Source organism: Ornithorhynchus anatinus, chromosome X5 (genome assembly GCF_004115215.2).
Source record: "Ornithorhynchus anatinus isolate Pmale09 chromosome X5, mOrnAna1.pri.v4, whole genome shotgun sequence".
NCBI classification, from domain to species: Eukaryota; Metazoa; Chordata; class Mammalia; order Monotremata; family Ornithorhynchidae; genus Ornithorhynchus; species Ornithorhynchus anatinus.
The window spans coordinates 24134459-24267862 of NC_041753.1; the positions used below are offsets into that span (position 1 = coordinate 24134459).

Consider the following 133404-nt stretch of genomic DNA (forward strand, 5'->3'; position numbering starts at 1 on the left):
GGGACTAGTCAGAGCTGGAAAACAGAACGTGTCTCCTAACACTTGAGCCTGGCGGGGAAACTAGACCCTCTAGGCCTTTCTTTTATGTCCCTCCGGGACTCTGGGAAAATGAGCTCCATACCAGCTGGGCCTGGGTGGTGTTACGGGCCCAGCACCTCGGGGGCGGGGGGGGGGGGGGGGGTGGAAAGGAGAGGGATTTAAGTCAATAAATTCTAGGGAGAGACTAAAAACAAAAGGGAAGAGATGAAGTCTCTTAGGCTTTCACTCTACAAAGGCAAATGACCGATCCGTCGGTCCATGGTATTTATTGAGCGTTTAATGTCGGCGGAGCAGTGGACCCGGTGCTTGGCCGAGCACGAGTCAGTGGGTGGACAGAATCCCCGCCCTCGAGACCCTTACGAAAGAGTTTTCCCCAAGACGTCCACGGGGAATGAGGTGAATGGGGAATGGGGCGGGGGGCTGGGGGGGCAGCGGGGGGGGGGGGCGCCTCGGTAGCAAGAAACCCCACCTCGAAGCCGGAAATTCCGGGATCGGCTGCAGTCCTGGGCTTTAGTCCGACAGCCTCCCCTCTCTCCCTAAGCCCCGGAAGAGTTCCACGAGCAAGGGGGCCCTCGAATTCAAGACGCGGAAATGTCCACCCCTCGGGTCGCGCTTCCAGAAAAACACCCCTTTCCTAGGATACGAGGGCGTGCCCGGCGGATCTGGATTTTTACATCATGTACAGACTTCGGTATCTTGGTGAAAAACCCCGAAGACGTAGGATACTCTTAAGGAGCGAACGAGTGACGCGGGTGAGGACATGAGACCCAACAGGGTTCAGTGGTGGCCAAAAAGAACCCTTCAATGCATCCCTTTCTTCAATGCCATATAAAGTTTATTTTTCTTTACGTTGTTGTTTTTAAATGGTATCTGTACCGCGCTTACTACGTGCCAGGCACCGTACCAAGCACTGGGGCAGATGTCGGATAATCAGGTTGGCCACGGTCCACGTTCCACATGGGGCTCACGGTCTTACTCCCCATTTTACAGATGAGGTGACCGAGGCACGGAGAAGTGAAGTGACGTGCCCGAGGTCACCCGGCAGACAAGTGGCGGAACCGGGATCGGAACCCAGGCCCTCTGCCTCTCAGACCCAGGCTCCTTCTACTAGGCCACGCTGCTTCTCTGTGCAACTAAAATCGTCCCTGATTTCCTATTTTCAGGGGACAACAGATGTAACCGTATTTTAGTAAAAATAAGAAAGAGTCCCGTCTCTCAGGACCGGGGCCAGCTGTGGGGTTCTGGATAATGGAGCGTATCACTTAAGTCGAACGCGCAAATGATCTGAACTCTTCGAAACACTAATCTGGAACGAGGGTTCTGGCAAAGGCTTGAGAGATCAGTCGACTCCCGGAAACACCGCCTCCGGGGAAGGGACGGATCGGGTCGGTGGGAGGATGGGGGGCGGGGGGGAGGACGGGAGGGTGGTCCCCCGATCACTCCTTGTCGTTCGGGTCAACTCTTGCTGGGTGGTGCCCGCATTTCCCAGAGTCGGTGGTGGGGAGGGCTACAGTGGGCTTAAGAATTCCCCTCCGATCCTCACGCTGCCCCTCACCCCCCAGACCGAGGATTTGGGGCCCTACATATTCCCACAGAATGACAACAAACCCTTTCTCTCTGCCTCCTCCAGTGGGGGACTCTGGGCCCACTGCCGCCAAGGAGCGGGCCACGTGACACCCCAGGAGGTGGCATAAATGGGAAACGGATACCCAATCGTCGTCCCTCCCTCTCCGCGGAAAAGCCCAGCCAGCCATCCGGCCCGTAGGAAGGACAGGACGCTCTGCCCCCAGGAGGTGGGAAGAGAGACCAGGCCAGTCAGAAAGCGCCTGGAGCCAAAGGGAATCGCGGCAGGGAGTGGGCGAGGGAGCCGGGCCGAGACGGAAAGGGGCCGGGAGAGGGAAACCGAGACAGAGTGGCCCAGAGAGAAAGAATTCCCGGCCGTGGCGTTAATGGGGCCCGGCGGCTCCCCGTGGGGAAGGGCGATTCTCGGACGCTCCTTCCCCGTCGCCTCCCCAAGGGGAGGCTTCAACGGGGCGCTCCCTCCGGGCTGGGGGGGGCGGTCCGGCGGGGGTTTCAGCAGAGGCCGCTTTCCACTGACGCCACGCCCATCCCCCTCACGTGGGCGGGGTCCCCCTCCCGGGCGAAGCCAGCGGGGACGGAGCCGACGGGCACGCTCGGGCCGAAGCTCGGCCCGCAGAGGGGCCGCGCGTAGGCCTTCTCCGCCGCGGCGGCCTGCCGGGGCTTGGCCGGGGGCCAGTCGTGCTCGAGCCTCTTTCCGCTTGGCCGGCCCGGGGAGGGCCGATCCCCCCAGGAGTAGAGGGGGCTCTTCCCCCACTCCCGAGCTGGGGCCGGCCAGCTCTCCGCGGTGGGGGCGAGAGCCGGCGTTCTCCGGTGCTGCAGCTGGGGAGCCGGGCTCGGCGGCGGGAAGCTTCTCCCCTGCTGCTCCCCGGACCTCCTGTGCTCGAGGCGGAGAGGCCCCGCGGGGAAGGGCCCCCCGCAGACGGGGCGGCGGGGGCCCCTCTGGGGCGGGCGGCCTCTCAGCGGGAGGCGGAGGGGGTCCAGGCCCCAGCCGCTCCTCCTCCCACCCGCCTGGCCCTCGCCGGCCCTCTCCGGGGGGTGGGTTCTCTGGTGCCGCCGGAGGTGCGAGTTCTGGCCGAAGCTCTTGGGGCAGCGGGGGCAGCGGTAGGGCCGCTCCCCGGTGTGGCTCCTGTGGTGCCTGGCCAGGTCCGACTGCCAACGGAACCTTTTGCCACACTCCGGGCACCCATAGGGTCTCCCCAGAAGGGGCTGGGTGTCCGGGGCCCCGGCGAGAAGAACCGAGCTGGAGTCCCCCGGGACGTCCCCCTCCGGGCCGCCTGGTGCCCGGCGCGGCTGAGCGGCCGCCACGTCGGCCTCGTTCTCGCCGACGGCTCCTGTGGGGAGAGAGTGGGGAGGGGCGGGGATCCCCGGCTGGTCCCCGGGAGGCCGGGACACAGAGAGGCGCCTTCTCTGTTCACTTAAGATCTCTCCTGGGGGATGAGCTGGGGGCGGGGATGAGCGGGGGTGGGGGGCGGGGGCTGTTTCGACCCCAAAATGCCCGCCTCGTTCCATATGGAAAGCAGAGCAGACTCACGTCCCCAGAGTGAGTCTGAAAGCCAATCCTGGATGGAGGGTCCGGGAAAGATGGCCCGGATTTGGGGGTCCACAGAGGGTGGCTGGGTACCTTTCCCACCTTGCTTCCCACCTGCACAGAATCCTCTAGGGATGACGCTCTCCTCCGAGGGCTGGAGGTCCGGAAGCCAAAATCCTTCCCCGACGTCCTCGTGGGAGAAGATTTGGGGCTTGGGAATGGAGAACCCTGTTGGGGAAAAGGGGGGAAGAGGCGGAGCTTTATGGCACATTCGACTTCTCCTGCTTTTCTCACTCTCCCCGGAAATCACCTAGGCCTCAGAAGATTCCCTCTCAAGCTGAATAACAGCCCTACCGACTCGGGGGGGGAAAAAAAAAAATCAAATTTCAAAATGGACCTTAGAAGGGGTCGCCTCTGCGCAGATGGATTTGGGCGGAGGCTGTGTGACGCCTGCATTTTTTTTTAATGGTACGCGTCAAGCACTTACTCCGCGCCAGGCGGTGTACTAGGCGCCGGGATAGACACAAGCTAATCAGGTTGGACAGAGTTCCCGTCCCACACAGGGCTCCCGGTCTCAATCCCCATTTGACAGCGGAGGTAACCGAGGCCCAGAACGGTGAAGTGATTTGCCCGAGGTCACACGGCAAAGTGGAGCTGAATCGGTTCGATCAATCGGAGGTATTTATTGAGCACCTGGTGAGAGCAAAGCATGGAACTAAGCGTTTGAGACAGTCCCCCGCAACCGCAAGACGCAGGTTCCCTGCCCTCCAGGAGATTAGAATCAAGGCCAGCTCCCCAAGACCGTACGGCAGAGAGTGGGCTGGCTAGGACTTCTTCGGACTCCTGGCCATCAGACCCCTCCTGCCCCTAGGACCCCAGGTGAAGTGACAAGAACTGGAAGATCCCTATCCCTGATCTGTCGGGTCACGTGACTGCTCCCGAATCTCAAGGATTGGGGGGTGGGGGGCGGGGGAATTCTTACCCAAAGAGACCACGAAATCACAGTTCTCCTGAGGGACGTATTCTCCATAGAAGTCCACCTGGTCGGGGTCAAGCTGTTCCCATTCTTCTTGGGAGATGCTCATGGTTACATCTTTGAATGTCACCAGTCCCTAAAATTGAAATGGGGGGGGGGGGGGAACATGGTCGGGGGTCAAGGAGAGAAAGAGAGGAAGAGAGAAGGAGAGGGAAATGGGAGGGAAAAAGGAGAGGGAAGGAGAGGGAGGGCGAGAGAAGGAGAGATAGGGAGAGAGAGGGAGAAAGAGAGGGGGAGAGAGAAGGAGAGGGAAGTCCCTTAACCTCTCTGTACCTCAGTTACCTCATCTGCAAAATGGGGATTCAATACTCGTCCCCGTCCTGTTTCGACCGTGAGCCCCATGTGGGACAGGGACTGTGTCCAACCTGATGACCCTGTATCTATTTCAGCGCTCGTTACAGTGCCTGGCACATAGTAAATGCTTAACGATTACAGCAGTTATTATGAAATCCGGCGGGAGGGGGAAATATTCACCTGGAACCCAGCTCGGAGGAGTTCAGCTGCCAGCTCCTGGCCCCTAGGGCTCCCCTCCTGGGGAGCAAGTGGAGCTGGGGGAGGAGAAGGGAGAGTCAGAGGGGCTGGGAGCTCTCCACCTGAGAACTGCCCTCTTGCCCCCCACCGGGGGCTCAGGGGGAAATGGGGGAGCCACTCTCCCCCGCTTGGCCAAAGCTACAACGCAATCTCCCGTACCGCCAGGGAACTCAGAAGGCCTCGTCGTTTAACTTCTCTGGGCCTCAGTTACCTCATCTGTAAAATGGGGATTAAGACTGCGGGCCCCACGTGGGACACGGACTGTGTCTGACCTGATTATCTTGAATCCACCCCAGCACTCCGAACGGCGCTTGGTTCGCACCGCCAAAACGCGCTCAACAAACACCATTAACAAAAAAAAAAAACGGTTCCAGTCGATCAAGTCTTCAGCAGCCCCAGGAAATAACCCACCTCAACTAACGCTATTATACCCTCCCAAGTGGTGGGTACCGTGATAAATCCTACTGATTTGACTGGCCGAGACGGGCTCCCTCGCCTGGGCTGGCTTAAGGGCACCGAGGCAGTTGGGGGGGGGGGGGACGGACAAGGTGAGCCCTGAAGATCCCCTCCAGGCCGCTCACGCTTTGACTCTCGGGGGACGCCGTCCCTCTGCCGCCACCACGGCCCTCCCGGGGACTCACCGCCGTCCTGTAGCGGCCCAGGCTCTTTGAGGCCGAGGCCCGGCTGCTCTCTCGGCTCCACGTCCGGTCCACAGGCAGCGGCCTCCTCCCTGGCCGGGCCCCGGGCCGGGGGTCCCGACAGCCCCAGGCTCGGGGACAGCGGGGCGGCCTCCGAGGGCGCCCCCTCCTCCGCCAACACTTCCTGTCCGTGGACCCGGGTCGTCACCTAGAAAGGACCCTCCCCGCCCCCCCGCCCCCACCCCTCTCAGTCACCCCTGGGCCCAGGGCCGGCGGGAGTCACCGAGGGGGCTGGAGATATCCCACCACCCCCTTCGACCGGCAGCGGGGAGCGAGGCTAGGAGAAGCCGGCTGCCAGGATAGGATCTGATCGGGACCCTCCCCGCCCCCCACCCCCACCCCCCCCCCCCGGCCCCTAGCTCCCTCCGGCCGCCCCCGGGCCCGGGGCCGGGGGAGTCACTGAGGGGGCTGGAGATGGCCCACCGCCCCCTCCAACCTGCACGGCGGCGCTAGGCTAGGAGAAGCAGGCTGCCAGGCCGCGAGCGGCACGGAGCCAGTCAGGTGTTGATGAGCTCTCGGGCTTCCCTGACCAGGGGGCCCCGCCCTCCACCTCCCACTTGGAGTGAAAACTTGAGTCGATCGACATTCAGGCACGGGAGTCCAACGATTAGAAAAGTCCCTCCACTCTCACGCTAATGGCGGGGGAGAGGGTGCCGGCGAGGCACGGCGGAGAGCGCGGCCAGCTCTTCCGGAACGAGGTCTGGAAAGAGTGCGGCGGTAAAATTAGGAAATCTTCCTCCCGCCTGTGGTGGGTGAGAATAGAAAGCTCCGGGAGGACGGGGTTGTGTCCGCCGCTGTTAATAATTCGTGCCGATGGTGGTGTTGGTTAAGTGAGGGCTTAGTGCGCACCAAGCACCGTTCTAAGCGCTGGGGAAGATGCGAGATAGTCCAGTCGGACACAGTCCCTCATCGGGCTCACGGTCTAAGTAGGAGGGAGAACAGGGTTTGAGTCCCCAGTTTAAAGATGGGGAAACTGCGACCCAGATAAGAGAAGTGGCCTGCCCGAGGTCCTACGGCAGCATGGCCTAAGGGAGAGCCCGGGCCTGGGAGTCAGAGGACCTGGGTTCTAACGCCAGCTCTGCCAAGTGCTGGCTGGGTGACCCGGGGCAGGTCGCTTCGCTTCTCTGTGCCTCAGTTTCCTCAAAACGGGGAGACCTCTTTCCCCTCTGCCTAAACTGTAAGTCCCACGCGGTCGGTGGACCTAATTAACCTGTACCTACCCCAGCGCTCAGAACGGTGTTTAACACACAGTACGTGCATAACGAATACCCTTTTCTTAAAAAAATGGAAGAGCCCAAGTTAGAACCCGGGTCCCCCGACTCCCAGGCTCTTTCCGCCAGGCCACGGTGCTTCCCTTGTTGGGTGGTTCCGTATCCCTCAGCACAGGGCTGCGCGTCCAAGGGAACGCTCGGTAAATGTCAACAGAAGGTGAGCTGAATGAATTGAATTTGAAGTGGATTAACGAAACTGATCGGAAAAGAAATCTGACCAAGGCGGTGGTGACGGAGATAGCAAATAACACAGAGATCCACGGAATCAAACTGTCCAAATACAGACCAGACCTAAATGAAATGAACTATACATTCGAGCTATACGACACGGGTACTCTGAATGGAGGGGTGAGGGGAGAGGGAGGGAGAAAAGAAGAGAGGTGGGGGGTGGCGGGTCGCAGGGGGAGGGAGAGGCCTGGAGTACGGCACCCCTCCGATCCTGCTCACCGGGACACGTTTGCAGGGGGCGGGGCCTCTCGGGAGCCATTTTGATGATGGGAAAGAGGTAACTCAGAGAGTCACTAGATTGGAAACTCCGTAAGGGCAGACCGTGAGCCCCATGTGGGACGGGGACTCTGTCGGACTTGATTAACACACATCGACCCCAGCGTCTGGAACAGCGTTTGACGCATAGTAAGTGCTCACCAAATACGATAATGATAACGCTGTACTGCACGCTCCCGAAGTCCAGTGCTCTGCACACAGGAAGCGCTCAGTAAATACCGCTGATTGATCGATTGACCGATTGGGAGGAGGTGAGAACTAAGTCAGGCCGAAGGCTCCTGAAGGGATAGAGGCAGAGAGCAAGAGAACCGGCGGGAGACAGAAACAGGCAGAGCGAGACAGGGAGAAGAGCCAGACACGGAAGCCAAAAGACTGGGAGAGAGAGCTGGATATAGGGAGGAACAGAAAGCCCCTCAACCCCCTTCTTGTCAAACACCTGGTGCTCAACTTTCCACCCCCGCAGAATGGATTTCCCGAGAAATCGGGAAATCCGGACGCGGTGTGGCCTAGTGGAAAGAGCCCGGGCCTGGGAGTCGGAAGGACCCGCATTCTAATCCCGGCTCCACCACTCGTCTGCTGGGTGACCTTGGGCAAGTCTCTGGGCCTCAGTTCCCTCATCTGTAAAACGAGGGTGAAGACCGTGAGCCCCACGTGGGACGGGGACTGTGTCCAGCCCGATTAGGTCGTATCTACCCCAGCATTTAGTTCGGGGCCCGGCACCTACTAACCGCTTAATAAATATCATTAAAAAAACAAACCAGGGGGCGGACCGGAGTGCCCCAGCCTAGGTGCCTGACCGTGCCTGCCTCGGCCCCTTCTCCGCCAGATGAAAATTCCCTCTTCTCACCCACTGCCTCGGCCTCCCGGACTCCGGCTGGGCGGCCTCGAGCAGGGCCACGGCCTCGTCGCCGCTGTGGGGCCGCCGGTCGCGCACCCAGGCCTGGAGGTGGGCGGGCAGGGCGCTGAGGAACCGCTCCAGCACCAGCAGCTCCACGATCTGCTCCTTGGTGCGCCGCTCGGGCCGCAGCCAGCGGCCGCACAGCTCCCGCAGACGCCCCAGGGCCGCGCGCGGGCCCGCGGCCTCCTCGTAGCGGAAGCCCTGGAACAGCAGGCGGCAGAGCTCGGGGCCCCGCTCGGGGCCCCGCTCGGGACCACGCTCGGGAACCCGCGGGGCCCGCCGCGGGACCGGCTCCGGGCTGGCCGGGGGGCCGGCCTCCTCCACCTTCAGCACGGGGGGACCCTCCGGCCCCCGGGGACCCGGAATCCGGGGGCCCAGAGCCGCTGGCATCATCTGGCTCGACGGCTCACGTCCAGATCCCCGCTGGCATCCGCCTCTGGGAGCCCCGCGGAGCTGAGCACCGGGAAGGAGGCTTCTCCGAACGGGACGGCACGGGACGGGGCGGCAGCCGCTGGAGAACGAGAACCACAGAGAAGGGACCGTGTCCACTGGGCTGACACCTGGGGGCGGGGGGGACGGAACGGACGTGAAGACAAAGGGCACGTGCCTCCCAAGTGCACATGCCAAGCCCTGGGCTAAACGCTGAGGTAGATGCAAGATAATCAAGTCCCACATGTGACTCACAGTTTAAGCAGCAGGGAGAACAGGGATTGAATCCCCATTCTGCAGATGAGGGAACTGCGGCACAGAGAAGTTAAGTGACTTGCCCAAGGTCGCCCAGCAGACAAGCGGCGGAGCCAGGACTAGACCCAGGTCCTCTGAATCCCATGCCCGGACTCTTTCCCCTAGGCCACACTCTCTTTGCCATTGCCCTGAGGCGCAAGCCACCAGCCTCCCCTTTATCAGTCCACCTGCCTCCCTCCTCTCGCTCCCCGTTTCCCTCCACTTCAAGCAAAGACTCCTGACCACTGTCCTCAAGGCCTCCTAGACTGGAAGCTCCTGTGGGCACGAAATTGTCTACCAACTGTGTTATACTGTACTCTCCCAGGCGCTTAGAAGAGTGCCCTGCCCATAGTAAGCGCTCAGTGACTGATCGATGGATTGATCTCTGCCAGTTCACTCCTTCTTGCTCACCTGCTCTGTTCACCCCCTCGGCCCCAGCTCAGACTCTTCATTCCTCACAGACTCGCCTTCTCCTCTGGCCCTCGCTTTCACCCCTCGGGGTCCTGGCTCAAGCCCTCCCCCTCTCTCATCTTCAAAGTCCTCCCGAAACCCCACCTTCTCCAGGAGGCTTTCTCCAATTCAATCTCCTTCTCCTTGGGTCACATATCCTCCCAATGACCACTTTAGCACTTTCGCATGCCCAATCCCATTTGGGACCTCTTTTCCGATCGATTGAAATGCCCTACCGTCGAAGCACTTATCCGTTCACCCGTCCCGCACTGCAATTCTCTTTCTCCCCCTATCTGAAAAGCATCTGGCGTGTCTGCCCGCGGTTAGGTTGGGGAGTCCTTAAGGGGCGAGATCGACTCTTTTACCTCTACTGGACTCTCCCGACCACTCGGACCGGTGTTCCGTCAGAAGGAGGTGCCCAGTAAATAATGCTGGTTGATTGATTAGGTGGGCAGGGGGAATATCTACCAACTCTGTCGTACTGTACTCTCCCAAGCGCTTAGTACCGTGCTCTGCACACAGTGAGCGCCCAAGAAATACCGTTGATGACGACGACCGATTACGCGCTTATGTCCGTACCCCCGGCCGCTCCGAGAGTCACCCAACCCCGAAACCTCCAGTACTTCGTGTCCGTCTCCTGATACTCTTCCCCGTCTCTCTGCTCCGTAAGGGCAGAGGTGGTGCCTACCAGCTTTTACCGTCCTCTCCCGAGTGCTTAATACAGTGTTCTGCACACAGTAAGCGTTCAATAAATACCACCGATTGACTGATGGCCCTCCAAGACCCCCCTCACCCCGTCTCTCCCCAGCCGTCATCGCGGTGCTTAAGCGCTTGGCACGGTGCTCCGTACACAGTAAGCGCTCAGTTAAATCCGACTGAATATAAGTGAATCCCTTAGCCACCCCATTGCCACGCACCCTGACCACCGCCCCCTCCCGCCTCCCCTACATTCTCATTCGTTCAGTCGTATTTACTGAGCGCTTACGGTGGGCAGGGCACTGTGCTAAGCACTTGGGAGACTACGATCCAACTGAGTTGTCAGACACGTTCCCTGCCCTCGGGTTTCCAGTCTAGAGGTCAATCAATGGCATTTATTGAGCTCTCACTGTGTGCACCGCCCTGTACTAAGCGCTCGGGAGAGTCCAATACGACAGAATTGGCAGCCACGTCCCCTGCCCACAACGAGCTTCCAGTCTAGGCGGGGAGGCGGACATTTATGTAAATAAATCATTTATAATGAATAATGTAAAGATATGTACGATCATACCTCTACATACCTCTTCCTCCTCCTCCATCCCCCTCCCTTCCCCCCACCCCGATCCCTCCCTCCCGCCTCCCGGCCCTCAGTTTCCCCTCTTCGCCGGGGCCGGTCGTGAGGTGACCCAAGCCGGCCTGGGTCAGCGAGGGTTCTCACCTCGGTCGTTAGGAGGGAGAGAGGGAGGGGGAAGGAACCGGAGGAGACGAGCAGCTCCCGACCCGACCGCGTCCTCAGACATCAAATTGGCCGGGGTCCCTTTCCTCAGCTGGGGGCGGGGAGGGGGCGGGGGACGGAGGAGGGGGGGGGGGGGGAAGAGGGGACAGGAAAGCTGCCAGGCTCCAAGATGTCCGCCCAAGTGACTACGTGCCAGGGGTTAAGATGGCCGCCGCCGGAAGGCGCCCGTCGCCCGGTTCGAAGATGGCGGCCGAATCGAGGGCGCCCCAGCCCTTGCGCCTCCGAGCCTCTGTCCGATTGGCGGTCGGTCGGCTGGGAATTTCAGACAGCCAATGAGAGAGCGCCGCTCATCCTGGCGGGGTTACGATAGGCTGCGGCCGGGACGAGGAGGCGGGACAAGGGGGCGGCATCTAAAGTCCACGGCGGGAGGGGGGCACAGGTTGCTGGGCAGATTTGTCCTGGGCGATTTGGCGCCCTCTAGGGGCTCGTCCCGCTACTCCAGCGACACCGCTGCTGATGACGGGGGGCGGGGCGGGGGGGCGCGAAGCGGGTCGGGGGAGCATTCGTTCGTTCATTCATTCAGTCGTATTGAGCGCTTACTATGTGCAGGGCACTGTCCTAAGCGCTCGGAATGTCCGATTCGGCAACAGATGGAGACAATCCCTGCCCAGCAACGGGCTCACAGTCTAACAGAGTTAACCGTGTGAAGCGGTGTGGTCCAGTCGCTAGATCGGGGGGGTGGGAGTCAGAAGGCCCTGGGTTCTAGACTGTAAACCCGGGGTGGGCAGGGACTGCCTCTCTTTATTGTACTTTCCAAGCGCTTAGGACGGTGCTCTGCACCCAGTAAGCGCTCAATAAATACGACTGGATGAAGGAATGAATCCCAGCTCTACCACCCGTCCGCGGGGTGACCCCTCGGACAAGTGACTTCACATCTCCGGGCCTCGGTTCCCTCATCTGGAAAAGGGGGATTAAGACTGTGAGGTGGAACATGAATTGTGTCCAACCCGATCAGCTTGCATCTACCCCCAGCGCTTAGTACGGCGGATGGCACCTAGTAAGGACTTAAGAAATAGGGTTTTACAAAACAGAGGTGGGGAATGTGAAGGGAAAGGGCCCAGGAGGGCGGGATAGGGAACACGCTCATTCGATCCCGTTTACTGAGCGCTTACTGTGTGCAGAGCGCTGTACTGAGTGCTTGGAAAGTCCAATTCAGCCACAGAGACCATGCCTTGATTCTCTTTATGGCTACTGTTTTTGTCCGTCCGTCTCCCCCGATTAGACTGTAAGCCCGTCAGTGGGCAGGGACTGTCTCTATCTGTTGCCGATTTGGACATTCCAAGCGCTTAGTACAGTGCCCTGCACATAGTAAGCGGCTCAATAAATACTGCTGAATGAATCCCTGCCCAACAACGGGCTCACAGACTGGAAGGGGGGAGACAGAGACATGTTGACCAACGCTTTTCAACTGAACTCTCCCAACCACTTAGTATAGCGCTCTCCACACAGTAAGGGCTCGATAAATGCCATCGACTGATCAATCAGCTCTGCGCTTGGATCTGTGACCTTAGGGGCATTTTGTAGTAGCCCCACAGCACTTACGTACATATCTATAAGGTATAAATCATTTATCTATATTAATGTCTGTCTCCCCCTCTTGAGTGGTGAGCAGAGAACGTGTCTACCAACTCTTTTGTACTGCACTCTCCCAGACCCTTAGTACAGTCCTCTGCACACAGCTAGTGCTCAATCAATACCTCGGATTGATCGATTCAGTACTAAGTGCTAGGGAAAGGTTCAAGGACAAGAGCGGTGTAGAAAATCCAGGGGGACTCACAGTCAGAAAGCAGGGGACGGGGGTACCTGGTATTGGGCCCACCGGGAACGGAATATAACAAATGGTGCAAAAGTAATCTCTGCCGTATCTAGAATTCATTTTAATGTCCGTCTCCCGCTGTGGACTGTGACCTCCCCGTGGGCAGGCAATGTGTCAACCAACTCTGTTGTACTGTCCTCACCCAAGTGCTTAGTACAGTCCTCCGCACAAAGTAAGCACTCAGTAATGACCATCGATTGATTGATTTCAGCCACTGGTTCTACCTCCGTTCCCAACCCAACTACCCAGTTTGAGTTTCATCTACTGCCCTCTCTTTGGCTGATAACGCAAACGTTCGGTTCTTAGGACTCCGAGCCACTCAGATCCGTTACAATTCCAGACCCTCTCCCTGCCCTTTCCAGTATACTCCAGCTCCTCGTAACAAGCCCTGCCATTCCCTCTGCCCACTCCCCTCTCGTCCCCACCCTTACCAGTCGATCACCGATTCTGTGCGAATCGTTGATCGTCCCCCTACTCCGGAGACAGACCGGCGGAGGAGGCCTGCCTGGCGCCCGCCCCGCCTATCCAACCTGAACGACTCTTCCTAACGTCCCGGTCTCCACTGGGTGATCAAATCCTTAAGATCGCACGCCTTGAGGACCAGAGAGGGAAATGAGGGCAACCGAGACCCGGAGGTAGGCGATGTGACCCCTCTCCCTTATCAGTCCGGCCCGTCTCTCCCCTTTATTCTTAGTTTGCGAGCCCCTTGAAGTTCAGGGACCGTGTCCAATTCCTACCCACGTATTCTTTCCATGCACTGAGCACAGAGCACGCAGTGAGCACTTAATGAATACTTTGAGCAAGTCGCACCTTTTTTTAACGGCATTTGTTGAGCATTTACTACGTAAAATCAAACGCTGTTCTAAGCGCCGGGGTAGATACAGATTATGTTGGACAGAGTCCTTGTCCCACTTGGGGCTCACAGTCTAACTTTTCTGTGCCTCGATTACTTCGGGAAACGGCGATTAAGACGGTGAGGTGGATCACGAACTGTGTCCAAGGCGATTGAGCTTGTATCTACCCCAGCCCTCAATACAGCCCCCGGCTCATAGTAAGCGCTGAGCAAATCCCATTAAAAAACAAAAATTGCATAGCTGCCCTTCGAATTCAGAGAAGACGCCACTGACGGTGAGGTAGATCTTTTGAGTGGCACGTGCGGATGGATTCACGGTCCCGGCCACGCTGGGCTAATAAATATTATCACTCCTCCTCCCACCGAGCTGCGGGGATCCCAGCAGGGTGGCATGACGGGCCGAGAGGTGGAGCACAGGGAGCGACTGTTTGCTCCTGCCCGCCCTCCTCTCCCTCACCCCCGGCTCCCATCCGTCCAATCGCCCGGCGGCCAGGGCGATTTCCCCTCCTATTTCCTCAGGCCGGCTGTTTATAATCCTCATCTTCGGGCGGGCATCCCTTGAAGAGACACCACCAGGAGCAGCAGCACGAGCACCCCCAGCACCATCAGCGCCGGGCAGTCGGAGCCTTCTTCAGCCCAAAGGACTGAACGCGGAACTCAGAGGTCAGCGGATGTCCAGCAAGCCGGGGCCCACGGACCCCACTGGTCTCAGAACGAAATCGGTTCTAGAGAAAGTCAGGGGGCGGACGGCCTGCCTACCCCATCCTCTCCCCGCCCAGTCCCGATGCCGTCGCCTTGACCCCCGACATCTCGGGGCGGCTGACAGGGTGACCCTGACCCCTCCCCCCAAACCCCGCACCCTGACCCTCTCCCGGCAAAGAGAGAGGCAGCACTCAGATTCAGACCCAGGTGAGTGACCCCTCCGTTTCCTTTCCCCTTTCCTCTGAGGGTCGGCTAGGAGCGCAGTGGCCTAGCGGATAGAGCCCGGGCCTGGGAGTCAAGAGGACCTGGGTTCTAATCCCGGCTCTGCCGCGCGCCTGCTCTGTGCCCCTGGACAACTCACTCCACTTCTCTGTGCCTCTGTTACCTCATCTGTAAAATGGGGGTTCAATACTTGTTCTCCCACCTAGTTAGTTCGTGAGCCTGTGGGGGATGGGGTCTGCGTCTGACCTGCTTTATCTCGTATCTTCCCCAGCGCTTAGAACAGTGCTTGCCAAATAGTGAGCGCTTAACAAATGCCACAGTCATCATTTTTATTTTCTTATTTTTCTCTCCTCGGGGGATTCCCAACTTCAGGGGTCTCCTCCAGAGCCTAGGGGCTTGGCGGAGCCTCTGTGTCTTCCCCTCTCCTCTAGTCTGTAAGCTCGGCGTGGGCAGGGACTGTGTTCGGTTATTAACGTTGTATTGTGCTCAGTAGAGTGCTCTCCACACAGTAAGCGCTTAGTAAATACAACTGACTGACTGAGGGACTGACTGCCCAGCTCCTCTGCTCAGAAAGCTTCCTGAGGCAGAGGGCTCGGGAGGGAAAGAGGAAGCCTTAGCTGTCTTAGGTTAAGAATAATGATGGAATTTACATGACGCTTACTATGTGTCATGATCAGGTAGACTCGGTCCCCGTCCCTGTCCCCCCGGGAGCGGGCAGCCTCCTCTGCGCCTATCCGCCCCGCCTTTGCTCCTCTCTCGAAGGTTAATAATTATTCAGTGGTATTTACTGAGTCTGTACTGTGTGCAGACCACCGTACTGAGCGCTTGGGAGAGTACAGTATGACAGAGTTGGCAGACGTGTTTCCCGCCCACAAGGAGCTTACTACAGCCTAGGGGAGAAGGCAGCCATGATTATGAACTGTGTTCTTAACAACTGTGGTATTTATTAAGCACTGTATGCCAAACGCTTGAACCGAACGCCGGGGTAGATGCAAGATAATCAAGCTGGACACGGTCCCCGCCCCACACAGGGCCCACAGTCTAAGAAGGCGGGAGAACGGGTGTTTTATCCCCCATCTTGCTGATTAGGAAACTGAGGCACAGAGAAATGAAGTGACAAGTCACTCGGCGGGCAAGTGGTGGGGCCAGGATTAGAACGCAGGTCCTCCCGACTCCTAGGCCCGAGCTCTTTCCACCAGGCCACGCTGCCATCCGGTTGGTTGGGGGGTTAGGTCACTGTAGGCAGGGAACGTGTTTGCCAACTCTGTTGTACTCTCCCAAGTGCTTAGTACGGTGCTCTAGACTGTAAGCTCATAGTGGGCAGGGAATGTGCCCGTTTCTTGTTGTATTGTACTGCTCTCCCAAGCATTTAGTACAGTGCTCGGCCCACAGTAAGCACCCCGTAAATATGACCAAATGAATGAATGCTCTGCATACGGTAAGTGCTCAAGAAACACCACCGATTGACCACGAGACTGTAAGCTGATTGTGGGAGGGGAACTCTGTCGTACCGTCCTCTTCCAAGCGCCTAGTGCAGTTCTCTGCCCGCAGTAAGCGCTTAATCGATACCCCAGGTGGATTCTGTTGTTACGCTCCTTTGGCTTCACCGCCCTCTTTGGTAGAGGACCCGGATCGAGGGCAACTTACCTCCTGAGGGCGAGACTCAAATCTGCCCTTTCTGCCTCCCTGTTAGAGAGCCCAGCTCCCCTAGGAGGGCCTGGTGGCTAGGGAAAAAATCCCAAAGCTGACGGGTCAGGACACCTGGGTTCTAATCCCGCCCTCGGCCCACAGGAAACCTGGGACGAGCCCCCGCCCCTCTCAGAGGAACCGGGCCTAAACAACAAAAGGGGAGGTTGAGGTTAAGCCACAGGAAGAACTCTGGCGAGAGGAAAAGCAGCGTTGCCTAGCGGAAGGAGTACGGGCCCGGGAGTCAGAAGGACCGGGGTTCCGATTCTGTCCCTGCCACGCGTCTGCTGTGGGACCTTGGACAAGTCGCTTCACTTCTCTGCGCCTCAGCGCCTCATCTGTAAATTGGGGATTCAGTCCTACTCCCTCCGACTTAGACTGTGAGCCTCCGTGTGGGACCTGATTAACTCGTGCCTATCTACCCCAGAGCTTAGCACAGTGCTTGGCACATAGTAAGGCCTTGACGGTAACAATAAGAATAATAATAATAACATTCACGATGATGATGACGGCGAATCACCACAGAGAGGTAGACACTTTCTTCTCGGGAGAGCTGTCTGAGATGGGGTAAGGGTGAGAGAGGGAGAGGGACAAGGAGTGGTAACGGGATTTATTGAGCACTCCCTGAGTGCGGTACTCTATATTAAGCACTTGGAAAGTACAAGACAAGTTCCCTGTCCTCGAGGAGCTTACCCTCAAATGGGGTAGAGGGGCGAAAAGGTATCTCCGAGTGGGGGCGTCCCCATAAATCAATGAGTGAACAAGGAGCCTTGCCCAAATCCAAAAGAGTTTCGAAAGGGCGGCGGGCGGGGGAGGGGAAGAGAAAGCCGGGAAGAGAGGTGCCCCGGACTTTAGAGATATCGTAGGGGCTGGTACCAGGAGACCTCTTCTCCAGCACCCACTCATTCTCCCGCTTCTCTATAGCCCCTTTGTATCCTCAGGGAGGGGGACGTGGGGAAAATCTGAGATTCACAGCTGCAGCTTGAGGGGGAGGAGGCCAGAGACGAGTTGGGGAAGATGCACACGACTTCTGTCTGCTGCCTCGACTTTTATTTCTTTGGGCTTTTTCGTGGTATTTGTTAAGCTCTTACTATGTGCCAGGCACCGTACTAAGCGCTGGGGTGGATCCGAGCTCATCGGGCCGGACGCAGTCCCCGTCCCACATAGGGCTCGCGCTCTTAATCTCTCTGACCTCCCTTCCTCCTCTCTCTCCCCGCTCCAGTCTGTTCTTCACTCCGCTGCCCGGCTCATCTTCCCGCAGAAACGCTCTGGGCCTGTCACTCCCCTTCTTAAACACCTCCAGTGGTTGCCTATCGACCTCCGCTCCAAACAAAAACTCCTCACTCTAGGCTTCGAGGCTGTCCGTCACCTCGCCCCTTCCTACCTCTCCTCCCTTCGCTCTTTCCACCGCCCACCCCGCACGCTCCGCTCCTCCGCCGCCCACCTCCTCGCCGTCCCCCGGGTCTCGCCCGTCCCGCCGTCGACCCCCGGGCCGCGTCCTCCCGCGGTCCCGGAACGCCCTCCCTCCTCACCTCCGCCAAACTCATCCTCTTCCCCGCTTCAAAACCCTACTGAGAGCTCACCTCCTCCAAGAGGCCTTCCCAGACTGAGCTTCCCCTTTTCCCTCTGCTCCCTCTGCTCCCCCTCTACGCCCCCTTCACCTCCCCTCAGCTAAGCCTTCTTTTCCCCCCATCTCCCTCTGCTCCTCCCCCTCTCCCTTCCCCTCCCCTCAGCACCGTACTCGTCCGCTCACCTGTATATATTTTCATTACCCTATTTATTTTGTTGATGAGATGTACATCACCTTGATTCTATTTATTTGCTGTCGTTTTAGTGAGATGCTCATCCCCTCGATTCTATTTATTGCCATCGTTCCTGTCTGTCCGTCTCCCCCGATTAGACCGTAAGCCCGTCCAAGGGCGGGGACTGTCTCTACCTGTTACGGATTTGTACATTCCAAGCGCTCAGTACGGTGCTCTGCACATAGTCAGCGCTCGATAAATACCATCGAATGAACGAACGAATTTTACAGATGAGGGAGCTGAGGCCCGGAGAAGTGACTTACCCGAGGTCGCTCGGAAGACTAACGGCGGAGCCGGGATCAGAACCCGGGCCTTCCGATCTCCGGGCCGGGGCTCTTTCCACCTGGCCGCGCTGATTCCGCCGGACCGTCGGCTCCCGCCTGACCTGAGCCCCGGTCCCTCTCTGTCCCCAGCTCCCGGTAATGGCGCGTGACCACGGCTCCCCCCAGCCCGGTTGTCCCACGTCCCTCCTCCTCCCCCTCCTTCTTCTGCTTCAGCGACCCGTGCCAAGCTCAGGTAAGAAACCCTACCCCTCGCTCTCCCTCGAAGTGGTCTGCCCGACTTCCTGGAGGGCCTGGGTTTAGCTCGGAGACCGGACGACCGGTTTTAAGCTAGCTCGTCTCCTGCCCGGGGCCCAACATGGTACCGGCCCCTCTAGGGGTCTAGCACACGGTGGGGAGCAGGGGGTGGGGGGGTGGGGAGGAGGGGGGCTGAGCTTTGGGTGCAGGGGAGCGGGAAAGCCACTAGGAACAACGGAAGGGACCAGTTAAGGAATTTGCCCTGGCCTTTCTACTTGCCCGTAGCGCTCACGTTAAGGCTGTTTCCGGAACGGAACCTAACCAACTGCCCACCGGCGCCTCGTTTCTGAGGAGCGCATCGCGGCTGTCATGGGGTGCACCCAAGCTTACTTCCAGGCCCCAGCCTCTCTCCGCCGCCCCGCTTCTGCCCCTGAATGTACGCCGGCAAATGTACCTAATCTTCCTCTTGCACCTCCTGGTATCTTGTCCAACATCACTTCCCGTGCCATCGAGCGCTCGCCGATCACCTTGGGGGGGTGAAGCCCCCGCGTTTCTTTTGCTCACTTTCGAACCTCCGCCCCCCGGGGTTTCAGTGGGTGCCCCTCACCGTGGGGTCGTTTCAGCTGGCGCCTCCCACCCTGGGGTCATTTCAGTCGGGGCCTCTTGCCCTGGGGTCAGTCGATCAGTCCCTGGTACTTAATGAGCTCTTACCGTGGGCAGAGCGCTGAACTAAGCACCTGGGAAAGCACCGTAAAATAGAGTTGGCCATAATGTCGGTATCTGGTGAGCGCTTACTACGTGCAGAGCACTGTTCTGAGCGCTGGGGGAGGTACAGGGTAATCGGGTCGTCCCGCGTGAGGCTCCCAGTCTTCATCCCCGTTTTCCAGCCGAGGCAACTGAGGCCCAGAGAAGTTAAGTGACTCGCCCACAGTCACCCAGCTGCCAAGTGGCAGAGCCGGGATTCGAACCCATGACCTCCGGCTCCCAAGCCCGGGCTCTTTCCACTGAGCCCCGCTGCTTCCCAGACGCGATCCCTGTCCGCGAGGAGCCTGCCGTCTACAAGGGGAGACGGACATTAAAATGATTTACAGCTGGGGGAATCCGTAGGCTGTGAGACTAGGGGGACGCGCGCTGGGGAGTCCGGGTGAGTAGCCAAGTCCCGAAGGGCTCCGCAGACAGACGCAGGGGATCCGAGCGGGGAGGGCGGATAGGGGAGACGAGGGCTTAGTCGGGGAAGGCCTCTTGGAGGAGATGTGGCTTTAATGAGGATTCGAAGGTGGGGAGAAGGGCGGTCTGTCAGAGATGAAGGGGGAGGGAGTTCCAGGCCCGAGGGAGGATGGGGGTGAGGGGTCGGCAGCCAAGTGGACGAGATGGAGGTACGGTGAGCAGGCTGGCGCCTGAGGAATGAAGCGTGTGCGCTGAGTCGTGAACCAAGATCCTCCGCTCCCCCCCCGCCCACGCCCTCCGGAGTTTTGAAAACCTCAACCGTGTCCCCAGTCCACGGCACAGACCGCCCTCGCCACCCAGCCCTTTTAGAGACATTCCGTCCACCGTTTCTGGTTCGCGGCCGGGGTGGCCTCTGACCCTCTGTCTCTTCCTCCCGGGGCGGCGAGCAGGGCAGTTCTCGGTGACGGGGCCGACCCAGCCCATCGTGGCCTTCGTCGGGGAAGACGTCGAGCTGCCGTGCCGCCTGTCGCCGGGCAAGAACGCCTCGGGCATGGAGGTGGGCTGGTACCGCCCGCCCTTCTCCAGGGTGGTCCACGTGTACCGCGGCGGGAAGGATCAGGACGGGGAGCAGGCCCCGGAGTTCCGGGGGAGGACCGAGCTGGTTAAGGAGGCCATCGGCGAGGGCCGGGTGGCCCTGCGGCTCCGCCACGTGAGGTTCTCCGACGAGGGCGGCTACACCTGCTTGTTCCGGGACCACTCTTACCAGGAGGAGGCCGCGGTGCAGCTCAAGGTGGAAGGTCAGTCGGCCGCGGTTGGCCATCTGGGGGCCCTCGCCCCTCTTGGAAATCACCCGTTCTACGCCCTCTGTCCCCTCAGGCCTCGGAGTGAAAGAACACGGCCCGGGCTGCGGCCTGAAGAACTCTGGTTCGACTCGAGGCATTTTGGTTTAAACGGGAAGGATTTAAGCCTCGGGATGAAATCGCCTTTAGCCGCGGCGTGAAGGATTTAGGTTAGACTCAAGGTATCTAAGTTAAAGGGGAGGGACTCGAGCCTCAGAATCAAAGGAAACACGCTTTGGCCGCAGCGTGAAGGATTTAGGCTAGACTCAAGGCATCTAGGTTAAACGGGAAGGATTGAAGCCTCAGAATGAATTAGGTTTTGGCTGCGGGGCGAAGGATTTAGGTTAGGCATCTAACGGGAAGACATCTAGACGGGAAGGATTTCAATTAGTCTCCCTTCCTGGGAGGATAGGTAATTGTTGGGTCAGAAAGAGCCAGTGACCAAAAAGAAATAAATCTGCTTTTTACAAGAACTGATCTGGAGGAAGGGAACTGGATGATTTCAGATCCTAGTTGCATATATAGTATTTACTGAGCATCTGCTGTGGGCCAGGCGCCGTACAGGGGCCTGAGAAAGTAACCGGATGAGAATTAGTGCGTCTAATTCAGCGCTGCGGGGCACTCAATATTAAGATTTGATGATTTGCGGACTTTTTCAACCCTAAAGGTTTCCGGTTCTATTGTCGGGATGTAGCTTCCCTTCCCCAAAGAAGGGATTTAGGCTAAATATTGGGAAGGCTATCTAGAAGATGAGCTTTGGCTTAATTTTTTTTGGTGGTACTGGTAAAGCGCTTCCTATGTACCAAGCACTATACTAAGAGATGGGGTGGATACAAGCTAATCAGGTTGGACACGGTCCCTGTCCCACACAGGGCTCAGATGTGGTAACTGAGGCACGGAGAAGTGAGGTGACTTGCCCGAGGACAGAGAACAGGGATTAAAACCCAAGTCCTCTGACGCTCAGGCCGGGGCTCCATCCGCTAGGGGTGATGCTTCTCTGATTGACTGATTGACTGATTGATTGAGGCTAGCCATTAGCTTAAACCCACTGGCACGATAATCAAACGGTCAACCAGTAGTTCGCATTTATTGAGCGCTTACTGTGCGCAGAGCACTCCCCTAAGCCCCAGAGAGAGTACGACACAACAGAGTCGGTAGGCACGCTCCCTGCCCACAACGGGCTTACAGTCTAGAGGGGGAGAAAGACATTAATATAAGTAAATCAATTATGGAAACGGACGCAAGTGCTCTGGGGCCGAAGGAGGGCCCCCCCCGGGGGCCGTCAACGCTTTCGGGTGGCCACGAGAACGGGGGAGAGCAAGCCCTCCCCCAACCGGAAACGGGGCCGATGCCGCTCCGACTCCCCGGGCCCTTCGGGCGGGAGGTCCGAACGGCGTTGGCCTGACTTGTGGGGGGGGCATCCAGAGCCCCCCAGACTGTAAGTTCGTGGTGAGCAGGGAACCTGTCCACCAACTTTGTTAAACTGTACTCGTCTGAGCGCTTGATACCCAGTAAGCGCTCAATAAGTGCGACTGATTGAAAATCGCGCGGGAGTAACGTGATTAGAGGAGGAGCGTGGCTCAGTGGAAAGAGCGCGGGCTTGGGAGTCAGAGGTCGTGGGTTCTAATCCCGGCTCCGCCACTTAGCAGCTGTGCGACTTTGGGCATGTCACTAAACTTCTCTGTGCCTCAGTTACCTCATCTGTAGAAGGGGGATTAAGACCGTGAGCCCCATATGGAACAACCTGATTGCCTTGTATCTACCCCAGCGCTTAGAACAGCTTGGCACATAGTAAGCGCTTAACAAACACCCTCATTATTATTATAACAGTGAGTCAATGAATCAATGGCATCTGCTGGATGCTTACTATGCGCAGGGCAACGTACTAATCACTCGAGGGAGAGTACAGTACAACAGAATTAGCAGGGACCTGCCCTGCCCATAGAGAGCTTACGGTCTAGAGGCGGAGACAGAGGTTAAAATAATTTATAATATAGAATTTAAAGATTTAAATTAAAGATAGAATTTATAATATGTGATTTAAAGATAATTTAAAGATCATAAGGCGTAGTTTAAAGGTAACTTAAAGCGGGGTGGGGGTGGGGGTGGGGGCGAATAAAGGGTGCAAATCCAAGTACATGGGGGACGCAGAAGGGAGAGACTCGTTTCGAGTCAGGGCCCTGACGGCGACTTACAGCAGGCTTCCTGTTTCAGATCCCTTTTACTGGATCAACCCAGGAATGCTGTTCCTGATAGCGGTCCTGCCCGTCTTGGTGCTGCAGGTAGCCCTCGGATTCGGCTTCCTCTGCCTGCAGCGGAGGCTGACAGGTACCCCGGGGAAGGAGAGCCAGGGGAGGAGGAGGCGGGGGACGGCTCTCTAACAATCTCTAGCAAGGCAGCAATCGTGGTGCAGAGCCCCGTTCTAAACGCTCGGGAGAGGACAGTGAAGTTGGCAGGGATTCGAGGCTCCCACGGGTGGGGCGGGGAAAGGGGCGACAGTGTGACCGGCATCCCCAGTCCCGCCATGACAGTCACCTGACCGCTGGCTTTCCGGTTCTGCAAATGAGTCCCGGCCCGTTTTCCCCGTGAGCTTGTCGCCCTTTCCTGCCACTCCCGCCCTTCCTCCTGCTCCCCATCTCCCTCGTTCCCACTGGTCGATCAACCGTCGAACTAAGGGCTTAAAGTTAGGGCGGCCCCCGGCAGCCTCGCGGGTATCAGATGTGGAAGAACGCTCGGCACCACGGGCTTTGGGCCCGACACGCAGTGGACCGTCGTGACGTCCTCCCCGCTGTTTAGCCACCCGCGCCTAGATCATTTCTCCGGGGGTTCCCTTGAACCCCAAGCTTGCTCCAGAACCTCTGCGTTCCCTCCCCGGGGCGGGGTCTGTCAATTGAGGCGCCGCTTCTGGGCCATGGAACTCAGAGGCAGGAGCTGAGGTGGAGCGGGGGGCTGGGCGCAGAAATGAAAAATACCGGTTGGAACGGACCAGGTAAAAACTGGGCCAATGGGCAACCTCCTTGTCTCACATTCAGCGATGTCTCCAGGGATCGATTCAGGCCTTCTCCCCGGCCCCCCCCGCCCCCGGAGAGTTTCCGGTCTCCGGTGGGGAGGGAGAGGAGAGAAAGGTAACAGATTCAAACCATTCAAATAACAGTTTGTTACTGAAACAAAGTGACTTGCCCAAGGTCATACAGCAGGTAAGCAGAGGAGCCGGACGTAGAAACCAAGTCCCCCGACTCCCAGGCCCGTGCTCTTTCCACTAGGCCGCACTGCTTCCCGCAGAGATCCGATTTCTCTGTTTGTCTTTTAGGGAAACTGCGAGCAGAGATCGGTAAGTCCCTGTCTCCCCCCCCCCGGCACCCTTCCCATCCCCGGGTCCCTCAGGCTCAAGCCGGATATCTCCGACCACGATTTTATCTGCCTGTTTCAGACCTCAGCTGATGCTAATGTGGGCTCCTCTTCCCATCTCCACAAGGCCCTGATCCTCACTAGCCTCTTCCGTGATTTTTTTTTTTAAAGGTTCTCGCTAAGCACTTACTTTGTGCCGAGGACTGTAATCATAATGTTGGTATTTGTTCAGCGCTTCCTATGTGCAGAGCACTGATCTAAGCACTGGGGTAGATTACAGGGTAATCAGGTTGTCCCGCGTGAGGCTCACAGTCTTAATCCCCATTTTACAGATGAGGGAACGGAGGCAGAGAGAGGTGGTGACTTGCCCACGGTCACACAGCTGCCAAGTGGCAGAGCCGGGATTCGAACCCATGACCTCTGACTCCCCAAGCCCATGCTCTTTCCACTGAGCCAGGCTGCCCTACAGCTAGCTGCTGGAGGTGAAACAACCCGTAATCTAGGAGGCTCCCACACTGATCTCTGGTTGTCTCTCTCTTTGTGTTTCAGAGAACTTGCACAGAACATTTGGTAAGTGCTCCTTCCACGGCTCCTCTCCTCTCCCCGACTCAGTTCCAGGGGGAGGAGAAGGCTCCCCGACGAGACCACCCCCCCCCCCCCCCGCCCCACCCCGGGCCCTCGCCAAACACATCAGATCCGTTCGGTTCGGTTCACGGCGCTCGAGCTCCCACGAGGGGCCTGGCCTTCCCTGCCAGCTCTCTCCCAAACGGTGCCCAACCCCGCCATCCTCCTCCACTCCAGCCCAGGCTGGTTTGTGTCCATTCTTTGCCCCGGGCCACCGCCGAAACCTGGATCAGCCTCCCTCCTCCTATGCACCCAGCCCAATCTTGCCCTTCCTGGACTGGATGTGGCCTCCCGAGGCTTACCTCCAGGAAGCCCTCCCAGATCGCCACCAGGCTCCACCCCATCCCAACTTCACCCCCTCGTATTTCTTTTAAATGGTACTCGTGAAGCACTTACTCTGTGCCGAGCACTGTACTGAAGCGCAGGGATAGATACGAGATAGTCAGATTGGAATGGGTCTCCCGGTCTAAGTAGGAGGGAGGACGGGGATCGAATCCCCATTTTACAGATAAGGCAACTGAGGCCCAGAGAAGTTAAGGGACTTGCCCGAGGTCACACGGCAGGCGAGTGGCGGAGCCAGGATTCAAATTCGGGCACCCTGACTCCCAAGCCCCTGCTCCTTCCTTTGGGCCACGCTGCCTGAATCCGAACGTCTCTTTCTGGTTGATTGGATCGAATTCTAATTGAGGCTCCTTCGGTCTGTGAACCCCTTGGGGGCCAGAGACCGTCTAAATTGAATTCTGTGTAACCGTGCCAGCGGTCTCTAGGCGACCTGGCATTCCGAAGGAGGTCACCGTGCACGACGAGTGATTCGACAGATATTAGAATGGGTAATCGCTAGACTGGAACCTGCCCTAATCCACGGTTCTGATGTCAGACCGCCATTTCCTGAGGGTGCCCTGCTGGAAGATAACTCTCTTCGTGGTCGTGCCCATCCTGGGGCCACTGGTGGCCATGATCCTCTGCTACAACTGGCTGCAGCGCAGACTGGCAGGTGGGGTCGGGCCCGGCTGGGAGGGCAGGGGGCCCGGAGCGGGGTGGGGTGGGGTGGGACAGGTCCCTCCCCCTGGAAATGGCCTGAGGGGCGGGGAGGGGGAGGTCGAGATATATGATGGGAAGAGAGGGGCTCCTTCCTGCCCCCTCTCCAAAGGTTGATGGGAAAAGGGGCCGGGCGGGAGTTGGCCCTTCCTTGGGCTTGTAGGGTGGGAGAGGGGAGGAGGCCACCCACCCCCCTTAAAGGACTCTGGATGTTTCCTGTGCTGGAAACCCAGCAAGCAACAATCAATCCATCAGCGGTATTTATTGAGCACTTTTTTAAAAATGGTATCTGTTAAGCGCTCTCTGTGTGCAGAGCACTGTACTAAACTCTTGGAAGAGTCCGATACAACAGAGTCGGTAAACGCGCTCCCTGCCCACAACAAGCTTACAGTCTAGAGGTCAATCGATAGTATTTACTGAGCACTTACTGTGTGCAGAGCGCTGTACTAAGTGCTTGGGAGAGTACAAGATGACGGAGTTGGTAGCTACATTCCCTGCCCACAAAGAGCTTACGGTCTAGAGGGGGAGACACACATTAATATAAATAAATGCTACAGATATGTACCTAAGTGCCGCATCCATCTCTCTCTCTCTCTCTGTGTTTCAGGTCAATTCCTGGAAGAGCTCAGTAAGTGTTTTATTTTATTTTTTTTAATTTCCATTTCCTCCCCAAATCAGTCCGTGGTATCGGTTGAGCACCCACCGTGTGCAGAACTCTGTCCTAAGCACTTGGGGGGAGGAAGACGAGAATTAGAAGACGAGGACTCTGCCCTCAGAGAGCATAAAATAATCCAGCGGAGGGTGGAGAAGGACAGACACAAAATAAATCACAGATGCAGGAGGAAGGAGAGAATGAGAAGATTATTATGATTATGGTATTTAAGTGCTTCCCGTGCGCCAAGCACTGTTCTAAGCGCTAGGATGGAGATGCGGGTGAGCGGGTTCTCAGAACTGTAGAGTAAGTCGGTCGAAACAGTCAAGAAGTGCTGTTGCTGTAAGAAAGTGGTGCAAAAATCCTGAGGTGGCCGTTGGGAGGAAGAACCGGGGACAGAAGATAGCCTTCCAGACGTCTCCTCCTCCCAGATCCTGTCAGATCTTCCCGGCTCGGCTGCCCCTTGCCCCCTTCTCCACGTCCCAGTTGTCCGAGGGAGAAATCCTGGCAGGGAAGGGGCTGCGGTTTCTGGGGTGTCCGGGTTCCTCTTTTCCAGCAGCCTCCTCGGAACCTCCCTCCATCCGGCGAACTCTGGTTAAAGGATAATTAGCCGTGATAATCGAGCCCCCGCACAATCTGCTCTGCTCACTGAGGAACGGTGAATTAGAAAATTTCCCATTTCCCAGCCTGCAGGCCCCCCCCCCCCCCCCGGCCTCCACATAGCCGGCCCCTTCCTTCACCCACAGAGATGGTGGGAGATCCTGATGAGGAGAAATACCTGTGGTATTAAGGACTTGCTACGTGTCAAGCACTGTACTATGCACTGCCGTAGATGCAAGATGGGCCCCCGGTCAGAGCAGACGGGAGAGCAGGTCTTGACTCCCCGTTTTGCAGGTGAGGGGGCTGAGGCACGGAGAAGGGAAGTGACTTGCCCAAGGTCACCCAGCGTGCAAGTGGTGGAGCCAGAACCGGAACCCAGTTCCTCTGTCTCCCAGCCCCGGGCTCTTTCCACTAAGCCACGCTGCCTCTCCTCCCGTGGGTGACCTCTGACCACCTCCCTTCCTTCCTCTCCCGTATCTTCCCCCCAACATCCGGTGGTCTATCCTCGCTCCCTCCCGCAGCTACTACTTTCTTCTTGCTTGAGAGAGAGGGCAGCTCATCACGATCTCTGATATCTCTTTGGAGGCTCGAAAGCTTTCCCTCTCCTCCCCCCACCCCCCACCAAGCTCCCCGCTTCCCCCGACCCTCAGCCCTCTCTTCTCTAGGCTTAACAACCCCCCTCCACCACCCTCCTTCCCCTAAGGTCTTGGTTTCCAGTTGGGCTCCAAGCTCACAGGTGAGCAGTGTGGCTCAATGGAAAGAGCGCGGGCTTGGGAGTCGGAGGTCGTGGCTTCTAATCCCGGCTCCGCCACGGATCAGCTGTGTGACCTCGGGCAAGTCGTCCCTTAACTTCTCTGCGCCTCAGTTACCTCATCTCTAAAACGGGGATGAAGACCGTGAGCCACCACGTGAGACGACCTAATTCCTTCGTATCCACCCCAGCGCTTAGAATAGTGCTCGGCACATAGTAAGCGTTTAACGGATACGAACACTATCATTATTATTAAATAGCGGATCCAAATGGCAGATCCCTATCTGTTTGGGTCCGCTGTAACAGCCTCCTCGCCGGCCTCTCTGCCTCCGGCCTCTCCCCCGTTCAGTCCGTGCTCCCCACCGCTGGCCGGAGAGAAGCAGCGTGACTCAGTGGAAAGAGCTCGGGCTTGGGAGTCAGAGGTCATGGGTTCGAATCCCGGCTCTGCCGCTTGTCAGCCGTGTGACCGTGGGCAAGTCACTTCACTTCTCTGGGCCTCAGTTCCCTCATCTGTCAAAGGGGGATGAAGACCGTGAGCCTCCCGTGGGGCAACCCGATGACCCTCTATCTCCCCCAGCGCTTAGAACGGTGCTCTGCACATAGGAAGCGCTTAACAAATGCCAACATTATTATTAGTCTTATCATCATCTTCCTGAAACGCCGCTTAGCACTCTCCACTTCATATCAGCGTGGGAAGCCGCGTGGCTCAGTGGAAAGAGCCCGGGCTTGGGAGTCAGAGGTCATGAGGTTCGACTCCCGGCTCTGCCACTTGTCAGCTGTGTGACTGTGGGCGAGTCACTTCTCTTCTCTGTGCCTCAGTGACCTCATCTGTCAAATGGGGATTAACTGTGAGCCTCACGCGGGACAACCCGCTCACCCCGTATCTGCCCCAGCGCTTAGAACAGCGCTCTGCACATAGTAGGGGCTTAACAGATACCAACATTATTATATCAGCTCTCCTCACTCCATCCTAAACTCAGCCTCTAAAGAGTCCCCTCCGTCGGGCGGGCAGGATGAGGCTACACCTCCCGGGGAGACTGGCAGGATCGGGCTAGACCTCGGGGGGGGGGTCAGGAGGGGCAGCTAGACACCCCCCCTCCCCTCCCAGGAACAAGGGGAAACTGGTAGGGCGAGGCCAGACCCCCCGGAGTACCAGCAGGGAGAGGCCAGATGACCCTCCCGCCCAAAGCAAGGGCAAGGTTAGAGGGCAACCCCTTCCCTGGGGGGCAGCAGACCGCCCCCCCCCCCCAGTCGGAGGAGAAGGGCGCCCTGTCCATTCATTCAACAGCGCTTACTATGTGCAGAGCACTGCACTACGCGCTTGGAATATACAATTGGGCAACAGAGAGAGACAATCCCTGCCCCATGACGGGCTGACAGTCTAATCGGGGGAGACGTTCGGTCAGCTTGGCCGCCAGCTCTGGGATCCGCTGGCCCCTGTCCCTCCTCCTCCTCCAGAATACCCCTTCTGAGAGAAGCCGGGACCCCGGAGCTGACACGGAGGGACCTCTCGGCAGCGAGACCAACGGGCCGGTCCCCGCTGCTCTCTGACGACGCGGGGCCAGGCCTCGCGGCCGCGGCCCGGACTCTCGAGGGCGAAGATGCTACCGGGGAAGCTGAGCGAAGCCTTCTTCCTTCCCCGGACTTCTCCCGACCTCCCTCCCTCCCACCCCCGCACCCTGCCCCCACGCTTTCGGCCTCCGCCGCTCCTCGCTCTCCTTCCTTTACTGTAACCCTCCCACCCCGAGGACCCGGGCCAGGGCCTCCCGGGGCAGGGGAATAAAAGCTCTTTCGCCGATTCCTTTGCCTGCGATCCGCTCGTGATCCCTCCGGCCCCGCTCCCGGAGACCGCTTAGTACAGTGCTCTGCACACAGTACCGTGGCTCAGTGGAAAGAGGACGGGCTTTGGAGTCAGAGGTCATGGATTCGAATCCCGGCTCTGCCGCTTGTCAGCTGTGTGACCGTGGGCGAGTCACTTCACTTCTCTGGGCCTCAGTTCCCTCGTCTGGAAAATGGGGATGAAGACTGTGAGCCCCACGCGGGACAACCTGATTCCCCTGTGTCTACCCCAGCGCTTAGAACGGTGCTCTGCACATAGTAAGCGCTTAACAGATACCAACATCATTATTATTATTATTATTATTAACTCCTTGCCCCCGACCGCCCCCGTCCTCGGATTCGCCGGCTCCAGCCCCGGCTCCCCAGTTCGCTCCCTCCACGGGCTAAGCCTCAACTAGCCGCGGGGAGCGCTGGGAATCCGAGTCCTTCCCTCCTCTCCCCCCGCCTCTCTCAAACTGGGTGGGATGCCTCCAGAGACTACATCTCCCAGAGTACACTGCGTCCACCTCCTCCCTCCCGCAAAGCGGGCGCCATCCGAGACTACATCTCCCAAGATGCCCTGCGCCTCCCTCCTTCGCGCACAGCGGGCGGGGCGCCTTCCGAGACTACATCTCCCAAGATGCCCCGCGCCTCCCCTTCCCGCAAAGCGGGCGCGGCGCTCCCCGAGACTACATCTCCCAGGATGCCCTGCGCCCGCTTATTGGCGGGGCGGATTTGCAGCACGGCCCCGCCCCTCGAGCCTCTCGCCCACCAATCCTGGGAGCGAGAGAGGGGAGCGGAACATCGTTCCCCAGCGTTCGGCGGGGCCGCATCACCTAAGTCTCCTTTCTTGCGGCCTCGGAGCCGGTGGGCCAATCGTAAGGGGAGAGGGGGAGTCGGGGACCTGCTGGCAAGGTAAGCGATAAGATGAGGGCAGGGCGCGGGCAAAGGGGAAGGGCCGGTGAGGAGGACGGTGGAAGCGCAGAAGTAGCTTTGCCCGGCGGCTAGAGCCCGGGCCTGTCAGAAAGACCTGTCCGCTGTGTGTCCTCGAGCAGGTCGCTTCGTTTCTGTCTGCCTCAGTTACCTCCTCTGTGAAATGGAGATTAAGGCTGGGAGCCCCGTGTGGGACCAGGGCCACGTCCAACCTGGTTGCCCGGCCTCTACCCCAGCGCTTGGTGCAATGCTTGCGCATCGGGAGCGAAGTGGATCGCGCGTACTGGGAGTTACATGCTTTACGGTGCGAGAGCCCTGGCGCGGCCACGCCATGAGGGAGGAAGTCGAACGCGGGGGCCCCTGGGAGATGTGGTCCCGGGCCCCGGGGCTCCGGGGGCCCGAGGGCGCGCACTGCTGGTGTCCGCGGCACTCACGGTGGACCCCTCTTGGAGAGGGAAGAGAGGGAAGGGAAGCACTGAGGCCTGGTGGAAAGAGTCCCGGCCCGGGAGTCGGAAGATCTGGGTTCCGATTCCGCCTCCGCCGCTTGCCTGCCGTGTGACCCTGGCCAATTCATTCATTCAATAGTATTTATTGAGCGCTTACTATGTGCAGAGCACTGTACTAAGCGCTCGGAATGAACAAGTCGGCAACAGATAGAGCCGGTCCCTGCCGTTGGACGGGCTTACGGTCTGATCGGGGGAGACGGACAGACGAGAACGATGGCGATAAATAGAGTCGAGGGGAAGAACATCTAGTAAAAACCGATGGCAACTAAATAGAATCGAGGCGATGTACAGTTCATTAACAAAATAAATAGGGTAATGTAAATATATACAGGCGAGTACAGTGCTGAGGGGATGGGAAGGGAGAGGGGGAGGAGCAGAGGGAAATGGGGGGAAAAGAGGGTTAAGCTGCGGAGAGGTGAAGGGGGGGTGGTAGAGGGAGTAGAGGGAGAAGGGGAGCTCAGTCTGGGAAGGCCTCTCGGAGGAGGTGAGTTTTAAGTAGGGTTTCGAAGAGGGGAAGAGAATCAGTTGGGCGGAGGTGAGGAGGGAGGGCGTTCCGGGACCGTGGGAGGACGCGGCCCGGGGGTCGACGGTGGAATGGGCGAGACCGAGGGACGGTGAGGAGGTGGGCGGCGGAGGAGCGGAGCGTGCGGGGTGGGCGGTAGAAAGAGAGAAGGGAGGAGAGGTAGGAAGGGGCAAGGTGATGGAGAGCCTTGAAGCCTAGAGTGAGGAGTTTTTGTTTGGAGCGGAGGTCGATAGGCAACCACTGGAGGTGTTTAAGAAGGGGAGTGACAGGCCCAGAGCGTTTCCGCGGGAAGATGAGCCGGGCAGCGGAGTGAAGAATAGACTGGAGCGGGGCGAGAGAGGAGGAAGGGAGATCAGAGAGAGGGCCGACACGGTAGTCTAGCCGGGATATAACGAGAGCCCGTAGCAGTAAGGTAGCCGTTTGGGTGGAGAGGAAAGGGCGGATCTTGGCGATATTGTAAAGGTGAAACCGGCAGGTCTCGGTAACGGATCGGATGTGTGGGGTGAACGAGAGAGGCGAGTCAAAGATGACACCGAGATTGCGGGCCCGAGAGACGGTTAGGATGGTCGTGCCATCCACCGTGATAGGGAAGTCCGGTAGAGGACCGGGCTCGGGAGGGAAGACGAGGAGCTAAGTCTTGCTCATGTCGAGTTTTAGTTGGCGGGCCGACATCCAGGTGGAGACATCCCGGAGGCGGGAGGAGATGCGAGCCTGAAGGGAGGGGGAGAGGACAGGGGCGGAGATGTAGATCTGCGTGTCATCTGCGTAGAGATGGTAGTCAAAGCCGTGAGAGCGAATGAGTTCACCGAGGGGGTGAGTGTAGATGGAGAACAGAAGAGGGTCAAGAACTGACCCTTGAGGAACTCCAACAGTTCTCTGTGCCTGTTACCCCATCTGTAAAATGGGGATTAAGTCCAACCTTGTAACTACCCCAGCGCTTAGTACAGTAGGCGCTTAACAAATCCAAGTCCTGTAGACTGTGAGCTCGTTGCGGGCAGGAATTGTTTCTGTGTATCGCATCGTACTCTCCCAAGCGTTTAGTACAGAGCCCTGCACAGAGTAAGCGCTGAATGAGTACGACCGAATGTATGAAACGCACTAAAAAGCGCTTAGCAGACACAGTTTTTCAAAGCGCTTAACAAACTTAAAAAGGGCTTAACGAATGCAATTTTTTAAAAGCCCTTAAATACAATTGAAAAGGGGCTTAAGAAACGCAATTTTTTAAAAAGCGCTTAACGGATAGAGTTTTTTAAGAGAAAGGAAAAAAGCAAGAAAGCGAGCGAAGCGGCCGGAATCCCGCGCCTCTTCCCTCGCGCGGGCCCTAGGTGGCGCTGCGGCTCGCCGCGCGGGCGCGTCCCCCCCCCGGGCCTCAGTGACGTCATCGGTCGCTGGGAAACGTGGGCGATTATTACGTCACACTCCGGGAGCATCGGAACAGGCGAAGGCCCCGGGGAAGCGTGGGAGCAGGGGGGCCTCAAGGGGGGAGGCAGGGGTTTGGAACAGCGGATGTTGGGGTTGTGGGCGGGGGGCGGGCAGTGAAGGAGAAAGAGTGCAGAGCACTGTACTAAGCACAATGCAAAACAAAATTAGTGGACACCTTCCCCGCCCATAACGAGCATACAGTCTAGATGAAGCGAGTAGTACCGAATTCCCATTTTACAGAAGAGGAAACTGAGGCCCAGTCAAGTGACTTGCGCAAGGTCACCCGGCAGACAAGCAGTGGAGTCAGGATTAGAACCTGGGTCCCCCGCCTCCCAGGCCTGGGCTCGTTCCGCTAGGCCACCATGGATCCCGCCCACCGTGTTCCACCGGCCAGATGCAGGAAGGGAGGAAGTGGCCCCGGGGAGGGGGTTGGTGGGGGGGGGGGTAGAGTGTGGGGAAACTGAGGGAGGGAAGCAGGGCACGGATGATGCAGTGGGTCGGACCGCCACAGTGAGCCCGTACTGTGCCTGCCTGCCTTTTGCAGCCCCAATCCCGCTTCGTTCACCATGACCGCCGTAACCACCAGCGCATCCAGCTTCCTGTCGGACCTGGATTTCTGCCCCGAGTGCGGCTCCATCCTGCCCCTCCCTGGGGCCCAGGACACGGTCACCTGTGTCCGCTGCGCCTTCGCCATCGACGTGCGGGGTGAGGGGGCCGGGGGGAGGGGCGGCCCCGGGGAGCTGGGTCCTGCCGGGGGGGAGTTGGGGGGCAGGCCGGGGGGAGAGACAGAGGACGGGATGCCCGGGTCCGTGCCCTCCGTGAAGGGGGCTCGCGGCTCGGGCAGAGGAGGATGGGAGCCAGTCCGGGTTGCTGGTCTCCTAACCACCGGTTTGCCGGCAGATTTCGAAGGGAAGCTGGTGGAGACCACGGTCATCTTCAACAAGCTGGGGGCCACGGCACCCTTGGCCAAGGAGGAGGAGGCTCCCGAGACGCGGGGGCCCGTGGTGAGTCGGGGACCCGGGAGGCAACAGGCAGCGCGGCCCAGCGGAGAGAGCACGGGCCCGGGGGTCGGAGGATTTAAATGTTAATGTTAAAACTGTGGTATTTCTTAAGCACTGTACTAAGTGCTGGGGTAGAATCGATCAATCAATGGTATTTATTGAGCACTTCCTGTGTTCAGAGCTCTAAATGCTCGGGAGAGGCAGCGTGGCTCAGTGGAAAGAGCACAGGCTTGGGGTTCTAATCCCCCGGCTCCGCCACTTGTCAGCCGTGTGACTTTGGGCAAGTCATTTAACTTCTCTGTGCCTCAGTTCCCTCATCTGTAAAATGGGGATTAAGACTGAAAGCCCCACGTGGGACAACCTGATTACCTTGTATTCCCCCCCCCCCCCCAGCGCTTAGATCAGTGCTGGGCACCTAGTAAGCGCTTAACAAATGCCATCATTATTATTACAATAATAGTGGAAAGAGTCCGGGCCAGGGAATTAGGGGACTTTACTTCTAATCCCGGCTCTACCGCCGCATCATCTGCAACCTTGGGCAAGTCGCTTCGTTTCTCGCTGCCTCAGTTCCGTCATCTGTAAAATGGGGATCTGATCCCCGTTCTCCCTCTTAATTCGACTGTGGGCCCCACAGGCATCTCTATCCCAGCACTTGCTGTGGCGCTCGGTACAGATGCCGCAGTTATTTCCAGAACAGAACTCCTCATTTTCCCACCCAAAGCCTGTCCTCTCCGTGACTTTCTCATCGCTGTAGACAGCAGCGCCGTCCTCCCTGTCTCACAAGCCTGTAGCCTTGGCACCCCCGGCTCGTCTCTCTCCTTCAATCTACGTATTCAGTCCGGCACCAGATCCTGTCGGTTCGACCTTCGCGGCGTCGCTATAATCCACTCTTTCCTCTCCGTCCAGACTGCTACCGCGTTAATCCAAGCATTCGTCCTATCCTGTCTTGATTACTGTTATCGGCCCCCTTGCTGACCTCCCTGCCTCCTTTCTCTCAGCGGGGAAGTGGGCGTCCAGGGGGTGGGGGAGTCGGGTGGGCTGGGAGGCCCCGGGAGGGCAGCAGGACGGAGGGCCCGGACGCCTGGCCAGCCGCTCAGTGATGGTCCCGGCGTCCCCCAGGTGGACCGACGCTGCCCTCGCTGCGGCCACGAGGGGATGGCGTACCACACCCGCCAGATGCGCTCCGCTGATGAGGGGCAAACCGTTTTCTACACCTGTACCCGTTGCCGGTAAGTGACCCCCCCCCACCCCCGAGGGAGGGTGGGGGCTTGGGAGGCACAAGAGGAGCAAGTGACAACCCACTGGGCGCCCACCGGAGGAGATCGAGTGGCGAGGGCGGGCCCACCCCCCGCAATCCCCCCGGCCAGTCTCCCACGTCCCCCCACAGTCCCCCGGCTCCGGGGTTACCGCTCCCTGCCCGGCTGGCCGGGGAAAGGGACTATTTCACGGGTTGTTTGATTACTGAGCGGGAGGGAGTTGAGGAGGATGGTGAGGAGGCGGGGGGCTCCCCTGGAAGCCTGGTTCTCAAAACTGGCCCTACCCGTTCTCCCCCGATTTAGGCTGGGAGCCGTACGTGGGACAGGGACCGTGTCCAACCTGATTAGCTTGTATCTGTACCCCAGCGCTCAGTACAGTGCGTGACGTCGACGCTTAACGAATACCATAAAACAAAAAAAAAACCACCCTGAAATCATGACCTCAGCGAGCCTCTTCACCCCCCTGGGCCTCCGTCTCCTTATCTGTCAAAGGGCGATAATGTCAGCCTCTCTCTACTTCACAGGTATATTGACAGGACAGAAATGAGATAGATAATGAAAAGGCATTGTGGAAAAATAACACTTTACATAATCCACGGGAGTGATATTATTAACATCAATATTATTCCACCTTTCTCCCTAATGTGATAATGATGATGATAATATCGGTATTTAACCGCTTACTTGGTGCCAGTCATTGTACCGGCTACTGGGGTAGGGCCAGGATCATCAGATGACTGTCCGAGCACGAGGGAGAAGAGGGATTGAATCCCCATTTTTGCAGGTGAGGACACTGAAGCAACAGAGAAGTGAAGTGACTAGCCCCAAATCACACAGTAGACAAGTGGCAAAGGTGGGATTAGAACCCAGGTCCTCTGCACTCGGGCAGGACGTCTCTCCTCTACAGACCCCTTATATATATAGAGAGAGAGAGAGCGCTTACTAGGTGCAGAGCACTGTACTAAGCGCTCTCGAGAACACACCACAACAGAACCAGCAGGCACGTTCCCCGCCCACAGGGAATTCACAATCTAGAGGGGCTGAGTAAAGTCACATATCGAGTCTCCATACTTTCTTCAAGTATCCGTCTCCCGCACTAGATTGTAAACCTTGAGGACAGGGATCCTGTCCGTTAATTCTATTTTACTGTCTCAAGCGTGTAGTACAGGATTCTGCGTACAAAGGGTATTGGGTACCTTTGAAATCATCATTACCATTATTTGGTAGAGAAGCAGTGTGGCCTAGTGGAAAGAGCCTGGGTCTGGGAGTCGGGGGACCTGGGTTCTAATCCCAACGCTACCACCTGCCTTGCTGGGTCACCTAGAGCAAGTCGGTTAACTTCTCTGGGCCTCAGTTTCTTCATCGGTAAAACGGGGATTCAAAACCTGTTCTCCCTCTCTTTCAGACTGTGAGTCCCATGCCGGGACTGTGAGTAATCTGATTATCCTGTATCCACCCCCCTGCTTTTAGTACCGTGCTTAGTACCTAGTAAGCACGTAACAAACATCAGAGAGGTTGTTATGGTTACTGACTGATGCGAGACCAGACAGGAGGTGAAATCTATCTGGTCTGAGATGCCTGAGAGAAGAGGGCTGTGGATTGGGTGACCTATCTCACTACCCACCCCGTCGAGGGGTTTCAAGTTAATCAGTGGTATTTACTGAACACTTAACTGTGTGCAGAGCACTGGACTCAGCGCTTGGGAGGGTACAGTGCAACAGAGGCGGTAGGCGTGTTCCCTGTCCACAGTGAGCTCACAATCTAGTTAAAGCTTGTTGCTGTTTGTGCAAAGCCCCACAGAGAGGGAAAACAGTAGGTTACTGTCCTCCGCGTAACGACCTCGTAAAAAATATTACTTCATCTCCCCTCCCTCCCCCAGTTCCAGGAATTGCCCTTCCCTGGGGAAGCCGCGTAGCCTAGTGGAAAGAGCCCAGGCCTGGGAGTCCGGGCACCTGGGTTCTAATCCCAGCTCCACTTGTCTGCTGCATGACCCTGGGCAAGTCACTTCACTTCTCCGTGCTTCAGTTCCCTCATCTGTAAAATTGGGGAGTCAGTACCGGTTCTCCCGCCTACTTAGACTGCGAGCCCCATGTGGGACAAGGACTCTGTCCGACCTGATTAACTTGTATCTGCCCAGCGCTTAGATCTCTGCTTGACACACAGTAAGCGCTTAACAAATACCATAATTACTGCTATTATCGTTATTATTGTTGTTACTCAGTCTTCTCCACTCCACGCTGAACACACTGAGTTCTTTCATCCTTCTCTGGCCCTCGCCTTCTCACAGCCTCTTCTCCTAACCCCAGCCAGTGGTATTTATTGAGCACTTACTCTGTGCAGAGCACTGTTCTAAGCACTCGGGAGGGTACAGTACAAAAAACGCACAGACACCTTCCCTACCCGTAACGAGCTTACAATGGGTTTTTCTTCCCCTTTAGGTTCCAGGAGAAAGAAGATTCGTGAGCGGAGGAGTGCCGCTAATCTAACCCTCCTGTTTCCATACGGTCCCAGATTCCCCGCCCCAATCTCCGCCTCAGCCGAGCGGGGTCCCCTTCCCTCAGAAGCTGTGATGTGGAACCCCCATTTGCTGGAAGCAGCCTCCCACCTCGTGTGCCCCCCGTGGGGGTCAGAATCTTTCTTCCTTGCTCTCCCCAACCCTTTCTGAGGGGTGTCCCTATTAAAATGCACTTTTATCTACCGGAGTCTTGGGTGTGAATTGAACCCAAGGGGCTGGAGCCTGGGTCCGTGGGGTGAGAGCCGTAGACTGGGGAGAGAGGGACGTTGTCATCGGTATTCACTGAGCACTTACCAGGTGCAAAGCGCCGTACTAAGCACTTGGTTGAGTCCAGTACAGCAGAGTTGGTAGACACGTTCCCTGCCCACAACGAGAAGGAACGTGGCCTGGTGGAAAGAGCGCGGGCCTGGGAGCCAGAGGACCTGGGTTCCGATGCCAGCTCTTTCGATGGCCTGCTGCGCGATCCCGGGCAAGTCATTTAACTTCTCTGCGCCTCGGGTTTCCTCAGCTGTATTAAATACCTGCTCTCCCTCTTACTTCGACTGTGAGCCCCGAGCGGGCCATAATTCACCCGTACGTACCTCGGCGCCCAGAACGGTGTTTGACACGTGGTAAGCCCTAAAGACACGTGGCCCGGTGGAAAGAGCCCGGGCTCGGGAGTCCGGTAGGTTATGAGTTCTAATTCCGGCTCTGCCGTTGGCCAGCTGCGTGACCCTGGGCAAGTCACTTCACTTCTCTGTGCCTCATTTACCTCATCTGTAAAATGGGGATTAAAAGTGTGAGCCCCACGTGGGACGGCCTGATTACTCTGTATCCACCCCAGCGCTTAGAATGGTGCTTGGCATGTAGTAAGCGCTTAACAAATACCACAATTATACATTTTCTGTCAAAAAACGAGCTTTCGGTCTAGGAGGATGCCGTTTGGGATGGCAGAGTGGAAGGTTATAATAACGATAATAATGTTGGTATTTAAGCGCTTACTATATGCAGAGCACTGTTGTAAGCGCTGGGGTAGATACAGGATAATCAGGTTGTCCCACGTGAGGCTCACAGTCTTAATCCCCATTTTCCAGATGAGGTCACCGAGGCACTGAGAAGTGAAGTGACTTGCCCACAGTCACCCAGCTGACAAGGGGGGGGCGGGGATTTGAACCCGTGACCTACTTAGAGCTCACCTCTTCCAAGAGGCCTTCCCAGACTGAGCTTCCCCTTTTTCCTCTGCTCCCCCTCTGACCCCCCTCTTCACCTCCCCTCAGCTAAGCCCCCTTTCCCCCCCTTTCCCTCTGCTCCTCCCCCTCTCCCTTCCCCTCAGCACTGCACTCGTCCACTCAATTGCATATATATTTTTATTACCCTATTTATTTTGTTAATGAGCTGTACATCCCCTTGATTCTACTTATTGCTATTGTTTTTGTCCGTCTCCCCCGATTCGACTGTGCGCCCGTCAATGGGCAGGGACTGTCTCTCTCTCTGTTGCCGATTTGTCCATTCCAAGCGCTTAGTCCAGTGCTCTGCACATAGTAAGCGCTCAATAAATACGATTGAATGAATGAATGAATGAATGAATGGACCTCCGACTCCCCAGCCCGGGCTCTTTCCACCGAGCCACGCTGCTTTAATCCCGGCTCTGCCACATGCCTGTTGTGGGAAGTTGGGCGAATCACCTGGCTTCTCTGTGCCTCAGTTGCCTCCTCTGTAAAATTGGGGATGGTTATTATCGGCCGTCCCTTCTTCAACCTCACCCGTCCGAGCGGCGGCCGGCGGGCCGTGAGGCGCCCGAGCGGCCTCGGCCCCCACCGCGCGCCCCGCCCCCGCCCCCGCGCCTGCGTAATAGGGCTTTACGGCGGAAGCGGTTAGGCCTGCCCCAGTCCGCGCTTGCGCCGTGGCGTGGCATGGCCGCCCGCAGTTAGGGAAGCTTCTCCTTTGGGCTCGGGGCTCGTCCGGAAACGGCCGCGGGCCGAGGGGGAGGACCCGGCCCGGAGGCGGCGGCGGCCGTCGGCCGATCGGCTGGAGAGGCGGCGCGCCGCGGCACCGAGAGCGACAGCTCCTCTCCCGGCTCCCCCACCTCCAGGGGAGCGCCATGGCCGAGGCCCCGGCCGGGCTGAGCGAGACCGTCACCGAGACGACGGTTACCGTGACAACGGAACCTGTGAGCGCCGGAGCCGGGGGGCATCCGGAGGAGGGAATGCGGGGAGGAGGGAACGACAGTCGGGATTAGGGCGGCCTAACGGAAGGAGCCCCGGCTGGGGAGCCAACGGACCCGGCTTCCAGATCCGACTCCGCCGCTGGCCTGCCGGGTGACCTTGGGCGAGTCACTTCCCTTCGCCGGGCCTCGGTTCCCTCGTCTGCATAATGGGGACTCAAAAACTGTGCTCCCTCCTACGTAGACCGAGCCTCGCGTGGGCTCTGATGATCTTGTATCCGATGATGATAATAATAACCGTGGTATCTTTTAGGCGCTTCCGAGCGCCAGGCCCCGGGGTAGATCCAGGTCATCAGGTTGGACACAGTCCCTGTCCCGCAGGGTTCCCGGTTTCCATCCCCATTTTACAGATGAGGAAACTGTCCATCCCCTGGCCCCCCTCCCACCTCGCCTCCCTTCTCTCCTCCCTTCTCTCCCAGCCCGCCCACTCCTATCCACCGGTGCCAATAACCTCCTCCCTGGGCCTCCTCCTCGCCTGTCCCGCCGTCGACCCCTGGCCCACGTCCTGCCTCTAGCCTGGAACGCCCCCTCCCCTTCCCCAAGTCCGCCAAGCTAACTCTCTTCCCCCCTTCGAAGCCCTACTGAGAGCTCACCTCCTCCAGGAGGCCTTCCCGGACTGAGCCCCCCCTTATCCTCTGCTCCCCCCCCATCGCCCCGACTCCCTCCCTCTGCTCCACCCCCTCCCCACAGCCCTTGTGTATATGTGTGCGTATCTGTTCTTCTATTCATTTTATGAACGATGTGTATCGATCTAAAATTCTCTTGATCTATATTGACGCTATCGATGCCTGTTTACTCGTTTTGATGTCTGTCTCCCCCCTTCTGGACTGTGAGTCCATTGTTGGGTAGGGATTGCCTCGCTCTGTTGCCGAATCGTACTTTCCAAGCGCTTAGTACAGTGCCCTGCACACAGTAAGGGCTCGATAAATCCGATCGAATGAATGAATGAACCTGCGGCACAGGGCTGACCCACGAGGAGCCTGAAGTTATGCCCCTCCAGCCACAGCACCCGCCTGCTTTTCGTTTGCCTTGGTTGTTTTAGTGTCATCTCTTCCTGTGTGTTTATTGCCAGTCTTCTCCCCCCCTTTTTATCTTTAGCCTGTGAGCCCCCCCGACTAACGCCCCCCCCCCCACCCCGCTTATAACAGGGCTCTGTAAAGAGCAAGTTCTTGATAAATACTGTTCCTACAACCATGGAAGATCAGGTAGATAGGAAGGAACGGGGGAGGGGGGAGGCCATGGGGAAGGAGGTACTAGAACACGGGACACTCACCCCCTTTCATCTCCAATTCCGTGCCTCCCGCCCCCCCCCGCCCCCCTCCCCCGCCCCCCAGGAGAATCGAAGCCTCACAATCAAACTGCGTAAAAGGAAGCCGGACAAGAAGGTGGAATGGTCGAGTGATACGGTGGACAATGAACACTTAGGACGCAGGTCGTCAAAATGTGAGTGTGTGTCCGGCTGCTGCCTCCTGGAGAACCCCCCCCCCCCCGGGGCGGTCTCAGCTCTGGTCCTCTGGGGTCTGTCCTTCCTCCCCTCACCGCCCCCACCCCACCTCCACTCCTCGAGATCTAATCGGCGGTATTTATCGAGCACTTACCCTTCGCGAAGCACCGAACCGAGCGCTGGGGGGAGTACGGTATGAAGTTGGTAGACCCTGCCCGTTGGAGAAGCGGCGTGGCCGAGGGGAAAGAGCCCGAGTCAGAGGACCTGGGTTCTAATCCCGACTCTACCGCTTGCCTGCCGTGGGACCTGGGTCAGATCACTTCGCTCCTCTGTTCCTCGGTTCCCTCATCTGAAAAATGGGGATGGAGACCGGGCGCCCCACACGGGACTCGGACTGCGTCCGACCCGATTAACTGGTACCTACCCCGGCGCTTAGTACGGGGCCTGGTACGTAGTAAGCTCTTAACAAATACCCTAAAAATAAGAGTTTACAGTCTAGAGAGGGAGCCAGAGATTAATATAAATTAAATTTCAATCGATACATTGTTTTTCAACCACCTTAGATCGAATCCTCCTTAGATGTAAACCCCATGTGGAGCCTGATTATCTCGTACCTACATCAACGCTCAGTTGGGTGCTTGGCGCCTAGTAAGCGCTTCACCAGCACCACGATTACCATTTCAGATAATCACGAGAGAGCCGAGGAGGGTCTGGGGAGAGGAGCGGTGGGGAGGGCCCGGGCTAATGAGGGCCGGGCTGCAGAGTGAGAGCTGGGTCCGAGGAAGCCTTTTGTCCCGTCCCCCCCGTCTCCATCCTCCGTCCCCCGTTCCCGTCCCCCAGGCTGTTGTATCTATGAGAAGCCCCGGGCATTCGGCGAGAGCTCCACGGAGAGCGAAGATGAGGACGACGAGGGCTGCGGCCACGCGCACTGCGTCCGGGGACACCGCAAGGGGCAGCCCCGGCGCCACGCCTCCCCCGAGGTGCCCCCCGCCACCCCGCAGCCTCCCGGCCCCCAGCAGCCCCCGTCGGGGCCCATGCAGCACTGAGTCCCGGCGTCCCGGCGAGCCTCGGCCGTGTCGTCGTGTGTATTCGGCCTTGAATGTGTTTGTGTATGTGGCTTCTTTGGAATTAAAGCCCTATCCCCACTACCTTTCCCCCCAGTACCGCCCCTCTCTCACACCCTCTCCCCACCCCGGGCTCCCTGTCAGCGTGCAGGGCGCGGGGGGAGGGGAGCGGGGGCAGGAGAAGCGGGAGGGGATCAGGGGAACCGCCTTGGCTGCTAACTGAGAAGGCCAGCCCCCCGGCCCCTCCTCCCTCCGTCCCACCCGTCCTCCCAGGGGCCGGGGGGCCGCCCCGTGAACTCCCCCTCCCCCTCCGGCATCGGCCCCAGGTGAAGGATTTGTGCATCCGGCCCGGCCCGCTCCCTTCACTGCCAAACCCTTTGGGCTTCTGGGCACCGGCCCTCTTCCTCCGCCCCTGTTCCGGCGTCCTGCCCGTCCCCCTCCACGTGCCCCCTCGTCCCTCCGCCCCCTCAGCCCTTTCCGCTCACTGCCAAACCCCGTTTGCCTCCGAGGAGCCCGGTGTCCGGAACCCCAGGTCCCCTCCCCGCAGCCGTCGCCGCCTGACCTCCGGCCCACCCGGGAGTCCAGGCCCCAGCGGCTCCTCCCCGCTTCCTTCCCTCGCTCTGCTCTGCCCACAGGGCTCCGAATGCCTTAACCAAAGGATTATCTTCCCTCAGATTTAATTTATCTATTTATTCACCCACTCTGCCCCGGCGCCTCCTCTGTCTACCCCCAAAAGGGAAATAAAGACAGGCCTGGGCCCCAAGCCCAAGCGGTGGCCCCTTCCCCGCCCCCTCTCCGAAGACCCGGCCGTGGGTGGAGAGGCCGGGCCCCGCGGCATCCCACCCAGCTGCCTGACCTGGGCTCTCGCTGGGTACCCCGGGGGCCGTCCTCCTGGCGTCCTCCGTGGCAGTCCAACCACAGTGGGCGAGGTGCGGGGGTGGGGGGGGAGAATGCCAAGCTTCTCAGATGGGAGAGTGGAGGGGGCGGGGGAGGCAGGATACCAGGGTTCCAGGAGGGGAGAGCAGGAGGCAGAATGCCAGGGAGAGGAGAGTAGGTGGCAGGACACCGGGGTTCCGGGAAGGGGTGAGGTCCCAGGAACTAGTGCAGGCCAGGGACTAAGGGGAGAAGGTGGTCCGCCCCGGTGCCCCTCTTCCAACGCCATCCGCGGCCCGGCCACTGGGTCGGAGGAGGGCAACGCCAGCGTGAACCCTCAGGTCCTCCCCCGCCCCCCTTACCCTGCTCTCCCCCCCGCCCCCCACCGTCCCCTCCCCCCCACCCAACTGCGTGGCCTCCACTGCTGAGATTTCATTTTATTGTCACAGCCGCTCTAATAAATAACCCGACACAAACTAAAATCTGTTAAATATGGGGTCTGTACATGCCCTGCGGGCGAGAGGGGGCGAGGGGTGGCGGGGGCACCGTGGGGTGGGATAGCGGGGGGCGGGGGGAGGACGGCGAGGCCCTCGGCCGAAGCGGGGATCGAGGAGGGGTTCTGGGGAGGTCAATTAACGGGGCGGGATGAGGAAGAAGGCCACGGGGCCGTCCTCCCGAGGAGAAGCCGCTGCGGGGCCTGGGCCGCCACGGCCGGGAGGCCCTCGAGAGGTGGCCGCGGGGCACGAGGCTGATCCCGGGCCTTGGGCAGAACCGAGGTGGGGGGGGGCGGGCCACTGGGTCCGGTGGCGGGGATAGCGGGTGTAGATCCCGTCCCGAAACCAGGCGTCGGAGGCTCGGCCCCTCTCAGCCCTCGGTGGGCACCAGACGGAGCGGGGTGTGGGGGTCGAGCGTGCAGAAGAAGGGGAAGACCCTCTCACCGAAGGGGCCGGGCCCCTGGAAGGCGTACAGCAGGTCGAGCGAGAGGCCGTCGTAGAAGGCCACGCGGCCGCGCTCCCAGTCCACGTCCACTCGGATCCGGCGCGGCCGCCCCTGCAGCGGCGTGGCCTCGGGGGCCGTCAGGGCCCACAGCCGCCCCCCGCTCCGCTCCACCGCCCACACCCCGCTGGCCGGACACAGACCCACACGGCCTTTGCGCCGCACCGACTCACCCGCCGCCCCCAGGGCGTAGCGCCCGCCCTCGTCCTCGCCCTCGCCCGGCTCGGCCACCGTCTCCACCTCCCAGCAGTGCCGGCCGCCCTCGAAGCCCTGTGCCGCCAAAACGCCCAGCAGCTGGTCGAAACGCCGGGGGCCGTCCGCTGGGGCCGGGACGCCGGGGTCCCCTAGACGCACGCTACGGCGATCCGGGGAGAGGAGCAGGCAACGGTGGGCCGTGGCGGGGTCCAGAGTCAGGTCCACTAAAGCAGAGGGGAGAGAGGAGGAGAGGAAGCGGGTGAGGTTAGAGGTGGGATCCCGCCGGCGCAGGGGGGTGGGGATGCGGGGGAGAACTGGGAGCTGCTGGGATTTCGATCCGGACAGTCCAGAGCGCCCTTTTTCTTTGGCGTTCGTTAAGCACTTACCCCGTGTCAAGGACCCTTCTGCGCAGGTAAGAGTTTAACGGGCCGAACACAGTCCCTGTCCCACAGTGGGGCCCACCACCAAATCAGATTTTGCAATTGAGGAAACTGAGGCCCAGACAAGTGACTTGCCTGAGATCCCAAGACAGGAAAGGGGCAGAGCTGGGATCAGACACTCTGGGTCCCGGGCCCGGGCTTTATCCCCTAGGCCACACGGCTCTCCTGGGGAATTCGTTCCCAGACACAGTAGGTCAGTGGCGAGAACATGGGCTGGGAGACGGGAGCCTGAGTTCTAACCCCAGCTTTGCCACTAGCCTGATATGTAACCTATGTCAAGTCACTTGGGCCCTCTGGGCCTCGGTTTCCTCACCTGCAAAATGGGGCTAACCGGGTATTTATTGAGCACTTACTGCATGCAGAGCACCGGACTAAAGACTTGGGAGAGTTCAATGCAAGTTGATAGAAGCATTTCCTGCCCACAGCGAGCTTACTGCCTAGATACCCAAGATGCCTGCCCTCCCCCCCTCAGACTGGGAGCCCCGGGTGGGCCGGGACTTACGCTGATCCGCTTGGTATATCTACCCCAGTGCTTGGTTATGAATCAAAGTTATGAATCAAAAGTTCATAAACCCAATAGATAATCAACCAATCCAGTCCTGGCCCGGTCCCGGTTCACGGGTCGTGGGCCGGGTAGGGGGCAGCGGGGAGAGGGTCTTATCTGATCGCAGATCCTCCGGAGCCTCCTCGGTCACAGACCGGCAGGCCGGAGCCCAAAGCTCTGGCGAGAGTCGGACCCTTTCCTGGGCTCGTTGGAGTGGAAGCTCCCCGTGGGCAGGGACCGTGTCTCGTCCTTCCGTGGTGCTTCCCCAGGCACCTAATAACCGTGGTACCTGTTAAGTGCTTACTCTGCATCAAGCACTGTACTAAGCGCTGGGGTGGATACAAGACGATCGGGTCCCACATGGGGCTCCCAGTCTACACGGGAGGGAGAATCGGAGCTCAGTAGAGCGCACGGCTCCCAGTGGGTGCTCAGTAAATACCAGGACTCCTCCCACTGCCCGGGGGAGGAGAAAGATGGCTGGAGGTCCGGGCGGGCAGCTTGGGGAGAGGACGACGGGAATTGCTAACTTGTGCCCGGGGAGGTGCGCAGAGGACCGTGGCTGAGAGCAGACAGGAAGGGGACCGGCCGGAACCGGACGGCGAGGCGCGGGTAGGTTGAGGGGAACGCAGGCGGCGCGGCCAAGGAAGGGACAGGGCGAAAGGCCGGGGAAGTGGGGTGCAGGTGTGGGGGCTGGGGAAGTAGGGCGGGCAGTTCGAGGCCCCCAGGGCGGGAACAGCAGGAAGGGATGGGGAAAAACAGGCGGAAGCTGCCAGCTCCGGAGCCAGGGAGGGCGTGAGAGGCCAACGGGGCCGAGAGCAAGACCGATACCAGACGGCAGCCCGGGCCGGGGTGGAGCCGCGGGATCAGGGAAGGATGTCTTAGAGCTGCGGCCGACTCCGGAATAACCCTCCCTCCCTTCCCGCCCCACACCCAACAGAAACTCGAGGTGGAGGGCGGAGCCCGTGGCCGTGACCCAGCAGAGGAGGGCCTGTGAGGAAGAGGAGGGAGAGAAGGGACCGAGCCAGCTTGGAAATGGGGGGGGGGGGGGAAGGGGACAGAAAGAGCAAGGAGAGGAGGGGGGCAGCGGGGCTGAGACGCAGATGACTCTGGGGAGGAGCCAGACCCTAGAGATGGAGCATGCGAACACCGAAGGGACGCCTCCGAGCTCAGAGACTCACTAGATCCAGAGAGACTTCGCCTTGGCCTCTCCAACCCTGGAAGCAGAGCGCCATGGGACAGAATCGGCTGGCTCCCGGGAGGGGGGAAGGAGGGGAGAGACTTGGGGAGCCCCGGGGGGGCGGGGAGAACCGGCAGGGCGGCACAGGAGGCCCGAGTAAGATGGATTCTCGTCTGGAACCTGAATGCCCCCGTCTCCTGCTGTGTGGAATTGGCGAGCGTGCGCGCGCGCGTGTGTGTGTGTGTGTGTGTGTGTCCCCTCACCTGACAACCTGTGAAGCATGTTCTTGGCTACGGGATAGTCCTCGGTCGTCTCATCATCCGATTCCACGGGCTTGGGCTTGGTTATCTCGAACCTGGGTGGTGGTGCGGAGCAAAGACCAGGAGACAGGGGGTCAGATGAGTACAGTGGTCCCTCCCTCCAGTGGTCCCACCTGGATGGAGCTAGACTCACCTCCTCCATGTCTTCCGGACATCCTGAGGGGCGAGAGAGAAAGAGAGAGAGAGAGAGAGAGAGAGAGAGAGAGAGAGAGAGAGGGGTGAGGGTGAGTTTCTGGACCTCCAAGCATCCCCCCACAGTCCAGCCTCTGCCCTCTTCCCCTGGGACTCCCCCTCATATCCAAGCTCAGGTGCACCCGGGGCAGAAGATGCCCTGGGAGCCCCCAAGTCGAAGGTCACACTTCTTCTCCCTCCCTCCCTCCTGGCCCTCAGACCCCTCCCCAGCCCCGCAGGGCCCCCCAGCAGCAGCAGCCCCAGAGGAGACCAGGGCCGCGGGGTGGGGGGGATGCGTTCTGGGGTCGGGCGAGAGCTGAAGGGACCCGGGGCAGAGACCCCTTCCCAACCCGCCCCACCCCCCTGGTTAAATAATAATCACGGTATTTGTTGAGCGCCTACTATGTGCCAGCCACTGTTAAACTGTCTGCGTCCTCATGCCGACCCAAGCTCCCTGGCCCTGCTCCTCACTGCCAGACTCCCAGCCCCGCACCCTGCCCCTCTCATCTGTCTCCCCGCCGGCCCCTCGCCCCTACCTAGTTCCTACAGCTCTGCCCCCTCGAACTTCACCCCCTTCCACCTCACTCTAACACTCTGCTGCCTCCACTGCTCGGACTGAATTTTCCTCCCCGACGCCCACCCTTGCCCCCGTTCCTGGTGGACCCCCTACCCTAACTCTTCCTGCCCCCGGGCTCCTCACCGTCGAGTCTTCCCTCCCTCCGGGCCGCCTCCCAGGCTCCGAAACCCGGGAAACGCAATCTCCCTCCTCTCCACCCCCACCACCCGGCCACCTGGGAGAGGTCAGCGCCGGGTTTCCGGCTGGACCCACCGTGAGGGCCGGCTCCCCTGCTCCCCTGCCCCACCATCAAAGCGGCTTCCCCCCTCTCCATAAAAACTCTACAGCGTTTATGGGGTACCCTCCCTTCCCGCCAGTCAGAAGAAAAGCTTGAGGTGCAGCCGAGTCCGGGGTGGAGCTGGCCCCGGCTGACCCCACTGGGTGGGTCTTCAGGAGGAACCGGGGACGCTGGAGTTAAAAGTCCCCAGGCGCCGGGGGAGGCCTGGAGATGGGGGTGGAGGTGACCGGCCGAGGGATGGGTCACCACTCCCCTCCTCCACACTGAGAACCCTCAAGTCACACCGCACCACGGAAAGCAGCCTGACTGAGTGCACGGGCCTGGGAGTCAGAAGGACCCGGGTTTTGATTCGGCTCCGCCACCCGTCTGCTCCGTGATCTCGGCCAAACCACTTCGGTTCTCTGTGCCTCAGTTACCTCATCTATAAAACGGGGATGAAGACGGAGCCCCACGTGGGAAAGAGACTGTGTTCGACCTGATCCGAGTGTATCTAGCACAGCATCTAGCGCAGGGCCTGTCACGTAGTAAGTGCTTAAATACTTAAAAAGAGATCTGGGGAGGCAGAGGGAAGAACAAGGATTATGGGATTTGTTAAACGCTTACTATGTGCCAGGCACCGTACTAAGCGCTGAGAGAGGTGTGTGGACGTGGTGCTGGGGTGTGTGCGGTGGGTGGGGGGGGGTGAGAACAGCTCCTTCTGAACTCCCTCCTGACCCCCTCGGCCCCCGGGGCTCTGGGGAGAGGCGCCGCCGGCCCCCGCCAGCAAGCAAGGCCCTGGACCGGGGAGGCTGCTCTGCAACCAAGGATGGGGGTGGGGGTGGGAAGGCGGGAGAGGGAAAGCTTTCCCCCATCTTCCTCCCCAAACACTCCAGCCTAGAGCCCCGGAGTCCACGAGGACAGCTGGTTCGGGGTGGGGGAGGCTCCCCACACCAAAGTAGAACAGCCCAGTTGCTCCTCAGTGAGGGAGTCTGAAGGAAGAAGGGAGTCCAGCCTAGCGGATAGCCCCCGGCCCGGGAATCTGAACCGAAGGTGGGGGGAAAGGCACGGGCGGGACCCCGGCCTCAACGGCGACCCACTGCGTCGCTCCTCTCCGTCCTGCCCCGCTTTGAGGCGGAGGACCGCCCCCGGCCCTCCCTCTCCCCGCTTTGGCTACCCCCCGCTCCCCAACTTCTCCAAGAGGCCTTCCCCGACCAAGCCCTCACTTCCTCTTCTCCCTCGTCACCCTTGGATTCGCACCCCTCCCTCGGCCCCACGTCCACATCCCCCGTCTCCATTAACGTCCGTACGGCCCTCCGGCCCGAAAGCTCCTCCTGGGCAGCGGACGCGTCTACCGACTCCGTCACCCCGGTCTCTCCCGGGGCTCTGCACCCAGTGAACGGCACCGATCGACGAGGGGATCGGTGGTGTGGGCCGCGGCAGGAGGGGGAAGGGACAACCCCCGACACCCACAGACTCACACAGGCACGGGGCTGCCGCTGCCGCCTCTGGGGTAGAAGAGTCCTTCGCCCGGGCCATTCCGGCCGCGGGGCCCGGGGCCACGGTGACCGCGCTCCCTGGCATTTCCGTGCCACGCCAGGGCAGGGGTGGGGGGCGAGGCTGCTGGGGGCCGGCTCTGCCCCGGGACCGATTAGTCTCGTTACCGTAATTGCAACGAGACTAATTAGCCCCGTGGAGAGCTTCAAAGGGCGGAAACGAGACTGGGCCGGGGGAGGCGGAGGCTGGCAGGGGAGGGGAGGGGGAGGGGGAGAGGAGAGAGAGGCGCCCGGCCCCGGGGCGGGGGACCGGGAGCCCGGGAATCGGGGGCAGGACCCGGGCGTCCCGCCCTCGGCCGCAGGCCTCTCGTCTTTAGCTCTCCCCCTCCCACCTCGTTTCACACTCGGGGGGTGGGGGGGGTCCATCCGTCGTGGATTTTAACGTCCGTCTCCCCCTCTCGACTGGGAGCTCGCGCTCCGTTCCCTGGTCCTCTCCCAAGCGCTCGGCCAACGGGGAGCGCTCAATACACTCGACGGAATGACCGACCGGCTGACCGAGTGACCGTCAACGCCCCCGACGGCCGGACGGGCCTGACCCGGCGCCCCGTGCCCGGGGGGGGGGGGGGGTGTTCTCATCCACGGCCCTCGGGGAGCTGCCCGGGAGGGGGGGGGGGTCCAGCCGTATCCCCCAACACAGACACAGGCACACGGCCACCCGCCCGCCCGCCCCCGCGAGGCTCGGTCGACCCGGTCCCCGTCAGCCAGCCGGGAGCCCGGCCCCGCCCCCCACCGCCGGGGTCCGGCTCCCCGCCCGGGACCCCGGCCCGAGCCCCCCGCCGGAACCCCCGGGCTCCCTCCGTCCCCGTGGCAGTCCCGGTCCCCGTCCCCGTCCCCGTCTCCGCGCGCCTCCTCACCTCTCCCTGGGGGTCCTGCGAGCCCATGGTGGGGATGCGGCCCCCGCGGCGGCGCCCGGCCCGGCTCCCCGCGTCCCCCAGCCGGTCCCGCAGCCCGCGGCTGATGCGCACCTCCACGGCCAGACGCACGTTGGTGCGGAGGCTGCGGCGGGGGCAGAGGTGGCCGCAGCCGGGGCAGCTGAGCCCCGCGCCGGCCCGGGCCTGACCGTCCCACCAGCGGCCGACGCAGCGGCGGCAGAAGCTGTGGTCGCAGTCCAGCAGCACCGGGTCCTGGAAGGCCGCGCCGCAGAGCGGGCAGGTGGACAGCCGCTCCAGCTGGGCCACCAGCCCCTTGCCCAGCTCCGCCCGGTCCATGGCGCCCCGGCCCCCCCGGCCCCCCGGCCCCCCTTGCCCCCCCGGCCCCGGCCCGCAGGGGGCGCCGGGACCACCCCGGGCCTCTCGGCCCGCCGCCCTGCGCGACCGCTCTCCCTTGGCGCTTTCCCTCGGCTCCGGCTTCGGCCCCGGACTGCGCAGGCGCGGGCGGGCGGGCGGGAAGGAGGGAGGGAGGGCGGACGGGCGCAGGGGTGCGTGTGCGCCTGTGCGCGGAGGCGGAGGTCGCCGGGCCCCGCGCGCGCGCGGCTTTTATGGGGAGGGGAGGGAGGGGAGGAGAGGAGAGGGAGGAGGCGGGAGGGCGGGAGCTCGACCGACGCGGGGCGTGACGTCATATTTCATTCATCAATCGTATTTCTTGAGCGCTTACTATGTGCAGAGCCCCGTACTAAGCGCTTGGAATGGACAGATCGGTAACAGAGCGAGCCAGTCCCTGCCCTTTGACGGGGCTTACGGCCTAATCGGGGGAGACGGACAGACGAGAACATGGGCAATAAATGGAATCGAGGGCTAGAACATCTCATTCAAACGGTAGCAAATAAATAGAATCAGGGCGACGGACATCTCATTAACAAAAATAAATAGGGGGATGAAGATATATACGGTCGAGCGGACGAGTACGGTGCCGAGGGGATGGGACGGGAGAGGGGGAGGAGCAGAGGGAAAGGGGGGAGAAGAGGGTTTAGCTGCGGAGAGGTGACGGGGAGCTGAGTCTGGGAAGGCCTCTTGGAGGAGGTGCAGTGTACATCGCCTCGATTCTATTTAGTTGCCATTGTTTTGACGAGATGTGCTTCCCCTCGACTCTATTTATTGCCATCGTTCTCGTCTGTCCGTCTCCCCCGATTAGACCGTAAGCCCGTCAGACGGCAGGGACCGGCTCTATCTGTTGCCGACTTGTTCATTCCGAGCGCTTAGTACAGTGCTCTGCACATAGTAAGCGCTCAATAAATACTATTGAATGAATGAATGAGCTTTGAAGGGGGGGGAAGAGCGATTGGCGGATTTGAGGAGGGAGGGCGTCGCGGGCCAGGGGTTGGCGGCAAGACGGGAGAGATCGAGGCCCAGTGAGAAGGTGGGCGGCAGAGGAGCGGGGCTGTAGAAGGAGAGAAGGGAGGTGAGGTAGGAGGGGGCAAGGCGGGGGAGAGCTTTGAAGCCAAGAGTGAGGAGTTTTTGCTTCACGCCAAGGTCGCTGGGCAACCACCGGAGATTTTCGAGGAGGGGGGGTGACCTGCCCGGAGCGTTTCCGTAGAAAGATAATCCGGGCAGCAGAGAACCGACCCTTGAGGAGGTGTCCTCCGTGGCCCAGGGACTGTGCCAACCTGTTTATCTGGTATCGATCCCCGCACTTAGCGCTCGACACATAGTAAGCACTTAACAGATCCCATCATTATCATGACTCTGAGCCCCTCGTGGCACACGAACCTATCCATTAGCTTCTATAGACCCCCGCGCTCAGTACAGCGCCTAGCATGACGTGTATATATCTAGAATGCCGTTCATTCATCCTGATGCTACCGATGCCCGTTTACTCGCTTTGCTGTCCGTCTCCCCGCTTCTGGACCGGGAGCCCGTCGTTGGGCAGGGATCGTCTCTACCTGTTGCCGAAGTGCGCTTTCCCGGCGCTCAGTACAGTGCCCTGCACACAGTGAGCGCTCACTAAGTACGACTGAGTGAACGGATGCACACGAGCCCCCACCCACCCTTAGGTCCGCGGGTGGAGCCCCCGAGGGTGCACCCTCGGGAAGCAGCGTGGCTCGGTGGAAAAGAGCCTGGGCTTCGGAGTCAGAGGTCATGAGTTCGACTCCCGGCTCTGCCACTCGTCAGCTGTGTGACTGTGGGCGAGTCACTTAACTTCTCTGTGCCTCAGTTCCCTCATCTGTAAAATGGGGATTAACTGTGAGCCTCACGTAGGACAACCCGATGACCCTGTATCTCCCCCAGCGCTTAGAACAGTGCTCGGCACATAGTAAGCGCTTAACAGATACCAACATTATTATTATTAGGGTGTGGCCCTGTGTGTATGTGCGCTCGTGTACAGGTCGGCACGTGTTTGCACGAGCCCTGGGTGTCATTGCCGGCCGCTCCTTGCCCCAAACCCCACCCTCCAAGTTCTGGCCCCCGGGGCGGGGGTTTAGGGACGAGGACAGCCTGTGCCCGGGCCCCCCTCCCCCCTCCCCGGTCACACTCTTTCATTCATTCATTCAGTTCGATCGTATTTCTTGAGCGCTTACTATGTGCAGAGCACTGGACTAAGCGCTTGGAATGTACAGGTCGGCACTCTTCCAGTCTCTCTGCCCCTCCACGTCTCTTGATGGCTCTGCATTCTGCCCCTCCAGCCCCGTCCGCGGGCCCCTCCCTCCATCTCCCTCTCATTTCTGTCTCCTTTCTATCTCGGCTCTTGTGTCTTTCTCCCTTCTCTCTCTCTCTCCTGTCTTCCCTCTCTTTTCTCTCTGTCTCTTTGACTCTCTTTCCTCTCTGTCTCTCTCTCTCCTTTCTATCTCTCTCTGTCTCCGTCACCTTACTCCCTTGTCTGCCTCCTCTCTCTCTGGCTCTTTTTCTGTGTCTCCTGTCTTTCTCTGCCTCTTTTCTCTCTTTCTTTGTGTCTCTGGCTCCTCCCTCCTGTCTCTTATCTCTCTCTCTCTCCAGTTAGTTACCCCTGGGGTTGGTGCACAAATAAATAGGGAGACACACAGACACACTCACACACCCTCGCCACACCTTCCCTCTCCTCCCTCGTTCCCCCCTCTCCTCCGCCTCTCTCACGCTCTCTCCTGCCCAGTTTGTCTCTCCCATAGTCCCCGGGGAAAGAAAAAAAACCCCACCCAAAGGCCCCAGTTCGAACAGACAAACAGCCACGTCTGCAGGCACAGATCTGCACGGAGTCGCGCACGGAGATACACTTTGGGCTCAGACCAGAAGCACACACGAAACAAACACAGACACATACACAAAGCCAGATCCATACAGAAGCATCTTGGCCCAGTGGAAAGAGCCCGGGGCTGGAAGCCAGAGAACCCGGGTTCTAATTTGTCAGCTGTGTGACTTTGGGCAAGTCACTTCACTTCTCTGGGCCTCAGTTACCTCATCTGTAAAGTGGGGATTAAGACTGTGAGCCCCACGTGAGACTACCTGATCACCTTGTATCCCCCCCCCCCCAGCGCTTAGAATAGTGCTTTGCACATAGTAAGCGCTTAACAGATACCATTATCACTATTATCATTATTATTAATTTCAACTCTACCACTTGCTTGCTGTGTGACCTCAAGCAAGTCACTTTCCTTCTTTCTCCATGCCTAAATTTCTTCATCTGTAGAATGGAGTTTCAGTGCCCATCCTTTAGACAGTGAGTCCTTGTGTTGTATCTAATCCGGTGAGTACTTAACAAATATCTCAATTTTTAAAGTTGTGACTCTCACACACACACACAGACACATCTCACATCCCTGAATACGTGATTTCGGGCACCGAAACAGCGACAGATCCTCAAACCAAGAGACCCTCACTCAAGGCTCCCCCCAAAGGAGGCGAGGCAGAGGGTAAATAGGGGTTCTTCCCAGACTCCAGATCTTTGGCCTGTCCTAAGCCTGAACCAAGCAGCAGTACGGCCTAATGGCTGGAGCCCGGGCCTGGGAATCAGAAGGACTGGGTTCTAATCCTCGCTCCCCCAGTTGTCTGCTGTGGGACCTTGGGCCAGTCACTTCACTTCTCTGGGCCTCAGTTCCCTCATCTGGAAAATGGGGATTAAGACTGAGAGCCCCCACGTGGAACATGAACTGTGCCCAACCTGACTAGCTCATGTCTACCCCAGTGCCTAGTATAGTATCTGGCTTAGAGTAAGCATTTTACAAATGCAGTAAAAAACAAACAAAAACATTTTTTTCTCTCTCTCTCACACACACACACACACACAAACACTCAAACTCAAGGACACATGAACTTGGAAAACCGCAAACACACCCACTCTGTGCCTCTCCCTCTCTTGCTCCCCAACACCCAGTCTGTCTTTCACATGCCACCCACCCCCACACAAAGGCTGGAGACACAAATACGGTCACCCATAAATCAGATCCCCACACAAAACCCTGTGATTAGTTTGATTCATGTCAACAACAATAGTGACAACAGTCAACAATAACACATTTCTACCAAGCAGGAATCCTTCCCCGCAGCTGTGGGCACCAGGACCTCAAGACCGGGGCCGAGGTGGACCCAGAGAGACCCACGAAACCCCAAATGAGTCACCCTAATAAACACCTACACATCGCTGGAGACACAGCACCTATGAAAGAGACCCGCCGTTGCAGAGACACTGTTCCCTACACACCTGCCGGGGAGGAGTCGGGTTGGGCCGGGGGGAGGGGGGGGGGGGGCTGTCTCTTTGACAGGCCCCAGTTCCACACTCCCGGGGAAACATAGAGCCGCAGATTCTAGTGGCCCCGTGAAGGCAGGAGGGGGGAGACCCTCAGGCCCAGTGGAAATCCCCCTCCCCCAACCCCATCGAGAGACTCTGGTATCTCCCCCCCATCGTCATTCCGACCCGGGGAGGGTTCGCCCACCTGGAGACAGGTTTGGGTCTATCCACACTGGCGAAGGCACAACCTCCACCACAACACACGCCAGGTGCATTTAGAAATACAAAGCCCACTTTGTGTGGCGACGGCAGCAGTCGCGGCAGCAGTCGGGGTTCCGGCGTGCCATCCCAGCTGGGTTGCGGGGGAGCATCTGGAAGTGTGGAGGCGGCATTTGGAGGCGAGGATGAGAAGGAGCGTGGCCCAGTGGCCGGAGGACCCGGGTCCTAATTCTGGCTTCGCCGCTTGTCTGCTGTGTGACCCTGGGCAAGTCACTTCTCAGTACCTCAGTCCCCTCATCTGGAAGATGGGGATTCAGACTGTGAGCTCCAGGTGGGATCTGGACTGTGTCCAAACTGATTAGCTTGAATCTACCCCACCACTTAGTACAGTGAACGGCACATAGTAAGCACTTAACAGATACCATTTAAATAAAAAAAAAGGGGCCACCCTGCTTCAAGTAGCGAAGAGCCTCCCAGCAGCAATGGACAGCTCTCTTCATGTTGTTGTTGAAGAGCAATAGAGTAACAATCAATCAGTGGTATTTCTGAGCGTTTAGGGTGTGCAGAGCACTTGGGAGAGTCCGACACAGTGGAGTTGGTCGACACACTCCCCCCCTCCAGAAGCTTCCAGTCTAGAGGCCCTCCCAGGCCAGGCCTCATCGATCCATGTCTCTCAACATCTCTTTGTCAGGTTTCTTTCCTGATGTTTTTTTCTTTCTTCCTTTCTCTCGCTTCCTTTTTCTCCCTCTCCCCACCCTCTCCCCCATCTCATCATCATCATCATCGGTGGTATTTAGCGAGTGCTTACTGTGTGCAGAGCAGTATACTAAGTGCTTGGGAGAGTCCAATACAACAGTGTTGGTAGACAAATTCCCTGCTCACAAGGAGCCCCTCCCACAAGGACAGTCCGGTTCATTTGCTTATTCCCGTCCAGTTGACCGAACGAGACCCTGTGCCGATTTGGAACAGTGGACTCTTAGGTTTTTTTTTCCCTAGGCACGTGCTCACTGGGTCAGCGTTGCAGCTCAGTCACCCCTGACGCCTGCCTTCTAAATATAGAAAGGAAATGACAGCGATCGTGTTGACAATTACTAAGAATAATTTCCCCACTCTGGCTTTACTCATGAGTTTACTCGGAGCTGCTCCTGTGCGGTTGCCAGAGAGCCGCGAGAACGAGCTCACGGGAGGGTAGCCGTCTCGGGCTGGTGACACCTCATTTCTCTGGAGTCACCGGTTTAAACCTCCATTGATCCCGAATGATCCACAGACAAGCGGTGGAGCCGGGATGAGAATGCAGGTCTCTGACTCTCAGGCCCGGGCTCTTTCCACTAGGCCATGGCGCGTGGTGCCACACGGCCAGAATAACACACGTGACCTCACCCGTTCGCCGTGTCCATCGTGGCCACCCTGCCCTGTCCGTACTTTCCCATCCCCCCTTGAGTCCCGGGGGGCGGGGGGCCTCTTCCCCAACTTCTACAGGATCGAGTCGGGGAGGCGAGGGTGGAGGGGAGGAGGAAGGCAAGGTTTTCCGGGAAGGGGGGGAGGGCGGGCCGTGAGTCTCATAGGTCCTGCCTCTCTCCTCTCCTTCCTGAACTTTCTCAACAGCTCCTGTTTTCCCAAGGTTCTTGTTCCTTCATTCAAAATTCCCCCTCAAGCCCTCTGCTTCTGGGACTCTCCTCCGCCTCCTCCTTCTCCCCCTACGCCTCCTATTCCTCCTCTTCCTCCTCATCCTTGTCCTCCTCATCCTCCGCCTCCTCCTCTTTTATTGAGCCCCTGAATGCTGGGCACATACCAGAGAAAGCCCCCCCTGCTCCCCGCCCACAAAGAGCTTCCGCTCTGACCCTGGCATCCCCCCCGCATCCCTCCTTCCTGCTCCATTTCTATTTGCCCCCCCCCCACCCAACACCCGGTCCCGCGCCACCTCGCTCGCCACCTCGCTCCTCCCTTCCTCCTTGGGCCAGCCTCCTTGGGCCCACCCGTGCTCCCCTCCCTGTGGCCCCAAGCTTGGCTCTCCTCTGGGGGCCCCCCGCTTCTCCCCCACCCTCCTGGCTCTCTCTTCTCACAGGCAGCCAGTCCTGGCCGCGAGTGTTGGGTAAAGCCTCCGGCTCCCACCAACACGGCGTCGGCCCCAGGCCCGGAGGGAGCAGCGACTGCCCACAGACGTCGTGATGAGGGCCTCTGGAAGCACTGGGATGGGGAGACCCCCTTGGTGGGGAGGTTTGGGGGAGGCCCTCCAGGGACCCTCCCCCAGATACCCTACCTCGCCCCAGCCCGGGTCTCCCCATCCTGTGCTCAGCGGGTGAAAGGTCGGGTGGGGCGGGGCGGGGGAAGCAAAGCCGGTCTGGCTGCATTGGCCACGTGCTCCCCACTCCCACCTGCCCCCAGGCGGCCCTTGGCCTGGGACAACCGACGTGCGTCACCCCTCAGTCGCTTGCTCCGCCTCGCTGTTGTGCTCCAGCATCCCCCCCCCCCCCCCCCCGCCCCAACACCCCCCGCCCCCCAACAACACACACACCTCCGGGCCTGATCAAGTCTTCCATTGCCTCATCCTACCCGCCAGCCCCTCCTCCAGCTCCGGCTTCCTCCCCCCACCAACATCCCCGCCTGTGGCCTGGATTTCTCCCTCCCCACTCCACCCCCTCCATCAACCCCTCCATCATGTCTCCTGAGCACCGGCTGTTGTGCAGAGCCTGTGTGCAGAGCTTGGGAGGGCCCTGTGGAAGGAGAAGCCAGGAGGGGCAGCGTGGCCCAGCGGAAGGAGAACGAACCTGGGAGGAGACCTGCGTTCTAACCCCGGCTCCGCCGCTCGCCTGGTACGTGACTTTGGGCAAGGCACGTCGCTTCTCTGGACCTCAGTTTCCTCATCTGCACAATGGGGATGAGACACCCGTCCTCCCTCTCCCTGAAACTATGAGCCCTCCATGCGGGACAGAGCCTGTGTCTGATCCTCTAGACTGGAAGCTCGTTGTGGGCAGGGAACGTATCTACCAACTCTGTTGCATTGTCCTCACCCAAGTGCTCAGTGCAGTGCTCTGCACACAGTAAGCGCCCGATAAATTTGATCTGATCGATCCGACTGTAGATGCAGAGTAAGTGCTTAGCAAACGCTAGAGTTGTCAGGATCCCTGTCCTCGAGGATCTCGTAGGCCGCTGAAGAGGCCTGCCTTGGGGCTGCAGTCTGCCTGGCCCTCAAGCTTTCCTTATTCCACCTGCGGGCCTTGGCCCAAACAGTCCCTCCCCTGGTCTGACCTGGCAGGCCTCCCCTCTCCCCCCGCCCCGGGCCCCCAACTTTCAACGATGGCTTTGGCCTCACTTCTTTTTCTTTTTTAAAGGTATTTGTTGAGCGCTTACTGTGTGCCGGGCACTGTACCGAGCGCTGGGGCAGCTACAGGTAAATCGCGTCGGACGTAGTCCGTGTCCCACATGGGGCTCACAGTCTTCATCCCCATTTTATAGATGAGGGAAATGAGGCACAGAAAAGGGAAGTGACTTGCCCAGGATCACACAGCGGACAAGTGGCAGAGCCGGGATTGGAACCAAGGTCCTCTGACTCCCAGCTCCGTGCTCTTTCCAGTAGGCTACGCTGCTTCTCACCTCCCCCAGGAAGCCTTCCCTGATGAATCCCATCCCCTGCCCCCCATTCCCGACCTGCCGACACACCCCTCTGTTGATACTATGTGTCCGTCATCCATTCGCCGGCCTGCTGGTCTTCTCGCTTAGAGCATAAGCTCCTCAAGGACGGGGACTGCATCTTTTTAATAAGCATCTAGTTCAGTGCTCTGCACATAGTAAGTGCTTAGTGAATACCATTGACTTGCACTTCCATGGCCCTCACCAGGACCCTCAGGACAGTGCTCTGCACGCTGCGAGCTCCGTAAATATTGAGGACGATGGTAACAACCCACCCCTATCGCTCAGCTCTAGCCGTAACTGAAAGTATGCATTCGTATCGATCAGTCGGTAATTATCTATCGAGCCCCTCCTGGGATGATTATAATAGTGGTGTTCTCCCAAGGGCTTAATACCGTGCTCTACATTCTGTAAGCGTTCAGTAAACACTGGAGCGTCTCTGTCTCTGGCATCTCTGACTGTCTCTGTCACCTTCATTTTCGGTCTCTCTCGCTGTGTCTCTCTGACTCAGTCTCTTCGTTCCTTGGCGTCTCCCTCGCTCTTCCTTGTTCAGGGTGAGACAGAGAAAACCAGATATACGGGTAAAGACCCTAAAGCTCAGAAGGAGAGCGAGAGTAACAGGAGCAGCAAGGCGCAGGGGGAGCTAAAAATCACGGTGAGCGTTGGAGACCGGGACAGAGAAACCAAGCATCGTAGAGAGTCAGAGAGACGGGGACAGAGGCAGAGAGAAGAAGTCAGAGAGACAAAGCAGGGAAGAGAATCGGGGAGACTGAATCACAGCCAGACATAAAGCAAGACAAAGACAGAGAGACAGAGGCAGAGAGACCAAAACAAGGCGGAGTCATCGCCCGGGACACACAGACCGAGTCACAGCCCGAATAAGGGAGACAGAGAGTCTGAGAGACTGCGATAGAGACAGAGAGACAACGCCGGACGGAGAGTCGGAGACTGGACTGAGGTAGAGAGAGACAGAGTCAGTGAAATGCAGCAAGGCAGTTCTGTCTGAGGGAATGAATCAGAGGCAGAGACACAGAGTCAGGCAGAGAGACGGCGAGATATCGGTGAGAGACGGAGATGGAGAGAAGAGCCCGGAGCCCGTCCGGACGAGGACACAGAAAGCCCCTCGGACAGTCCGACCCCAGGCGCTCCGCACCCGGCCTCCCCGTCGTCCCGGCCTCCCTCTCACCCCGGCCTCCCCATCATCCCGGCCTCCCCGTCACTCATCCCCTGACTGGACTGTGAGCCCGTCACTGGGCAGGGATTGTCTCTATCTGTTGCCCAAGCGTCCATTCCAAGCGCTTAGTACAGTGCTCTGCACATAGTAAGCGCTCAATAAATACGACTGAATGAATCCCGGCCTCCCTATCACCCCGGCCTCCCCACCATCCCGGCCTCCCTATCGATCATCCCCCCATTGGACTGTGAGCCCGTCACTGGGCAGGGATTGTCTCTAGCTGTTGCCCAATCGTCCATTCCAAGCGCTTAGTACAGTGCTCTGCACATAGTAAGCGCTCAATAAATACGATCGAACGAATGAATCACCCCGGCCTCCCCATCATCCCGGCCTCCCCATCAATCTCCCGGCCAGCGACCGGAGGAACCGGCCGTGGAAGCCGGGGCGGGCCGGGCCGGGGTGACTCGGGCCTCCGGCATCTCCGCTCCGGGGCGTCCCGCTTCCGGGCCGGAGCCCGGAGCCAGGTGCGCGGGGAGGGGGCGGACGCGGCCGAGGAACGCCCTCCATGCATCTGGGGATCTCTAAGCACTTTACGAGCAAGCTATAAAAACTCCCGCTCCCCCTGCCCGCGGGGGCGACTCAGAGCGCTTAGCCACGGCAAACCAAGCGTGGATAAGAGGAAGGGCGGGGCTCGTGGGCTGAGTTTGGGCCTTTTGCCTGTGAGGGCCGGGGGGAGTCCACCCGGTTGATCTCCTGCCTCCAGGTTGACCTTTGACCCGCTCGACCAGGACGGGGACCCGGAGGAGGGGAGCACCCCTCAGCTGCTGAAAACCGGGACGGCCAGAGAGCTGTCTAGCCTTCCCTCCCCCCCGCCCCACCCACCCCCAAAGTGGGTTCTCAGGCGGGGCGCTGCTCGGAGGGGCGGCTCAGGTGGTCGAGGACGAGGCTGTTCCCCGACGTCCCGGGGTGTGAAAAGGGAAGACCTTCCCGGGAGGGAGAGACGGAAGGTTTGGGGAGGAGGCCACCGGTCCCCTCCTGGCTCTGGTAGTCCACGGCGTCTCGGAGAGAGGCTGCCAGGAGCCACGGCGGCCGAGCACGTGGCCCCGGCTCCCCCAGACCCGCAGGGCCCGGATTCCCCGCCGCCGGGGCCCGCTTTGGGGTGCCCTGGCAGCAGATGCCGCCCCTACCAAGGAGACCCCTGGCCCCCGGACCTTCGGACAACAGGCCACGGGAGCCTGGCACGTGGAGCAGGGGGCCCAAGTCGCCCCTGGGGACGTCCAGGTGGATCGAAAGGGGGGGTGGTCCCTGAGAACTTGGGGGGGGGGTCACAGTCTCCAGGGGTCACCTGTCTTCCGGTCCCGTGAGAGGATGAGGCTCGTGTGGGAGAGCTGGGGTCCAGGGTGATGGCGGTGGGGAATGAGGGGAGCCGGGTTGGGTCCTGGAGGGGCTGGAAGGAGCACAAGGAGGGACAGCTGCTCGGGGCCGGGGGGGGGGGGGCGGAGATCATCTCAGTTACCCCCCTGCCTCTGAGCCAGGCTGCACCTAGGCCCTCCTGCCCTTGTGTCAGTCAGTAGTATTGGCTGAACACTTTCCGTGTGCAGAGCACTGTCCTCGACGCTTGAGAAAGTCAGATATGATCCCAGCCCACATGGATCTTACAGTCTAGAAGGGGCACAGTCCTGTCTTCCAGTAACTTCCCCCGTTCCTCTGGGACAGCCAGAGGTTCTCGCTCAAAGTCTAATCCAGATCCACCCTGCTGCAGTTGAAATAAAAGCCAGGAGTCAAGCTCTCCACTTGGCTTTCCGATCTCCAGTCTCAACTCCTTCCCGGGTCCTTAGAGAAGCAGCGTGGCTGGCTCAGTGGAATGAGCACGGGCTCGGGAGTCAGAGGTCACGGGTTCGAATCCCGGCTCTGCCACTTGGCAGCTGTGGGACTGTGGGCAAGTCACTTAACTTCTCTGGGCCTCAGTTCCCTCATCGGGAAAATGGGGATGAAGACTGTGAGCCTCGCGTGGGACAACCTGATGACCCTCTATCTACCCCAGCGTTTAGAACAGTGCTCTGTACATAGTAAGCGCTTAACAAATACCAACGTTATTATCATTACCCCTTCCTCCAGGTCTGGGAGTCTCCTCTGACCAACCCCTCCCTTCCCCGTTTCCAGCAGAGCAGCTGGGGTGGGATCGGAGGGATGGAGGGGGCCTGCCTCGGGGCTGGATGGCGTTGTGGGCAGGGAACATACCTACCAACTCTGTCATGTTGTCCTCCTCAAAGCGTTTAGTATAATCTTCTCCACCCAGTAAGCGCTCGATAAATACTCGATAGAGCATTCGCTAAAGCGATCGATCGGGGGCGAAACGGAAGGAGGAAGCAGAAGAGAGGAACAGATTCAGAAGGGACAGAGTCTCTTTAACCCTCCATGGTGACCAAGCTGGTTGCTTCCGTGGTTGGACCTGAAATCGTCCCCATCATTATCCTTACAGGGCAACAGCAGAATAGCATCTCCCTAGGATCAGGCCATAAATATTGGATGCAGTGTAATTATCTCCTAATGAGCAAGGCCCCAAACCTTGTTAAGTGACAATGGGGATAATGGGTATCCAATCAGCCTAATGACTCCCCTGGCAAGGAAGTAAACAAGAGGAGTTGGGCGGCCTTTGCAGCAACGAGGAAGTAGGTTAGACTTCAGCAAAAACTCCTCAGGGTCTGAGAAGGGAGAGCGAAAGAGACCCAGGTGTTTTCTTCCTGGTGATTTTTTCCCATAGAATAATAACAACTGTGGTATTTGTTAAGCCCTCACTATGTGCTAGGCGCTGTACTAAGCTCTGGGCCGGATACAAGGAAATTGGATCGGACACGGTCCCTATCCCCATTTTACAGATGAGGCGACTGAGGCACGGTGAAGTGAAGTGACCGGTCCAAAGTCACACGGCAGACAAGCGGTGGAGCCGGGATTAGAACCCACGGGGGGAAATCTCCAGGTTCTGTCGGCCTGGGTGGGAGAAGAGGCCATCTGGTTCGGAGGCAGGGGAAGGGATGAGATGACCTGCGGCGGGACCCCGCCTGCAGAGTGTGAGGTTCCGTAAGGTTGACGTTCCGGCTCTCGGGTCCTGGGCGGTCTCGTCTCCGTGTCCGGGACAGTGGCCCGGGAGGGGTCATCTTGTCCAGGCCCCTGCCTCCAGGAGATTGAGAGGCCCCGGGCCGGAGTGGCTGCCACACACAGGGAACCAAACAGTTGTCAGCTGGCTGTTTTCCTCCCTGTGGGGGCTGAGGCCCTGTTTTGGGGGGCGGGGGCGGGGGGGGGGGGTGTCCAGGCCCGGGAGCTGGGGGTCCCAGGTGTGTCGGGCCGGACCGGGGCCGGCAGACTCCGGGGAGATGAGTCCATACGGGGTGTGGTTCTGCCCCGAGCAACTCCCTGGAGCTCCCCCAGGCTCGCCCCAAACCCCTGGGACAGTCCAGCTGGACGCCCCCATCCTGGACGGGGTTAGAGTTAGATCCAGCCCAGACCCCTGGGGATCTACAGCGTCAACAACTTTTCCCAGCTCCCTCTGCCCTCCCGGTCCTGCCCAGGGGGTGTGTGTGTACCCATTTCAGCTGGCCTGGGCACCTTGCCGCCTCTGCTGCCATCCCCACCCCTCCCTCCTCTTGCCCGGGTGGAGCTCAGCGTTGACTCAGCGCCCCCGAGCGGTCGGGTCCGTGCCGAGCCCGCCTCTCGGCCGGCGCTGGGTCAAGCTGGGCCCGAAGCCCAAGGTGCCCGGCGGAGAAGCCCAGAGCTGGTCGGGGGCGGAGCTGGCCCGGCCTCCCCACAGCTTGTCACACTCTGCTGCCCGGACCATGTTTCTCCAAAAACATTCAGTCTCCCCACTCCTCAAGGCCCAGCGGTTGCCCATCCTCCAGTGGTCGCCCATCCACCTCCGCATCAAACGACCTCATCGCCGGGGGCTTCAGAGTGCTTCATCGCCTTGCCCCCTCCTACCTCGCCTTACCACCCTCCTACTGCAACCCAGCCCGCACACTTGGCTGCCGTAGCGCCAACCTACTCAGCGGACCTCCGTCTCGCCTACCTCGCTGGCGACCTCGCTGGGCCTCGGTCTCCTCACCTGTAAAATGGCGATCCTTTCCTCCTCCTTCCGATTTAGACCGTGGGCCGCGGGTGGGTCAAGGACTGTGTCCGAACTGCTGAGCTGGTGGGAAGCAGCGTGGCTCAGTGGAAAGAGCCCGGGCTTGGGAGTCAGAGGGTTCGAATCCCGGTTCCGCCACTTGGCAGCTGTGGGACTGTGGGCGAGTCACTTCACTTCTCTGGGCCTCAGTTACCTCGTCTGTAAAATGGGGGTGAAGACTGTGAGCCTCACGTGGGACAACCTAAAAACCCTGGATCTGCCCCAGCGCTTCGAACAGTGCTCTGCACATAGTAAGCGCTTACCAAATACCAACATTATTCCCTCGGCGTTCAGTACAGCGCCCGGCATATGGTAAACGCCCAAGAGATCCCCTACACGAGAAAGGGGGAGCAGAGAAGGTGCCGCAGTGGCCTGCCGTGGCCACAAGAGGGCGGACGGACACGAGGTCTTAATGATGGGATTTGGTTAAGCGCTTACTATGTGCCAAGCACTGTTCTAAGCGCTGGGGGACCCAAGGCGATCGGGTTGCCCCACGTGGGGCTCACAGTCTTCCTCCCCATTTTACAGAGGAGGTAACTGAGGCCCAGAGAAGGGAAGCGACTCGCCCCAAATCACCCAGCTGACAAGCGGCAGAGCCGGGATTAGAACCGGTGATCTCTGACTCCCAAGCCCGGGCCCTTTGCCCTGAGCCACGCTGCCTCTCTGAAAAGGGTGTCCCACGTGGGGCTCCCCGTCTTAGTCCCCATTTTACAGAGGAGGTAACTGAGGCCCGGAGAAGTGAAGCGACTTGCCCAAAGTCACGCGGCTGACAAGCGGCAGAGCCGGGATTAGAACCCACGACCTCTGCCTCCCAAGCCCGGGCTCTTTCCACACCGAACCACACTGCTTCTCTGCTCCCTTTAGCCCTCAGAGGCCGATCAGCAGGAAGAGGCCCCGCGATCCCCCTCCCACCAGCCCCCAGCTCCCTCTCTCTTCCCAGATTTCCTTGTGACCTCCCTTCCACCAGCTCCCTCTTAGTTCCCTCTCTCTTCCCAGAACACCCCCCCAATCGCCCTCCAACCAGCTTCCTCTCTGCCCAGAATCGTCCGCGATCCTCCTCCCGCCAGCCCTCTGCTCCTTCCTCGCTTCTCGGGATCCCCAGTGATCCCCCTCCCCGCAGCTGCCAGCCCTCTCTCTCTCTTCCCGGAACCCGCCCCCGCCTCTGCCCCTCACACCAGCCAGGTCCCACTTTTCTTTCTAACCCTGTGGCGGACAAGCATCTCCCCGCCACCCGCCACCGGTGCGCATATTGAACACCGCCTCCGGGATGCGGGTTCTGTACGATCTGGGTTTTTTATTAGGTCCAGAGACGCCCTGGGACTGGAGCTGGCTGACTGGCGTCCCCCACCCCCCGGGGAGGACCGTGGGCAGGGACTGATGGGTGCAGGCTGGCAGCCTTAGGCCGCCTGACTCCTGGCGGTGGCCCTCGCCGCCGGACACCGCACCGGGGCCCGTTCAGACTAGAAAGAAGGGACGCGGAAGGCCGACGGGAAGGTCTGGGAAGGCCTCTTGGAGGAGGTGTGATTTTTTAGGAGGGCTTTGAAGGTGGGGAGAGTGGCGGTCCGTTGGTCAGGGACTGTGGCCGACGTGATTTCCCTGACTCTACCCCAGCGCGCAGCACAGGGAGTGTTTAACAAATACCACAGTTAGCCCTGTTAATGAGAATTGGTTTCATTTCACTAATAAATCCTACTACTAATAACAAGGCTCTTAGAAGCTGGCGAGCCCGCGGCTGCTGCAGTGTTCTATTCCGTCGCTGGCTAGTGCTCTTTCTTTCTGTTGAAGCCAGCTGTCTTCCAGGGTTATCCATTCCTCCTGCTCCGCCGCCATCGTCGTCGTCACCGACGACGATATCTATTGAGCGCTTACGGTGAGCAGAGCACTGTACTAAGCACTGGGGAGAGGACAATCCAAGGGAGTTGGTAGACAAGATCACCGTCCCAGATGTGGCCAACTCTCCTCTGTCGCGCTGAGCCTCCCCAGGCCCGGAGCCCGCTAGACCGCCCGTCTGCCTGTCTGTCCACCCCGGCCTCCCCGCCCGCCCGGCCCCTCACCCTTCTCTTCCCCGGCCCGGCCGCCCCGGCCCTCCGGCCACCCCTCCGAGGATCAGTTTCCCCCCTCAGCCCCCGGTGATCCATTTTTTCGCCGGCTCTTCTCCGGCCCTGGGCTGCGGTCTCCTCCTCCTCCTGTCCGCGGGCCAGCCCGAGGCGGAGCGCCTACCTCCTACCTCGGTCCCTCCGGAGAGCGGCGGGCCGGGGCCGGCCGCGGGGAGCGGGGATGCGGGGGACCACTGTCTGGGGAGCCCCGGAGCGCCGGCGGGCTCCTAAATCTGGCTGCCGTTCCGACCTTTGGAGCAATGAAGGGTTCGAGGGAGAAGTCGGACTCTGCTGATGCCAGAAAAATCATCCGGGGCAAAGTCCGTGACTCCCAAGAATTCCGATAAGCGAGTCGGGGTGAGGTGTGGTCCCCGTGGCCTGCGGAGATGTGTTTGATGTCCCACAAACTCCAGCTCGGCAGATTTCGGCCCTGTCTCTCCCAAAACTACAACGTTGTCTCTCTCTGCCTGTGCCTGTCACTCTTGGCCTGTGCTTGTCTTTCTTAGCTTGTGCCTGTCTCTCTCTGCTGTGTCTTTCTCTCATCTGTCTCCCTCTGCTTGTGTCTGTCTGAGTCTATCTCTCATCCATCTCAGCCCGCGTTTCACTTGGCTTGGGTCTTTCTCAGCCTGTGTCTTTCTCTCATCTGTCTCTCTGCTTGCATCTGTCTCTCACCTGCCCCCCTCAGCCAGTGTTGGGCTCTCTTGGCTTGTGTTCGTCTCTCTCACCCTGTATCTGTCTCTCTTTGCTCGTGTCTATCGCTCATCTGTCTCTTTCCGCTCGTGTCTCTCATCCATCTCTGTTTCTGTCTCTCCAAGTCAATCTCTCGTCTGACTCAGCCTGTATTTGTCTCTCTCGGCTTGCGTCTGTCTCTCTCAGTTTATATCTGTCTCCCTCCGCTTGCATCTATTTCTCACCCGTCTCCCTCGGCTTGTGTCTGTCTCTGAGTCTACCTCTCATCTGTCTTTCTTAGTCTGTGATTGATTGATAGCATCTTCCAGGGATGCAGTTAGGCCAAGAGAGTCAGAGAGGGCATATTCCAGGTCGGGGGGCGGAAAATAGCACCCGGGTTGGCCTCATAAGCAGGGATATTCCCTGAACTGTTTCCGGAAGCAGAGAGATGGAGGAAGAGCACGCATGATGTAACGATAATAATGACGATGGTGCTTGTTAAGCGCTTCCTATGTGCCAAGAACTGTCCTAAGCGCTGGGTCAGACACGGTCCCTGTGCCACGTGGAGCTCACGGTATTAATCCCCATTTTACAGATGAGGTAACTGAGGCCCAGAGAAGTGAAGCGACTTGCCCAAGGTCACGCAGCAGCAGACACGTGGCGGAACCAGGATTAGAACGCACGTCCTCTGACTCCCAGGCCCGCGCTCTTTCCGCTGGGCCACGCTGCTTCCCGCGAGGTCTTCGCTGGGCCGAGAGGGAGGCCCCCTGGTCGTACGGAACCAGAAATAAACCCTAAAGGTCACGTCTCCTCCAAGGGGCCTTCTCCGATTGAGCCCTCTTTTCCCCAACTCCCTCTCCCTCCTGTGTCATCGGTGCGCTTGGATCTGTGACCTTCGGGCATTTTGGTACGCGGAATCCTCGCGAGCGTCACTGCCGCCGGCCTCCCCGTGATCTTCTCTCACTTCCTCACCCCCGCCACGGGCCCAGATCATACGCACGTCCACCCGGTTCCTCGCCTCGCCCCCTCCCTCTCAGACCCGCCCCCTCCCTCCCACCCTCGGCCTGGCCCGAATCACCCCTCCGGCCTCCTCACGACCCACCCATCTCAGCCGTTCCCTCCCCCCGGGCCGGATCCCATCCGGGCCAGGCGGCGGAGCTGAGGCCCTGGGGGGGAGGAGGGGAACTCTCTGCGAAGGCGACCCCCACCCATCTCCCCCGGGCCGCGGTGCCCCTGTGGATTCATCTCCCTCACGAGCCACCTCAGTCCCCTCTGGCCTCGCCCAACGAGGTTTTATTGTTTGCACGATTTCACATCCAACACCGGCAGCTCCGTCTCCGTCTCGATCGAAGGGTGGCCTCCGGCAGCTGCCCCAAGCAAGCCGTGCGGATAGGGTACCAGCCCACGCAGCCCAGAGAGCAGCGGCCACAACAACAGCAACAGCGTGGAATTCTGGGAGTCATCCATTTTCCCGCCCCCGGACCTCGCCCCGCTAGCTGGCCCTTCACGGCCGTCTAGGGGTGGAGCCCGCCCGGACAAGGCGCGTGACTCCACCCGGGGTCAATCGGTCCGGCCCCCTGCCTCCACACGGGGCCGGCCCGGGGGGCTCGGCCCGGAGGTCTCCCCGGGAGGCGGGGGAGGGGGCGCCCGCCTCCCCGTCAGGGGTCCAGGGTGAGGCTGGACCCCCGGCCCCAGAGCCCGAAGAAGGGGAAGACGCGGCCCGTGAAGGAGGCGGAGAAGGTGTAGACGGTCTCCTGCGTGTCGGCGTCGGAGAAGGAGAGCCAGCCCACGTCGTAGTCGAGGGCCACCCGGAGGCGCCGCGGGGTGTCACGCAGCGGGATCCGGGCCGGGAAGGCGCTCAGGGCCGACAGGAAGCCGCAGGCCACGCGCACGGCCCACACGGCCTCTTCCGGCCTCAGCCTGAGCTCCCCCTTGCGCGGGGCGTCCTGGCCGGCCAGGCCCACGGTGCAGCTGCCGCCGGGGCCCGGGGCCACGCCCACCTCCCACGCGTGCCTCCCCGCCGTGAACCCGTCGCGGGCCAGCACGCAGGTGGTGCGGTCGAACCGGCCGGGGCTGGCCGGGGAGCTCTGCCACTTGGACGAGAATCTGGCCCCGCGCCCGTCCTCCCCCAGGAGGAGCTTGGGGTGGGCCGTCTCGGGGTCCAGGACCACCCTAGCTGCGGGGAGGGGAGGGAGTCCGCTCAGTCCTCGTCCCCCTCGAGGGGCACCCAAACCCCTCCCCGCCCCGCCCTCTCCAACTCTCGCCCTGCCAGGTGCCGGCTCAAGCCTCCCCCCGTCCTCGGGAAGGCTCCCTGGGCAAGCCCCCTGCGACCCCGATCGCACCGGTGGCCTCCGTGGGCCGCCCCCCTCCCCCGCGGGGCCTGGGTGGGATTCACGGGTTTTAAGCTCCTCCCTAGGCCGGAAGCTCCCCGTGGGCAGGGAACGTGTCCACCGACTCCGCTGCATCGGACTCTCCCGAGCGATAGTCCGGGGCTCCGCACGCGCTACGCCCTCAGTAAATAGCACCGACCGACTGATCGATTGGCTTCACCCATGCGAGAGGGGGTTTCCCAGTCCCAGCTCTGCCCTCGGTCTGCTGTGCGACTTTGGGCGGGTGACTTTACTTCTCTGTGCCTTAGTTTCCTCATCTGTAAAACGGAGATTAAATTCCCGTCTTCCCTTCCCCCTCAGCCTTCCGCGTTTGGGCAGGGACGGTGTCCGACCAGACTGTTTTGTTAGCTACCCCGGTGCTTATTATTCAGGTCAACGATAACGATAATAGTAACCACTCTGGGACTGTAAAATGGGACTAAGTCACCTGCCCTCCCTCCCTCTTTGACTGGGAGCTCCATGCAGGATAGGGACAGTGTATTTTCTCCAGGCCTCAGCCCAGGCCTCGGCACAGAGTTAGCGCTTGACAGATGCCCCAGTTACTTCTGGGGCCGGAGGTCCACCCCATCACCCACTTCTTGTTCAGAGTATCCCAGTGGGCTTACGGGCATTTGCCCAGCAACTGACAGGGTGATCTGCCCTCTGTCTCCCCACTGCCCCTGAAGTCTCACCCCCTGCCCAGGGGCGTGCTGGGAGACAGAGCCTCTTCTCATTCCTTCCCACGGCGGGGCCCCGTCCCATCCACACCGGACACTTACCTGGATCATAATCCAGTTCAAGCAGGAGTTTCCCTGGAGAGGGGAGAAAAGACAGATGAGATTCCATCTTTCCTTACCGTGGAAACCAGAGTCCCGAGTTGGCGGGGGGGGGGGGGGGGGGGGCGTCACCAGGTCAGATGTCAAGGAGGGAGGGATGCCAAGATCCCTGAGGAGGTTGATACTGGGGGTCGGGGTCAAGTGATCTCCACGGGATGGGCCGACCGAATTCCCAGGATGCCCTGCTAGAGGGCAGAACTCCGGGGGCGGGGGCGCTCTGGGGACCAGGGTGTTCGTAAGCAAAGGGAGATCAATTATTTATTCATCCTACTGTCTCCCCTTCTAGACTGGAAGCTCATTATGGGCAGAGAATGTGTCTGCCGACACTGTTATATTGGGCTCTCCCAAGCACTTCGTACGGTGCTCTGCACATAAGTGTTCGATAAATACCATTGATTGATTGATTGATTGATGACGACTGGGGACATTATGTAGACTACCATTGTGGGGACTGCATTAGAGGAAGCAGAGACACTGCCCCATGTCCCCCATCCCCAACACACACACACCCACACACACACGTCGCACTATAGATTCCTGACCAAATACCCAACGCCTGCTGGGCAGCCTGACCTGGATGGTTGGGAATGAGGGAATTCTTCAGGGGCTCTGGATGTCCTACCGCTACTACTACTACTACTACTACTACTAATTGTGATTATGGTCGTGTTCAGGGCTTACCGAACACTGGGATGCATAAAAATACTACAATCAGATCACTACAATCTTTCTCTGTTCCATATGGGGCTCACAGTCTAAGTAGGAGGGAGAACAGGCATTTGATCTCCATTTTACAGATGAGGAAACTGAGGTACAGATAAGCTGAATGACTTGCCCCAGGTCACTCAGCAGGCAAGTAGTGGAACTGAGATTAGAACCCTCTTCTCCTGACTCTTCACCTTAGGGCCTTTCCAGTAGGCCTCGCTTCTCCCACTGTTGTGGGGCACCCATTTTCTAACGATAATAATGACGATCGTGGTATTTGTTAAGAACTTATTATGTGCCAACCACCGTTCCAAGTGCCGGGGTAGATACAGGTTTATCAGGGTGGACACAGTCCATGTACTAAGTAGGTCATTACAGTCTAAGTAGGAGGGAATAAGATTGAATCCCCATTTTATCAATCAATCAGGGCACTGTACTAAGCCCTTGGGAGAGCACAATATAACAATATAACAGACATATTCTCTGCCCTAAATGAGCTTTCGGTCTAGAGGGACAGATTAAAAAAACCGAGGCCCAGAGAAGTGGAGCGATTTGCCCAAGATCACACAGCAGACCAGTGGAGGAGTAGGGATTAGAACCCAGATCCTTCTGGGTTCTTTCCACTAGGCCACCCTGCTTCTCTAAGATGTGGGCGGGGACTGGGTCCGGCGTTGTCTCTACCCCAGCGTTTAGTACAGTGCTTGACACAGAGTAAGCACTTGACAGAAACCATCACCCCCATCGGGCTCATCAGAGAGAGAGAGAGAGAGAGAGAGAGATCTTCCCTCGTTAACTTTTTCCAGCATCACCCTCCTGCTACTAAGGCATGAGGGGTGACATGCAGGCTCATTCCAGAAGGTCCTGGGGCACCTCAATCAATCAGAACTATTTCTTGAGCGCTTGTTGCGAGCAGAGCACTGTCCTAAGCACTCGGGAGAGCCCAATAGGGTTAGTGGGTATGAACCCTGCCCTTGAGGAGCTTATAGTCTAGCCCGGGAGACAGACCCTGTAATTAATTACGGACGGGGGAAACAGAGTTTAAAGGTATCTACGGTTATGGACAGGAACATGAGTGTTAATTCTGTTGTAGTGTCCTCTCCCGATTGCTTAATACAGTGCTCTGCACATAGTAAGTGCTCAATAAATAGCAACGCTGCCCATGCCCGTCCCTCATCCCTCGGGGGAAGTCGCGGGTAGGAGCTGCTGAGGCCATCCGGTCCTCTCTTACCTAGAAACGCCTTGATCTCTCTCTTGACCGGGAGGGCCTGTTGGGAAAAATCTCGGATTCTCCTTCCCAGCTCGGGAGAAATGGCTTCCGACTTCCTGCACTTCCTCGTCTCGCACCTAGATACACCGAGAGCCCGGTTTCCCGGGAACATCCCGTCCGATCGGTAGCCTCGGGCGACGGAAAGTTCCCTGTTTCAGTCTGGATAACAAACCTCCCCCCCGCCCCCGCCCCCTCTGTTGACCCCCCGCCCCTCCGCAACACACCACCAGGTTTTCCATCTAGGGTAAACTCTAGTGTGTATTACTGTTATTAATATTATTATTATTATCACAGTCCCGGCTCCGCCACTTGTCTGCTGTGTAACCTGGGACAAATCGCTGCACTTCTCTGGGCCTCAGTTCCCTCATCTGTAAAATGGGGAGTAAAACTGTGAGCCCCAGGTGGGATAGGGACTGTGTTCAACCCGATTAACCTGTGTCCGTCCCAGCACTTAGTACAGTGTGTGGCACGTAGTAAGGGCTTAACAAATACCACAATTATTATTATTATTATTATTATGAAGCACCTCTCACCTGATCAAGGTGCTCCTGATGTCCTACGAGAGAGAGAGAGAGACAGACGCAATCACCACGGTTTCAGTGCTCACCCGTCCCGGGAGCACCCCCGGCCCCGGGCCCGGCCGCTCCCCCCGCCGGGGCCCTGACAGGGCGCGCCCCCCTCCTGCCCCTTCTTCACCTTCAGCAGCTCTTGGGGTGGCAACTGGCACTTCTCCTCCAGCTCCAAAATGAGGGCCCCAAATCGGGCGAGCTCCTGGGCGGCCCGGCTGCTGAACCCATCCTGCTCGGTCAAGAGCTCGTAGCCCAGTTCTTCCAGCTGGGCCAGAAGGAGCTGGCGCTGCCCGCTCAGGAAGTTGCCCAAGTGCTCAAACTCCGACAGGACCTTCTGCCTCTTCGTTTCGATCTGGGACTGCGGGGGACGGAGAGAGAGATGCCCCCGTAAACAGGTGCCCGCCCGCCCCCGACCTCCAACTCCCCCCGCCCCGCCACCTCCCTCAGAGAACCTCCGATCCAGCTCCCCCACCGGGCGTCCCTCAAGACATCGTCTCGGGAATCGATCGATAGATCAACGAAAGCAGACCCCGAGAGAAGAGAAAGCTTGGATCTAGTTTCCGGCAAATCTCTGAGGCCTGCCACCTGAGTTCTTTAGTCTAGCTGGCTGATTTCTTTTAGGTCCCAGGCTTTTTTTTCATAAGTCGTATTTGTTAATGATATTTGTTAAGTGCTTATTATGTGCCAGGCACCGTACTAAGCGCTGGGGTAGATACAAACTGGTCAGGTGGGGCACGGTCCCTGTCTTACATGGGGCTCCCGGTCTTAATCCCATTTTACAGGCGGGGGAAGTGAGGCACAGAGATGAGAAGTGACTTGCCCAAGGTCAAACAGAAGACAGGTGGCAGAGGCAGATAGAACTCAGGTCCTCTGATTTCCAGGCCCGGGCTCTTTCCACTAGGTCTCACTGCTTGTAGGCTGGGGCTTATTTTCCCAGCCCTTTCATTCATCCTTGAACCCCGGGGCCTGTATCCCTTGCTCCATTAGGCGGTAATTATAATAGTGGTATTTATGAAGTGCTTCCTAGGTGACAAGCACTGAACTAAGCGCTGGGGTAGATACAAGAAAACCTGGTCAGACCCGGATCCTGCCCCATGTGGGGCTCACGGTCTCATGGGGAGGGAGAACAGGTATTTAATCCCCATTTCACAGATGAAAAAATCAGAGGCCCAGAGAAGTGGTGCAACCTAGTGGAAAAAGCACAGGCCTAGGAGTTGACACAGTGTTTAAGGGCTTCATACGGTGCTTTGCTCGTAGTGAGCACTCAATAAATATGATTGAGTGAGATCTGGGTTCTAATTCCGGCTCCTCCCCTTGTCTCCCGGATGACACTTTTCCGGGCCTCCGTTTCCTCATCTGTATAATGGGGATGCGATACCTGTTCCCCCACCCTCTTAGACTAGGAGCCCCGTGTGGGACAAGGACTGTGTCTGACCTGATTATCTTGTATCTTCCCCAAAGCTCGGTACAGTGTCTGGCACGTAGTAAGCACTAGACAAGTAGCACCATTATCAGAGTTCCCGTGAAATAAACACCTTTATTTCTCCTTTAGAAGTAGAACAGAGGCCTCCCTCCGAGGCCTGTCCACCCACCGAGACCTGCCCACCTCCCAAGGCCTGCCCCCCCCCCCAGCCTGTGCCCCCATCCCCCCGACCCCTCCAGTGTGAGTTTCTGGGGCCACCCAGCCCCGTGGAGGGGGCGGCCCGGGGCAGGTTCCCAGGGGCCAGAGTCACCTACCAGCAGGACCTGGACTCGCTGCTCCTCCCGTCTGATGTTCCCTTGGATCTCCTCCCTCTGGCTCTTCAGAGACTCCAGGCACTTCTCGATTTGTTCCTGGCGAGATCGGGGAGTCTTTATGCTTTGGGGGAAAAAGGGTGTCTCCCTTCAACGCCCCACCCCCACCCTCCTTGGGCGCCACAGGGCTCAAGAGGTCATCCTCTCCAATCAATTAATCAATCAATCAGTGACTGAACTAAGCGCTCGGGAGAGGTCGATCCAACAGATATGGTAGATACCATCACTGCCCATAAAAAGCTTCCAGCCTAGTTGGGGAGACGGACATTAATATGAACAGATGAATCGCGGATCTGTAACAGCAATAACTACCTCTAGAGCGTCATCTCCTTGTGGGCAGGGATCGCATCTACCAACTCTGTTGTAGTGTACTTTCCCAAGCGCTTGGTACAGTGCTCTGCACACAGTAGGTGCTCCATAAATACCGTCGATTGATCGACCGATTTTGATTACCGCTACTAACCGCTGCCTACTCCTCCTTGCTCGCCTCCTTCCTCCCGCCTGGCACCTCCCTCCCCGTTCACGTCCGACAGAACACCGCTCTCCCCATCTTCAAAGCCCTACCGAAAATCGCATCTCCTCCGGGAAGCCTTCCCGGCCTAATCTGGGAAGCGGCATGGCCTAGTGAATAGAGCACGGGATCGTAGTGAGTAGAGCGGAACCCACAGCAGGGGCGGCCTGGCCCCGGGTGGAATGGGATTGGAGCGCAGAGACCAGTCAGCAGCCGCCCTTATTTCCTACCAGGTATAACAGCTCCGCTCCCCGGGGAGGACTGGTGGCGTTCCAGCCCGTCAGACGGTCCGCGGACCGAATGACCCGGACAGATGCCCGAAATGCCGGGGTCCCCTGGTGGGGCTCCGCGGGCAGGGACCCAGATCGGTTCCGCTGTCCTTCCCGTCTCTAGGAGATGTCGGTTGATTGCCCAACTGGGTAGGATTTAGCGAGGGCAGTGTTTCGCAAATAAACCGTGATAGAGGCCTAGCGGATCTTAGCATGCTTGTTTGTGGGTGTTGCTCATTCTGTGTGTTGTCGGTATAATAAATCACGGTTGTTTAAACAAGTGGCTGGTCTGAACTTTGTGCTCCTCTTCCCGACCGCATCCCGAACCCGCCTACGCAGGTCAGCGCACGGTCCTCTGTGGGTGACGGTCTCACCCGATTTTCTTGTATCTGCCCCAGCGTTTGGTATAGCGCTCGGCAGACAGCGAGGGTATAATACACACCGTAAAAAAGGAAAAAAAAAAGACCCCGGATCTGGAAATTAGGAGACCGGGGTGCTAAGCAACCAATGGTATTTACTGAGCACTCTCTGTGGGCGGAGCGCTGTACTGAGACCTTGGAGAGGGCAATACAGCAGAGTTGTCAGACACCATCCCTGCCCTCAAGGAGACCATTACCAGATCTCAGCTGCGCCGGATTCACCTACGGAGGCTACACCATCGGAGCCGGGGCGGTGGGGTGGGGGGCGGCTCGCACCAAGGAATCCCCCACGGACTCCAGCAAGGTGTCCTGAAAAATGGGGGCATCGAAGACCGCGGCAGCTGCCGTGGCAACGACCCACCGGCGGTCGGCCCTGTGCTGAGGTCACTCTGGCAGAAAGGGGTGTCTGCAGGCAGCACCCCTGCCCTCCTCTGCCCTTGTTGCACTCGAGGAGGCTCCAGCAGAGACACAACTGACGGGGATGAACGAGTGCCAGTGGCTCTGAGCACACCAATCAATCGACGGATCTTATTTATGGAGCTCTTACCGAGGGCAGAGCACTCTACTGAGCACTTGGGAGAGGACAATATCACAGAGTTGGTAGACACATTCCCTGCCCACAATGAGCTTTCTATCTACTACTGCTAACGGTGGCATTTGTTAAGCAGCGTGGCGCAGTGGAAAGAGCACGGGCTTTGGAGTCAGGGCTCATGAGTTCGAATCCCAGCTCTGCCACTTGTCAGCTGTGTGACTGTGGGCAAGTCACTTAACTTCTCTGTGCCTCAGTTCCCTCATCTGTAAAATGGGGATTAAGACTGTGAGCCCCACGTGGGACAACCTGATTCCCCTGTGTTTACCCCAGCGCTTAGAACAGTGCTCTGCACATAGTAAGCGCTTAACAAATACCAACATTAACATTAATTAAGCGTTTTCTACGTGTCTAACACTGGGGGAGAGACAAGGTAATCAGGGTGGATGGACTGTGTCCCTCTCCCACACGGGGCTCACAGTCCAAGTAGGAGGAAGAACCGGTCTTGAATCCCCATTCTAAAGATGAGGAAACTGAGGCACAGGGAAGTGAAACGACTTGCCCAAGATCATACGGCAAGAGGACCCAGAAGAACCCAGAAAGACTTGGGTGCTGATCCTGGCTCCACCGCTTGTCTGCTGTGTGACCTTGGGTAAGTCTCTTCACTTTCTATTCATTCATTTAATTGTATTTAGTGAGCATTTACTGTGCACAGAGAACCATACTAAGCGCTTGGGAGAGTACAACGTAGTAAGAAAGAGACACATTCCCTGCCCACGACGAACTCACGGTCTAGAGCGGGAGACAGACATTAATATGAACAAGCTGGACGCTATCCACGTCTCACATGGGGCTCACCATCTTAATCCCCATTTTAAGATGAGGTAACTGAGGTCCCAGTTCTGCGCTCCCTGGCCTGTGCTCTATCCACTACACGATGCTGCTTCCTGGCATTTTCCGGTTTATACATGCACCTTCCCTTCGCGGGCAGATCTGGAAAAGTATCTGTGAGCTTTCCGACTAGATTGCAAACTCCTCGAGGGCAAGGGTGGCGTCTACGGACCCTACTGTTCTCTCCCAAGTCCTCAGTGCAGAGCTCCACAAACGTGAAGCACTCGGTAAATACCATTGACTGATGGAAGAGGGGAGAGGCCGAAGGCAGGGAGACCAGGGGGAGGCCGTTTCAGAAAGGGAAAGGCCTTCAACCAGGGTCGGGGAGTGTAAGAGTGAAGAGGGCAGGTCTGGGAAAATTCCTGTCAGCTCCCCTACTAGACTGTAAGCTCCTCAAGGGCAGGAATCATATCTACCGACTTCCGTACTCTCCCAAGAGCTAAATATGGTGCTCTACACCCATGAGGTGCTCAGTAAACACCATCGACTGATGGACTGATAGCTGGAGGAGGAGCGGTGAGCAGTCGAGAGGGTAGACAAATGAGGGGAGAGGCTGGAGGCAAGGAGAGCGGGGCGGGGGCTGTTTCAGAGGCGGAAGGGCTTCGAACCGGGGTCGGGGGTGACATGAAGGTGAAGAGGGGAAGGGGGCGGACCAGAAAGGATGTCCAGAGGTAGGGCCGCTGGGCGAAGCGGGAGCTGGGAGGGGAGGTCCCCGTGCCCGCCCCCCGCCCCCGCCCCCGCCTCCTCCCCCAGGGGTCTGGGACACGCTCCCAGCTCTTTACCCGGTAGGGCTGGGCGGCCTCGTCCAGGAAGCGCACGGTGTGGGTCCGGTGGTCGGGACCCTCGCGGCACAGCACACACAGGTGCTCCTCGTCATCCTCGCAGAAGAAATAGAGCTTCTCCCCGTGCCGCGGGCACGGCCCCTCCGCGCCGGGCGCCCGGCCGGGATCCGCCAGCTTCAGCCGCTCCACGTTCTCCACCACGCTGGCCAGCTGCCAGTTGGGCCGGAATCCGTCGCCCTGGAAGGGCTCCTTGCAGAGAGGGCAGACCAGAGGGGCGGGGGCTCTGATGTCCGGCCCCGCCAGCTCACGGTACCGGGCGATGCAGGCCCGGCAGAAGTTGTGGCCGCAGTCGATGGTGACCGGCTCCCTCAGGGTGCCCCGGCACACGGGGCAGCTCAGTTCCTCTTCCAGCGCCGTCACGGCTGAGGCCGCCGCCATCTCGGCTGGGCCTCGCTCCCCTGCCCTAGGCGAGCGGGGGGACCCCCGGGGCAGAACCGCCGGTTCAGACGCCGGGAGGGGCGCAGCTCAGAGGAGGCCGAGACGGCCCTCCCTTCCCAGCCCCCGGTTCCGGCCCCACCGGGGCCTCCATCCACCACTCCGGGCCCGGAGGTCAGCTGGAAGCGCCGAGAACCGGAGAGGCGGCTCGGTCCCCCAGAATCCTCTGGGGATGCACGACAGAAGGACCCCGTCGAGCTGGGCGTCCTGCTTTTTAAGCTCTGCCGGGTCTTGTTTTCAGGGAGATATTTGGCTGGGGAGGGAGGGGAGGCGGGGAGAAGCAAGGTCAGGGGGTAGGTTGGGGACAAACCCTCTCACCTCGGTCTCCCTCTCGGGGGAGTGCATGGCAAGGGAGAGATTCGCCTTATCGACCTCCTCAGGGCTCAGTCAGGGAGTGCGGGGAAGCTGATAAGACCGCTGACCGGGCTGGGGGCAGGTCCCCGAGTATCTCGACCGAGGGAGACCCGGGGAGGACCCTCCCTTGCTCCCTCCCCCTGCTCCGTCTTGGATTCCATCCACGTCCTGGGGGGCCGGCGGGGAGCTCGATTTCATGGGTTCTCCCGGGCCGCTTAGGCCTTGGGTTGTTGTCCAGCTTCCTGTGGGATACTCGATCGATCAGTGGGATTTATTGAGCGCTAACTCTGGGCAGGGCACTATATCAAACTCTCGGGAGAGTTCTGTAGAGTCAGCCGACACGATCCCTGCTCCTGAGGAGCTTACAGCGATGGCGGTCTCTAGGCAGCACTGAGTCCGTGCCGGGCACTGTGCTCAACCCGGGGGTGCCTACACGTTCACCAGAGCAGACGTCGCCCTTTTCCCACCTCGGCCTCACAGGCGGGGGGAGGCAGGTAGATCGTGGGCCCCATTTTCCAGATGAGGAAACTGAGAACCCCAGAGGTCACACAGCCGGCCAGGGGTGGAACCAGGCTTAGAACCCAAGGTCCCTCTACTCCCAGTCCCGTGTTCTCTCCCTCCAGTCTGGTTTCCACTTCCCACAGCCCGGTTTCTTTTTCTCTTCTTAAACGGAATTCGTTAAGTGCTTATTACACGCCAAGCGCCGTACTAAGTGCTGGGGGGAGATCCAAGCTAATCAGGTCGGACACGGTCCTTGTCCCACGCGGGGCTCCCAGTCTTCAACCCCATTTTACAGATGAGGTAACTGAGGCCCGGGGAAGTCAAGTGATCTGCCCAAGGTCGCACAACAAACAAGTGGCAGAGCCGGGATTAGAACCCAGGTCCCTCCGGCTCCCAGGCCTAGGCTCTTTCCACTAGCCCACGCTGCCTCTCGGAAGCCCGACTTCTCCTGTGGGCCAGTTTTTTTTCTTCTCCCAAGCCAGCTCAGGATTGGCCCGTCAAAGCTGTGTCCTGGGCACCTTCCAAAATCACACCTCCCCAGCCCTATCTCCCCGTCCAGACCGCCACCCTGTCAACAATATTTACTGATCGCCCACTGGGCCCAGGTCAGTGAGATGTTTCTGAGGGGGGACACCAAGACGGAAGCGCGCTTCTCCCTCTGCCTTCTGCATCGTCCTTCTACTTGGATTTGTACCTTTCATTCGCCCCTCCCTCAGCCCCATAGCACTGAGGTCCGTAAGTTCGTTTTGGACCGTAAGCTCGTCGAGGGCAGGGAATGTGTCTCTTTATTGTTATATGGTAGTCTCCCAAGGGCGTGCTCTGCACACAGTAAGCTCTCAATAAATAAGACTGACCGACTGACTGATGTCGCTATCCGCCATATATTCGTTTATATTCTCATCTGTCTCACCTTCTAGACCGTAAGCTCCTTGTGGGCAGGGAGCGGGCCTACAGACTCTGTTAAATCGTCCTCTCCCAAGCGCTTAGGACGCGCTCAATCAATACCATCGGTCGATTGAAGCAGACCCGCCCTTGTCCCCTGAGGGGCTGACAGTACACCGTGGGGAGCCCGGACAGACGCGGGCATCAGGACCAACCAACTGACGTCAAACCCCCGGGGGCAGGGTCTCCAGGCCCCTCAACTCAAATACCGCAAACGCGAGCACATCGCTTTCAACTAGATGCACCGGTGCTGCGGGGCTCTGGGAGGGGCGGACCCGGGTGGGGGCAGTCGGAGAAGCCTTCCCGGAGGAGGTAGGTTTCCGAAGAGCGCGTGGAGAGTGATGGAGAAGATGTTATTTCGGGGAGCGGAGGGAGAGCCGGAGGGGGCCGGGAGGATGAGCGGGCTTGCCCTTGGAGCCCCAGGTCAGGAGTTTGCTCGGCATCTCAGACGGGAAGTCCGCTGTCGGCTTCTCAGCGGTGAGGGAAGGCCGACGGCTTGACCCTCGAGGGATCCGGAGGTGAAGGCAGGGGCTCGGGCCTGGACCGGCGGTCTCCTGAAGTCCACGGTTCTAGAGAGGCGCTCCTCGAGGTCAGGGATCATGTCTAGCGACTATATTGTACCCTCCTGAGAAATTAGCCCAGAGCTCTGCACCAAGTAAGTGCTCAATAAATAGCACTGATTGATCGACTGATTGGAATCTGTGCCGAAGGTAGCGGTCCGAGGGAACGGGGAGGGGAAGCTGGGAAGCAGAGTGGCTTAAGGGCAAGAGCCCACGATTGGGCATCAGGAGAACTCGGGCTAGTTGCTTGACTTCTCTGCCTCGGTTTCCTCATCTGTAAAAATGGGGATGAAATATCTGGAGTCCCTCTCCCTTAGACTGTGAACCCCAGGTAGGACAAGGACTGTAGCCATTCTGGTTGTGCGGTATCCGCCCCAGAGCTTAACACAGAGTTTGGCAGAGAGTAAGCACTTAACGAGAACTACGGTTACTATCCGGGCAGCGGTCAGGAGGGAAGGAGAGGAAGGAGAAGCAGCATGGCCTCCGTGCGTCTACCCATTCCAGTCCATACTTCACTCTGCTGCCCGGATCATTTTTCTACAAACACATTCAGGCCACATCTCCCCCCCCCACCTCCTCAAGACCTCCAGTGCTTGTCCATCCACCACCGCATCAAACAGAAACTCACCGTTGGCTATAAAGCACTTCATCCCCTTGCCCCCTCCTACCTCACCTGGCTACTTTCCTACTGCAAGCCAGCCCTCCCACTTCGCTCCTCTGATGCCACTGAGCTGTTCCTCAATCTCTTCTATCTCGCCTCCGACCTCTTACCCACATCCTGCCTCTGGCCTGGAATGCCCTCTCTCCCCTTAGCCGACGGACAACTACTCTTCCCTCCTTCAAAGCCTTACTGAAGGCGCGTCTCCTCCGCAGGCCTTCCCCGACGAAGCCCTCCTTCCCCCTCTCCCACTCCTTTCTGCGTCGCCTTGACTTGCCCCCTTTCTTCATCCCCCTCCCGGCCCCACAGCATTTATGTACGTATCTGTAATTTTATTTATTTATATTAATATCTGCATCCCCCTTTAGGCTGTAAGCTCACTGTGGGCAGGGAATATGTCCGTTATACTGTTATACTGAACTCTCCCAAGCACTTAGTCTATTATATTTATTGAGCGCTTACTGTGTGCACGGCACCGTACTAAGTGACCTCGAGGAAGGAGCGTGGACCTGGGAGTCGGAGGACCTGGGTTCTAACCCCCGTTTGGCCACTTGCCCGCTCTGTGACCTTGGGCATGTCACTTCACTTCACTGGGCCTCCCCTGTAACATGGGCATTAAGACTGAGAGCCCCACGTGGGACAGGGACTGTGTCCAACCCGATTATCTTGTATCTACCCCAGCGTTTAGAACAGTGCCTGGCGCATAGTAAATGCTTAACAAATACTATTCCGGAGAAAAAAAAAAGAGTAAAGGAGAACAGAAGAAACCTACTTCTTCTTTGCAGGCTTCTCTAAAGGCACTCCTGGGCTTAGGTCTTCCAGGATCCTCTGTCCTTCCAAACTCTGGACTTTCCTACCTCTCACACACCTCCACGAGACAGCGGAGTCTCGGGACCTGAGTTCCCATCTGCCTCTATCACCGACGCGTGCCGTGTGACCTTAGGCGAGTCACCCCACCTCTCAGGGACAGGCTTCTCCTCTGAAGTGAGGAGTGGAAAACTCCTCAGCCCCTCAGGGAGTGGGCACACTGTGGACGCGTTGTGGAAAATCCAGAATGCTCCCTAAATTTGTCACATCGCCATCCCGCACCGAGGTAGACCAGAGGGGGGACTCTGCAAATTCCCACCGAGAGGAGACCCTCTCAGAAGAGGGGAGGGAAGCGGCCGGGGAAGGGTGGAGGAGAGGGTTGCCCCAACGGAGACCCACCTGCCCTAGGACTTTGCAGCCGCTGCCAGTCCCGGGCTGGGCGGCGCCCGGGCCTTATCAGCCTACTCCCTCTCTGCCAGGTTTATGGACTTCCACCTGCTTGTTCCAACAGGAAGTCGCTCGCTCCCTTTTCCCAGGGTGGGTCCCTCGCTGGTGGGTTCCCAGGGCGGGTCGGACCCGAGGTGGCGAAGACTTCCAGCACGGCCCACTCCCTGGAGGACATCCCGCCGCCGCAGCTCCGCCGGCCCGGGGGACTCCGGGGAACGGACAGGCCGAGCCAGCTCCCGGGAGGGAGCAGTTCAGACACCGGTTCCGGGTGAGGCCGCCGGGGAAGGGCGCGTCCACCCAGCGGGTCACAGGATGGTTTTCTCCTGGGTCCGTTCCCCACTTTGCCCTGCCTGCTCTCCCCACCCCTTGCCCCGTCCACAGCTTCCTGGAAAGTGAGTCACGACTTTGGAAACGGGGAGCCCGAGGCAGAGTCCGGACGGGGAGCGGACCGACGGAGACGGACTGGCAGAGGGACAGACCTCGGACCGTGACACTTTCATCCCCGCGCCGGACAGGAAGAGGGCCTGCCCCATCTGGGGCCCACTGACTGACCGACGGTGGGACGCTCCACGCCGTCCTCCAGAGACCCCTCTCCCAGGTTCTTCGGAGAGGGGGCCCCGTCCTCCCTGGGGGCCCCTCTTCTGCCCACTCCCTGAGGAGGGGCGGGGCAAGGACAGCTCCCAGACCCCCGGGGGGCAGCCCCCCCCCCCCGCCGCCGGCCAGGTCATGGAGGAGTCCCCGGACGTGTCGGCCCCGGGCCCCGGTGGGGGCTCTTTCTGTAAAGAGCACCGGGAGAAGATCTATTTCTTCTGTGAGGACGATGGGAAGTTCCTATGTGTGTTCTGCAGAGAGGGGCAGGAACACAGGACTCACAGAGTGGACCTCTTGGACCAGATCGCTCATCCCTACAAGGTGAGACCCCCTGGCCGGCTCTGGTCCCTCCGGGCCGGGGAGCGGTGGCCAGCAGCACTCAGTTTCCCCCACCCCCACCCCTGCCGCTCCCCACTTCCCAGTGGTGGGACGCTTAGGAGAGAGAGAGGAGGGAACAGGGAGTCACGAGTTCTCATTCCAACTCTGCCCCTTGCCTTCTGTGTGACCCTGTGGGCAGATCACTTGACTTCTCTGGGCCTCGGTTCAACAATAATGGTATTTGTTAAGCGCTTACTCTATGCCGAACACTGGACCAAGCTCTGGGGTAGATACAAGATAAGCAGGTCCCACATGGAGCTCACAGTCTAAGGAGAAGGCACAACAGGTATTAGAATCAGGCCCAGGCTCTGCCCGCAGCGTGGCTTAGTGGCAAGAGCCCGGGTTTGGGAGGCAGAGGTCGTGGGTTCTAATTCCGGCTCCGCCGCTTGTCAGCTGTGCGACTTTGGGTAAGTCACTTCACTTCTCTGGGCCTCAGTTACCTCACCTGGAAAGTGGGGATTAAGACTGGGAGCCCCAGGTGTATTAGCTTGTATCTACCCCAGCGCTTAGAGCAGCGCTTGGCACGTAGTAAGCGTTTAACAAATACCGTCGTCCTTATCATCATCATTATTATTATTAGGCCAAGCTGCTTCTCTTTCCCCAGGAACGCCTCAGGAACCGCCTGGAGGGCTTGAGGAAGGAGAAAGAGGCGCTTGAGGGGGTGAAGCAGCGGGAAGATGCCAAGCTCCATTTGCTCCTGGTGAGTCCCTCGGCCCCGGCCTTTCCGGGTGGCTGCCTGGGGCGGCTCCCCCCCTCCAACATCCCCCAGACCGCACGCAAAGCACGGCTTCCTCCCGGCACCCTCATGGCTTTGGGGTTCACCACTGAGATGGAGATAGCTCTTTCTAGGGATCCAGGCACCGCGGCCTCTCCTCCAAGCTGGCGGGGTGCGAGGAGGGTCCAGCCTCTCTCTGCCTAGGGAGGTCTGAGGAAAGTGATTCCGTACCACTAACCGGCAGTCTGATTTAAGTCTCTCTCGTTGCTAGAGTATTATTACGATTATCGTTATCATTACTAAGTTTAAAAATCTTGAGCTCACGCCCCCACGCATTTGGATTTGGACGCTCTCTTCACCCCACCACAGCCCTTATGAAACGCACTTATCTTAACACGTCTCCCGCTCTGGACTGTAAGCTCTTCGTGGGCAGGGAATGTATCTACCAACTCCGTTGTACCGTCCTCTTCCGAGCGTGCTCTGCAGGCAGTAAGTGTTCCATAAACGCGATCGATCGATTAACGTCCATCTCCCCCTCTAGACCGTCAGCTCCTCGTGGGCAGGAAATGTGTCTCTCAACTCTGTTGTATTGTCCTCTCCCAAGCGCTTAGTCCAGCGCTCTGCCCACCGCGAGCACTCAATAAAGACGACTGATAGACGGATCTGTCCCCCTTCCCCCGGGCCTCGCCCCCACAGACCCAGCTGGACGGCAAGCGTCGGCAGCTGGACGCCGCGTTTGAGCGGCTGCGGGGGATCCTGGAGGGGCAGCAGCGTCTTCTGCGGGCCCAGTTGGAGAAGCTGGACCAGGCTATCCGGGAGGAACGGGAGGGCTACCTGGCCCGGATCTCTGAGGAGCTTGCCCGGCTCAGGGTCCTGATCGTGGAACTGGACCTCAAGTGCCAGCAGCCGGCCAGCGGGCTTCTAAAGGTGAGGCGGTGGGTCCCTCCCCTCCCCCCCCCCCGCCCGTGTGTGTGTGTGTGTGTGTGTGTGTGGTTTTGGGGGGGTGGGGGAGTCTGAGGTGGGGTGGGTCTGAGGGGTTGTGGAGGGCAGGAGGCCGTGCCCTTAGGTGGAAATTCCAGAGTGGAGAGGATGCTGGGGAGTGGTGTTATCGCTAAGGGATAACAGGGCCCCGATGGCAGAACTGAACAGAAAACGCTAACAGCCTAAAGGTGAGGGGAGACCCTGTTGGGGGTGTTGGGATGGGAAAGCAGGAGGGTCAGGAGACGGGCCAACATTCCCACAAGGCCACGTCCCGGGGGTGGAAGTTCCAGGGCAGGGAAGATTCTGGGAAGCGGGGAGGTCACCAAGGGATGAGGCAGAGGCGGAAGCAGCCGCCAGCCAGCCGGCGCTTGTCCCTCCTTCTTCCCCTGCCATCCCCCTCCGCTCCCACGCCCGCCTCAGAAAGGGGAGGGGTTCTAGCAGGTGCCGTACCTGTGCCCCAACCCCCACGGGCCCTCGGTTTGACAGGAGGGGCACTCCGGGAGGTGCTAGGGCTGAGTTCCTGTCTGGTTTCTCTTTCTCTTTTAGGATATCAGAGGCACCCTAAACAGGTAGAAATTCCAACTCCCTTTCCCAACACTGGCTTGTGGGAATCTACACGCGCACACACACACACGGAGACACGGACGCCAGGACGCACAAACACATGCTCCTGTTCATGTCACACACGTGCATACAAACGCGCGCGCGCACACACGCAAGCACAAGGAACACCTTCCCGGACATCAGTTAATCGATCATATTTATTGAGCGCTCACTGGATGCGGGGCCCCGTACTAAGCGCTTAGGAGCATATGAAACAACAGTCAGAAGACACGATCCCCGCTCACAAAGGGGAAGCAGCGTGGCTCAGTGGAAAGAGCCTGGGCTTCGGAGTCAGGGGTCATGAGTTCGACTCCCGGCTCTGCCACTTGTCAGCTGTGTGACCGTGGGCGAGTCGCTTAACTTCTCTGTGCCTCAGTTACCTCATCTGTAAAATGGGGATTAACTGTGAGCCGCACGTGGGACAACCCGATTACCCTGTATCGACCCTAGCGCTTAGAACAGTGCTCTGCACATAGTAAGCGCTTAACAAATACCAACATTATTATTACAGTCTAGAGGGGGAGACAGATACTAATGTAAATAAGTAATTTATAAATGCGTAATTTAAAGAGATGTGCCCAAGCGCTGCGGGGTTGGAGGTGGGGTGAATATCAAATGTACAAAGGTCACAGATCCAAAGTGCACAGAGGACGCAGAAGGGAGAAGGAGCTGGGGCTTAATCGGGGAAGGCCTCCTGGAGGAGAGGTGACCAAGTCAGACTCCATTGGAATCTCTGTGAGTTTGGGTCCCTCTGAGGACCCAGAATCCTCAAGGAGAGGTGACAGGTCACTGACTACTGGGGACACCTTGCTGGCTGACGAAGTCTCTGCTGCTGCAAATTTGCCAGAGAAATAGGGCCTCCCCATCCTTCCCAAGCCCATCCCTCTGAATCCCACCCCCTTCCATCCTAGCCCCTTTCCCTATCCATCCTAGCCCGGCCTCCCCAATTCCCAGGGCTTTCCTGGCCCCTCTCCCCACGCTCTGAACTCCCTCTCACTGTGACCAGTGGTGCTGGGGCTACAGAGTTAGGGGGCCGGGGTCAGGGAAGTGGGCCGGGGGACCGGGATCAGGGTCAAGGGCCTATTCCTCTAGAGGCGGCGGGAGGCGACGACCACCCCAGTGACTGGAGTGACCCCTACACCCGGCTCCCCTCCGCCCCCCGCCGCCCCACCTCCTCTCTGTTTACAGATGTGAGCTGGGCACCTTTGTGAGTCCGGAGGCCATCTCGGCCGACCTGGCGGAGCAGATCCGCGAATTCTACCGCAAAACGCTCTCCCTTCCGGAGTCGATGGAGAAATTCTCAGGTGAGCAGGGGGGCCTGGGGGAACCTCCTCTCTCCCAGTCCATCTGTCTGTCCGTCCATCGATCCATCCATCCCCGTACCCATCCGTCATCCACCCATCTATCCCTCCATCCGTCCATCCGCCATTGTATTTTTCGAGAGTGAGGGGCCATACCAGGCACTTCAGTGGAGGGTGGTATTCTAGAGGGACAGAAAATGCTTCCAGGTAAGGAGTGGCAAAGTGTTTGGGGGTTTTTAAAGGTGCTTTATTAAGTGCTTACCACTTTTTTACTGTACTTCTTAAGCTCCTACTATGCATCAAGCTCTGTACTAAGCGCAGGGGTGGATACAAATTAATCAGGTCAGAAATAGTCCCTGGGAGCCCCATGTGGGACAGGGACTATGTTCCACCTGATTAATTTGTATCTACCCCATTGCTTAGAATAGTGCTTGACTTGAAGTTAGCGCTTTAAAAAATATCATTATTATTATGTCATCTTAAAGGTGACTCTAGCCTCTTTCCTCTCTGATGTGTTAGGCTATTCCAAACAGTCCATGAGGCACTCGGCCCAGTTCCATCCCTGTGAGAACCTGAACTCTCTCTCTCTCTCTCTCTCCCCCTCTTTTTCATCCTCAGGAAATTTGCCATTTCTTTCGGAAAACTTGGCAGGTAAGTTCTAGGGTTTGAGACAAAGTGGATGGGTGTTCCCACGGAGATCCCAGCACTGGGGCTCCTGACCCGTGGATGCCTCCATCTTGGGCTGGGGGAAGAAGGGGGCCTGGTTAGCTTCGTGATTGAAAGCTGGTGGAGAATCAGGACAGTCACCTCGTGACCAACCATCCGGGAGGATGGATATTCCCGGCATCCTCCTCTGCCTGGATGGGGCGCTGAGCCCGAGCATCCCTCCCCCGGCGTCCGATGGCCCCATAGGACAATTGGACCTGGGACCCGAAACCCAGAGAACGCTGTCTCTCTGCCCCTTAACCCCATCCCCTCATGACATCATGAGAAGCAGCATGACCCATTGGGAATAGCCTGGGAGTCAGAAGACCTGGATTCTAACCCCGGCTCTGCCACTTGTCTGGATAAGTCACTTCGCTTCTCAGTGCCTCGATTACCTCATCTGCAAAATGAGGACTTCTTTTTGTTTTTTAATAGCACTTCTGAAGTACTTACTATGCGCCAGGCACTGTCCTAAATGCTGTAGATGCAGGCTAATCAGGTTGGACCCAATCCCTGTCCCAGATGGGGGTCACAGTCTTAATCCCCATTTTATAGTTGAGGTAACTGAGGCCCAGAGAAGTGAAGCGACTCCCCCAAGGTCACCCAGCAGACAAGTGGAGGAGCCGGGATTAGAAATCACTGACGCCAGGCCTGGGCTCTTTCCACGAGGCCACTCTGCTTCAAGGCTTCAATCCTGATGTCCCTCCTACTTAGACCCGGAGCCCCACGTAGGACCCGATGATCTTGTATCTCAGCGCTCAGTACGGTGCTTGGCACACAGTTAAGCACTTAAATACCACAATTATCGTTACTGTGGTAAGAAACGTGGGCGGATCCCGGGATCTCTCCCCCTGGGCTCCAGCCAGCCACCCGGCATCCCAGGATCGGCTCGCCCCACCCCGAACACCCCGGGTCTTAACGCCTCCCACCCCCTCCTTCCAGAGAGCGTGACCCTGGACCCCAAGACCTTCAGCGGGAACGTAGTCCTGTCGGCCGACCGGAAATCCATGAGTTTCACCAAGGTGAAGCAGGACCTGCCCGACGGCCCCGAGCGTTTCGACCAGTTCCCCGGCGCGCTGGGCTGCCGGGGCTTCTCCTCGGGGACCCACACCTGGGAGGCTGAGGTGGGCCTGGGGCCCATGGGGGCCTGCATCGTGGGCGTGGCCGATGAGGCCGGAAAGCGCAAGGGAGACGTCAGCCTGAAGCCCGAGGAGGGCTTCTGGGCGCTGGGCATCTCCTCCGACCGCTGCTGGGCTACCACCAGCCCCTCGTCCGACCTGGCCCTGAGCGACACCCCCAAGAGGGTGAGGGTCACCTTGGACTGTGACCGGGGACAGATGACCCTCTCCAATGCCGAGACCCAGGCCCCCATCTTCACTGTCCCCGTGCCTGGCGCCCGCACGCTCTTCCCATTCTTCGGCGTCTGGGAAAGAGGCTCCTGGCTCACCCTGAGTCCCTGACTGCTCCTGGGATGGAGAACTTGGAACTCTTTCCTTAATCCCCAAATGGGGAGTAAGACTGTGACCCCCACGTGGGGACAACCTGATCACCTTGTATCCCCCCCCCCCCCCGCCCCGCGCTTAGAACAGTGTTGGCACATAGTAAGCGCTTAACAGATACCATTATCATGCAAGGTCATCGGGTTGGAACCAGTCCCTGTCCCACATGGGGCTCACGGCCTTCGTTCCCATTTTACAGACGAGGTAATCGAGGTAACAGAGAAGTTAAGCGACTTGCCCAAGGTAACAGAGCAGATAATTGGTGGAGCCGGGATTAGAACCTAGATCCCTCTGACTCCCCAGGCTCGTTCTCCACCCAGTCGGCCACGCTGCTTCCTAAAGATCGGAAGGGGGGAGGTCGGTGAGCCCTCCTCCCGTCTGCTCCCACATTCCTAACAAATACCGTAATCAGAACAATAAAAACACTACTGTTCCTATTCCTCCCGCCATTCACTCATTCGTATTTGTCAAACCTACTGTGCACCCAGCACTGAGCCAGTCAGTTGGGATAGTACAATGAAAAGAAGAATCACGATCCCTCTCCTCGAGGAGCCGACAATCAAACGTATTTATTGAGCGCTCGCTGTGTTCGGAGCGCTGTACTAAATCCTTACAGATCTAATGTGGGTGGGAGGGGGGGCAGGCAGAGGACAGAATGCCCAGAGACAATGGGAGCAGGAGGAATAACGCCCCAGTAACAATCAAACCATCCATCAGTCGATGGTATCTACTGAGTGCTACCTGTGTACAGAACACTGTAGTAAGCACTTGGGAAAGTCCAATATGACAGAGTCGGGAGACACGTTCCCCGCCCACAGGGACCTTACAATCTAGAGGGGGAGGCCGACGTTAAATGCCGAGGATCAGACAATCGACGGTACTTACCGGGTGCAGAGTATTGCACCGGGCGCTCGGGAGAGGGAGAGGGAGGAAGAAAATGGCCGAAAAGTGAATAACTGTCAATAGAAAGAGAAGTGAGTGAGATTTCCACAGTCACCTAGTCAAGTCACCACTGCAAACGAAGGCTACACACACACGCATCCCACTCGCTCGTGACGCTGTGACGGGGGTGGATGGCCAATCCGTCAAAAAAGCAGAGCACCGTAATGAGCGCTCAGGAGAGCACAGTACAATAAAGTTGGTAGAGACGCTCCCTGCCCACATCTAGCTTAAAGCCTAGCGGTCCCGGGCCTTCGTTCTTTAAAGCACGGGTGCCTGATGGGGCACAGAGAAGCGGGGACGGAGCCTGGCGCTGGGAGATGCTCTGCTCAGCACGGGGCTTGGCCTAGTGGATAGAGCCCGGGCCCGGAGTCAGAGGACCCGGATTCTAATCCCAGTTCTGCCACTTATCCTCTGTGTGACCTTGGGCAAGTCGCTTCGCTCCACCGGGCCTCAGTTTCCTCAAAATGGGGATTTAACACCTCTCGTCCCTCCTACTTGGACAGCGAGTGCCATGTGGGACAGGGACTGTGTCCGACCTACATAACCTGTACCTAACCCAACGCAGCGTTCGATACACTGTGAGTGCTTAACAAATACCATAGTGAACCCTTAACAAAGACCACGATTACGGGGGCGGGGGGAGGAGGAGGAGGAGGACGAGAAGGACGAGGAAGAGGAGGAGGAGCTCAGCTCACGGTGAGCCGACTGCCGCTTCCCCACAGCCCGAAAAAGGGGAAGATCTTCCCCGAGAAGGAGGCTGAGAAGGTACAGATCGGGGAGCGGGTGTCGGGGTTGGAGAAGGTGATCCAGCCCCTCTCGTAGTCCAGGGATACGCCCACCCTCTGGTGGGAGACGCACTGAGCCAGGCTGGCCGAGGACGACGAGAAGGAGGACGAGGAGGACGAGGAGGAGGAAGACGAGGGAGGAGGGTGCGGGCTGACGGACGGGGAGGAGAAGTCCAGGGCCCAGATGCCCTGCTGGGGGGCAATGGTGAACTCCCCCTTCCTCTCCACGGCTTCCCGGGCCACCCCCACGGCCCCCGAGCCCCGGGCCGCCAGCTCCAGGGTCACCTCCCAGCGGTGCCGCCCGGCCGAGAACCCCTCACGGGCCAGCACGCAGGGCCTGTAGTCAAAGCGCTTGGCCAGGTCCGAGACGGGCCGGGCCCGCTCCACGCGGGTCACGCGCTTCCCGTCCGCGGACACCTCCAGCCGCCCGTTGGCCGTGTCCGCGTCCAGCGTGATGCTCTCTGGGAAGAAGAAGAAGAAGAATAGCACTTGTTAAGCACTTATTATGTGCCAACCACTGTTCTAACCGCTGGGGTGGATCAGGGTTAATCAGGTTGGACCACGGTCCCTGTCCCACGCGGGGCTCCCGGTCTTCAACCCCATTTTACAGACAGGTAACTGAGGCCCAGAGAAGTTAAGGGAACTTGCCCAAGGTCACACAGCAGACACGTGGCAGAGCCGGGATCAGAACCCAGGTCCTCCTGACTCCCAAGCCCGGATCGTATCCACTACGCCACGCCAAGAAGAGAAGGCCAACGGGGCAGGGGGGCCGCGGAGAGGAAGGAGGCGTCAGGGAACAGGCAGGACGTCCCCCTCCATGACATGCTTCGGCACTGACCCTCAGGGAGGCAGATGCAGAGAGCTGATCGGATGGCCCCGAGCCCCCTGGATTGCCGGGTCTCCGGATTGGCTGGTTCCCGACCCCTGGGGACAGGGGCAACCGAACCGGGCGAATTAGACTCATTTCCCCAGGCCGCGTGCCCTGAGGACTCATTTTCCCTGCAGGGCTATTTGGGAGGGGACCAAATGGGTTTAGGAACTAATGGCGCCCAGGGCTTTTACCATTTAAAAAAAAAAAGTCTTCAGAACTGGGGCGTCCCAAGCCGGCCTGGGAACCTTGGAGCTGGGGATGGGTGAGAACCAACTCTCGATCGGAGGCCTGGAGGAGCCAATCGCAGCCTGACCAGCTGAGGCGGGGGGGGGGGGGGGTGTCCTCCCGGACCTGACTGGGGATTCGAACCCACGGCCAGCATCCGGGGGCTCTGCCCCTCTTGTGCTCGCTCCTCACGGCCCCCGGAGTCTCTGGGCTGGAGAATGGTCATCCCTCAGGTCCCTCTCCTGGGACCCTCAGCCCCCGCCCGGCCCAAAGACCCCCCAGCCCGACCCCCAGCCCTACCCCCCCACCCCCCCCCAGGACACAGGACCCTCCTCCTCTCTGCGGGAAAATCCCCATCTCCTCCTTCGCCCCTTCCCCTGGCTCTCACCTGGGTCCGACTCCAGTTCCTGGAGCAGCTTTCCTGGGGGGGGGGGGGGGAGAGAAAGAGTCACTAGGTCACCCAGAGGATGTAGTGTGGTCAAGCAGAGAGAGACCAGGCACGGGAGGCAGAGGACCTGGGCTCTAATCCCAGTTTTGCCATTTAATCTGCTGTGTGACCTTGAGCAAGTCACTTCACTTTTCTGGTCCCTCATATGCGAAATGGGGATTCCAATCCCTGTTCTCCCTCCTACTTAGACCGTGAGCCCCACATGGCACCTGATGACCTCGAATCTACCCCAGCGCTTAGTGTGGTGCTTGGCACATGGCAAGCAGGTAACAAGTTTAACAAATGCCACAATTATTATTATGATCATTGAAGAGGGCGGGTAATACAGTGATATCTATAGCATTTGTTAAGCGCTTACTCTGTGCCAAGCGCTGTACTAAGCGCTGGAGTAGACACGAGTTAATCGGGTCGGATCCGGTCCCTGTCCCGGACGTCCCGATCCCCCCCCCCTTTACCTTGGAATTCCCTCAGGATCTTCTGCAGGGAGAGAGTTTTCCGGGAGAAGTCACTTATCTTTTGCCCGGCAGCCAGGGAAACGGAATCCAGGTCCCGGGGCCGTTCCCTCTGGAACCTGGGGAGACGGGGGCAGAGAAGGGCAGGGGAGCCCGGGCCTCAGGTGGCTCGGGGAGTCGAGGGTTGGGCCCCCCCACCCCGTGCCCCTCGGCCCTCAGGCCGCTGGGTCAGCCGAGGACGGAGTCAGCCCGGAACGGGGTGGGTCTGAGGCCTCCGGAAACCCGGGTCTCGGGTCCTACCGACCGCCGCCCGGCCCCTGGCCGCTCTTCCGTCCCCCCTCTCTCCCCAGCCCCAGCCGGCCGGAGCCTCGGACAACCTCGCTGGCGGCAGCGAGGAGCCCACTCCGGGACTCCTGGGTCGGCCTCGGCGCGGGGCTCCGCTCTGCCCATCCCCGCCCCCTGCCCGCGCGAACGTAATATGGAACCACGCACCTGCTCACGTTTTCCTTGACGTCCTAGAAGGCAAGGAGGAAATTACAGGGTAAGTGGCCGGGGGTCCGTCCGGTGAATGTCATCCCTCAACCTACCCTGACCTTGCACCCCTGGGTCACAACCCGCCCTGCCCTCACATCGTTGGATCACAACCTCCTCACCGTGCCTCGTTCTCGCCTGTCCTGGCCCCCCGGCCCTCGTCCTACCCCTGGCCTGGAACGTCCTCACATCGGCCAAACTAGCACGCTCCCCCCCATCGGAGCCCTACTGTTAGCTCTCTTCCTCCAGGAGGCCTTCCCAGACCGAGCCCCCCCTTTTCCTCTGCTCCACCCCCCTCCCCACAGCACTTGTGTATATAAGTACGTATTTATCATTCTATTTATTTTATGAATGATGTGTACATATCTATAATTCTATTTATTTATCTTGAGGCTATTGATGCCTGTCTAGTTGTTTCGTTCTTCTGTCTGTCTCCCCCATGCTAGACCGTGAGCCCGTTGGTGGGTAGGGATTGACTCTATCCGTTACTTTCCAAGCTCCTAGTACAGTGCCCTGCACAAGTAGGCGCTCTGTAAATACGATTGAACGAATGAACAACCCACCCTGCCCCGGCACGGACCTTTTCTTCCCTCCACCGTCACCTCGACGTGGCTCACCTGCAGTCTCCGCTCCGTCTCCTCCTGGAGGCCCTTCTTCTCCAGCTGGTCGACCAGGGCCTCGAGCTGGGCTATCTCCACGGAGACCGTGGCCACGAATTCCGCCCACCTGTTCCGGATCTCCCCATCCAGCCCGTCCAGCCTCGCCAACAGAAGGCGTTCCCTCTCCTCCAGGAACCGACGCATCTGCTCAAACTCGGATACCACCTTCCGCCTCTCCGCTTCCGTCAGGTCCTGTGACAAACGGGGAAGACGCTCTCCTCCTGCCCCGGACCCTCCCCTTTGGATAATAGCGATAATCGTAATGGTATTTGTTAAGCGCTTACTACGTGTCGCGCACTGTTCTGAACACTGGGCTAGATCAAAGATAATCGGGTTGGACGCGGTCCCTGTCCCACATGAGGCTCATTGTCTTAATCCCCATTTTACAGATGTGGTGGACTCCAGGGACCAGTTCATCATTTAGTTCATTAGGGTATTTAGGAAGTGCTTACTATGTGCTAAACACTGGGTGATCAGATTATCACGGTCCCTGTCCCACACGGGGCTCCCTGTCTATCTTAACCTCTCTGCGCCTCAGGTTCCTCATCTGTAAAATGGATCGAGTGCTGATGTTAATAACGGCGGTATTCGTTACGCGCTTAGTACGGGACGAGCACAGAATACACGCTATAACATGGAGAATCCACCAACCAGCATGGCCCGAATCTTCTTTTCTCTTGCAGAACGAGAGCTCACGATCTCTTCTCTCTCCTTCTTTATCAACTGCACCTGGTGCAAGATACCCTTCTGGGGAGAAACAGGGGTTTCTTAACCAGAGGGTCGATGCCGGTAAGTGTCTCTCTTTATTGCTGTACCGTACCCTCCCAAGCGTTTAGTACAGTGCTCTGCACACAGTCGGCGCTCAATAAAGACGATCGAATGAATGAAAGTGAGCGTGTTGGAATTTCTCGGCCGAGCGGCGTTGCCGTTCAAAATTCCCCCACCCCAGCTTCAAATTCTGGCTCCGCCACTTGTCCGCTGCGTGACCTTGGGCAAGTCACTTCTCTGGGCCTCGGTTACCTCACCTATAAAATGAGGGTTGAGGCGGCGAGCCCCAGGTAGGACACGGACTGTGTCCAACCAGATTAGCTTATATCCGTCTCCCCCTTTTAGACTGCGAGCCCGCTGTTGGGCAGGGATCGTCTCTATCTGTTGCCGAATTGTACATTCCAAGCGCTTAGTACAGCGCTCCGCACACAAGAAGCGCTCGGTAAATACGATCGAACGAATGAATGAATGAATATCGAGAGAAGCAGCGTGGCTCAGTGGAAAGAGCACGGGCTTTGGAGTCAGAGGTCTTGGGTCCGAATCCCCGCTCCACCACTTGTCAACTGTGTGACTGTGGGCAAGTCACTTGACTTCTCTGGGCCTCAGTTCCCTCATCTGTAAAATGGGGGTGAAGACTGTGAGCCTCACGCGGGACCACCTGATGACCCTGTATCTCCCCCAGCGCTTAGAACAGTGCTCGGCACATAGGAAGCGCTTAACAAATACCAACATTATTATATCTACCCCAGCGCTTAGAACAGCGCCTGATACAGAGTAAACGTTTAACCAATACCATCGTGGGGAAAAAAAAAAAAACCAAAGAAACTACTCTGGGAATCAGGAGACCTGGGTTCTAGTTCAGGTTCTGCCCAGGGCTGGCTCACTTAGGGGAAGACTGCCCACTCACGTCGCAATACGCTGTGTCCCTACCGTGCCCCGGGGAGGAAGCCGCTGGCAGGAAAGCGAGCGGGCAAGGGAGGCTGTACTAGAATCACCTCCGCCTAACTTTTATTATGGTATTTGTTAAGTGATTACTATGTGCCAGACACTGTACTAAGCACTGGGGTAGGTCCAAGCTAATGAGGTTGGGCACAGTCCAAGTCCCACTTAGGGGTTCCCAGCTTTAATCCCCATTTTACGGGTGAGGTAACTGAGGCCCGGGGAAGTGAAGTGACTTTGCCAAGGACACACAGCGGACAAGTGGGGGAGCCAGGCTTAGAAGCAGGTCCTTCTGACTCCCGGGCCCGGGCTCGTTCCACTAGGCCGTGCCGGTCTCCTCACTTGGTCCAGAAATCTCATTACCGTGGCTCACTGGTCGGCCCTGAAGACGGCCTCCGTCCAGCGCAGCTCAACTGAGAGGCCGTGCGGCGCAGCGGCAAGGGCACCGGCTGGGGCTCAGGAGGCCCCCCTTCCGGTCCCAGCTCCGCCACTGGCCTGCTGCGTGACCTTGGATGAGTCATTCTACTTTTCCGTGCCTCGGTTTCTTCATCTGTGGTGCGAGGTACCGTTTTCCTTCCCGTGAGCCCTCGTGGGACAGGGACCGTGTCCGATCCGACCGTCTTGGAGGTAGCCCGGCACTTAGCACAGTGCTTGGCGCACGGTAGGTACTTAGCGAATACCGATTCCTCCTGTCTGTGACTTGGGAAGCAGCGTGGCCTAGCGGAAAGAGGCCAGACCTGGGGGTCAGAGGTCCTGGGTTCTAATCCCAGCGCTGCCTTTTACCTGCTGTGTGACCTGGGACCAGTCATTTGCCTCTCTACGCCTCAGTTCCCTCATCTGCAAAATGGGGATTTGATTCAGTGACTGTTCTTCTCACTTGGACCGTGAGTCCCATGTGAGACCTGATCGAACTGTACATTCCAAGCGCTCAGAACAGTGCTCTGCACATAGTAAGCGCTCAATAAATACTATTGAATGAATTATCCTGTATCTACCCCAGCACTCGGCATATAGTAAGCACTCAGCAGACACTATTATTGTTATTATTACTATGCATCTCCCCCACCAGAGTAAATCTACTGACCCTTCCATGCACTCAGTCCAGTTCTCCGCACACAGTAAGCGCTCAGTAAGTATCATTAATGGATGGATTGATTGATCCCGGCAGACTCCCCCAAGCTGAGGGCACGGAGGGTCTCCCAAGAGACCCTCTTAGCGGACCTGAAAGGACTGGGTCTCCAGTGGGATCGAGGAGCATCAATCGATGGTGTTTATTGAGTGCTTACAGTGTGCAGAGAGTTGTACTAAGCGGTTGGGAGAGTCCATCACAACCCTGCCACCTAGAGAGACCCTCTCTGAGCATCCTGAGAATTTCCCAATCGTCGTCATCCTCGTCAGTGGTATTGACTGAGTGGTTACTGTGTGCAGAGCGCTAAACTAAGCGCTTGGGAGAGCCCAATGCACCAGAGTTGGCAGCCACGTTCTAGAGGGGGAGGGTGGGGATGAGACCACCCTCTTCCCGGAGGGTCTCGGACGCCCCCCGTCCCCCACCTCAGTGGCTGCCCAAACAGAGGCTCAGGCGATCCTGACCAGATGCCGTAGGGGACATGGGACGCCAATCCCAGGGGTGCTGAGGCCCAGGCAGGCAGCGGTGTGGGGGCGGGCACTCACCCGGTAGGTTTGGGCGGCCTCCTCGATGACGGTCACCTCGTGGGACCGGTGCTCCCGGGACTCCCTGCAGACCACGCACAGCAGCTGCCCGTCGTCCTCGCAGCGGAAATGCAGCTTCTCGCCGTGGACCAGGCAGCGCCCACCGGTCCCCTCCCCCGCCGCGGCGGGGGCGGCCGCCAGCCTCGGTTTCCCTCCCTGAAGGTCCCAGACTGGGCCGGGCCCCTCCCCCGCGGTGGCGGAGGCAACGGAGGCCAGCCTCTGCCTCCCTCTCTGAATGTTCCTGACCAGGCTGGCCACCTGCCACGCGGGCCTGAAGTTCTCCCGCCGGATCCTCACCTGGCAGAGCGGGCAGACGGGGCCCGGACCCGAGCGGGGGCCCCTGCGCTCGCAGACCCCAGTGGCGCACGCCCGGCAGAAGACGTGTCCACAGTCGACGGTGACGGGGTCGTTCAGGTAGCCGAGGCAGACGGGGCAGGTCACTTCCTCGTCCAGAGACTCCAGCAGGTCCGAGGCCATGGCCGCCGGCTTCCGGCGGCTCCCCCGGCCCCCCTTGCCAGCCGGACCCCGCCCGAACGGCTGGGAGCGGCGTCTCCTGGACAGCCAGGGTCGTCTGGTGGGAAGATCCCGGGCCCGGGAGTCAGACGGCCTGGGTTCTCATCCCCGGCTCCGTCGGTTGCTGGCTGCGTGAACTTGGGCAAGTCACTTCGCTTGTCTGGGCCTCAGTTTCCTCATCAGTCCAGCGCTCCGTAAATCCGATCGATTGATTGTAAATACCTCGTTCGATACCTGATTCAATACCTGTTCTCCTTCCCCTCAGACCGTGAGCCCCGCATGGGAGGGGGCTGTATCTGACCCGCCGATCTTGGATTTGCCCCCTTTATTCATCCCTCCCTCCGCCCCACGACACGTATGTCCATATCTTGTCATTTATTTATTTATATTAAGGTCTGTCTCCCGCTCAGGACCGTGAGCTCGTTGAGGGCAGGGAGCACGACTCCCGGCCGGTTTTATTATATTTCACTCTTCCAGGTGCTTGCCCAGGGAGGGTAAGGGTAGGCAGGATGGGGGAGGGTGGCAGGGTGGCGGAGCCAGCATAGAACCCAGGTCCTCTGACTCCCAGGCTCTTTCCGCTAGGCTACGCTGCTTCCCGACACGGTTACCAGAGTGGGAGACAATGAGTCACGGCGGGCTTCCCGACGTCTCAACCCCCAAATCTCCCTCCGCAGAGGTGTGCGGTCCGCGGGGGGCTACGGCCCCCTCTTCCGCGTGAGCCGGACCCCCCAGCTTCGCTCGGCCCAGGGCTCTGCCGAGACCTGAGGGAGAGACCCAAGATGGCGGCTGTCAGGCCCGTTGGCTGCGCGAAGCCCACCTCCGCCCGGGACCCACCCCCTTCCCAGCCCTGCGCTCACGACGGGAGTGCAGCCCAGCTCCTCTGGCCTCCTTATTTACAGGGAATCCCTTACGATTTGCAGAACCGGCTCACTCTCGAGGGCTTTATGGGCAAGAACATCAGCATCCTCAGCTCTCACACTCCTACTTATCGTCGCTGCTCTCCCGCTACAGGCCAGCCCACACGCTTCGCTCCCCTGTCGCCAACCTCTTCGCCGTCCCTCGATCTCGTCCTTCGCTCCATCCACCCTTTGCTCCCACCCTCCCTCCTGCCCGGAAGGGATCACCCACCTTGCTCCCCCTTCACATCTGGCAGACAACCACTCCCCCCATCTTCTAAAGCCCTACTAAAAATCACACCTCCTCCAAGAGGCCTTCCCTGACTAATCTCCCCTCTCTCCCCCCTCTTCTGTACCGTCTCGACCTTTGGGTCCTGTGCCCCCTAAGCACTTAAATACTCCCCTCCTCCACCCCGACTACAGTTACATACATAGCCTCACATTTTTGGGGGTTTGGGGGTTTTTTTGTGTTTGGTTTTTATGGTATGGGTTAGGTGCTTCCTATGTTCCAGGAACTATACTAAACGCTAGGGTAGATACAAGCTAATCAGGATGGACACAATCCATGTCCCACATGGGGCTCACAGTCTTAATTCCCAATTTACAGATGAAATAACTCAGGCCCGGGGAAACCAAGCGACTTACCCAAGGTCACACGGCAATAGAGCGGCAGAGCCGGGATTAGAACCCAGCTCCCCTGACTCCCAAGCCCCGTCTCTTTCCACTAGGCCACGCTGCTTCTCGATGGCTTCCCTTACCTGTAATTTATTTCAGTGTCTGACTCCCTCACTGGATTGTAAGCCGCTTGGGGGAAATTGATTCATCGTTCATTCATTCAATCTTATTTATCGAGCACTTGCTGTGGGCAGAACAATGAGCTAAGCGCCTGGGAAAGTACAATACAACAATAAACAGTGACATTCTCTACCCACAACGAGTCTAGAGTGGGGGAGACAGACATCAGTACAAATAAATACAATTACAGATACGTACGTAAGGGCTTTGGGGCTGCGGGGTCGGGGGGGAGAGCAAAGGGAGCAAGTCAGGGCAAAGCAGAAGGGAGTGGGAGTTGAGGGAAAGTGGGGCTTAATCTGGGAAGGCCTCTTGGAGGAGATTTGGCTTCAGTAAGGCCTTGAAGGTGGGGAAGAGTGGTTGCCCGTCGGATTAGAGGACGGAGGGCGTTCCGGGCCAGAGGCGGGACGTGGGCTGGGGGTCGGGAGTGAGACAGGCGAGACGGAGGCCCAGTGAGAACTAGAGGAGCAAAGTGTGTGGGCTGGGTTGGAGAAGGAAAGAAGCCAGGCGAGGTAGGAGGGGACAAGGCGATGGACTGCTTAAAAGCCAATGGAGAGGAGTTTTTGTTCGATACGGAGGTGGATGGGCAACCACTGGAGTTTGCGGAGGAGCAGGGTGCTGTTTCCAGAATGTTTCTGTAGAATCATGTCTTCCGATTCTGTTGAACTCTCCCAAGGGTTCGGTCCAGAGCTCTGCCCGCAGTAAGTGCTCGATAAATACCATTGATTGATCGATTGGAGAAGGTCGGATGGGTTGGGGGAAGGGAGGGGAGGCAGGGAGGCCTGGATCTGCCCCAGAACAAACTTCCTCTCGAGGTCTCCCTGCCAAGCGATGGGTCATTTATCTGGGTCGGCAGCTGGGCCTCTGGGCGGTGAGATAGGGACCAGTGGGCGTCTAAATACCTAGACCTGCTAACGGCGATAAATCGGCCTCTTGGGCCAATGGTCGGGGCCACTTGGTAAGACACGCAATGAGATTTAACCGATTCGAGGCTTAAATCGAGAAGAAAACTAATTAATCTATCAGCGAATCAATGATTGATAGATTCATGATAGAACAATGATAAGCAGTGTGGCCCAGGGGATAGAGCACGGGTCTGGGAGTCAGAAGGACCTGGGCTCTAATCCCCGTTCCGCCACTTATCTGCTGGGGGATGTTGGGGAAGTCACTTCACTTCCTTGGGCCTCAGTTACCTCATCTGTAAAAGGAAGGCTTAAACCTGTGAGCCCCATGTGGGACACGGGCTGTGTCCAACCCAATTAGCTTGGTACAGTGCCCGGCATAGGGTAAGTGCTTAACAGAACAGTCCAAAAAAAAAATAAAATCGGAGGATTCAACACCTAGTCCCCCTCCCCATTAGACTGCGAGCCCCACGTGGGACATGAACTGTGTCCAACCTGATTATCTTGCATCTACCCCATCACTTAATTAGTGCTTGGCACATAGTAAGCACTTAAAAAAAAGCACTATTATCATTACTACTAGGGCACAGTACTCAGCACTTGGACAAAGTTAGCAGTAACGAGACATCGTATCCCCGGCCTCGATCTACGGCGGGGGTGGTCGGACAAAAATTATGTACGGAGTGAAAGCAGGAGGACGAGCAGGGATAAAGGTGGAAGCAATACAGACACATCATTCGATCAACAGTACCTACTGAGCACTGAACTCTGAGAGGGCACTGTACTAACCGATTGGGAGAGTAGAAGTCGGTCCGTTCATTCGGTGGTATTTGTTGAGCGCCTACCGTGCACAGAGGACTGTACTAAGCGGTCGGGAAAGAACAATAAACAGACGCGTTCCCTGCCCTCAACGAGTTTATAGTCTGGGCACGCTTCTGCCCTCAAGGAGTTTACAGTCCGGGCGAACGGGGGCGATGGACAATAAAATAAGTTCCAGATAGAGAAGCGGTAAGGTCTGGTGGAAAGAGCCCGGATCTGGGAATCAGAGCACCGGGGTTCGAATCCCAGTTCCACCACGTGTCTGCCCTGATTATCCTGTGTCTCCCCCAGCGCTCGGTACGGTGCTTGGCGCATAGCGAGCGCTTACCACCACCTGTCAGCGGTGGCGAGTCACTTCTCTGTGCTTCAGTTCCCTCATCTGGAAAATGGGGAGGAAGACTGTGAGCCCCACGTGGGCCAACCTGGATCTACCCCAGCGCTTAGAGCAGTGCCTGGCACATAGGCAGCGCTTCACAGGTATCAGCGTTATTAGTATTATTGACAAGGACATAAAAAAAGAAAGCCCGCCACCGGCTGCACTCACCCAGGTGGGTGTCCCAGGGGAGCTGTCGCTGGAAGGCCGGCGTCGGGCGGGGGGGAGCCGACGGCGGGTGACCCGCTGGCCCGCTAGCCAAGTAGTCCGGCTCATCTCCCTGCGGCAGGCTACAAGCCCGGGGCTCGGCCCTCCAATCAAAAACGCGCGGCCCGATGACATCACTGGTTCCCGGGCAGAACTCCGCCTGCCCACCAGCCCCGCTGGGGTGAGCCAACAGTCAGTCGGTGGATAATAATCATAATAATAATAATGTCGGTATTTGTTAAGCGCTTACTATGTGCAGAGCACTGTTCTAAGCGCTGGGGGAGATACAGGGTCACCAGGTTGCCCCACGCGAGGCTGCCGGTCTTCATCCCCATTTTCCAGATGAGGTCACTGAGGCGCCGAGAAGTGAAGTGACTCGCCCACGGTCCCACAGCTGCCAAGTGGCAGAGCCGGGATTCGAACCCATGACCTCTGACTCCCAAGCCCGGGCTCTTTCCACCGAGCCACGTGGTGGATGGAACTCACCGAGCGCTTGAGGCGTGCAGAGCACTGTCCTGGGCGCCCGAGAGAGCCCAGTACCACAGACTTACGAGGCACGTTCCCCGCCTACAGTGAGCTTGCGGTCTAGATGTCAGTGAACGGTGGTTTTTTGGAGTGATGACGATGACGCTTGCCGAATTGTCCATTCCAAGCGCCGAGGACAGTGCTCTGCACATAGTAAGCGCTCGATAAATACTACTGAGTGAACGATGATGATCGTGGTATCGGTTAAGCGCCCACTATGTGCCAAGCACTGTTCTAAGCGCCGGGGTAGATGCAGGGCGATCAGGTTGCCCCGCGTGGGGCTCACAGTCTTCATCCCCGTTTTCCAGATGAGGTCACTGAGGCCCAGAGAAGTGAAGCGACTTGCCCGGAGTCGCACAGCTGACGAGCGGCGGAGCCGGGATCGGCACCCACGACCTCTGACTCCCAAGCCCGCGTTCTTGCCACTAAGCCACGCGGGGCGCGGTACTAAGCGCTTGGGAGAGGCCAGTGCAAAGGCTGGGGGAAGCGTTCCCCGCCCGCAGCGAGCTTCCGGTTTCGAGCCCGGAGGTCCTTCCTCCCCAGCTCTTTTACCCTGGCTGTCCCCTTGTTTAGTGCTTACTATGTGACACACGCCGTACTAAGCACTGGGGCGGGTACGGGCTAATCAGGTCGGACACAGTCCGCGTCCCATGGGGCTCTCAGTCTTAATCCCCCTTCTAGAGATGAGTTAACCGAGGCGCAGAGAAGTGGCTTGCCCAAAGAAGCAGGGTGGTCTAGCGGAAAGAGCCCGGGCCTCGGAGTCAGAGGACCTGGGTCCTAACCCTAGCTCTGACGATCGCTCGCTGTGTGACGTCGGGCAAGTCGCTTGACCTGTGTGCCTCAGTTTCCTCAGCTGTAAAATGGGGCTTCGAGTAGGAGGATTCTCCCTCCTCCTTAGGCCGCGAGCCCCATATGAGACAGGGACGGTGTCCCGACCAGACTTGAGTCTACCCCAGCGTTTATAGTAATGTTTGACATATTTTAATGTTTTTTTAAAAAAAAAAGTATCAAGCCATAAAAAAAAAAAGATACTCTGGAAAACTGGAATGATCAGGGATCCTTCCAGGGGGAGGCCATGCGGCCGTAGGCTTCCCGTCTCCCCCTCCCAGCTGGGGCTAAAGGGGCTAACGGGGTTCCGCCCTGGCCCCCCCAGACCCGTCCTCCGCCCCGCCGCCTCCCGAAACAAGCCCACTGCTCGTTTACCCCCTTGGCCCACGAGCTCCTGGAAGACCGGGATCCCTTCCTCCGGCAGCTCCCGGGAACGGGTGCCGCTGGGCAAACAGTAGTCGAGCAGCTGTTGCTCCGATTACGCAGCCACCACCTCTGGGCCCAGCGCGGTGCTGTGCCACACGGCCGTCCCGCGGAGGCTCTCTGGTCAGGCCCCCCCGGCCCTCCCCTCCCCAACCGGGACACGTGCGACATGTACGGGGGTCCGGCCCCCCGGGAGCCGGGCTGGGAGAGACCCCAGTCGGGTCCCTAAGACGGGGCAGGGGCCGAGGCCCGGATTCCAGGTCGGGACCTCGGGCCCGATCCCCCCGGAGGACAAGAAGCGGAGCCAACTCGGTCACGTTTCCGAAATCGACTTTATTCTTGCTAGAGTCCCCAACCAGTAGCTGCGGTAGCAGAAGGTGCCAGCCGGCTCCCAGACTCCCACTCCCTCCCACCCCCACCGCCGCCCTCCGTCCCACCCTCCCTTCCTTCCCGGGACACGGACGCAGGCGTCAACTCCCCTGGCCGTCAACCGCGGGCGCGACAGGGGTTCCGGAGCCCGGTCTCGGCGCACGCCTCCTCCGGAGATCCCCAACGTCAACGTGGAGGTGCTGGCGTGGGCCGTCCCCCCGTCCGGTGGCCGGCAGCAGGCCACTCCAGAGCCTCTCTAGCGGCTGGGAGGCCCCTGGTTCTTGAAGAAGAGCGGGAAGGCAGGCAGAGAAGCCACGTTACAGGGCACTGGGAAGACATGGAGGTGGGCCTCGGGGAACCAGGAGACGCCGTTTGGCTGCAGGAAATGCAGGTCATTGGTCCTCAGCATCTTGGGCAGGTCACTACCTGGACCAGCTGTGGGCAACAGAGTCAGACACCAGCCCCAACCCCCAGCCCGGAGACACCCCGCCTGCACCTTCCTCCGGCTGGAGGCGGGCCCGGGATTGGGACTGTCTACATCTGTTGCCCGACTGCTGTACAGCCCAGTGCTCCGCTAACAGTAAGCGCTCAGTAAATACTACCGAAGGAACGAATGAACGGACGGAGGGGAGGAGGGCCTCTCTCCCACTCACCTGGGTCGGACTCCAGTTCTCTCTGCATCTTCCCTGTGGGGGCGGGGAGGGGGAGAAAAGGGGCGAGAGCTGAGTTCTGGCCCGGCTCCTTCCGGGAGGAACGGGGTCAGATCCTGAGCCCGGGGAGGGGCCGGGACGGGTGGAGCACGACGACCCCGGCCTGACTCCGACCGCGGCCACGTCACGTCACTGCCTCTCCAGACTATCTGCCTCCGGGGACCTGAGGGTGGGCGGGGAGGAGGAGGGGCGGTGGGGTTTCGGTCCTTCTAGAGGGAGAGAGAACATCTCTCCCTCCCTCCTTTACCTTGGAATTCCTTAAGATTCCTCTGCAGGGAGTTAATCTTCAGGGTTAAACCGTTCATTCTTCTCTCCATTAACTGGGAAATGGGGTTCAGTTTCAGGAACTTCTTCCTCTGGAACCTGGAAAACAAACCAGCGTGAACGGCAAGTGGACCTCGGGCGGAGGAGAGGCCCCCGCGGGGCCCGGGGCGTTGGGGGCCCGGGGACCACGTGGCCCAGGCGTTAGGGGGTGACGTGGGCGACCACGTACCTGCTCAGGGAGCCCTTGATGCCCTGGAAGAGAAGGGGAGAGATGGGTTAGATACAAGAGCCGCCTGCCAGGTCAAGCCCACGCAGCCCGTGGCCGTTCAAGTGAACGCCCACCCTGGCCCACCGCTGAGTGCTCGGTAACCGCCCTCTCAGACGTGGCTCCGGGGTGGGCCTCCGGCCCCAGGGCCTGCTCGCTGGCGCTCACCTGCAGCATTTCGGTCTCCTCCTGCTGGCTCTTCTCCTCCAGCTCGCCGATCAGCACCTCGAGCTGGGCTATCTCGGCAGAGACCGCGGCCACCATCTCCGCCCGGCCCCTCTGAGCATCCTGCTCCAGCTCCTCCAGCTTCCCCAACAGAAGGTGCTCCCGACCCTTCAGGAACTGACGGACCTGCTCGAACTCGGACACCACCTTCCGTTTCTCCACTTCTACCCAAGCCTGTGGGGCAGGGGAAGGAGAGCGGTGACGGGGGCTCGCACGGGCCGCCGGACCGGCCTTTGCCTCTGCTCCCCTCCCCCCGCTCCGCAGAGCCCGTGGACGGAGCCTTTCCCCAACTCAACGGCCGGGCCGGAAACCACACCGCAGGCAAGGCGCTCTGGGAGCCTTTCGCCGATCGGCCGCGGCACCCAAGGGGCTCGCCGTCGAGCGGGAGACAGCCGACGCGACCCGGAGCCACGTCCCCGGGAGCCCAGCGGAGAGCAGGTCGGAGGCTCTAAGGGCCGCTGCCACTGAAGCCGCCGGAATGAAGCCAGTCCGCGCATCCCCGGCTGAACGCTGCCGAACCAGACGGTCATCGGGGAGTGTCTGCACCGGGCCACCCCTCGCTACGTGGGGCGATGACAGCTGATTTCCCCCTACCAGAAGATCCACCTTACCAGCAGGCCCTGGACTTTCCCTTCTCCGCTAGCCTGGAAGTTCTGAACCTGGATCTTTTCCTTCTGCAGGGCCTGGACATGGAGCTGGATCTCACTCTGGGGAAAGACAGAAACAGAGTCACGCGCAAACTTCACGTTCTTTCAAAAAGCACCACGCCACCCCCGACCGTGAGCTCCTTGTCGGCAGGGATCGCGTCTAGCGGCTCGATTGTGCTGGACGTTCCCAAGCGCTTAGTGCAAGCGCTCCAGTGAGCACCTCCCCCATCTGGGAATGACCCGAGGGCCCCTCGCGGCTTCAGCGGCCACACTGAGGCACACGACTCCAGGAGGAGGGGAGGACCGAGGGAAGTTTCCTAGGCAGGGTGGGGTTGGGACCGGCCCCGGGCGCCTTCCTCGAGATGGACCCCTTCCCCCATCCCAAGGCTGGGGGTGGCAGGGCTGACGGTGGGAGTTCCTCACCTTGCAGGTGAAGACGGTCTCCTTGATGACCGACATCTTGTGGAGCCGGTGCTCCCGGGACTCCCTGCAGACCATGCACAGCAGCTGCCCGTCGTCCTCGCAGAGGAAATGCAGCTTCTCCCCGTGGGCCAGGCAGCGCTGCTCTTCTCCGGCCCGCTTCTCCAGCTTCAGGCGCAGGTCTTCGATATTCTTCACCATGTTGGCCGCCTGCCAGGCCGGCTTGATGGTCTCCTGATGAAATCGCAAGTTGCACACCGGGCAGATGGGGGGTCCTCTAAGGCCCCTGGACTGGCAGATCACTTTGACGCACCTCCGGCAGAAGATGTGGCCACAGTCGATGAAGATCGGGTCCTTCAGGTAGCTCATGCAGACGGGACACTTCACCTCATCCTCCATGGCTTTCAGCAGATCTGAGGCCATGGCTGCCGGCCAGCTGGTCTCTGCCGGTTTGACCGGGACGGGAGCTTCTCTCGGCAGGTCAAAGCCTGCTGCCGAGGCAGATCGGAGAAGAGGGGAGAGTTGGTCAGGAAAGCGGAGGGGTGTTTTCAGCATTTGGGCAGTGGATGAGAGAGACGAGTGAAAATTCCGCCTCCGACCTCCCCGGATCCCCTGGGAATAGATCCCCCCCGCCCCCCGAAAACCCATGAAGGGAAGTCAGAGTCAAAGCCGCCCGGTTTGTTAAAGCCCGGTCCCAAGTTTGGCCACTCGGACGGCTCAACTAGGGTCTTGAGATTCCATCTTGGAGCATCATCGTTATCATTACTCGAAGCCGGCTGCGCCGGGGAGCGCTCTCCCGGTCGCCGCTGCGTGGAAATCAAAGTTTCCCCCAATTAGAAGCTTCCGGGGTCCCCCGGGCAACGAATCCACTATTTCATAATGGAATTTTGCTATCATGGAATTAAATGAGAGCAAGCGTTAAGCGCGTGGCCTTTGCCTAACCAATCGACGGCACTTATTGAACTCCTTCTATACGCACTTCGGTCTCGTATTACAATAAAACGGACCTAACGGATATGTGACCCGCCCATAATGGCCCATGCGTTCCCTGCCCGTAATGGCCTACGTGCCCCGTCCTGCGCTAAGCGCTGGGCAGTCGCCACAACCTCTCAGAGTCCGTCCCCCCCCCGTGGTCTCCCTGCCAAGCCCCCCACCCCCGCCCGCTGAGCACCCCCGCGTCTGGGGGCCGTTTTCGCGTTAGGTAATAAAAATAAAATAAAATAAAGATCGGGGGGCGCGGGTCCGGGAACCTCCGGAAACCTCCCCAGGCCCCTCGGGGAAAGGGCCGGTCCGGGGCTCGACGCCAGTCGCGGGGGGGAATTGAGGAGAGGGAAAACTGAGGAGAAAAGAGGCGAAACTGAGAAGTGGCGACGCTGAGGAGAAGAGGAGAAACTGAGGAGAAGAAGAGGGAAAACTGACGAGAGGGGAAACCGAGAAGAGGCGAAGTTGCGAGAAGCTGAGGAGAAACTGAGGAGAAGAGGCGAATCTGAGGAGAAGAGGAGAAAGTGAGAAGAGACGAAGCTGAGGAGAAGAGGCGAAACTGAGAAGTGGAAAAACTGAAGGGAAACTGAGGAGAAAACTGGGGAAACTGGGGGAAGAGGCATAACTGACAACGAGAAGACGGAAAACTGTCAAGACGAGGCGAGACCGGGGCGAAACTCCTCCCGCGGGGAAAACGGGGGGTCGAGGCCGGGGGCGGGCCCAGGCGGAGGGATCCCCTCGCGGGCCGCGGCCCCCGCACTCACCGATCTCCGGCGGCGGACGAGCGGCGGCGGAGTGGGAGCGGCGGATGGGAGCAACGGCCTCAGCCTCCCGGGGCCACCTGGAACGGCGGCGAGTGCAGGCGCGCGCGCGAGAGGGAGAGCGGTTGGTCCGCTCGGGAGCGCCGCTGTCCAATAGGAAGGCTGTCTCCGCCCGGGACCGTCGATTCTCCTCACGAGCCCGAGCCCCATTGCCGGCCTCTTCGATGACTGCGGCTCGGCTCGGCTCGGCCCCGGTCCCCGCCTCACGCGGGGCTCGCGGCCTGAGGAGGCGGGAGGGTCCTGCGCACACTAAGCGCTCAATAAACACGATCGAAGGACCCAGTGCTCAGTCAACACCACTGATTGGTCGACGGAGCCCGGGGAGGGGCGGGAGCCGAGGCGGAGTCGGGGACCCCGGTGGAGGAGTCGGGCGGGATCTGAGGGTCACGAGGGCGGGGAAGTCTCGACGAGGGGCATCCGCGGGTACAGGGTACATGTCGACCGGACCTCGGCGGGCGGAGAGGAGGTCCTCATCATCCCGGCCGACACCGGCACGACGAACCCGCCACCGCAGATGAGGGCGGTCGGGGCCAGGCGGGCAGAGGGGAGGCCCGGGGCCCCGGTTTCGATGCCTATTTTCACATCGGGGCTTGTTTTCCTCAGGGACGATCACCTTTCTGAGGCCAAGGGCGAGGATGCCCCCCCTCGCCCCGACCCATTTCCCCGTAAAGACCTCGAGGCCCAGAGCAGGAAGCGGAGGGTGGAGCCGGACCGCCGGGCCGTGGAGTCTCGGGTAGAGCGGGGCGGCGGGGACAGCGGTGAAGACTTGGGGGCCAGAGTCGTCCCCCCGCCTCCGGAGAGGGTGCCGGGCGGTACGGTTCCGGTTCCAGACTCCGGCCCGTCAGCCTGAGCCGTGATCTGCCCCTGGGGGGGGGGGCGGGGGAGAAGGGCGAGAGTCCGTGAAGGGGAAGAGGAGATCCAGGTTCGGGGCCGGGACCTCGGGCCGGAATCCCCGGAAGACAGGAGGCGAAGCAAACCCAGTCACGTGTCAGAAATAGACTTTATTCTTGCTAGAGTCCCCAACCAGTAGCTGTGGTAGCAGAACGTGCCAGCCGGCTCCCAGACTCCCACTCCCTCCCACCCCCGCCACCCTCCATCCTCGCTTCCTTCCCGGGACACAGATGCAGGCGTTAACTCCCCTAGGCCATCAAATGCGGGCATGACAGGTGTTCTGGAGCCTGGTCATGGCGCACGGCCCCTCCAGGTATCCCCAACATCAACATGGAGGAGCGAGCGTGGGCTGTGTCCCCGTCCGGTGGCCAGCGGGACACCCCGGAGCCCCTCTAGCGGTTGGGAGGCCCCTGGTTCTTGAAGAAGTGCGGGAGACCAGGCATAGGTGAAGGGTTGGAGGGGCCTGAGAAGGAATGAAAGGGACCCTCCAGGAACCAGGAGACGCTGTTTGATCGGAGATGTAGGTCACTCATCTTCAGATTCTGGGACGGGTCGCCGCCTGGACCGGCTGCAGAAGACAGAGTCAGAGGCCGGCCCCGTCGCCCCCGTCTCCTCCCCGGGGCAAGTAACCTGGTCGCTCCTCGGCGACCCCCTGCTGGCCCCCACCTTCAACCCTGGAACGATCACACCCAGATCTCCTCACCCCTCCTACCCCCTCTCACCTAGGTCAGACTCCAGTTCTCTCTGCAGCTTCCCTGGGGGGGCGGGGGAGAAAAGGGGTGAGAGCTGAGTTCTGTCCCGGTTCCTTCCGGGAGGAACGGGGTCAGATCCTGGAAAACGAGGACCCCGGCCTAACTCCGACCGCGGCCATGTCACGTCACTGCCTCTCCAGACTCCCTGCCTTCCGGCACCTGGGGATGGGAGGGGAAGGGGACGTGGGGGGGGGGATGTGTCTCAGTCTCTCTACAGGGAAAGAGAATATCTCTTCTCCTTCCCACCTTTACCTTGGAATTCTTTGAAATTCTTCTGCAGGGAATTAATCTTCACAGTTAAGCCGTTCACTTTTCTCTCCATTAACTGGGAAACAGGATTCAGTTTCAGGAATTTCTTCTGCTGGAATCTGGAAAACAAACTAGCATGAATGGCGAGTAGACCTCGGGCGGAGGAGAGGCCCCCTTGGGGCCCGGGGGGTCGGGGGGCCGGGGGCCATGTGGCTTAGGCGTTAGGGGGGTGATGCGGGCGACAACGTACCTGCTCACGGAGCCCTTGACGCCCTGGGAGAGAAGGGCAGAGATCGGTTAGATACAGAACCGCCTACCAGGTCAAGTCCACGCAGCCTGTGGCCGTTCGAGTGAATGCCCACCCTGGCCGACCGTTCAGCACAGCACCCTGCACCCACCGGGTGCTCCGTAACGGCCCTCCCGCCCCCTCCTCCCACAGCATTCCTTCTCAGAGGTAGCTCCTGGGTGGGCCGGCTGGCCAGCCAGCGCTCACTTGCAGCAGTTCAGCCTCCTCCTGCTGACTCTTCTCCTCCAGCTCGGTGATGAGGGCCTCAAGCTGCGCTAACTCGGCGGAGGCCGCGGCCACCAACTCCTCCCGGCCCTTCCGGATGTCCTGCTCCAGCTCCTCCAGCTTCCCCAGCAGGAGGTGCTCCCGCCCCTCCAGGAACTGATGGATCTGCTCAAACTCGGACACCATCTTCCGCCTCTCGACTTCCATCCGGCCCTGGGCGGCACATGGAGGAGAGCGGTGACAGGTGAGAAGCCGTGCGGTCTGGGAGTTGGATGACCTGGGTTCTAAATCCCGGCGCTGACGAATGCTTGCCTCGCGATCCTGGGAAAGTCACTTAACCGCTCGGTGTCTCGGTTTCCTCATCGGTAAAATGGGGATCAAATACCCTCTCTCCCTCTTACTTAGACCGTGAGCCCCTTGTGGGGCAGGGACTGTGTCCAACCCGATTAGCTCGGATCTACCCCAGTGCTTAGTACAATTTGCCACACACGCTTAACGAATACTTATTTTAAAAAAAAAAAAAGGTGGCTCGGACCAACCCCTCTGGGCCACCGAACAGGCCCTTGGTTCTGCTCCCTGGCCTAAGGTGGGACCTCCCGGAGGGCATGGACAAAGCCTTTCCCAACTCAACAGCCAGGCTGAAACCATACACGGGCAAGGCACGTTGGGGGCCTTTCGCCCATCGGCTGTGGTAATTTCGCCGTCAAACGGGAAATAGCCAACGAGACCTGGAGTCACGCCCCCAGGGGCCCGGCAAGAAGCAGCTTGGAGGCTGTAAGAGTTTCTGCCACTGCAGCCGGAGTGATGTAATAACGGGGTCCGCCTAGCCTCGGTCAAAAACCACGGGACCGAAGCTACTGGAGAATGTTTCTACCATCTCGCTAGGTGGGGAAAAAAAACGCAAACTCTTTTTACATCCGGCCCCAGGGGATCCCCCTTACCATCAGAGCCTGGGTTTTCCTTTCTCCAACAGCCTGAAAGCCCCGAAGCTGGCTTCTCTCCTTCTGCAAGGTCTGGACATGAATCTGGATCTCGTTCTGGAGAAAGAGAAAGAGAGATGGAGCGAGTCTAGTCAGGATCCCGAGTGTTCAAACTCCTCCCGAGTTTTGAGAGGAACGTCTTCAAGTGGAGACCCCACCCCCCGCCCCCGCCTCCCATTTTCACTCCCAGGAATCCCAGAGCATCCGTTCAGGGGCCAGGGACGCCTCTACAGGTCGAGGGGGTGCTGGTTTGGGGCAGTGATCCTGATTGTGGGCAGGGAGACAAGGAGGGCCGTTGGCTGTAGTTCCACACCTAAGGGGAGTGGTGGCGGAGGGAAGGTTTTCTAGGGAAAGTGGGGCTGAGATGGGCCCTCTGTCCCGCCGAGGGAGGGCTTAGTGGAAAGACCCCGGGGCCTAGGAGTCAGGGGGCCTAGGTTCCAATCCTGGCCACCACTTGTCTACTGTGTGAGACAGTCATAAAAGCTCTCTGTGCCTCCGTTCCCTCATTCGTAAAATGGAGATTCAGTACCTGTTCTCCCTCCTACTTAGACCGTGAGACCATTTTTTTTAAATGGTATTTGTTAAGTGTTTACTATGTGCCAGGCACTGTACTAAATCCTGGGGTAGACACAAGCTAATCAGGCTGGACACAGTCCATGTCCATCTGGGGTTCAAAGTCTTAATCCCCATTTTACAGATGAGGTAACTGAGGCACAGAGCAGTGACGTGTGTTGCCCTAGGTTACACAGTAGAGAAGTGGGACCGGATTATCTCTTACCTACCCCGGCGGCGGAACGGTGCCCGACCACAGTAGTGGTAAATGCTATACAATTGCCATCATATTAATAATATTCCCCGTGCCCTGACCGGGATCTAGAGGGGTGATCGGGCCCCAGGATGGAGGAAGCTCCTCACCTTGTAAGCTTGGATGGCCTCCTTGATGACCGACACCTTGTGGAGCCGGTGCTCCCGGGACTCCCTGCAGACCACGCAGAGCAGCTGCCCGTCGTCCTCGCAGTGGAAATGCAGCTTCTCCCCGTGGGTCACGCAGCGCTGCTCTTCTCCGGTCTGCTCCTCGAGATTGAGGCGCAGGTCTTTGATACCCTTCACTATGTTGGCCGCCTGCCAGGCCGGCTTGACGGTCTCCTGCCGAAATCTGGTTTTGCAGAGGGGGCAGGAGGGGCCCTCCCCTAGGGGCAGGCTCCTGGGCTCACAGATCACGTTGACACACCCCCGGCAGAAGATGTGGCCACAGTCGATGAAGATCGGGTCCCTCAGGTAGCTGAGGCAGATGGGACACATCACCTCCTCTTCCATGGCCTTCAGCAGATCTGAGGCCATGGCTGCCGGCCAGCCAGCCCCGGCCGGCTTGGGTGGAGACGGGAGCCGCTCTCTCTAGGCTAAACCTAGCTGTGGGAACACGTTGGAGCAAGAGAGGGAGGGTCAGGAGGTCAGGGGGGCGGTTTTCGGCGGCCGGGGAGCGGGAAGAGCAACGAACTATAGAGCCCGTGGCCAGAACACCGCCCCGGGGGGGTCAGAAGACCTGGCATCTAATCCCGGACCTGCCACCTGCCCGCTGTGCGATCTGGGGTAAGTCCCTTCACTTCTCTGGGTCTCGGTTTCCTCATCTGTAACACGGGGATTACATACCTGTCCTCCTTCCCTTAGACCGTGAGCCTGGGCCCAACGTTTGTATCGAATCTAGTACGGCGCTCGGTACGGAGTAAGCACTTAGCGATTATTAAGTAAAAAGTAAAAACGGTAATTAAAAAAATCCAGTTCAACTAATCCCGCTGCATCTCACCTTGAAAATTGCCAAAGAATACAGGACGGCCTTCAACGGTCCCCGCTCGAGTGCGGCTCGGGCGTCTCCACTGGAGGCTTTGAATTCCACAATCAGTTACCGTACAGAGGCGGTGGGGACTACGCGGGGCAGGCTTCCGGCCGGTGCCTGCTGGAATTCAAGCTTTCTCCGAACGAGACGCTTTCGGGCGGCTCTATTCCGGAGGGGCCCCCCCCCCCCCCCCCACAAAAAACCGGAGAGGTATGGAGAAGGGAGGAGATGGACTCTTATTTCCTGCGATTCTTAGGGGTCGGACCGTTGGGTTTGAAATACCGATGACTATTTCTGAAGCGCTAGGAGAGCCGGGGTAGAAACGAGATCATCGAACGCCCAAAGGGGATCACGGCTGAGGTAGAAGGGAAAACAGGGGTTGGATCCCAACTCTGCAGGTGAGGGGACCGACGCCTAGATAGGTGGTAGAGCCGGGGTGAGAACTCGGATTCCCGTGAGAACTCCCGGGCGGGGCCTCTATCCGCCAACCCGCTACATTTCTTAAAGATCTGAGGAGAAAGCGGTTGAAAATGCCAAGTCCTTCCGGGCTGGCGTCTCCTCCAGCTTCTCCTGCCGCCGCCGACGGTGATCCTCGGCCGGGCTCCCCTCCCCACCCCACCCCCGCCCACCGCCCGAGGGGGTCGCTTCTTCCTCGGCGCCTCGCCTGAGGCGACCCCCACCCCCGCCCTCGCCAGGCCACTCCCGTTTGCCCATTTAGTCACGCGGCAATAACGGCCGAAGGCCGCTGGCCGCTCTCCCCTCCCCTGAGGCGCCTCCCGGCGCGCCGCCCGCCGAGCGCCGGTCCGGGGCCCCTCGGGGCCCCTCGGGGGCAACTGAGGAAGGGGGACGGGAGGGCGGGCCGTCCGTTCGCGGCCCCGAGGGCCCTCCGCTCCCCGGACTCACCCCATCGAGCCTCCCTCGAACCTGGCCTCGACTGAGGCGTCGCCGACCCCCGCTCGGCCAGCAACCCAGCGCGCCGCTCTGATTGGCCCGGCCCGGCCGGCGTCCTCCAATGGGAAGGCGGAGCGGGCACGCGGCTCTGTTGCCGGGCTAAACTCACCGGCGAGGGCGGGGCGGGGAGGAGGGGGACTTCCGGCCAGCCCTTCCCACCTTTCTCTTGGGGGGCGGGGGAGGGACCCCCGAGATCTAACTAGATTCCCCCCTCCGCCCCCCCGGCCCAGTCACTCGATCGACAGTATTTAGGGGCGCAGAACACTGAACTAAGCGCTTGGGAAAACACAGTCCGGTAGAGGTGGTAATAATAGTACGTTGGTATTTGTTAAGCGCTTACTATGTACAGAGCACTGTTCTAAGCGCTGGGGGTAGATCCAGGGTAATCAGGTGGTCCCCCGTGGGGCTCCCAGTTAATCCCCATTTTCCAGATGAGGGAACTGAGGCCCAGAGAAGTGAAGTGACTCACCCACAGTCACACAGCTGGCAAGTGGCAGAGCGGGGATTCGAACCCATGACCTCTGACTCCCAAGCCCAGGCTCTTTCCACTGAGCCACGCTGCTTCTCATAGTAGACACCATCCCTCCCACAGACATCCCCCGATCGTGCTCGGATCTGTGCCCTTGGGGCCTTTTTTTATTCACCCCCCCCCCCCTCAGCCCCATAGCACTTGTGGACATATCCATAAATTACATACCAAGAATTATTGATATGAGTGTCTCCCCCTCTAGACTGTAAGCTCGTTGTGGGTAGGGACTGGGTCCACCAACTCTGCTGGAATGGACTCTGTCCAAGCCCTTAGAACAGGGCTCTGCGCACGGTGAGCGCTCGATATATACCGTCATCGATGATGATGGTGATGATGATGATGATGATGAGTTTCCCAATCACAAAGCCCAGAAGGAGCCACCACCTCTCCTCTCCCTCCCCTTAAGTGCTCGATAAATACCATCATCGATGATGATGACGATGATGATGAATTTCCCAATCACAAAGCCCAGAAGGAGCCACCACCTCTCCTCTCCCTCCCCTTAAGTGCTCGATAAATACCATCATCGATGATGATGACGATGATGATGAATTTCCCAATCACAAAGCCCAGAAGGAGCCACCACCTCTCCTCTCCCTCCCCTGCTCTTAAAGCGTCACGATGGGCGGATGGTGGGCCATCCGAGCCATCTCTGATGAGAAGCCAAACCCCTTTCCAGTATCGCCACCTAATAATAAAAATTATGTGATAAGCCTTGTACTAAACACTGGGGTAAACAGAATACAATCATCAGATTAAACACAGTTATTATTAATAATGATGATCATGATGATAATAATAATTGTGGTATTTGTTAAATTCTTATCATGTGACAAGCACTGTTCTAAACTCTGGGAAAGACACAAGATAATCAAGTCAGGCAGGCAGAGTCCCTGTCCCACACGGGGCTCACCGTCTAAATAGGAGGGGGAACAGCTATTGAAACCCCATTTTGTAGATGAGGAAACAGGCACAGAGGAGTTGAGTGACTTGCCCAAGGTTACCCAGCAGGAAAGTGGCAAAGCTACGATTAGAACCCAGGTCCTCCGACTCCCGGTCTCGGGCTCTTTCTGCTAGGCCATGATGCTTCTCCTGTCCTGAACGGGTCTGAAGGTCTGAGGGGAAGGTATTTAATCCCCTTTTTACAAATGAGGAAACTGAGGCACGTAGAAGCTAGGGGACTTGCCCAAGGTCAACCAGTAGGCAAATCACGGCGTCGTGGATTAGAACTCAAATCTCCCGACTCCCAGTCCTATGCTCTTTCTACTTGGCACAGTAAGCAGCACGGTGTAGTGGAGAGAACACAGGCCTGGGAGTCGGAGGGTCATGGGTTCTAATCCCGGTTCTGCCGCTTGTCTGCTGTGTGACCTTGGGCAAGTCACTTCACTCCCCTGTGCTTCAGTTACCTCATCTGTAACATGGGGATTGAGACTGTGAGCCCAGCGTGGGACAAGGACTGTGTCTAACCCGATTTGCTTGTATCCACCCCAGCGCTTCGTACCAAATACCAAGATCATTATTGTTGTTGTGATTAATTATTATAATAATAATGGTAATTTTGCAAAGCACTTACTATATGCCAAGCACTATAGTAATTCCTGGGGTAGATACAAGATAATCAGGTCGGCCTCGGTCCCAAGCCCATATGGGGCTCACAGTCTAAGTGGGAAAATGGGGATTTAATCTCCATTTTATTGATGAGGACACTGAGATACTCAGAGAAGCAACATGGCCTATTTGATAGAGTCTGGGACTTGGAGTCAGAATATCTGGGTTCTAATCCCAGCTCCGCCACTTGTCTGCTGTGTGACCTTGGGCAAATCACTTAACCTCTCTGTTAAATGGGGATTAAGACTGTGAGTCCCATGTGGGACAGGGACTATGTATCTATCCCAGTGCTTGGTACAGTGACTGGTATATAGTAAGCAGTTAACAGATGTCATTAAAAAAAAAACCCAGAACAAATCTGAGAAGTTAAATGACTTGCCCAAGCTCTGTTACTTCAGGATTCTTGAATTTATTTACTTGTTCTTTATTCCACTGCATCTAAAGGGTCAGTTCTTGGCCCTCTTCTGTTCTCCATCTATAGTCACTCCCTTGGTGAACTCATTCGCTCCCACGGCTTCAACTATCATCTCTACACAGATGACACCCAAATCTACATCTCCTCCCCTGTTCTCTCCTCCTCCCTCCAGGCTCGTATCTCCTCCTGACTCCAGGACGTCTCCACCTGGATGTCTGCCCGCCACCTAAAATCAACATGTCTAAAACTGAGCTTTTGCTTCAAGGCTCTCCATCACCTTGCCCCTTCCTACCTCTCCTCCCTTCTCTCTTTCTACCACCCACCCCGCACGCTCCGCTCCTCTGCCGCCCACCTCCTCGCCGTCCCTCGGTCTCGCCTATCCCGCCGTCGACCCCTGGGTCACGTCCTCCCGCGGTCCTGGAACGCCCTCCCTCCTCACCTCCGCCAAACTGATTCTCTTTCCCTCTTCAAAACCTTACTTAAAAATCACCTCCTCCAAGAGGCGTTCCAGACTGAGCTCCTCTTCCCCCTCTACTCCCTCTGCCATCCCCCCTTTACCTCTCCGCAGCTAAAGCCTCATTTTCCCCTTTTCCCTCTGCTCCTCCACCTCTCCCTTCCCATCCCCACAGCACTGTACTTGTCCGCTCAACTGTATATATTTTCGTTACCCTATTTATTTTGTTAATGAATTGTACATCGTCTTGATTCTATTTAGTTGCCATTGTTTTTACGAGATGTTCTTCCCCTTGATGCTGTTTAGTGCCATTGTTCTTGTCTGTCCGTCTCCCCCGATTAGACTGTAAGCCCGTCAAACGGCAGGGACTGTCTCTATCTGTTGCCGACTTGTTCATCCCAAGCGCTTAGTACAGTGCTCTGCACATAGTAAGCGCTCAATAAATACTATTGAATGAATGAGCTCCTTATCTTCCGGCCCAAACCCTGTCCTCTCCCTGACTTTCCCGTCACTGTGGACGGCACGACCATCCTTCCCGCCTCACAGGCCCACGACCTCGGTGTCATCCTTGACTCAGCTCTCTCATTCACCCCACACATCCGATCCGTCACCAACGCCTGCCGGTCTCACCTTCACAATATCGCCAAGATCCGCCCTTTCCTCTCCATCCAAACGGCGATCGTGCTGGTACAGGCTCTCATAATATCCCGACTGGATTACTGTGTCAGCCTCCTCTCTGATCTCCCTTCCTCCTGTCTCTCCCCGCTCCAGTCTATTCTTCATTCTGCTGCCTGGATCATCCTCTTACAGAAACGCTCTGGGCCTGTCCCTCCCCTCCTCAAAAACCTCCAGTGGTTGCCTACCAACCTCCGCATGAAACAAAAACTCCTCACTTCGAAGCTCTCCATCACCTTGCCCCCTCCTAACTCACTTTCCTTCTCTCTTTCTACTGCCCAACCCCGTACACTCCGCTCCTCTGCCGCTCATCTCCTCACTGTCCCCCGTTCACACCTATCCCGCCGTCGACCCCTGGCCCACATCCTACCGCTGTCCTGGAATGCCCTCCCTCCTCACGTCCGCCAAACTAACTCTCTTCCCCTCTTCAGAGCCCTACAGAGAGCTCACCTCCTCCAAGAGGCCTTCCCAGATGAGCCTCCCCCTTTCCCTCTCCTCCCGCTCCACTCCCCCCCACCCTCGGCTCCTCCCCTTTCCCCTCCCCTCAGCACTGTGTTCATTTGTATATATTATTTATTACCCTATTGATTTTGTTAATGAGGTGTACATCCCCTTGATTCTATTTATCATCTTGATAATGTTGTCTTGTTTTTGTTTTGTTCTGTTTTGATCTGCCGTCTCTCTCCCCCGGTTAGACTGTGAGCCCGTCACTGGGCAGGGATTGTCTCTACCTGTTGCCAAATTGTACATTCCAAGTGCTTAGTACAGCGCTCTGCACATAATAAGTGCTCGATAAATACTCTTGAATGAATGAATGAATGACTATTCCTAGCTATCTGTTCTCACTCTTAATTATGGTTCCACTGACCTCTCCCATTGGATTGGAGTTTACTGGAGGGCAAGAATCGAGTTCTGCTTTTTTTTTTTTTTTTTACTGCTACTAATGTATTTTCCCAAGAGTCCGGTAGAGTAGGCACTTAATAACTACCACTGGCACTGTTAAATTGTAAACTCTAAAAATCCTCTTCTATTATTCTCTCCCAGGCACTTGACACACAGTAAAACCTCAATCGATCAATTCTATTCATCGATTGGATGCTGTTAAAAAAAGACTAGCACACAGAGAACTTCAGGAGAGCTCGACGCCTACCATTCCCCCCACTCCCTCCCTCCTGGGCAGAGGCAACAGGGCCGTCGGCACCTTTCTCCATTCTGAGAACGGCACAAACCTAGACCATAAAGTCGTTGTGGGCTGGGAACGCGTCTACCAGCTCGGTTGCACCGCCCAAGCGCTTAATACAGGGTTCTACACACGCTAAGCGCTCCATAATCACCACCGATCGAAACCAAGGGAGAGATGAGGGGCCCAAGAGAAGAGACCCCCGCTAAAGACCTCAAGAGTCAACGAGGCTGAAGTGATCTACCAGGTAACCGGTGATGTGCTCAGTCCTCGCCTTTCCATTGGCTCCGAGAAGAGCTAATTCTGAGGACCAGCGCTAGAAAAGTTCCCACGCTGGGCTACGAGGTCACTTGGGGTGCGAGGAGGAGGCCCGGGACCCGGAGCTGACTTTCCCCCGTCGCTGCTGTCCCGGGGTGAGCCCTGGGAAGTTGGGTGTGTTTGTGGGGGGTGATGGGGGAGACCCCCGGGGGGCTGGAGGGCAACCGACGCCCGTGGGGGGTGGGCCTTCCTGCCCCCCTTGCTCTGAGGGAGGTGTCCCTCCTCTGTCTCCCCCCACCCCCCCTTCTCCTTTCTGGAGGTCGAGGTCCAGGAGGAGGCCTTGGGTTCATTTCTGATGAAATAATAATCTCAACTTTTGATGTGGCCTCATCTCCCCATCGCCCCTCTCTCCTCCTCCCTCCCCCTTTGCGTTCCCTGCTCCTCAAACGTACACCACCAGGCAAAACAAACACTAAAAATAAAATAAATAAATAAATGGTGGTATCTGTTAAGCGCTTACTATGTGCAAAGCACTGTTCTAAGCGCTGGGGGATACACGGTGATCAGGTTGTCCCACGTGGGGCCCACAGTTTTAATCCCCATTTTACAGATGAGGGAACTGAGGCACAGAGATGTGAAGTGACTTGCCCAAAGTCACACAGCTGGCAAACGGCGGAGCCGGGATTAGAACCCACGACCTCTGACTCTCAAGCCCGGGCTCTTTCCACTCTATCCTTATCACAAACACGTCTCCTCCAGGAGGCCTTCCTCGACTAAGCCCTCATTTCCTCTTCTCTCCTTTCCTTCTCTGTCACCCCGGCACTTGGATTTCCCCCCTTTATTCACCCCTCCCTCGGCCCCACAGTCCTGATCCGTCATTTATTTTTTTATATTAATGTCCATCTGCCCCTCTAGACTCTAAGCCCCTTGTGGGCAGCGGTCATGTCTACCATTTCTGTTGCACTGCCCCCTCCCAAGCGTTTAGTGGTGAGTGGTGGAGCCAGGATTAGAACCCAGGTCCTGAGAAGCAGCATGGTAGAGCACAGGCCTGGGAGTCAGAGGACCTGGGTTCTAACCCCAACTCCATGACGGATCTGCTGTGTGACCTTGGGTAAGTCACTTCACTTCTCTGGGCCTCAGTTACCTCATCTGGAAAATGTGGTAAAATTCAGACTGCGAGCCCCGTGTGGGATGGGGACTACGTCTAACTCGATTAAACTGTTACCTGCTTGGTAACAGTGCTCTGAACGCAATAAGATTTCAATAAGTACTATCCCAGCGCTTAGTATGGTGCCTGGCACATAATAAGCAATTAACAAATACCATTAAAAAAAAAAGGTCCTCTGACACCCAGGCCAGGGCTCTTTCCACTGGGCCAGGATGTTTCTCTCTACTCCAATTGTCCTCTGACTTTGCCACCTTAGCACTGACCAAGAAGGCCATCGCAGATCCCGCACCACCAGACCGAACCCAGGAGGCCAGAAGGATCCCGGAGAGATCCCCACTGACCAGACACCATGGCCTGTGCCCTTCTGGACCTGTTGGAAGAAGAAGTGACGTGTGCCATCTGCCTGACCTACCTGGAAGACCCGGTCACCATCGACTGCGGGCACATCTTCTGCCGGGGTTGTGTGGCCAAGGTCCACGAGTTCCGGGGCCCCGCCTTGCTCATCCCCCCATCCTGTCCGCTCTGCAAAAGGACCTTCAGAAAGGAGCACTGGAAGCCCGCCTGGCAGGCGGCCAGCATGGTCAGGAACATCCGGAAAGTGAAGGAACGGGAGGAGAGAGCCGCCGGGGGAGAGACGCTCTGCGGGAAACACGGGGAGAAGCTGCATTTCCACTGCGAGGATGACGGGCAGCTGCTGTGCATAGTCTGCAGGGAGTCCCGGGAGCACCGGCCCCACGAGGTGACCGTCATCGAGGAGGCCGCCCAAACCTACCGGGTGAGCGCCCCCCCCCACCGCCCCCGGGGACGTCGGGGAATCCCTGCCACGTCCCCTCATGGCCCTTCTCCCTGAGCACTTGGTCGAGGTCCCACCCCCCAGCCCAACTTCCACCTGGCGACCTTCGGGCTTGGGAAACAGGGTGGCCTAGTGGATAGGGCTCGGACCTGGGAGTCAGCGGACCTAAGTTCTCATCCCGGCTCTGTCTCGTGTCTGCTGTGTGGCCTTGGGTGAGTCACTTCACGGCTCTGTACCTCAGTTCCTTCATCTGTAAAATAGGGATCCAATATCTGTTCCTCTTCCTACTTAGACCGTGAGGCCCTGGTGGGACAGGGATTGTGCCCAATCCGATTATCTTGTATCTACCCCAGCACTCAATACGTGTTTGGCACGTGGTAAGCACTCAACATATACCACTATTCTTCTTATTATCATTATTATTATTATTATGAAGGGCTATCAAGCCTCACCCCACTCTCCATTCCCTGCGGACTCCCTCAAGGGGATGCCATTAGTTGGAGACACTGGAGGTTCCATCCTTCTCAGTATGAGGAGGATTCTTTCCCTTGAGGACATTTCTCCTTGGGGAGAAATGGGAGACAGCTGGGCCACTTAATCAATCAATCAATCAATCAATTGGTCCTATTTATTGCACTCACTGTGCGCAGAGCACTGAATTAAGTGCTTGGGAGATTTGGTAGACACGTCCCCTATCCACAATGAGCTTACAGTCTAGAGGGAAAGAATCTGCCCGAGGCGTGAACCCTGGGCAAGTCACTTAACTTCTCTGTGCCTCAATTTCCTCCTCTATAAAATGGAGATGCAATCCCTGTTCTTCTTCCTGCTTAGACTGTGAGCCCCATGTGGGATAGGAACCGTGTCCAGCCCGATCCCATTATATCTACCCCAGAGTTTAGTGCAGTTCCTGGCACACAGCACTACAGTGCTCTCCAATAACACTGAAAAGCACCATTTTACTCAATCATATTTATTGAGTGCTCACTGTGTGCAGAGCACTGTATTAAGCACTTGGGAAAGTTCAATATAATAGGTACATAGTAAGCTCTTACCCAATACCTAAAAAAAAAAAAAAAGCTTGTCACCATTATTTTTATAGTAACTCTTCAAATAGGGTTAACACAGAGTGAGGGAAAGAGCTGAGACTGCCCACTCGAGCACCTCCCTCCCACCCTTCTACCCTCTGCTCACAAACATTAAGTGCTCAATAAATACGACTGACTGAATGAACGAATGAAACAAGGTCCTGTGTTTCCCCAGGAGAAGATTCTGCATCATATCCAATTATTCAAGAAACAGAGAGATGAGATTCTGGATTTTCAGTCTATAGGGAAAGGGAAGATCCAGATGCTGCTGGTAAGTGATTTTTCGATAGCTGGAGGGGAACCGAACCCAATTCTGCCGGCAAGCAACATGGCCTCCTGGAGAGAGCACGATCCTGAGAGTCAGAGGATCTGGGTCCTAACCGTAGCTCCACCATATGTCTGCCGTGTGACCTCGGGTGACTTCTCTGTGCCTCAGTTACCGCCTCTGTAAAATTAAGACTGTGAGCCCCACGAGGGACCTGGAGTGTGTTCACCCTGATCAGCTTGTATTTATCCCAGCGCGTAGTAAGCTTGTCTTCTAGACTGTAAGCTTGTCATGGGCAGGTAATGTGTCTACCAACTCTGTCGGATTGGATTCTCCCAAGCGCTTAGTACAGTGTCCTGCACACAGTAAGCCCTCGAGAAATACGATCGATCAATCGACTGATTGATAATAAGCGCTTATTATCAAATAGCATTAACAAATACCATTCCAGAAACAAGGAATTTACTTCCTTGGGTTTCAGTGAGATCCGTTTCCCGTAGTGACTTTTCCCACCGGCGGAAAGATTAGAAGAGTTCAATTTCATTGGCTACTTAGTGTTGAAAAGGGACACCGTAGCCTCCGGAAGTAATCCTTGGTCAGGCCTGGCTCCTTAGGAAGCGTCTGAAGCTTGGGTGAGCTGGGACCTGCCTCCAGAAACCCAGGACTTTATTCCTGGGAGAAGGAGCAGGTACGCGTAACTGGGTACTGGAGGGGTCAGGAGGTACATCCCTGAATATGGCCGTCGTGCCACATTGCACACTGGGATGCCTAATATTTTATAGGGGCAGCTACTGTCATAGCCAACAGCCAACGACAGTCATCTTGCGTGTTACAGTTATTCCATGCTGGGGGGAGTATTGAATGCTGGCGTGCTGAGTATTACGTAGGGGTAACTCCCTCTTGCCAATGAGAGTCATCTTGCACTCTAGTTATTCCATATTGGGTGGGGCGGGGGAGGGCGAACATCGCCTACTTCCCCCAGCAGGCCTAGGAGCATTTTCAAACCCTCAGTCCTGCCACAGGAGGACACTTTCAGATTCTGATTGTTCCAGGACCCAAATTTTCTGGAGGCGATCAATGGTTGGTAGAGTTGGCAGACAAAGAGTTGGTAGACGCAGGGTTGGTAGACGCGCCTTCTGCCCACAACGAGTTGACGGTCTAGAGGAATCAATCAAAGGTATTTATTCCGCGCTTACTGTGTCCAGACCACCGTCTGTGCGGGGGGGGAAAGGACAATACAACAGATTTGGGAGACACGTTCCCTGCCCACAGCAAGCTTAGAGGCTAGAGGACTGGATGGAAACAGCTTGCCCAAGGGCTAAAGGAAAAGATCCAAGGCTCAGTCTGGGTCGGTGTCTCCATTCTCCCACAGACCCAGACGGAAGCCGACGAGCAGAAAGTCAAGTCAGAGTTTCGTCAAATTCACCAGTTCCTGGAGAGGCAGGAGTGTCTCTTACTTGGCCATTTGAAGCTACTGAGCAGATGGATCCGGGAGGGGCAGCTGGAATATGTCGCCAGGTTCTCTGAGGAGTTTTCGTGTCTGGGGACCCTCATCGCGGAGCTGGAAGAGAAGAATCAACAGCCCGACATTCCGTTGCTGGAGGTGAGAGGCAGGGGATTGACCAGGGGATCGGCCGAGGCTAGAGAACACTGGAGGGCCTAGTGGATAGAGCGTGGGCCTGGGAGTCAGAAGACCTGGGTTCTCATCCTGGCTCTGCCACTTACCTGCTGGGTGACCTTGGGCAAGTTCATTCATTCATTCAATTCATTCAATGCTATTTATCGAGCGCTTACTGTGTGCACTTGGGAGAGCACAATACAGCCCTTTTTTGTACACATTCACAGACACATTCCCTGCCCCCAGTGAGCTTACAGTCTAGAAGCGGAGGGAACAGACATTAATATAAATAAATAAATGACAGATATGTACGTCAGTGCTGTGGGTCTGGGAGAGGGGAAGAACAAAGGAAGCAAGTCAGGGCGACCCAGAAGGGAGTGGGAGAAGAAGAAAGGGCGGAGCTTAGTCAGGGGAGGCCTTCTGGAGGAGATGTGCCTTCAATAAGGCATCGAAGGGGAGGAGAGTAATTGTCTGTAGGATTTGAGGAGGGAGGATGCTCCAGGCCAGAGGCAGGACGAAGTTGATCACTTCATTTCTCTGGCAAAGTCTCAGTTACCTCATTTGTAAAATGGCGATTGACTGTGAACCCTATATGAGAAAGGGACTGTGTCCAACCAGATCGTCTTGAATCTAACCCAGAGCTTAGTGTGCCCGGCACACAGTAAGTGCTTAACAAATACGATTTAAAAAAGGTTTTTCAATACGCTGTGAAGGGGCACTGTCTGAGTGTCAATCCATCAATCAATGCTATTAATTGGGAGAGTACAATACAACAGCATCCGGCGAATAATAAGCGCTTAATATATCCCATTAAAAAAAAATGACACATCCAATCCAGTTTTCCCTCTTTCCTCTAGGACATCAACGACTTGCTGAGAAGGTGAGCGGTCTCATCTCTCCACCAGCGAATGGCGGGATTCGGGGACGCAGGCTCTGCCCAGTGGTGGTTGAGAGAAACGTGCAGATCCTGAACGTGGCTTGCAGAGAGAGCTAAGCACTAAGCACTTTCCTGAGCACTGGGGAGCCTGGTCACTACCAAGGGAGTTTCGGGAGACGCTCACCTCATGCTCCCCACGTCCCCCAGGGGCATGTCACAAGGAGGCCAAGGAAGTATCTCCTTCCTCAATCAGTAGTATTTATTGAGTGCTTAACTCTGTGCAAAGCCCTGTACTAAGCACATGGGAGAGGACAGTAGAGTTAGCAGGCACGTTCCCTGCCCAAAATGAGCTCACAGTCTCCAAGTACGGAGAATAATAATAATAACAGTGGTATTTGTTAAGCGGTGTGGCTTGGTGGAAAGAGCACAGGCTTGGGAGTCAGAGGTTGTGGGTTCTAATCCTGGCTCCGTCACTTATCAGCTGTGAGACGTGGGGCAAGTCACTTAACTTCTCTGTGCCTCAGTTCCCTCATCTGGAAAATGAGGATGAAGACCGTGAGCCCCACGTGGGACAACCTGATGACCTTGTATCTACCCCAGCGCTGAGAACGGCGCTTGGCACATAGTAAGCGCTTAACGAATGCCGTCATTATTATTATTATTAAGCATTTGTTATTTGCTGAGCACTGTGCTAAGCGCTGGGGCAGATGCAAGCTAATCTTTAGTCCCTGTCCCACCTGGGGCTCAGAATCTAAGTAGGAGGAAGAATGGGTATTGAATTCCCATTTTACAAAGGAGGAGACTGAGGCATAGAGAAGTGAAGTGGCATGTCCAAGGTCACAAAGCAGGATTAGAACTCAGGTCATCTTACTCCCAGGCCCCATGGTTTTGGGGTTGTTTTCCATTTGACCAGGCTGTTTCTTTACTGGGAAGCTCCCCTCTGGATCTTCCTCCAAGCTAGTGGAAGATGGGTGAGAAGAGGGGAGAGCCTGGGAGAGAAAGAGAGGTGCATGGACAGAGTGAGAATTTGGGATGAGGAATTTGGGATACCTAGGCAGGAAATGTGTCTAGCAACTCTGTTGAGTTGTATTCTCCCAAGCATTTAGTACAGTGTTCTGTTTGCATTGTTTGGGGGAAGGCCCAGATTCTCAATTAAGAAGTTGATTAACGCTTGCTCTCATTTAATTCCATGATAGCAAAATTCCATTATGAAATAGTGGATTCGTTGCCAGTTCCCTACCAGGAGTTTGAGGTAACTGAGGCCCAGCCCAGTTACTCTGGTACTGAATGAATAATTTCATACTTAACCTCTCCCGGAAGGATAACTGCACGTTCCGGGGCTTCCTGGGCAACTTCCAGATAGGAAGCACAGCCACTTCCTAGGATCAGGATCTAGCTAATCAGTCAATCAATGGTATTTATTGAGCGGTTACTGTGTGCAGAGCCCTGGACTGAGCACTTGGGAGAGGGCAATGGAACAGAGTTGGTAGATGCACTCTCTGGCCACGAGGTCTACAGCGGGAGATGTTAAAATAAATTATGGATTTATTTTATGGTGGGGTGGCAAGCAGATGCTTACAGGGGACAGCTCCCAACCTGAGCATAAGGGAGACCCAAGCTTGTACCACCCTGGGGAGAACCAGGGTTATCAGGGTCAGGGTTATCCCCCTTTTCTCTTTTCCTAGGTGTCAGCGTGAGAAATTCCTCGGTCTGGATCCCATTTCCCTCGCATTTGAGAAAAGAAGCAGCAACGTTGCCGAAAAAATTCTCCACATCCAGAGGGGTCTTAAGGAATTCCGAGGTAAATGGGGAGCAAGCTGAGAGGACTGAGTCCCACAAAAGGCCGAAGACACAACTCGACCCTCGGGGACTTGCCATCTATCAATCAATCTGTCAGTGGTGTTTATTGAAGGCTTATTCCGGGCAGAGCACTGCACTAAATGCTTGGGAGAGTGCAGTAGCGTGAATAGACAGGATGCCTGCCCTCGAGGAACTTACAGTTGGAAGACAGGAACTAAAAGAAAGGACAGTAGGAGGAAATCTTGGAATGTAAAGATCTGGAAATAAGTGTGGTGGGAGCCAATCCACACATTTCGCTCCTTTAAAGCCAACGTACTCTTTGGCCCTCTATCTCGCCTATCTCGCCAGTGACTTCCCCTTCATATCTCCCTTCCCCTTCATATCTGACACAGCTCTCCCCACCTTCAAATCCTCCCAAGATCATATCTCCTCCAAACAGCCTTCCCTGACTAATTTCCCTCATTTCCCCTCTCCGCCCTCCCCTCTGCATCACCTACGCTCTTGTCTGTGGGCCCCTTAAACACTTTGATACTGACCTCAGCCCCCAGCACTTTCATGCATATCCTTATACCCTACCATTTCCCCTACCCGTGATCTATTTTAATGCCTACCTTCACACTGTAGACTGTAAGCAGGAGTAGTGTCTACCAATCTGTATTTTCCCAGGCGCTTAGAACACTGCTCTGCACACAGATTGATTGATTAGGAGGCACAGATGTTCTGCAGTATCAGTTGGAACAGAAGTCCAAAGTTTGAAGAACAAAGGGGAACGTCAGCTAACCATATAATAATGATGGTATTTGTTAAGCACTTACTATGTGCCGAGCACTGTTCTAAGCGCTAGGGTAGACAGGTAATCAGGTTGTCTCACGTGGGGCTCACAGTCTTCATCCCCATTTTCCAAATGAGGTAACTGAGGCCCAGAGACATTAAATGACTTGCCCACAGCTGACGAGTGGCGGAGCCGGGATTAGAACCCACGGCCACGGACTCCCGGTGCTCTTTGCACTGAGCCACGCTGCTTCCCTACTAAGCCACGCTGCGTAATCCATCAATCGTGTTGCTCAAACCCCTTCTGTGAGCTGTGCTGAGCGCCAGACTGTGCTCAATCAGTCAATAAATGGTATTTATCGAGCGCTCACCGTGTACAGAGCACTGTGCACCGTGTACTAAGCATTTGGGAGTGTACAGAATTGGTAGAAACGTGCCCTGCTTGTAAGGAGCTTCCGGTCTAGAAGTGGGCGGTCACTCTGCCTGATGACTCTCTGCCCTTTTAGCCTCCCAGGAAGGAATAGTCGCCGGCCTTCCTGATCCATCGTCCTGCTGTGCCAGCTTGGCCCTCAGCTCTCCTCTCGCTCTCCCCTCGGAGCAGTTGTTGCAGGAACTGGAATGTAACTCGGGTGAGCGGCCTGGACCAACGAACCAAGGGGGTCGGAAACTCCCACAATCCCAAGGCCCAGTCAGGGTCAGTGAGCGGGATGGGGGCGCTGCTTCTCGGCCGTCTTCTCTAATCACCTGTCTTTTCCCTCCACAGCCGGGATCACGCTGGACCCGGACACTGCCCCCAAGTGTCTTGCAATCTCCGGGGACGGGAAACGGGCGATCAACACGGCCCGTTTCTGCGATCAACGGCAGAAGCTGCCTGACCACCCCAAGCGTTTTGACTCGGACCCCTTCCTGCTGGGCCGGGAGGGTTTCGCAGCGGGGAGGCACTCCTGGGTGGTGGAACTGGAGGTGGGAAAGTTCGGGGCGGGAGCTGTCGGGGTGGCCCGCGAGTCTGTGAAGAGGAAGGGGGGGATCGTCATCACCCCCGAGGAGGGGTTCTGGGCCCTGGGTTTCTCTCTGCGTTCCGTCTGGCCCCTCACGGCCAATCCCACCCAGGAGGCTCAGAGGAAGAGGCCTCGCAAGTTGAGGGTCTCCCTGGACTGGGCCGGGGGCCGGGTTACCTTCTCCAACGCCGAGACCCGGTCCCCCGTCTACACTTTCTCAGCCTCCTTCTCAGAGAAGATCTTCCCGTTCTTTGGACTCTGGAAGGAGGGCACCCAGGTCACTGTGAGCCCCTGAACCTTCCCGCCCCCCCGCCTGAGGAAGTCAGCACCGGAAGAGCCATCATCGATGGGTCTCGGTTGAAGACGATGGGGAAATAGAGCCATGTGGGATTTGTCCTCTGGATGAATAAATTGCATTGGCGAATGAATAAACTGTGTTGGCAAACGTGTCCCTTTGGGTGCTGACGGCTTCCTCCTATGTCCAAACCCTTATTCCGCCCACTCCCCCCACCAGGTGCCCGCTTAGCCCCTTTCAATAACTCCCTAGACCACGGCCGTGAGACCACACCCGGTCCGATTTATGAAACTGCATGGGTTCGGAATCCCGGGCCCAGAACCCAAGAGCAGTCCCCTCTGACGGTGGAAACCTCGGGTTTCCCACTAGGGTTGTCAGACCGGAAGCTCTCAGCACTTAGCTCTGCACGCAGTAAACGCTCAATCACTACTGCGGCTGCAGAGAGTGACACGGATTCTCCTTGAGGTCTACCTGCCTTGGTCTACCTACCCATTCTCCCCCCACACCTCCCCCGACAACGGGCCATTCGCCTGCAGACTCTGGGGGTTCTTCAGGGAGGGAGGGGAATAGCCAGCACAGAGCGACAGTCAGAGTCAGCCCAAATCTTGTCCATCATCAAGCTCACATTGCTCTCTGCTCTGAATCCCCGTTTTACAGATGAGGAAACTGAAGTAAGTAAGGGAAGTCATTCCTGCCTGTGTATTCTTTTCCGGCACAGCATTCCGCATGTTCTAAGTCTGAGGAACATTCACCGTATCCAGATCTCATCTTTCTCTGTGCCCACCCATCACCCACATCCTCCCTCCATCATATCCAAGAGAGGATCACTCTCCCCATTTTCAAAACTTTACTAAAATCAAAAATCTGCAGCTCCTTGCACTTAGATTTCCACGCACCCCCCCCCCGCCCCCCCATCGCTCCCCACCACGGATGTACAGGTCTGTAATTTATTCACTTATAAGTTTTTTTTATATCATTATTGTTTTAAAATCTTTAACACTAACACGCCCCTCGGCCCCACAGCACTTATGTCCACATCCGAAATGTATTCATGTCTGTGCCCCCATCTACACTTACAGGGAAAGGCAGGCAAGGAAAAGTGTCTCCCAGGCCTGTGATATCGTCCTCTTTCAAGTGCTAGTGCTCTGTGCATGGTAAGTTCTCCAATGAAAAGTAAACACTTAGTTCAAACACTTAGTTCAGTGCATGGTGCATGCTAAGTATTAAGTACTTAGGTCAGTAGAGTCAGGGAAAGGAGCTAGATGTGGGGGGATCCTAAGGGGAGCTGCTCTAGCCTTCTGGCCAAAAGGAGACCTGTCTCTCCTCTGTTAAAGAAGGAGGATGGGGAAGAGAGAAGTGGGGATAGGACTGGCTTAGGGTCGGTCTACCACGCCGATCTTCTGGAGGTCATCCTGGCTTGAGGGGACCGCCTTCGCCGTGGAGACCATTTTGCCTACGGGCTGGATCTGGGGGATCTTTATGACCCCCTGGGCCGAGGGTGAGCCAGCAGCTGGTATATTCGGGACCTGGAAGACGGAGAGAGAAAGAAAGAGAATGAGATGCTAGCCTAACACCACCAAACTCTCCCTTCCCTAGGATCCAGCCCAATTCCCCCTAACACCCTGAAAGGACTCAGCCCCAATTTTCCCAGGCCTCTCCCCGCTCCATCCCTCCCTCCTTGCTCCATTCCCGGAAGGCCCAGTGCCCTGTCAGCACCCCACTCCTGCCCTCTCGGCCTCTCCTCTCGGCCCCTGGTCCCAATCTCTCCTCACTTCCCATCGCTTACCTCCCCGACGGCCGCCTCATCTTGCAGGGTCTGCCCGGTGGTCCGATGGGGGGGTCTCCCGGGTGCTCTGTCCGGTGGCCTGGAGGGTACAAGTCTCATCTAGGTGGGGGCAGAGCAGTGGTCCCAGGGGGCCCAAGTCAGAGCAAAAATCCTCCTGACAATCCAGTGAGGGCCGCAGCCTCGCCAGCACCGGGGCACAGTGTTTCTGCCAGGGAGGGAAAGAGAAGAGTCACAGAAGGGCAGCCTCGGGGAGGGAGGGAGAGAGGGCCGGGGCAGGTGGGGGTGAGGGTGAGGCCACGAAAGGGGTCATACTGACCTGTAGCAGACCCTGGACGCGCTCAGCCCCGAGCCTGTGGACGCTGCTCAGCTCGTTCAGCTCGGGGCTGTCCAGGGCTCTCCGGATCCGCTGTCCTTCCTGCGGCAGCTGTGGCACGATCAGGGTCTTGATCACCTGCGGGGACAGAGACAGAGACGCGCTTTCCCCGTGAGCCTCGACGTCGACCATCAGCCCCATCCCTCCCCAGCTCCTCCCTCCTCCTCTCCCCCGCCTCCTTCCCAGCATCCCAGGCCGTCCCTCCCACCCTCGCCTCTACTCACGTTCTCCCCCAGCTCGGCCAAGCCAGCGATGCAGCCGTAACGAGTGGGCCAGGGGGTCGTCTCCTGCAGCCACTTCTGCGGGTCGGGAACAGGAAAGAGAAGAGAGAGAGAAATGGTGGTGAGTTGGGGGAACCGAGGGTGTTCCTAGAGGTTAGGGCTTCCCCATCTTCCCCCCGGCCCCGGCACCATCGCCGGCTCCCTCCACACCTTGACGAAGATCTTGGTCACACGGGCCTGGAGGTTGTTGCTGGTGGTTCCGAATTGCTGGCAGACCTGGGCCATGAGCCGGGCGCTCCATTCCCGGAAGGCCCAGTGCTCGTTCTCTTCCGGCCCCGGCACGCAGAGCTCGTGGCTCCCGACGCAGCTCATCACGGCCGGGATCAGCTCCTGGATCTGTGGGAGGGAGGAAAGTGGGCCGGGGTGGGGTGGGGGAGAGTCAGAGGTCAGCGGTCAGCACTCCTGACTCTCCCCCAGTCGCCATCACCCTGAAGGGGGCAGGGGTGGAGATGGGATTGTCGGGTGGGAGGGGTGGGAGGGGAGGCAAGGAGGGGTGGGTGGGAGACGCACACTGGCTGGGGGCGTTGGGTGGGGTGCTCGGGTATGACGAGAGCGTCGGGCAGGGGGATGGGGGCTCTCCGGGGGCTCAGCCGGAGGCTGGAGGGAAGTCTCGGGGGACCACTCACGTATCTCTCCAGGTTCAGGGTGGGGTTCGCCATCAGCGCCTTCACCATTTGCATCAGGGAGGTGAGCACGGTCAGATCTCGGAGACCCACGTTCACCCGCACCTGGACAGCAGAGCGGGGGTATCAAAGACCCAGACCCCCTCCTCCCTCCTTTCCAGCTTCCCACCCCCCTTTCCTTCCCAGCATCCCCCAGTCCTCCCCTTTCCCAGCATCCCCCAGGCCCTCCTGCCCACCCTACTCACCCCTTCAGAGATGAAGTTGCTGAACCAGGGCAGCATCTGGGAGAGGCCAGAGTTGGTGGTGAGGCTGTCGAGAGCTTCCTGCAGGGAGGGAGGGAAGGAGGAAGGGGTTGAGAGATAGGTACGGCCGCTAGGAGGGTCCCTGGGGGGCCGGGTCCCGGGAGGGGACGGGTGACCAGATACTCCCAAGGGAGGGGAGGTTTGTGGACCCTCGCGAGGAAGGGGTAGCTCACCTTTCTCTTGAGATCACAGGCTCCCAGGCAGGCCCTGGTTATCTCTTCAAAGTACATCTTCTCCAAGGGAGAACATCGAATGATGGCTGTGGGCTGTGGCGGATAGGGGGGCGGTCGCTCTGTCCCTGGGGAAGGGTGCGGGGAGAGCAGAGAATCAGGGAAGCCAGCTTCAACGCCCACTCGTCGCAGCCTCCTCCTCACAATCCCTCCCCCCAAGATGGCGCCCTCAATCGATCAATCGTACCGAGCACTTACTGTGTGCAGAGCTTGGAGGGATACAATAGAACAGAGTTGGTAGGTACGTTCCCTGCCTGAAAGGAGCTTACCATCTATAAGGGGAGACAGACATGAAAATAAAATACCGATTAGGGAAACGACGGGGTGTAAAGATACATACACAAGCGCTGTGGGGCCCAGGGTGCTCCTTAATGACTGGAATTGTGT

At 58.2% G+C, this 133404-nt stretch overlaps 12 protein-coding genes and 1 long non-coding RNA gene across 19 annotated transcripts in view; 6 read left to right on the forward strand and 7 right to left on the reverse strand.

The window, feature by feature from the left end:
* Positions 1-189: 189 nt before the first annotated feature.
* LOC114807956 lies at positions 190-887 on the forward strand. Its single transcript, XR_003755952.1, has 2 exons — positions 190-435; positions 581-887. It is a non-coding gene; the product is annotated as an uncharacterized LOC114807956 (long non-coding RNA).
* A 795-nt stretch (positions 888-1682) lies between these two features.
* On the reverse strand, positions 1683-10775 carry LOC103168555 (zinc finger protein 202-like). Of its 2 annotated transcripts, none has more exons than XM_029054885.2 (7): positions 10674-10775; positions 8036-8597; positions 5357-5561; positions 4659-4732; positions 4131-4260; positions 3263-3376; positions 1683-2951 (listed from the first exon to the last, which is right to left on the reverse strand). In XM_029054885.2, the coding sequence occupies exons 2-7, from the start codon at positions 8477-8479 to the stop codon at positions 2113-2115; spliced, it is 1806 nt and encodes a 601-aa protein (XP_028910718.1). In that variant the 5' UTR covers positions 8480-8597; positions 10674-10775; the 3' UTR covers positions 1683-2112. The 2 variants fall into 2 exon arrangements, with proteins under 2 accessions (XP_028910718.1, XP_028910717.1); XM_029054884.2 differs by having other exon boundaries at positions 3251-3376.
* A 3180-nt stretch (positions 10776-13955) lies between these two features.
* MOG (myelin oligodendrocyte glycoprotein) lies at positions 13956-29167 on the forward strand. Of its 2 annotated transcripts, none has more exons than XM_029054901.2 (9): positions 13956-14329; positions 18246-18348; positions 19967-20314; positions 22571-22684; positions 23667-23687; positions 24254-24274; positions 25206-25322; positions 25974-25994; positions 28828-29167. In XM_029054901.2, exons 2-9 carry the CDS (start codon positions 18255-18257, stop codon positions 28839-28841), a joined length of 750 nt encoding a protein of 249 aa, XP_028910734.1. In that variant the 5' UTR covers positions 13956-14329; positions 18246-18254; the 3' UTR covers positions 28842-29167. The 2 variants fall into 2 exon arrangements, with proteins under 2 accessions (XP_028910734.1, XP_028910733.1); XM_029054900.2 differs by having other exon boundaries at positions 13956-14083.
* Positions 29168-29922: 755 nt separating this feature from the next.
* On the forward strand, positions 29923-37525 carry POLR1H (RNA polymerase I subunit H). The gene is made up of 5 exons (XM_029054912.2): positions 29923-30102; positions 33116-33276; positions 33472-33575; positions 34692-34801; positions 37267-37525. Exons 2-5 carry the CDS (start codon positions 33138-33140, stop codon positions 37289-37291), a joined length of 378 nt encoding a protein of 125 aa, XP_028910745.1. The 5' UTR covers positions 29923-30102; positions 33116-33137; the 3' UTR covers positions 37292-37525.
* Positions 37526-39227: 1702 nt separating this feature from the next.
* On the forward strand, positions 39228-42138 carry PPP1R11 (protein phosphatase 1 regulatory inhibitor subunit 11). 2 transcript variants are annotated; one of them, XM_029054910.1, is made up of 4 exons: positions 39529-39650; positions 40695-40751; positions 40881-40989; positions 41831-42138. In XM_029054910.1, the coding sequence occupies exons 2-4, from the start codon at positions 40740-40742 to the stop codon at positions 42034-42036; spliced, it is 327 nt and encodes a 108-aa protein (XP_028910743.1). In that variant the 5' UTR covers positions 39529-39650; positions 40695-40739; the 3' UTR covers positions 42037-42138. The 2 variants fall into 2 exon arrangements, with proteins under 2 accessions (XP_028910742.1, XP_028910743.1); XM_029054909.2 differs by lacking the exons at positions 39529-39650; positions 40695-40751 and adding an exon at positions 39228-39492.
* Positions 42139-43349: 1211 nt separating this feature from the next.
* RNF39 (ring finger protein 39) lies at positions 43350-50379 on the reverse strand. Its single transcript, XM_029054888.1, has 4 exons — positions 50011-50379; positions 46733-46755; positions 46543-46634; positions 43350-44342 (listed from the first exon to the last, which is right to left on the reverse strand). Exons 1-4 carry the CDS (start codon positions 50362-50364, stop codon positions 43792-43794), a joined length of 1020 nt encoding a protein of 339 aa, XP_028910721.1. The 5' UTR covers positions 50365-50379; the 3' UTR covers positions 43350-43791.
* A 17560-nt stretch (positions 50380-67939) lies between these two features.
* On the reverse strand, positions 67940-78303 carry LOC114807953 (tripartite motif-containing protein 10-like). Its single transcript, XM_029054886.1, has 7 exons — positions 77619-78303; positions 74161-74256; positions 72551-72781; positions 72388-72410; positions 71816-71931; positions 69826-69858; positions 67940-68853 (listed from the first exon to the last, which is right to left on the reverse strand). The coding sequence occupies exons 1-7, from the start codon at positions 78054-78056 to the stop codon at positions 68336-68338; spliced, it is 1455 nt and encodes a 484-aa protein (XP_028910719.1). The 5' UTR covers positions 78057-78303; the 3' UTR covers positions 67940-68335.
* Positions 78304-83108: 4805 nt separating this feature from the next.
* Positions 83109-89116, forward strand: TRIM15 (tripartite motif containing 15). The gene is made up of 6 exons (XM_029054649.2): positions 83109-83294; positions 84763-84993; positions 85594-85616; positions 86839-86954; positions 87570-87602; positions 88599-89116. The coding sequence occupies exons 1-6, from the start codon at positions 83109-83111 to the stop codon at positions 89114-89116; spliced, it is 1107 nt and encodes a 368-aa protein (XP_028910482.1).
* Positions 89117-90783: 1667 nt separating this feature from the next.
* LOC114807879 (tripartite motif-containing protein 10-like) lies at positions 90784-98319 on the reverse strand. Its single transcript, XM_029054650.2, has 8 exons — positions 97657-98319; positions 97447-97560; positions 94720-94815; positions 94027-94260; positions 93371-93393; positions 92882-92997; positions 92367-92399; positions 90784-91343 (listed from the first exon to the last, which is right to left on the reverse strand). The coding sequence occupies exons 1-8, from the start codon at positions 97960-97962 to the stop codon at positions 90784-90786; spliced, it is 1482 nt and encodes a 493-aa protein (XP_028910483.1). The 5' UTR covers positions 97963-98319.
* Positions 98320-104297: 5978 nt separating this feature from the next.
* LOC100083159 (tripartite motif-containing protein 26-like) lies at positions 104298-108575 on the reverse strand. The gene is made up of 8 exons (XM_029055767.2): positions 108409-108575; positions 106667-107154; positions 106208-106303; positions 105540-105770; positions 105336-105358; positions 105090-105205; positions 104786-104818; positions 104298-104567 (listed from the first exon to the last, which is right to left on the reverse strand). Exons 2-8 carry the CDS (start codon positions 107084-107086, stop codon positions 104389-104391), a joined length of 1098 nt encoding a protein of 365 aa, XP_028911600.1. The 5' UTR covers positions 107087-107154; positions 108409-108575; the 3' UTR covers positions 104298-104388.
* Positions 108576-109446: 871 nt separating this feature from the next.
* Positions 109447-114650, reverse strand: LOC114807958 (tripartite motif-containing protein 26-like). 4 transcript variants are annotated; one of them, XM_029054923.2, is made up of 9 exons: positions 114586-114648; positions 113653-113729; positions 112764-113258; positions 111810-111905; positions 110851-111081; positions 110608-110630; positions 110361-110476; positions 110079-110111; positions 109447-109924 (listed from the first exon to the last, which is right to left on the reverse strand). In XM_029054923.2, exons 3-9 carry the CDS (start codon positions 113187-113189, stop codon positions 109749-109751), a joined length of 1101 nt encoding a protein of 366 aa, XP_028910756.1. In that variant the 5' UTR covers positions 113190-113258; positions 113653-113729; positions 114586-114648; the 3' UTR covers positions 109447-109748. The 4 variants fall into 4 exon arrangements, with proteins under 4 accessions (XP_028910756.1, XP_039766883.1, XP_028910757.1 ...); XM_039910949.1 differs by having other exon boundaries at positions 113653-113799; positions 114586-114638; XM_029054924.2 differs by lacking the exon at positions 113653-113729 and having other exon boundaries at positions 114586-114650.
* Positions 114651-121269: 6619 nt separating this feature from the next.
* LOC100091371 (tripartite motif-containing protein 10-like) lies at positions 121270-129422 on the forward strand. The gene is made up of 7 exons (XM_001520208.5): positions 121270-121695; positions 122974-123069; positions 124436-124666; positions 125539-125561; positions 127244-127359; positions 128636-128758; positions 128893-129422. The coding sequence occupies exons 1-7, from the start codon at positions 121270-121272 to the stop codon at positions 129420-129422; spliced, it is 1545 nt and encodes a 514-aa protein (XP_001520258.4).
* Positions 129423-130438: 1016 nt separating this feature from the next.
* The window catches only part of TAF6 (TATA-box binding protein associated factor 6), a 5792-nt gene continuing 2826 nt past the window's right edge, over positions 130439-133404 (reverse strand). Inside the window, exons 5-12 of the mRNA XM_039910748.1 lie at positions 132961-133085; positions 132731-132808; positions 132489-132590; positions 132013-132198; positions 131806-131880; positions 131525-131659; positions 131209-131413; positions 130439-130948 (exon numbers count right to left, since the gene is read on the reverse strand). Of these exons, the coding sequence (XP_039766682.1) occupies positions 131225-131413; positions 131525-131659; positions 131806-131880; positions 132013-132198; positions 132489-132590; positions 132731-132808; positions 132961-133085 (890 nt within the window). The 3' untranslated portion in view covers positions 130439-130948; positions 131209-131224. The remainder of the gene's footprint in view (positions 130949-131208; positions 131414-131524; positions 131660-131805; positions 131881-132012; positions 132199-132488; positions 132591-132730; positions 132809-132960; positions 133086-133404) is intronic.

Excerpts from the sequence above, each read along its gene's own strand:
- LOC103168555 (XM_029054884.2), bottom strand. The coding sequence starts at position 8,479 with ATGATGCCAGCGGCTCTGGGCCCCCGGATTCCGGGTCCCCGGGGGCCG. Across the intron at positions 5,562-8,035 it reads CCGGGAGGCCGAGGCAGTGG|GTGACGACCCGGGTCCACGG; the intron begins GTGAGAAGAGGG and ends GGTCCTTTCTAG. Across the intron at positions 2,952-3,250 it reads CTGTGCAGGTGGGAAGCAAG|GAGCCGTCGGCGAGAACGAG; the intron begins GTGGGAAAGGTA and ends CTCTCCCCACAG.
- MOG (XM_029054901.2), top strand. The coding sequence starts at position 18,255 with ATGGCGCGTGACCACGGCTCCCCCCAGCCCGGTTGTCCCACGTCCCTC. Across the intron at positions 23,688-24,253 it reads GAAACTGCGAGCAGAGATCG|AGAACTTGCACAGAACATTT; the intron begins GTAAGTCCCTGT and ends TTTGTGTTTCAG. Across the intron at positions 25,323-25,973 it reads GCTGCAGCGCAGACTGGCAG|GTCAATTCCTGGAAGAGCTC; the intron begins GTGGGGTCGGGC and ends TCTGTGTTTCAG.
- POLR1H (XM_029054912.2), top strand. The coding sequence starts at position 33,138 with ATGACCGCCGTAACCACCAGCGCATCCAGCTTCCTGTCGGACCTGGAT. Across the intron at positions 33,277-33,471 it reads CTTCGCCATCGACGTGCGGG|ATTTCGAAGGGAAGCTGGTG; the intron begins GTGAGGGGGCCG and ends GTTTGCCGGCAG. Across the intron at positions 33,576-34,691 it reads CCGAGACGCGGGGGCCCGTG|GTGGACCGACGCTGCCCTCG; the intron begins GTGAGTCGGGGA and ends GGCGTCCCCCAG.
- PPP1R11 (XM_029054909.2), top strand. The coding sequence starts at position 39,424 with ATGGCCGAGGCCCCGGCCGGGCTGAGCGAGACCGTCACCGAGACGACG. Across the intron at positions 39,493-40,880 it reads TTACCGTGACAACGGAACCT|GAGAATCGAAGCCTCACAAT; the intron begins GTGAGCGCCGGA and ends CCCGCCCCCCAG. Across the intron at positions 40,990-41,830 it reads AGGACGCAGGTCGTCAAAAT|GCTGTTGTATCTATGAGAAG; the intron begins GTGAGTGTGTGT and ends CCCGTCCCCCAG.
- RNF39 (XM_029054888.1), bottom strand. The coding sequence starts at position 50,364 with ATGGACCGGGCGGAGCTGGGCAAGGGGCTGGTGGCCCAGCTGGAGCGG. Across the intron at positions 46,635-46,732 it reads GTCCGGAAGACATGGAGGAG|GTTCGAGATAACCAAGCCCA; the intron begins GTGAGTCTAGCT and ends ACCACCACCCAG. Across the intron at positions 44,343-46,542 it reads CATGCTTCACAGGTTGTCAG|TGGACCTGACTCTGGACCCC; the intron begins GTGAGGGGACAC and ends CCTCTGCTTTAG.
- LOC114807953 (XM_029054886.1), bottom strand. The coding sequence starts at position 78,056 with ATGGCGGCGGCCTCAGCCGTGACGGCGCTGGAAGAGGAACTGAGCTGC. Across the intron at positions 71,932-72,387 it reads ATCAGGAGCACCTTGATCAG|GTGCGAGACGAGGAAGTGCA; the intron begins GTGAGAGGTGCT and ends CGGTGTATCTAG. Across the intron at positions 69,859-71,815 it reads AGAGATCAAGGCGTTTCTAG|GGAAACTCCTGCTTGAACTG; the intron begins GTAAGAGAGGAC and ends TCCCCTCTCCAG.
- TRIM15 (XM_029054649.2), top strand. The coding sequence starts at position 83,109 with ATGGAGGAGTCCCCGGACGTGTCGGCCCCGGGCCCCGGTGGGGGCTCT. Across the intron at positions 84,994-85,593 it reads CGGCCAGCGGGCTTCTAAAG|GATATCAGAGGCACCCTAAA; the intron begins GTGAGGCGGTGG and ends TTTCTCTTTTAG. Across the intron at positions 85,617-86,838 it reads ATCAGAGGCACCCTAAACAG|ATGTGAGCTGGGCACCTTTG; the intron begins GTAGAAATTCCA and ends CTCTGTTTACAG.
- LOC114807879 (XM_029054650.2), bottom strand. The coding sequence starts at position 97,962 with ATGGCCTCGGACCTGCTGGAGTCTCTGGACGAGGAAGTGACCTGCCCC. Across the intron at positions 94,816-97,446 it reads AGGCCGCCCAAACCTACCGG|AAGGGTATCTTGCACCAGGT; the intron begins GTGAGTGCCCGC and ends GTTTCTCCCCAG. Across the intron at positions 93,394-94,026 it reads AGACGGAGCGGAGACTGCAG|GACGTCAAGGAAAACGTGAG; the intron begins GTGAGCCACGTC and ends CTTGCCTTCTAG.
- LOC100083159 (XM_029055767.2), bottom strand. The coding sequence starts at position 107,086 with ATGGCCTCAGATCTGCTGAAAGCCATGGAGGATGAGGTGAAGTGTCCC. Across the intron at positions 106,304-106,666 it reads AGACCGTCTTCACCTGCAAG|AGTGAGATCCAGCTCCATGT; the intron begins GTGAGGAACTCC and ends GTCTTTCCCCAG. Across the intron at positions 104,568-104,785 it reads AGAACTGGAGTCCGACCCAG|CTGGTCCAGGTAGTGACCTG; the intron begins GTGAGTGGGAGA and ends TGTTGCCCACAG.
- LOC114807958 (XM_029054924.2), bottom strand. The coding sequence starts at position 113,189 with ATGGCCTCAGATCTGCTGAAGGCCATGGAAGAGGAGGTGATGTGTCCC. Across the intron at positions 111,082-111,809 it reads GGAAAACCCAGGCTCTGATG|GGCCGGATGGAAGTCGAGAG; the intron begins GTAAGGGGGATC and ends TGTGCCGCCCAG. Across the intron at positions 109,925-110,078 it reads AGAACTGGAGTCTGACCTAG|CCGGTCCAGGCGGCGACCCG; the intron begins GTGAGAGGGGGT and ends TGTCTTCTGCAG.
- LOC100091371 (XM_001520208.5), top strand. The coding sequence starts at position 121,270 with ATGGCCTGTGCCCTTCTGGACCTGTTGGAAGAAGAAGTGACGTGTGCC. Across the intron at positions 123,070-124,435 it reads GGAAGATCCAGATGCTGCTG|ACCCAGACGGAAGCCGACGA; the intron begins GTAAGTGATTTT and ends ATTCTCCCACAG. Across the intron at positions 124,667-125,538 it reads CCGACATTCCGTTGCTGGAG|GACATCAACGACTTGCTGAG; the intron begins GTGAGAGGCAGG and ends TCTTTCCTCTAG.